This window comes from Lygodium microphyllum, chromosome 21, assembly GCF_053477565.2.
Source record: "Lygodium microphyllum isolate KBCC chromosome 21, Lygodium_microphyllum_v1.1.10, whole genome shotgun sequence".
Classification (NCBI taxonomy): Eukaryota; Viridiplantae; Streptophyta; class Polypodiopsida; order Schizaeales; family Lygodiaceae; genus Lygodium; species Lygodium microphyllum.
Genome location: NC_141155.1, coordinates 25,219,302 through 25,363,480, shown reverse-complemented (window position 1 = coordinate 25,363,480; position 144,179 = coordinate 25,219,302). Strand labels below are relative to the sequence as shown.

Genomic DNA, 144,179 nt, shown 5'->3' with positions numbered 1-144,179 from the left:
TTATGTAATCATCCACAAAATATATCGAGGTTTTCATGGTACTTTCATCCAAGTTTTCACGCATTAAATATATCCAAGTCTTCCATTTGTAATGATCCACAAATGAGGCATAATTCTTCAACTGAGTTGAGCTAAGTTGAGAAGCCATCCACATGCCTTTATGCACAAGATTCAATATCCTTCAAGCTCTGTATGTGCCCAGCTGTCCAAGCACATTTTAGTGGTCCATCAAGAGATGAGTCTAAGTGATGCCGCCCGACACTCCCAGGGAATATTACGGGGTTTGTCTCCTAGGGCTTCTCGAGTCCGCCTTGCAACAGAGCGTTCACGACTCGAACCCACTACGACCGACCTGAAATTTGGCTTCCCAGTAGTCAAGGTCTCCTGACAACATTCTAGCGTTTTGTCTTGGACATCCTACTTTACACAAAGATACCCAAGCCGCGAAGTAGATCCATGTCGCACTTGGTTCAAGGAGAATGGAAAACGAGAGGGATGCATCGCTCAACTTCTGTACCCATAGGGTATAGTCCCATTCCGGCCCCCTAAAACGGCATGAATCGGGGTTCTAACCTAACAATACCTAAAGGTTGGTAAAACCTTGTGAGAAGCCTCCCAGTTCTTTGGGACCACCTTAGATCCGTGGGGGTTCCGTTCACCCGCTTTCCTCAGTAGGCATTCTTTAGTTATCTAATTAGATCCTATCACATTTATGTGTGACATTTAAAATCAGCTTCATTAATTAAGTATTTTAGGGAACAGGGTTCATTCGCATAATTTATGGTACAGACACGAATGCAGAGCAAGCAATCCTTTGACAAACAAGTTCAAACAAATTCCTTAACTTATCTTCACGTTAATCTTTGTCTCTTACCCATACAAGAGAAATTATGTATCCCTTCTGTCCAATAGAAGTACTTGGTCCAAATCACATGGCACCATAATTTCCATCCATTATCTAGAATAGGATCTTTCAATGCCACAGACATTGGGCTCACGGCAATCTTCAATTGCATTCCGGACTAGGCAAGGGGTGTCCAGAGCTCCACCTAACCCCAAGCGACCTAGGAGTGAGACACAACTTTCGTGGTTGGCCTTTTCAGGCCTTTTCACCACTCGACCTTCGACCCGTGAATCAACTAGTGCCCTGTCGAGTTGAAATGCAGTGTGACCCTAGAGATGATCCACCCGCGAAAAAATATAATTTCCTTAATTAATCCAATTAAGAATCAAACACAATCAAGGTAATCAACCTAATATCATTTTACAAGAAAGCATTCCTTTATCCCCATGGCAACTTGTCATCATAGACCCTCGCCATGAATTTACCATCAAACATAAGTACTTGGAATAATCATCCAAACCACATCCCAACCATCAGCTTAATGCAAAAGAATTTAGGACGTTGTTTGAACAATGGTATCATTTTTCCAAACATTGCAAGAATATTCATGATAACCTTTCCATCACCTATTTGCTCTCCCCCTTGGGATCAGGAGTGGTTCCATGTAAAATTTACTTTAACACACCCTTCTTTCGACTAAGGCATATGTTAAGGTTTCAAACACTATACAAGACATAAGTTCTATTAATCACTTACATTGATCAATAACCCACCCTTGTTCTCAACAAGTAAAGCATCGGCCTTTGACTTAGGGTTTCCTAATCCTTGTGCTCTTCATTTTCCTTGGAGTTGTTGCATCCAACCCAACCCTGAATATGATTGATAAACACAGTAGCTATTGGATTTATCTCAAGGCATCTTAATTTTAATCCTTATGATCATTATTCGTGTTAACTAGGCACAACATCAAGATCCCAATGAACTAACAATTCGAGATATTAGCAAGAGCTTGGACAAAGATCTTAGAGTTTTCAGGAATGGATTTCCTTTAGGCTAGACTGCAATCCGTCAAGCGTGCAAGCTGCAACATACCTTTAGTGGGGTGAAAAACATTACTACTAATTTGCAAGAAGGGAAAATCAACAATACCTTTATACGTTGTTTATTCTATGCATGAATTTTATAATATCTAGTCGCGGTTTTACTTCTCTTGACACGAGTACTTTGCAAACTGCATCTTTCGAATATTTAGGATGAAATTTATCCTTTCAGTTAAACCATCCTTGTGTGGCATAGTACGGTTCTAATACATCTCATGCGAAAATCAAAGCAAGCATCTATAAATTTGAAAATGCATTACTTACAACAGGTACCACAGTTGGATAGGTAGTGACATCCTCGCCCGAGGCTTCATTGCTGATTATGGGATTTTCTCCTGCTCTCGATATCCTTTGCTTCGGGGCCATTCCCAATCTTCCTCGTTCCTACACGCAACCTTCGCACGGTTTTCAGCAGTCTCTTTCCCGAGAGAGGGGGGAAACAATTGGGGGGAAGTCAACTTACGGGGTAGGGAATACACTAAGAAAAAGAAAAGTGTGTGTGGCCACCCTCTAAGGAGGGGAAGAGAAGGAGAATCTTCTAGGGGGTTCTCTCTCTCTCTCTCTCTCTCTCTCTCTCTCTCTCTCTCTCTCTCTCTCTCTCTCTCTCTCTCTCTCTTCACCATCTCCTCGTGTGTGTGGCCCACGTGTGAGAGTGAGGGATCTAGAGGGTGAAGCTCTTCACCATCTCCTCTTCTCTTCTTCTCTTCTCTTCTCTTTTCTTGCACGTGCGGCTATGGAGGATGGAGCTTGGAGATGGAGGAGGCTTGAGGATGTTTGAGCTCGCATCTAGGATCGTGGAGCTACCAAGGTGTGTGAGAGAGGAGGCAACTCGTATCGGCATCAAGGTAAGCTCACTACACTCATAGGGTCGATGGCGCGTCGGCTAGGTGAGAGATAGCCATTAGAGCTAGCTTGGAATGCTTGAAACAATAAGCGGTCCGTGGGTCTTGGTGGTTGAGCGAAGGCTCCCACATTTTGGTTCCGTTGCCGGGACCAATGGATTCAAGCTTGAGCACTTGCACGCCTCATATCGAGCATCGAAGTAAGGGATTTATCCCCAAAACGGAGCTTGAGATAGGTAGGAAGTTTGGGTGTTTTTTATCTTCAAAACAAGTAAGTATTTTGGTATATTTGTTTGTTTGATGATTGGGAAACATGGAGAAATTATTTCAATTTTTTGCTTTCAATTCTTGTTGCATTTAGAGTAGGTTAGGATTAGGAAATCGCACCGAAGAAGGGTAGGGTCTACTGTTGCAAAGCAAGGCAAAACAGGGCAAAAATCGTGCAAAACTTGGCAAAAAGCTTGTTTGTGATGCCTAAGATCGGAAAGTGAGTGATTGGGAGCATCAACACCATACCCAGAAAGGGGCATAAGAGCCAAGAGGCCAAGGTAGAGCTCATTTGTGACCTTTTCAATGAGAGAGAGAGAGAGAGAGAGAGATATCATCTAATTCGATCCGATCGCACCATCGACGAGCCTACCGCTCTATTCAGGTATATGAATCCCTTCCCCTACCCCCTAGATAGGATCTGGAGGTTTGTGCTTGATACGATTGAGTGAATCGCATGAAACGATCGAAATCATACTCTCGTTGTCGACGCTGCGCTGCTCTCGACCCATCCGAACAGTCACTTCTAGGCCAAGTCCCAGAATCGGCCCTCGGCCCTTTTTCGCTCGGCCCACTCGGCCCGAAATCCTAATCGGCCCTCGGCCCAGACCTAATCGGCCCGTCCGAGTCGAGCAGTTGGACCATCGACCAATTCGGCCCTCGACCACGTGTCATTCTCAGCCCTCGGCCCAAGTGCCTTGGCCCGTCCAAGTGACCTCGTCCGAATTGACCACTCGACCTGTCCGAGCTAACCTGTCTAAGCGACTTCATCCGAGTCCGCGCCTCGGCCCGTCCGAGACTACCCTATCCAAGTCCCAAATTCGGCCCTCGGCCCATGCGCCTCAGCCCGTCCGAGTGACCCACTCGAACCCTGCAATTCGAACCAGCTAAGTCGAGTGAAAATTTTTATCAAATTCTCAGAAATTTGACCTGATTCGACTGGAACTCAGTAACACAAACTGTCTAAAGTCCTTCTGATGCTCAGAAGTCGATTCTGGCACTTGGAATAGATGGAATCATAGGGAGCAGCCGCTTAGCAGCTTGAAGTAGGCAACAGCGAGACCCAGAGACCTAGACGCAAAGCGCTGAGCAGTTAAAACCTGATTGGCCAAGAACAAACGAGGCAACATACGAGAAAGACCCTGAACCCTATCAAGGCGGCCAGAAAATTGACCAACAAGCCTATTAGGCCCGAAACAAAGCAAGACTGCATAAGACACTTCGAGGTTGTTTACTGCACTCACTTTGAATTTCCACACTTGAATGCACTTAAAGAAATTGAAATCCTGGTTGAGCACAGGTGCACTAGGAGCAACACACACACTGAGTGACCATAAATTGAGGATTGTATTCAATAATTGAAGGAACTCACTTAGATAAACCACTCAAGGAACCCACCAGTAGAGGAGAGGACCCAAGACGTAGACAAACCATCAACGCGCAAAGTAGGACCAAGCAGGTGGCATCAACGACGTGGATCTGACAAATCCACTCAACTCGATCAATAGCTTGGTGGAGCACAACAACACGACTATGGCAGAAGAAGGCTCAGAACATGGGTCTAGTGAGAAACTCGACTTAAACGTCTTCCCGGAGGCTATCCAGAGCTGGTCAGCGGTTACGATGCGCTCGCCCGATATGAGCACCGTGGTAGGACAGCATACGCTATCATCGCAGACCTAGAACAAGAAAGGAAACTAGCCCGCAAGGCTTTGCAAAGCATAGTCGAATACAACAGGGACCAGCAGGCTAGGAGCCAAAGGCAAAGCACAGAGTTGCGTGAGGTATAGCGAGTGCTAAACTTAGCAGGAAGAAATTGAATAGACCACGAGAGAGTCCTAGAAGGAGACTTGACGTTGAGCGAGCTTCTCATGAAGCGGCTGCTAGATAACGCGGCAGCAGAGCAAAGTGCTGCGGCACTAGCAACATCTCTGCTCACAGGATTAGGAGCGAACCAAGGCTCAAAGAGCCAGTCTAAAATCCCTATCGTTGCCAAGCAACTCGACAAATACCAACGCCATGACTATCCATACAGCCTTGTAGAGCAATTTGAACAAGTCTGCAAAGCCAACGGCCTCAACCACCTGACTCAACGCTCTCAAGCGTTCGGGCTCTGCTTAGGTGATAAAGAAAGGACTTGGTGAAAGGTAAGAAGGATCGAAGCTTGCACACGAGCTATGGCGGGAGAGCAAGAGCAAGAAAGAGAGAGACAAGAAATGGGAACTCCAACAGTCACAATGTGTGACCGGGCCTTCCTTTATTCAAACTGTCACTAAAAGAATAAAGAATAAAGTGACGTGACAGGCGCCCGCCACCTGCAGTGTGCAGTGGCGGGTACTGTCAATGTAGTAATACACGGGGCGGCACGGTGGAGGCGCCTTTACCCCCAACAACCTCCCACTTAAAGGCGAATCTGCCCTAGTAAGAGAGAAAAGAAAAAAGAAAAGATAGTACAAATGTACATAGGTACAAGGGATGAGGAAAGTCAACATCTCATCCAATGCCCATCAATCTCCTGAGGAAGGCAAAGCACTCAGTAGTGAGGCTTTTCGTGAGCAGATCTGCAGGATTCTCATCAGTGGAGATCTTGACAAGGTCAACAGACTTGTCCTCCACAACACCACGTATAAAGTGATACCTCACCTCAATGTGTTTTGTCTTCGCATGGAAGACCGGATTCTTAGCCAACTAAATGGCACTCATAGAATCCGAATGCAGTGTAGGTATAGCATCAATCCCAAGGTCAGCAACTAGACGGCCTAGCCATATGGCCTCCTTGCAAGCCTCAGTGGCTGCAACATACTCGGCCTCAGTGGTAGACAAGGCCGTACACTTCTGAACCCTGGACATCCAAGAGACAACCTCTCCAGCATAGGTGAATACATAGCCAGAAGTGGACTTCCTACTATCTGCATGTCCTGCATAATCGCAGTCAGTGTACCCCACGACCCCTGTATCCTGGCTGCCATAGCAAATACACATATCTGCTGTGCCCTTCATGTACCTCATGATACCCTTCATGGCATCCCAATGTCTGCTACCAGGTGTAGCCATATAGCGTGCCACAACACCAGCTGCATGTGCAATATCTGGACGAGTGGCTATCATGGCATACATCAAACTGCCCACGGCTGAAGCATAAGGGATCTTGGCCATCTCATCTGTCTGCGGACAATCAGCCTGTGATACCTTCACATAAGAAGGTAATGGACAGCCAATAGGCTTTACGTCCTGCATGCGGAAGCACTCAAGGACTTTATGAATGTACTCCCGCTGTGAGAGATACAAAAGCCCCTGATGCCTATCGCGCTTAATGCGCATCCCAAGTATATGTGAGGCCTGTCCCAAATCCTTCATCTCAAAGCTCTTCTTCAGCTGAGATTTAAGACCATATCATCAACATAGAGTATCAAGATAAGCAAACTGCCATCACGGGCTTTCTGTGTAAAGACACGGATCCATAGCACTCCTGCTGTAGCCCTGTGACTGCATAAAGGCATCAAACTTATGATACCATTCCCTAGGTGCCTGCTTCAAGCCATACAAGCTCTTCTTCAACTTGCACACTAGGTGCTCCCTGCCAGGTTCTGCAAAGCCCTTAGGCTGATCCATATAGATCTCATCATGCAAGTCCCCATGTAGAAAAGTCGTCTTGACATCCATCTGATATAGATCTAAGTCAAGCTGTGCAACCAAAGCCAAGACTAAGCGTAGGGTGGTCATCTTAACCACAGGAGAGAATACCTCATCAAAGTCCACACCATGTTCCTGCTTAAAACCCTTTGCTACCAATCTAGCCTTATATGCCGGCTTGGGGTGTCCAGGGGTACTTTTCAGCTTGTACACCCACTTGCATGGCAAAGCCTTCTTGCCCTTAGGCAAGGTAACCAAATCCCAAGTCTCATTCTTATGCAGGGAATCTATCTCAGACTGCATAGCCCTCTCCCAGGAGTGACTGTCACCCCTGCACATAGCCTCATCATAAGTGAAAGGCTATCCTGCATCTGTAACCAAAACATAATGCATAGAGGGCTGAAATCTGTCAGGTGGACATCTGTCTCTAGCAGACCGTCTCACCGCAGGCTCTGCTGCCTGTCTAACTGCATGTCCAACACCCTGGCCCTGTGGAGGAACTGCTACTGCAGGCTGTACTATTGGCTATGCTGGAGCTCTAGGCTCCTCCTAAAATATCACTCTGCGGATCTCAACCACCTTCTCAGGCTGCCTGTGCATCTTGTCTTCATGGAAGACGACATCATGGCTGCGTACTATTTTCCGCGCCTGCGGATCCCATAGGCGATAGCCCATCTCTCCTGACTCACCATAGCCAAGGAATATGCATTTAATGCTCTTTGGATCCAATTTACTCCTCTTGTCCTTGGGTACATGGCAGAATGCCTCACATCCAAAGACACGGAGATGCACATAAGAGGGTGGCTTACCAGCCCAAACTTCCTCTGCAACCTGGAAATCCAATCCACTGGAAGGCGATCGATTTATGACATGCACTGCCGTACTAACTGCCTCAGCCCAAAAACTTTGGGGTAGGCCTGCATGGCTAAGCATAGAGCGCACACGCTCCTGAATAATCCTGTTCATGCGCTTAGCCAAACCATTCTGGGGTGGGGTGTAAGGGGTGGTCAACTGACGCTTAATACCCCTGTCATCACAAAACTGCTCAAAAGCATGAGAGACATATTCTCCCCCATTGTCAGTCCTAAGGCATTTCAGCCTACACCCAGTCTGGTTCTCAACAAGAGCAAGCCAACGCTGAAAGACTGCCAAGACATCGGACTTTTGCTTTATGGGATAAGCCCACACTTTCCTAGAAAAATCATCAATGAAGGTAACAAAGTACTTCGCGCCACCCATAGACATGCAAGGCATAGGCCCACAAACATCGGAATGCACCAATGCCAAGGGCTCACTCATGCGTGGCCTACCCAATTTCTTATGCGTAGACCTATTCTGCTTACCATAAAGACAATGATCACACGAGTCAAAACATGCATAATCCAAAGGCGGAAGATACTGCAAACCAGATAACATTTTCATTCCCTTCAAAGACATGTGCCCTAAACGAGCATGCCAAAGTGATACATGTGGGATAGAACCCACTGTCAAAACATGGTCAACTGAGGACCCAGATACAACAAGAGGATAGAGGCTGCCAGCCTTGGCGCCTCTAGCAAGCACAAGTCTGCCACGAGTAATCTTCCAGGCAGAATCCCCAAAACATACATGAAATCCTGCATCATCCAGCTATCCTGCAGACATAAGACTGCGCGTAAGCACAGGTACATGACGTACATCCCTAAGCAAAAATGAACTGCCAGTGGAAAACTGCAACTGAATATCACCCATGCCCACAATGTCAAGAAACCTGTCGTCTCCAAGTCTGACTGAACCAGATATAGTGCGGTAAGAGTGGAACCACTCACGGTAAGGCATCACATGGAAGGATGCTCCTGAATCCAATAACCAGCACTATGCATACATATTAGATGTGAAGCATCAGAAGAACTAGCTGCAAGTATGAAGCATCAGAAGAACTAGCTGCAAGTATAAACTCATCACCACCATTGGACTCCTTAGTCTGCGTGACATTAATTTCCTCAATCTTGACGCTGGACTTCGCAGGTACTATGCTGCGATCAGAGGACTTCTCCTGCACTTTATCTTTCCCCTTATCCTTGCACTTCTCATTGTGCAACTCATGACACTGTGGTCTAATATGGCCCTTTTTCGCACAATGATGACAAGTGACATTTGCATTGCGCCCACGCGACTTGCCATGAGATTTAGACCGACCCTTCTGCGAGTCACGGCCACGGTTATTACCACGATCATTCCTGTCATTCCTGCCTCTAACTGTCAAAGCATGACTACCACGAGAGGCATCCAAGTTTTTGCGATTCACCTCTTCCTGAAGAAGAGCACTCTCAACATCTGCCAATTTTAGAGTAGCACTAGAGGCACAAAGAGCAGTGCGGAATACATCCCATGACTCATTCAGAGGCCCAAGCAAGAAAAGAGGAGTTACTTCCTCTCCAAAGGTGATATCCTGCGAAGTCAGGTTCTTCAGTATAGCATGGAACTGGCTCAAGTGAGCAGACATAAACACATTATCCTTCATGCGTAGATCCATAAGCTGCTTCAACCAGTACATCTGACTCACCGGACTTTTCTTATCATAAAGATTCTTGATCTTATTCCATAGATCCCATGCACTCTGTGCTTCCTCAAATACATTATAATGTACCTGTTCAGTGAGAGACAATACAATCGTGGACTTGCATAGCTCATCAAGTTCAAGCCAGTCGTCATTGTCCATAGTTTCAGGCTGCTCCCCACTCAACCGAAGTGGCTTAATCTAAGATTTCTGCACCAAGACCTGCCAAATTTGACTCTTCCAATAAGAGTAGTTGGTACCATCCAACTTTGTAATGTTAAAGATGGCACTATCATGCGAAGATGATGCCATTATGCAGGCTGGAAATGCCCAAACAGTCCAAAACTGCTTGCTATTTTACTGCAAAAACTGCCCAAAAATGACCAAAACGGGGTCCAAAGGGCAAGCAAAGTGTGCCAAAAGTTGCTGCCCACTTAGTACTAGGTGCGGTACACCAAATCAAGATATTTCAGCATGAAAAGTACACCTCAGTCCACCAATAACTGCTTGCTGTAATAAATTGCAGGTATGCAGTCTAGAGAGCAAACTGTCCCAAAATAGGATCCAATGTCAAGCAAACAATGCTAGGTCCAAAGCCGGCATGAAACGGACATAAGCAAGGCCAATGACAGTGAAAAGAACATGAACTCAACACCGAAGCATGTCAAAATAACATCTGCTAGTGAAAGGTACACCCCCATACACTCTAGGCAAAGTGTTCCTGTAACTGCCAAAACCTGACACAAATAGGTGTCTGCTCAAAGAGAAAGATCCAAATATGAGACTCAGCTCATAAGCATCCTGTGAACCAAGAGTACATCAATGCATATCCATAAAGATCGGAGTATGATCCCAAAGTCTCAATGCGTATGTAGCTGCTCAAGACATAAACTGCTCCAAATACATGTAAGTGCTCCAATAGCATGCAACTGTCAAAGGTCAAGCAAGCATGTAAAATGCTCCCACTGGCACAAAAGGCGTACAAAGCAAGCTCAAAAGCTCAAACAACCCAAGAGAAAGCACCAGTGATAAGTGACCCTGTCAATGCATCAAGCGCATCCAAGAGAGCATGACATACATGAAGCACTGGTCGTATTAACCATGAAGCAATACATAAGCCCAAATAAGCTCTTGGTCAACTCAATGACATCCAAATAGCAACCAAGATCAGTGATCAAGTAAGCCAGGAATGCTCAAATACATCCAAATCCAAGCTCCAAATGTCGGTATGGCATACACGAACCAAATAGCATATGTCACGAACCAAAGCATGTAATGCAAAAGCCTAACTGTCACAAGCAGAGACATGAGGCATAGGCGGTCCACGAGCATGTCAAGTCGGTCCAAATGCCAGTGAAGACGGAGCTAATGCGAAGCTCAAAAGCATCCCATAATCTCATACATATGCTCCAAGTCGTCCCCAAATGTCAGAGACATCATGCCAAAGCTCAAAGCATACATCCGGTATCAGTAGGTAAGTGCCAAAGCATGTAAAGTACCTTCAGCCCACTGTTATTCTAGCATGTATTTACTATTCTAAACAGTAGATTTCAGCCCCGAATTCAAGCCAAAATCATGGTCAAACCAAATGCATACATCCCCAATCCATCCGGGTAGGAAGTAGACCGCATACAGGCATCAAATAGCTCCAATGGAATGAGGCATAAGCAACAAATGTCAGTGTCAGGGGTGCTGCCCTATTTCCAGCACTGTTATGCAGTGAATGACAGTTTCAAAACTGAGAATGATCAGCTCCCAACCTCAATGTCAAGCCAAAGCATCAAAATGACATCCAAAAATGGCTCAAATGCCCTCCAAATAGGCCAATGATGAGTGCTCCATGAGCAACAAAGCATTCAGCTGTAAAACGTGGAGGTCAAAGTCTGAAAATGGGCGCCATATTCAGCGTGTTGAGGCCTGGAGTGCTGCTGCCAATCACGTGGAGTTAGGATGGTTGGGGGGGGCTCAATGATGGCCCAAGGTAGGCACGTACCAAGCCATGAAGGCCCAATGCAAAGGGGAGGGAAGATATGAGCTATGGAGCTCAAGAAGAGTGGCTGCCCTTTGTTCCTGCCATGTTTCAAACTGAGAATACACTCAAACGCCTACAAATGCTGAAGCAATACCTCAAGGGCAAGGCCCTAATGAAGCTCAAGAAGGCCGGGATGGAGCTCGGGAAGCCGGGGAGAGTCGGGAGCTCGAGAGGTCGGCTATGGCTGCCGGGATGGAGACCCAATGTGTGAAGCGAGTCAATGCGAAGGTCAGGAAGCACCGAGTCGAGCTCGAGCAAGAGAATGCCAAAGCTCTGATACCAGTTGAAAGGTGAGAAGGATCGAAGCTTGCACACGAGCTATGGTGGGAGAGCAAGAGCAAGAAAGAGAGAGACAAGAAATGGGATCTCCAACAGTCACAATGTGTGACCGGGCCTTCCTTTATTCAAACTGTCACTAAAAGAATAAAGAATAAAGTGATGTGACGGGCGCCCGCCACCTGCAGTGTGCAGTGGCGGGTACTGTCAGTGTAGTAATACACGGGGCGGCACGGTGGAAGCGCCTTTACCCCCAACAGTTGGTGTACAAGCCTAGATGCCGCAGAATGAGCCAACTTCAGTGGCCTCAAGGATCTCTTCATCAAGAGATTTGCCGACCCTGGATACTCCGACAATTTGCTAGTACGCTTGATGAACGTCAAGCAGAAGGAGAAGGAGGACGTTCACGACTACGTAACCCATGTGAGGAGTCTCTTCAAGAGAATCCCTATGGGCAAGCGACCGACGGAAAGAGCAGTTTTGATTGTATTCCTCAGCGGAATTTGAGATGAGTTATATAAGGCTTTGGCATGCAATTCGAGCTTGCAGCGAGACACACTAGCTAGAGTGTTTGAGGAAGCCATCAGAGTTGATGATCAATTGAAAGAGCGGAGCTCCAGGAGCTCGAATCTAGAAGAGACCAGCCCGCAAAGCTCAGAAAGAGCATCAGCCTCTAGTGAGCGATTGGTCTCATCATCCCAAGATAAAGGGAAGGCCACCGAGACGAATCAAGACTTGGCTGATGTAAATATGGAGTTAGCCAGGTTGCAAGAAATGCTGAGATGACCAACACGCCCACACGTCCAATGCATGTACTGTGGTGGAAACCACTTACTAGCCAAGTGTCAATACCCTAGGTCAAGAACTTGTGCTAACTACGGTAGGTTCAGTCATGACATCACACATTGTAGATTACCAAGAAGACTTCCGTATTCACAACCCTACGGCCAACCTTACCTAGCGAACAGGCCGCAGCCATTCTTCGGAAGGGGAGCCCCATTAGCCCTTCCTGCGCCGCCTAATGACACTAAGCCAGTTGTTCCTAGGATGGACATAAACCCTACTGGCATACCCAGACCACCTGGTCCTTACGTGACCCATCCACCAAGCGATGCTCCAGTCCACTACATAGAAGAACCAAATGAGGAAGAAACTTACATATGCCCTTACGTCTCGCATGATGATGAGGGCAACGCTGTCCTCATGGATTATTGCCCCATGCCGGTGATGGCATTAGGAAGAGGATGAGGTAGAGGCCTAGGAATGCAGACGCAGGATCCAATCACCTGTAGGACTTGTGGTCACCCAGGTCATGTCTCATCACGCTGCCCTGAAAGGGAGTAGCAAAATAGAGACAAGGCTGACCAAAGGTGTGGTGAGTGCGGAATCACTCATCTCTTTGTCGATTGCCCAAAGCGAAAGCCGTCTTCTAGCTCAGCCAACATACCATCTGTCCCATTGGGGCTGTTTGGAGTCGAGAACCTCGATGGGGAGGCAACACCTATTTCGTTATGGGTCATGACACGTGCCCAGACAAAGCAGGCCGGCATATCACTACCAGGACCTAGCAATCTTGACGCAGTCTCAATAGGGAAGAAAAGTTGCAGGCGGAAGAAGAAGAGGTCGGAAGCTAAAATTGCACTAAAAATGGAGAGTGCTACAACTTTGCCTGCTAGAAAGAAGGTCTCTGATGCAGAGGCAGAGACTTCAACCCCTAAGACGGCCAAAAAGGGAAGCGCTAAGGTAGGGGAATACCCACATCCGATGCGACAGTTAGAGGCCATAGAAAAAGTGAAGGAATGGGTGAAGGAGGCTCAAGAGCATCTAAAATACGCTGAGCCCATCATAGAGGATGAAATCGATGACCTCTCCAGCATAAGCATGCCAACCTCACCTCCTCAACCAAAGTCGAGAGAAGCAACTGCACCACAAGTAGTGCCGCTAAGGTCAAGCCTTGGTGCTACAGGGCCATGGTTCAATCATGGCCGCCGGTCAAGACGATCCAGGTTAGGAGAGAGATGAGCACCCAACGATCTCCTGACCACATTGGTAACGACCCCTATAACACTTAGCCTGGGAGATCTGCTTAGGCAGCATCCCACCCTATGGCAAGATCTTAAGCAGTGGGTTGAAGGGTCATGAGAACAGGTCATGGCAGACCCTCATGACCATGATGTAGAGACGCAAATACCGAGTTTGACGCTGCACTCTATGCCTAAATCCTTACATGTCAATGCCTTCTGGGAAGGTTCCGAGATGCATGTGGTCTTACCGGTTCTAGCCTTAGGCGATACAACAAGAAAGGGGATTGTGGACACGGGAGCTGGGGCTAGTGTGCTTAGCCACGCGGTGCTTCAGACTTGGGGAAACCCGCCTGTCGAAACTGCTAGGTTTAATGTCACATTAGCAAACGGTATGAGAGTCAAGCCATTCGGGGTGCTTAAGAATTGGTCAGTGAAGATCGCACATGTCCAATTCTCTGTGGACTTTATAGTCATGAAGGGAGTGGACTACGATATCCTATTAGGCCGACCCTAGATGCGCAACGCTAGAGTCATCGAAGATTGGGGTAACGGCTTGATCTTCCTTGGCAATAGAATGGACGCTGTGAGAATAGAGATGGACACTTGGGAGACCTCGCCGGTCGACTTAGATGCCATCTCCGCTATGCTTAAGGGTAACACCCAGGTTAAGAAGTCCTATGGGCCCCTGACCAAGTATATCCCATGTCCAGAGGACGAGCGGGATTGGATGCATGTTCTCACTACAATCGACCTGCCATTCTCTGATCACAAGGCGTATGAGCAGGCCATCAAAACAATCGGCAAGCCTAACGACACGCCCTCCGCACCAGTCTACATGATGGCAGGAACACTTCGGGGGAAACCTAAACCTGTCAACTTCCAAGTCCCAACCAACAAAAGGGAACTCCAGGAGATACTAGAATACTTAACGGACAAGCTAGCTAGAAATCTAGCTGCCAACTTCAAACCACTCCAAGATCTCCTAGATGAACCCAAGTGGCAATGGACCAGAGTGCATGACTTAAACCTCATGTATAACTGGGCCCTAGTTCCTGATCAATGACAAGAGATACCCTAGGAGACGACGAGCAGTCTGACAAAGAGGAGACTAACGATGAATACGAAGACTGCCAATCCTTTAGTGATGAAAGTGAGGGTGAGGTAGACACCGTGGAGTACGACACTGAAGGGCAAGAAATAGAGCAAATACGAGCAGACTCCAAGCCGCTGAAAAAGAGTATCTTCAGGATAAAGCGGGGAGTCATGCGCATGGAATGTGATCGTGCCTGGTTGGAACACGTAGGGGCCATAGATCTTGAGCAAGCCGGCGTAGCCCAGCCAGGAACGACATCAGTGCTTAGGATAGAGTCGCCGTCCTAACTGTGCCCACCAGGGGAGACCACCTCTTCTAGCAACGGCGGGGAATTCAACTCTGAGTCGAAGATTAGTTCGGATAGTGATCTAGAAATCCCTAGGCCATCGCACCAAGGGGGATCTACCCATCCACCTGAGGCGCAAACGATTAAGGAAGAAAAAGGTAAAACAACCCAGGGATACACAAACAGAAGAACAACGAAAACCGTAGGACCTCCCTAAACGATTTACGAAATTCACAAAAGGGGATAGGGTAGTAGTTCTATTAGGTGCCAAGTGTCAAGGGCAAACGAGCAAACCAATTGAGGGACCAACCAAGGTCAAGGAGATGAACCTAGCCCAGGAAGGGGAAACACCCCGACTAGTATTCATTGCCGATGACTTGACTGAGGAAGAAGAAATGAGTCTTGTTGCTCTCTTGCAAGAGTACATAGACGTGCTCGCCTGGTCCTTAGAAGAGCTTAAGGGGGTAGATCCGAGTGTCATGACTCACAACATACCCATGGCACCAGACGCAACACCGGTCAAGCAGCGACCATACCCTATGAATCCAAAACACGCTCATGCTATCAAAGAGGAGATTGATAAGCTGATGAGAGCAGGATTCATTTATGAAATTGAACAGGAAGATTGGGTGTCACCCATAGTCATCATGATGCAGAAGAATGGAAAAATCCGAGTGTGCATCAATAACAAGAAGGTGAACGCTGCTACTAAGATGGACAACTATCCATTGCCGTACACCGAGCACATGCTTGAGAGAGTAGCAGGCAAGGAAGCCTATAGTTTTCTGGACTGCTTCTCAGGGTACAACTAGGTGCAAGTGCATCCTACGGACTGCCTTCGCCACTGAGTGGGGCATCTTTGCTTACATAGTCATGCCCTTCAGGTTGACGAATGCCCCTGCCACCTTCCAACGCCTCATGTGAACCATCTTTAAAGACATGCTTCGCAAGGAGTTGAAAGTCTTGTTGACGACCTCTATGTTCACTCGACTTGGATTGAACACTTAGACTTTGAGCGGTGTCGCTTATATCGTCTCTCCTTGAACCCCTTAAAGTGCCAGTTTTGGGTAAAGCATGGATGCATCTTAGGGCATGTGGTGTCGAAGAATGGCATTGCCATTGACTTTTCGAAAGTCAGGGTTATTGTCGACCTTCCATCCCCAATCAACTACAAGGGACTTCAATGCTTCCTAGGCCATATGGGGTACTATCAGCGGTTTGTACTGAACTATGCATTGATCGCGAGACCCTTGTACAAGCTACTGATCGTCTTCGAATGGACCGAGGCATACCAACGAGCATATGAAGAGTTGAAAAAGTCTCTAACCACAGCACCAATCCTACGAGCCCCAAATTGGACCATTACTTTCCACGTGCATATTGATGCTTCTAAGTTTGCTGTGGGGGGCAGTGTTGTGCCAACCTGGCAAACACAACTTAGACTATCCAGTGAGCTTTGCTAGCAGACAACTCACTGAGAAGGAAATGAACTAATCGACGACTGAAAGAGAAGGGTTAGCCATGGTGTTTGCTATGAAGAAATTCTGACACTATCTATTGGCCACACCTTTTACCTTTTTTGTGGACCATCAAGCCCTGCTCTACCTAGTAAACAAACCTTGTGCTACAGGATGCATAGCTCGGTGGCTCCTTCTGCTCTTGGAATTCGACTTCTCCGTGGTTGTATGAAAAGGAAAACAACACTACATGGTTGACCATATGTCCTGCATTCCCACGGGAGAGGCCACTCGACAAGGCATTGTCGACGAATTACCCGATGCCCATCTCTTTAACCTGTCCAGCGAAAGAGATTTATTCAAGGCTGATCTAATGCCATATTGGGTGGATGATATAGTCCAAGTGCTTAAACACAGACTACCTGATCGACCGATAGAAAAAGCCCGACTTAGGCAATTAATCCTTAAGATCTAGCCCTATCAGCTGATCGTAGGCCAACTCTACAGGCTGGGGCAAGACGGATTGCTGTGCAGATGCGTATGCGAATATGCGATGCACGATGTGCTCTCTGAGATGCACGGTGGCATTGCTGGAGGGCACTTTAGCAAAGACACGATAGCACGAAAAGTGTTGCAATCTCAACTATGGTGGCCCACGCTTTTCCGCGATGCAGCCTGATTCATCAAGCATTGTGACGAGTGCAATGGACAAAAGTCCCAATTTGCAAGGACCAGATGGAATTGACCCTTGTTATCGCACGATAACCCTTTGAAAAATGGGAAATTGACTTCATAGGACCCATCAGACCTACTGCCCAATATTCACAGGCCAAGTACATCATTGTGGCCGACTACCTCACGAAATGGGTAGAGGCAAGGGCGACACAAAAAAAACGATGCTAGGATGACTGCCAAGTTCTTATGGGAGTAGGTGATCTTACGATTCAGCTACCCCATCGAACTGGTCAGTGATCAAGGCACACACTTCATCAATGAAGTGATAGCACATCTCCTGTCCACCTTTCTAATCATCCATTGATGCTGTAGGCCCACAAATCAGTCACGACCGTTGGCCAGGACAATCCGGTGTAGGAGAGGGACAAGCAACTGACAGCCTCCTTACCACGCTAGTGACCACCCCAATGACATTAAGCCTAGGAGACCTGCTTAAGCAGCATCCCACCCTATGGCAAGACCTCAAGCAATGGGTCGAGCAGTCACGAGAACAAGCTGCAAATCTGCATGATCAAGATGCAGAAACACAAATACCGAGTCTAACACTACACTCTATGCCAAAATCCTTGCACGTTAATGCTTTTTGGGAAGGCACCGAGATGCATGCAGTATTACCAGTCCTAGCCTTAGGGGATACAACGAGAAAGGGGATCATAGACACGGGAGCCGAGGTTAGTGTGCTAAGCCACACAGTACTACAAACCTGCAGAAACCCACCTATTGAGACTGCTTGGTTCAATGTCACATTAGCAAACGGCATGAGGGTGAAGCCATTCGGGGTACTTAAAAATTGGCCAGTGAAAATCACAGGTGTCCAGTTCTTTGTCGACTTTATAGTCATGAAGGGGGTGGACTACGATGTCCTGTTAGGCCAGCCCTGGATGTACAATGCCAGAGTTATCGAAGATTGGGGTAACAACTTGATATTCTTAGACAATGAGATGGAAGCTGTGAGGGTGGAGATGGACACTTGGAAGACCTCACCAGTCAACTTGGATGCCATCTCCGCGATGCTCAAGGATGACGGTCAAGTCAAGAAGTCTTATGGGTCCTTGACCAAGTATATCCCATGCCCAGAGGATGAGCGGGATTGGATGCATGTCCTTGCTACAGTCAATCTATCATTCTCGGATCAAGAGGCATATGAGCAAGCCATCAAGATGATGGGCATGACCGATAGCACGCCCTATATACCAGTTTGCATGATGGAAGGAACCCCTCTTGGGAGACCTAAACCCGTCACCTTCCAAGTGCCAGGCAACAAGAGAGAACTCCAGGAGGCTCTGGAATACTTAATAGACAAGCTGGCTGACAATTCAGCAACAAACTTCAAACCACTCCAGGATCTCTTAGGCGAGTCTAAGTGGCAATGGACCAGGGTGCATGACTTGAACCTTATGTACAACTCAGCCTTAGTCCCGGATCAACGACGAGAGAGATACCAAGCCCTACGAGATGATGAGCAGTCTAACGTAGAGGACTTTGACAACAAGTATGAAGGCTGCCAATCCTTTCGTGATGAAAGTGAGGGTGGGATGGACTTGGTAGAATACGACACTGAGGGACATGAAATAGAATAAATACGAGCGGACTCCAAGCCGCAAAAGAGAAGTGCCTACAGGACAAAGTGAGGACTCATGCACATAAATTGTGATACACCTAGTTAGAACACATAGGAGCCATAGACCTTGAGCAAGTAGGCCTAGCTCAACCAGGAGTGACACTAATGCTTAGGGCAGAATAACCATCTGAACTGCGACCACCAGGGGAGACCCCCTCTTCTAGCAAAGACGGTGAGTTCAACTCTGAGTCGGTGGTAAGCTCGGATAGTGACCCAGAAATACCTAGGCCACCCAAGACCCGACGCACAACAGGGGACCTACCTGTCCACCTGAGGCGCAGACTATTGAAGCAAGGAAGGGCGAATGAACCCAGGGGAACAGACAAACAATGAAAACCACGGGACCTCCCTAAACGATTTACAAAATTCAAGAAAGGAGATAGGTTAGTGATCTTGTTGGGTGCCAAAAGGCAGGGACAAATGAGCGAACCAATTGAGGGATTAGCCAGGGTCAAATAGGTGAACTTAGCCCAGGAAGGGGAGACACCCCGACCAGTCTTCATTGTCGATGACTTGACTGAGGAAGAAGAAACAAGTCTTGTGGCTCTCTTGCGAGATTATGTAGACGTATTCGCACGGTCTACATACTCTCTTGTGAGAGTATATACACATATTCGCACGGTCCTTGGAAGAGCTTAAGGGGGTAGACCCGAGTGTAGTGACTCATAACATACCCATGACACCAGATGCAGTGCTAGTGAAGCAGCAATTGTACCCAATGAAACTGAAGCGCGCTCATGCTGTCAAGGAAGAGATTGATAAGCTGATGAGAGCAAGATTCATTTACGAAATTGAGTACACGGACTGGGTATCACCCATAGTCATCGTGATGAAGAAAAACAAAAAAATTAGAGTATGCATCAATTACAAGAAGGTGAACGCTGCTACAAAAAGGGATAATTATCCATTGCCATACACCGAGCACATGCTTGAAAGAGTGGCAGGCAAGGAGGCCTACAGTTTTCTGGATGGCTTCTCAGGATACAATCAAGTGCAAGTGCACCCTGCGGACAAAGCATAAGACTGCCTTCGCCACCGAGTGGGGCATCTTTGCTTACATAGTCATGCCTTTCGGGTTGACTAATGCCCCTGCCACCTTCCAATGTCTCATATGCACCATATTTAAAGACATGCTTCGCAAGGAGTTGGAAGTCTTTGTCGATGACCTCTACGTTCACTCGACCTGGATGAAACACTTGAACAAACTCCAAGCAATCTTTGACCAGTGTCGCCTATATCGTCTCTCCTTGAACCCCTTGAAATGCCAGTTTTGGGTGAAGCATAGATGCCCTCAGCCACGTGGTGTCAAAAAACGGCATTGCCACTAACTTCTCGAAAGTCAGGGTTATTGTCGACCTTCCACTCCCAACCAATTACAAGGGAGTTCAGTGCTTCTTAGGCCATATGGGATACTATCGACGGTTTGTGTTTAATTACGTATTGATAGCTAGACCTTTATACATGCTGCTAATTGTCTTTGAATGGACTGAAGCATGCCAACGAGCATATGAGGAGTTGAAGAAGGCTCTAACCACAGCACCAATTCTACGAGCCCCGGATTGGACCATAACCTTCCACGTGCATATCGATGCTTCTAAATTTGCTATGGGGCATTGTTGTGCCAACCTGGCGAGCACAACCTAGATTATCCAGTGAGCTTTGGTAGCAAACAACTCATGGAGACGGAAATGAATTACTCGACGACGGAAAGAGAGGGCTTGGCCATGGTGTCGTGCCTTCTAGCCACTTATGCACTCATATGTGAGAAGGCACGATGTAAGAGCTGGTTTGACAAGCATGTCAAGCAACATGACTTCGAACAAGGCGACCTAGTGCTCCTATACTCAGTTAAGGGGCACAAGCAAAAAATGAAGTTTCGGGGTCTTGGACCTTTCAGAGTCTGTGAGATCAGCCGAACGGGTAACGTCGAGCTCGAGACTCTAGTCGGCAAAGGAATAGGCTTCTTCAATGGCAGCCATGTCAAGAAATACTATCCCACCATGCATCCTTTGCATGAACCACCGATGTTGGAACCACCTGTCAAGGTTCGAGTAGCCACCATCACTGAAATCGATGATGAGGATGACGAAATCGTGGATCCTGCATATCTGCATATCACGATCACTGCCAGCAGGCGAACATGCGTCTTCAATGCCTTAATTGACAAGGGAGCGGACTTCAATGTCTTGACTTACGATCATTGGACCCAACTTAGCAAACCTCCATTACAACCCACTAACGCCAAATTAAACCCATATAGGGGCCGCTCCTATGAACTTCTCGACAAGTGCAGGGCCGTCGTTTCTATCGAGTCTGAAACTATACCAATGATCTTCTACGTGCTATCAAACACCAAGGACGCAAGCACGAAGATGCTGTTAAGGTGAACCTTCAAGAAGCAAACTCATTGCCACGTCGATTATGAGTTGCAGCGCATTCACCTCGCCATAGGCAACATCCACATTATACACCTTTCAGCAAGGGTTGCGCGATGGAACAATCCGCACGGCCACCGATAGAACTATTAGCAGCCGAATCTAAGGAGAAGAGTAGTGCTCGGCCACCACCCACCACCTCTCAAGAACTGCTGCTCGTGGTAACAAAAGCTAAGGCTCAACAGCCTAGTTTCCAATGGAGGCCTAAATAGCCGCAACTGCCGCCTAGGAGTCGGGACACGACCTCATAAGACCCAAAGCTCTAAACCTAGGACACCAAGGCGCAGTTACAGAAATCGGTGCATGATCAGGCAAAGGTGGGTCCCTAAAGCCCTCCTGCACATGCAAGGCTACTATGAGGGGAATGCCTGGTTATGGATTCCTAAAGCCCACATGGCCAAGAACACCATTCATATGCTACCCCCAAGCCTGATCACCCCCAGCCCCATAAAACCTCAAAACCATAAACCGCAGTGCTCCCCAAGCACACATCCATCAAGCTCATCCACACATATGCCCGAGAGAGTCGAACAAGCCTACCGGCCCAAATGACAGGCATCGTCACATGACCCATCACCCACTAGAGCCCATCCAACTACAATGATCCACTCTGAAGGCAGTAGTTCATCAGAAGTAGCTGTTGCTTCCCCAGCCCTAAGCCAGGAAGCCCAACGGCAACCTAAGGCACACCCGCAACCACAACTATCCACTATCAAAGGCTCTAATGCTATCAAACCCCAACCACCAACATGTCTTAAACCCTCCTAAGAGAGCAAAAATCATTTTTGACACTGGCCTCAAATCTAGCCGAGGATACAGGGGATGACGTGGTTGATTGCATTAGACGGCTCGATGCCACCTTCAGAGAGCTAGCTCTGAGCTATGATAGCTTGGACTTAGGCTTGTTGGCCGAGCCTTTTGCAATTGAAGTTCGTACAATCCCTTGTTCTTGGGAGACGTTTGAACTTGCCTTCACAAAGGCAGCAAACTCCACTGCTGTACTGCTCAACAGCAAGGTCTCTAAAGAGCAAGCCCTTAAATAGCGCCTCATTATGTCATACGATCAGCGAACCACTTCTGCCATCACCGACCAAGAAATTACAAGATTATCCAAACTTGCTCAGACTGAATCCCCATTCTTGTGGCACTGGTACACTCTTAGGTTGCAATGGGAAGTAGAGGGATGCCGAATCTTGACCAACGCTGAGCAACGCCGCGCAATCAAAACAGCGAAGTACGACCCCACTTATATCGCGCCAACCTTGTATAGAGTGTTAACCACTCTTCGCGACTACCCCCTGGAAGAGCACATCAAGGGACACCCTTACCTTGATCGCCTACTGACTGAGGAGGAGCTACATATTGCTAACCGCAGCGCCTCTGGTGACTTCCTAATAGATGTTTTCACTTACATTACATACGTTGGCACTCGCCCTTTTGATCTCAATCACGCAGCTCAGTTAGAGTACAACCCCGATTTCTACACTTGGTTCCTACACCGATAACTCCTAAGACCCATTGCCGAAGGTCCTCAATCTCCAAAACCTTCAATCCTATGAAGGATTCTTCTCAAGCTGGGAAGGGAAGGGGAGTGAGGTGAATCAAGAGAGGTGAATCAATTAAAACGAATGAAAATCAAGCAAAACACATAAGCACGTAGACAACGAGCGAGGTAGGAAAATGTCAAGAGAACTTTGAAATAAAGGGCAAAAAGTTAAAGCTGAAAGGGAAGACTCCACATTGGATAGGATTTTAATGCTTTCATTCAATAAACGTGAATCAAGGGAGGTGAATCAATTAAAACCAATGAAAATCAAGCAAAACACATAAGCATGTAGACAACGAGCGAGGTAGGAAAATGTCAAGAGAACTTTGAAATAAAGGGAAAAAAGTTAAAGCTGAAAGGGAAGACTCCACATTGGATAGGATTTTAATGCTTTCATTCAATAAACACATAGAGTCTTTCTTTTTTAGTCTATGACTTTTCTTGCGAATTGTTAATTTGAAAGCACTAATGGAAACTTGGGCTTATGACAGGAACAAAACATGTCATAGTAAGACCGTGCCCACCAACTTTCGTTCACAGAAGAGGAAAGAGCGCAGTACAACATCACTCTTGAGAGCCACGCCTACAACAACCAGCTAAAGTTCCAAACCATTCACAACGTAGAGGGTTTGGTGGCCAAGGAGAAAGTGGCCAGGAGAGTTGTTGAAAAATGCAACTTCACCAAGTACCTTGAAAAATTTGCACAAGAACCTGACCACACAAAGTGTGTGGAGTTTCTCAGGTCTTACAACCCCGACAATGAGTGCGGCACCATCATGATAAGAAGGGGACAAAACGCCAAACATGTGCAGGTTCGCTTAACCCCTGCCTTCGTGGAGAAGGCGTTGGGACTGGAGCCAAAAATAGAGAAGAAGCAGAAGAGAAATGTGTACGCCATGCTGAAAATGAGAAAGGAGGATGTGCTAACAAATGACGGCATCAACATCTAGGACATCCATGATGCGAAAACCAGGTTGCAAGCAAAACTAGTACACGCGCTCTTCTCTAGCCAACGCTACAACGCCTTAATGCATCGAATCAGTGTGCCTATGCTGGAGAAGGTAGCGGCTCACACCTTGCATGAAGTCGACTAGAACGGCTATATGCGCAAAACTATCGACCAGGTGGCTAAAGCACTGGCTTTAGGAAGCACACCCGCAGGAGAAGAGTATCCAGCTTCCAGGGCCACAGAAAGAAAGAAGGCCTCGTCCAAGGTCTCATTCATTGCCTATGGAAGCATTTTGACTGTGCTCATCTAGGACGCAGTGAAAGAGACGCAGGATGCAGAAGAAGGGGAAGGAGAAATGCCCGACAGGTCACACCCTCATCAGGACCAAGAGAGGTCCAATGACAGGACCGAAACTGATAAGGAAGGGCAGGGGCAAGAAGAGCAATCAAGCAGAAAGCAGACCAAGGAACCAAAGAAGAGGACATCGCAGAAGAAAAAGAAGCCGATGAAGGCCGCAAGAAGGAGAAAGAGGATTTGGAAAAGGCAAAAAGACAATCCCTCAACGAGGCCGAGGAGAGGGAGAAGAAGAAGAAATAGGAAGAAGAAGAAATAAAAGAAGAAGTCAAGAGGGCTAAAAAGGTGTCAAAACAGGAGGCTGAGAAGAGAAAAAGATAAGAGCAAGAAGAAAAGGAGAAACTAGAGGAAGAGTACAAGAAAGCTGAAAAAGAAAGGCAAAGAAGAGCTGCGGAGGAAGAAGAGGAACTAAGAAGGAAGGAGGAGGAGGACTTGGCCGAAGCCACACGATGGTCCATTGCGCAGCAGTGCAGGGCTGATGATCCGGGAGCCTGGAGCCAGCTGAGTGAAGAAGGGCCTAGCTCTAACATGCAGGTACCAGAAGTCGCGCTGCCTGCCGCTATCCTTGAAGGCAAAGGCAAGGCCCTCCTCCATCCTATCCCCACCCTCATGGCACCCTCCACCGAACCAACCACCCTCACCCCTAGCATCCCCACCAGCATGGAGGTTTCCAACTTCGTGGCCTGGATGCAATATTTTATCGTTAAAGAAATGGCCCAGGGAAAGAGCACAGAAACCATGGCCACGGGGCAAAAGAGACCATCGCAGATGCTGAGTCGAGACAAGACCAGAAGCATTCGAGAGTGGAAGCCTAGACCACCCCAACCCACACAACAATGATGCCACCAGCCAGTTACAACGAGTACATTGCCGAGTTGCTTTCCTAATTGGAGAGAGCAAAGGAGGAAAAGAGGATGGCTGTGGCTTAGTTGGTGGTAGAAAAGGAGTCAGTAGCCACCTTCCAGCTTGAGAAAACCCGCACAATAGCCATGTAACAAAGACAGATCTTTGACTTCAAGCAGGAATTAAAGGCCAAGGAAGACTTGGAAAAAAGCTACAAATAGCGGCTCCATGATGAGAATCAAGAATTGGTGTAGATGCAGCGGGAATACAAGCTCCTCCTAATGCAACATGGGGAATTGGAAACGAAAACTGCCAACATCGAGCAAATGATGGAGGAATTAAATGCCAAAGAGGAGGAGAGAAAGTAAGTGAGGGAGCAGCAGCAAAAGGAGATCAAGACTATGACCGATCAACCACACTTGGGAAGGAAAGAGCACGAGAATATGAGCAAAGAACTCAAAGCCCAAGAGTAGAAGCTCGTAACCCTGGCACAGAACCAGGGGGAGAGCATGGAAGGAATGAATAAAAGAGCAGAGGAATGGGCCGCGCAGAACTAGAAACGGGTGAAAACACTGGCACGTTGCCTCGCTTTGGTGGAGAAAGAAAAAATCCTTACAGAAAGTAAAGCAGACGCCGCCTAGATAGCCTTCAATGCTCAGCCAACAAGCCTTCCTCAACACATTACTGGACACGACCTCGCCAAAGGGAAAGGAGTCATTGGAGGTAGTGTAGAAAAAACTGAGCATTGCACGCAAATCCCTGCATTCAAGGCTACAGATGCCACCCCAACCTGTGGAGGTTAAGCTGAGCTTAGAAGAGCAACAAAAGTACCTACTACTGGTCGGCCTAACCCCCCAGGAATTGGACGCACTAGGCTTTGAGGAAGGAGCGCAACTAGAAGACCGGCAGGGGGAGAAGGCTGACCTTGAATTCGTTATGGGGGAAATCAAAGAAGAGATAATCCCACAACCCCCCTCGCCGCATGCTCAAGAACAGCAACAGATTGATCCCCCCATGGAAAGACAAGCCGCGCTAAGGGAGAGACGGAGAAAATTAGTTGAAGAAACAAGGAAGCAGTTAAGAGCCAAACCAGTCGTGCAACCATCCACACCCCTCCCACCGTGCCCCGATGACCTCCCTGCTGGATTCCATGTGGAGCTGGTGATTTGGAAACGGCAAGAAAACAAAAAAGACCCTTTCATCTTTAGTTTCCTCATGCCTAACAACCTGCGGAGGGTCCTACCGATCAAGGTGATGGAGGAGGTGATCGCGACTAGCGGTCGACTGGGAAAAAAATGGTTGAAAGAAAGGGAGAGGACCCCCACTTTGTGGGGAACGGAGGAAGCATAGTTTTGGCAAGACAAGGTGTTCGAAATACCACATACTGTACAGGGCTACAACTACCAACCCCTATGGAGGAGGCGAGTGTACGATATTAGAATGCTCGCCTGGATGGCTTTTTGTAACACCCTGCCCTATGAGAGGAATGACCCCACATTCATGGAATATCCTCGTAGGGTAGGTGTGGATTTTGTTGCCACCCTCCATGGGCGGCATGATTTCCCCATCATCTACAACTCCAATGCCGCCTCCTTCGAGCATGCCCTCCTTTTTTACTCGGGAATCCTACATGATTCCATGATGTGTTTTCTCGCGGACTTCTCTTCATGCCCTGATCCAACCTGTATAACTACCTATAATTATCTTAGGCTACTTAAGCTACTACTCAAGCAGGACCCAACCCCACAAGAGCGTGGCTTGCCTCCCCTCTTTTTTGACCTTAACGCCATTGACAGCTGTGCCACTGCGCGTTTAATGATGAGAGCTAGCATTCTCCCCTCCTTTTGCCTAGCCCTCCTAGAAGATATGAACGACAGCCATTTCACTAGATGCAACCATCCCTTCCTTTCCACCACCTCCCTCCACGTCCGCATGAACCTCAAAGGGTACATGCAAAGCCATCAATTTTTGAGCAAATCCATCTGACCCCATTCTTCGCCTGAATCAAACAAGTAAGATTAGGTACAAGCTGTCATTCTACTAGTGTAATACCACCAAAAAAAAAAATCCAAGGAAGAGCAAGCGGAACATTACACATGGAATAACCAAAACAACTCACTTACACAAGCACTTAGCACCACATAAAGCACAATCACTGCACCTAGGGGTCCTCAAGTTAGGCATGCCCGGCGGCTTCGGTTAGCCGGCTCCGCCCCTAACCCCCTAGCCCCTTTTGCTCCCCCCCACTTCACGCTTAGGGCCCATCAAGGGCAGGACATACCTAGGGAGGTCCACTCGCCTATGGTTAGACCTGTCACCCTAAGCTACTTGCACTGCACCTCTTGCACGATTGGGGCCCCCAAGCATGGGATATCACCCACGCTACCCTGTGGTTAGACCCAACTCCCCATTCCACTAGCACGGGCATAATGTGCCCGACTATACAATAAGATAGACACCCCCTCCTTAGGTAAAGCACCGCACCCTGTCCTTTCAAGCATCACCAAAGCAACCAACCACCGACTTCGAAGGCCCCCGTCAACCACTTGCTATCCGTTTGACTTCTCCAACCAACCTTACTACCACGCTTCCACGAGCACCCAAGTTTACACGTCGCCTACCCTTACACGACTACTTCACCAACAGTCGACAAGAGTGCCATGGGACTGGCACCCGTCTCGAAGGGGGGTAATGTTAACCCCAAGCCAAGAAGGCGGAAGAATGAATGAAAAAGCAGAAAGAAGATGGAAAAGGAGCAAAGACACGCAGGCGGCCTCTAAAGCTAAGCTAGGGCCAAAAGCGTAGTTTTAAATAAAATGTGCCTCAAATACTCCAAAAACTCTTGTAAAAGAGAGCCAGGATCCCTCCTATGCCACTTGTAAAAGAATAGTCAAATATAGGCCTAGGGCATGAAGCAAAAAAAGGGAATTAGAAAAAGGGACCTTGCCACAATGGCCGGTCATGTAGAAAGGGATGGGCGCCCATGGGGTTGTAGGGTTTGTATATATAAAGTTCAAAAAGTGAATGGAAGCTCATTCTTTGGTGTGTGGCTAACAAGAGCTCTTCTCTACTTCTCCTCTTCTTGCTTGTGTGTGCTCTTGAGAGAGGGAGTGTGAGAGTGTGAGGGAGTGAGTGAGTGGGAGTGAGGGATCAAGAGGGTGAAGCTCTTCACCATCTCCTCTTCTCTTCTTCTCTTCTCTTCTCTTCTCTTCTCTTGCGTGCGCGGATATGGTGGATGGAGCTTGGAGATGGAGGATGCTTGAGCCAGCATCTAGGATCGTGGAGCTACCAGTGTGTGTGAGAGAGAAGGCAACTCATATCGGCATCAAGGTAAGCTCACTACACTCGTAGGATCGATGGCGCATCGGCTATGTGAGAGGTAGCCATTAGAGCTCACTTGGAACACTTGAAGCAATAAGCGGTCCATGGGTCTTGTAGTTGAGCGAAAGCTCCCACATCTATTTTGCTGGTCCTAGGTGTATGCAGCTAGGCATTGCAGAGCCCTGCGAGCCAACTTCCTCTCTTCTTCGAGGTCTGCTATGATGTCCTCTATAGATCTACTGCGGTGTTCTAGCTGGGTTTGAGCACCGTATTTGTTCGCCAACTGCTAGACAGCTTCAAGAAGCTCTCCAAGGTCAAGATCCTCGGTGGTGTGTGGTGTCATGGGCTAAAGGTGACAAACTACTGCAATTGATGAGGAAGGTTGTGATGGCCATGATGATGATGCTTTTGTAGGTGATGTTGTACAGGCCATGAGATGTTGTGAACAACAACAGATGATCTATGATGTCAAATGGGAAATGCAGATACTGCATCTTATAAACATGAAGATGATTATGAAAAGGACTTACTAAAATCAACAGAAAATGTCATTAAGGCTAGCATGATCCTAAAAAGAAGGCACCAAAAACAAGAATTTTGTGATGATAATCATGGTAGTAGGTAGGGCATGGTAAAATGATGATGGTAGTATATAGAACACATCAGAGTAAGATGAAGATTATGAGGATGATGACGTTGCAAATGGTATTGATGGTGAAGGTGATGTTGCAAGTGATTGTGGGTGTTGATGGCTAGCATATTTCCAAGTAAGGGGAGTTAGCACATGCATGATGATGAGGTGCAAGCAACTCCATAGGTGCTCAATTTGAGAGGAGGAAACATTGATGATAATGATGATGGTGGAACACTTGTTTTTCTTCAATCTCACTTGATGTCCATGTAGTCTTATCTTTCCAATATTCTCTTGGATGTATTTCACACCTTTTGTTTTTTGTATACCACGGTGTTCATAGCTCATGTGAGACATCATGAGTGTAACCCATTATGCTAATGTATTTGCATTCTATTGCAATGCCATTCCATAAAAATGAATCCCAAAAAAACTCCATAATATGCAAGACAATATGTTTTCTTTAAACTTAGTAAAAATTTCATAATCTAATAATTTGTATATATTTCGAAGTTAACACATGTGTATTACTCCTACTCCACTATGCAATGCAATCGAGTGACTATGTGGCCAACATGCCCTTGGTCCCAACAAGAGAACCAAAATGTTGCACTTTATGAGCCTGACATTAGGACCATTGAACATATCCTTATTCTTTCAAGGATTTTGACCTACAAAGTGCATGCCTAATTCTTACCTAGCCTACTCATATGCCACATCAATCTATGACTAGATATGATGAGAGAATGCACTTATCAATACTCATCATCTTGTAGTCATTGAGTTAGCAGGACATGTCCTCAATCCATGCACATGCCCCTTTGTTCCCAATCTTGCTTCCACTTTTACCATGAATGAGAGGAGATACCAATGATGAACTCGATGAGATGAAGAGAATAAGAAAGCTTCATGAAACACATTCCTTATAATCTTAACTCACACACTTTTGCTTGTGTTTGCAACTCACCAAAGGGATGGGATGGAGAAGAAGGGGAAAGGATGAAAGGAGCTTCTCATTGCTATGTCCCTCACTCCATACAAACACTCTCATAGTCCCTCTCCTTCACTCTTTCTCAAGAAAATAGAGTAGCAAGAAGGCAAGGTTTGCACACACATAAATAGCTTATTCCATTAGTTTTCATCTCTTTTATACATGAATTATAGGGTTAGAGTTTTCCATCCCCCTCGGGCATCCAACCCCTTTCTGTGATCTCATGATAGGACTTACCTTCTATTTCATACACATAGACCTTAGTCTTAATCCAAAAAGTGAATAATAGTTGTAATCACATGGTGCTACTTGATTAGATACAGTTTGCATGGGAGGCAGGTTGGCTCTCAATCCAATTGGATTTTATAACAATTTATTTTTCAAAAATTATGGTTTTTTTCCTTTTTGTGGTTAACACACAATTATTGCTACTCTTTTTCTAGTCCATGCAAATCAAGGATGTGGGCTAACAACTAAGGCTAGGACCAAGATTGAGGAGGCTACTAAGGAAATAAATTCAACTCCTTGATTTGAATATGGGTAGAAATATGAGAGGAAGGGGGAGTGATAGAGGCTACAATGGAGGTAAGCTGGGAAGAGAGCCCAATTCTTGAGTTTATATGGCATCACAAGACATTGTGCTAAGCAAATAGATATAATCTTAGGAAAGATTCTATGAAACAACTATGCATCTAGGGATTAGTCACATGGTGGTTATCTACTAGCTATGTGTCATATACTTTTAGTAATATGCATAACTCTCACGAGACTTTCTAAGAAAACATAACACAAAAAAAGTTAACAATGAACACAAGTACAAGAAAGAATAGGAGAGAAATACAAAAAAAATATCTTTTACCAAGCTAAGATAACTAATAGCCAAAGACTGTCCACCCCTACGCTCCTACAAGCTTTGATGGTGAACTAGATCAATGTTGGATAGAGGACATTGAGTGTAGAGGTTATGTAACTCTTTCATTATATGCCCAATAGTTATGTTGCACACACACACACACACACACAGAGGATAGTAGGTGGATCGATGAAGTGGATTATAAGTTCATCCATAAAGTGGATGGTAGGTGAGGAAAAGGTGGATCCATAAACTAAGAGGTGGAAAAGGGTGGTGAATGGATAAGATTGTTGGGAAGTAGGATATTGAATATCCTCCATCAATATGTAGGATATTACATGTTCTCCATCAAGATGTAAAATATTAAATATCATCCAACGTAAGTCCCCTTGACTCACTACTCATATGGTTTGCATTAAGTCTCTACCCGCATGGCCCATCTAACCTATCAGTCAATCCATAAAAAAAATTTGGCAATATTTCTCTCATCACTTGATGTATATGACTATTGTCATCAACTCTTTCCCACTTGATCCAATAGTCAAGCTCACGTAGGCCATCTCATAACCATCTCATCCTTAATGTTAGACCCCTTCCAGTAACTAGAAAATTTGCACTTCCTAGCGCCCATCATGGCTTCTTCTCATCTAAGAGCCTTACAATGTTTGGCACTTGGAGTATATGTAGGTAATTTAGATATGGGTATTTGAGTGACTTCCAACATCCCCCTTAATGTCCACTTTAAAGTGAACTACTTGTTTGTCCAACACCAAGTCAAAATACATTAGACTTCTATAGAATAATATTCAAACTCCCCAAATCCATCCTTAATGAGCTCTTACACCATGGTAGTATTGAATCTCTATATGATTTGTGTGGGCATGAAACACAGGGTTGTTTGCATTTACCATGCAACTCTAATTATCACTTCATGAATCATGATTGTTGTCTCTTTGATTAGAACTCACATGTCTCCTGAAATCTTTCTTAACCAAATTGCTTCACAAGTAGTAAATGCTACCTTGTATTCATTCTCTATTAAAGACAACAACATTGTAGGTTTGTTCTTATTGATCTAAGATAAAAATATTGATCTAAGTGAAGCAATATCCATTTGTTGGGGGTAAAGGTGCCTATGCCTAATCACCAGTGTATTACTACACTAACAGTACCTGCACACCTATACACTACAAGTGGTGGGCATCTATCACTATCACTTCATTATTTATTCTTTCAATGACATTTGAATAAAGAGAAGGTCAGTCACACATTGTGACTATTAGAGTTCTCACATATTGTGTCTCTTTCTCTCTCTTGCTCTTGATCCTTCCACCATAGCTCTTGCTTTTGCTTGTGTACTTTCACTCCGGGCTCACTCCCTTTAACGAGTATTAGAGCCAACCATTTGAGGAGCTTCTTCATTCTTTGCTTCAGCCCAAATTCAAATCTTCAACTCAAGGTTTCATGGCAGCCATTCTTTCTTTATCTCAAGGTATGCATTGAGTTTTTCTATCTTCTGGCTTGTTTTGCTTGCTCTATGCTTATTGACGAGCTTTATAAGGCTTTGTAGAGCCTTGTTGAGTGCTTATTGAGTTGAGGAGTAGTCATTTTATCCATTTTGAGTGGATACAGAGAATCTTATAGAAGGTAGCTTTGATATCACTATCGTATTTTGGCCATAACTTTTACATATGGTATTAGATTTAGGAGTTTTATAGCTAGAAACAAAGAGCGTGATGAGAGGCATAAACTTCAGCACTCACAAAGTTGATTCTATGTAGTTTTCTATCTTTATTTCACATAGAGCAAAATAGTTTTGGTTTGGATAGCAAACAGTAAATTCCATAATGCATGTTTGATGCTTCGGGGATGCTATTTTGATGCTCGGATGTTGTGCTTATGCTTATGGGCTCTATAGAGGCGACCGCCAAGACCCACGGGACCGCTTATTCTTTCAAGTGTTTCAAGCCGAGCGCTAATGACTACCTCTCACATAGCCGACATGCTATCTCTCTCTACGTAGTGAGCTTACCACCATGCCCGATCAAGTTGCCTCCTCTCTTGAGCACTCCGGTAGCTCCATGATCCAAGTGCAAGCTTCAAGCGAGCTTGATTCACAAGCTCCATGCTCCAAGCTCCATTTCCATGGGCAAGACAAGAGAAGAGAAGAAGAGAGGAGAAGATGGAGAACTTCTCCACCACGGTCCCTTACCCTCACACACTCACTTCCTCACACTCACACACACTCTCTCAAGCACAAGCTCAAGCAAGCAAGCAAACAAGAAGAAGAAGAAGAAGAAAAAGAAGAGAGCTACTTTTGGCCACACACAAAAATGAGCTTCTTCATTCACTTTTTGCCTTTTATACAAAACCCTAAACCAAATTCCCTTTGGGCGGTCATCCCCTTTTTGGTCCGGGCTTTGGCCCATTTCTCCAACCCTTCTCCTCCTCTTCCCTATTGGCATGGCCTCAACCCATGCCTGTAACCATTTACAATTTACACGGGTGAGAGCCCAACACTCTTTTACAAAATAAATCATGATGCACCTTGCACTCTTTTACAAAAGTATTGACTTGTGCTTTTTCTTGTGCCCCTCTCTCCTTGATTTAGGGCTTTTTTGCACTTCTTGTGTTTCTAGATTTTTCTTGGCATGCCTTCATCTTTCCTTTCACTTTTTCCTTGGCTTTGTCTTCTACTTTAGATTTTTAAGATTTTCCACCTTGTTCTTCTAAGGGTTAACATTACCCCTTCTTAGAGGATGAGTGCCAATCCCATGGCACTCTCCATCATAGGTAGTAGGCTTTGGCATGCACTGAAGACGTGGGTGGAAGGAACTCTTGTGGTTTGCCTTGGAGGAGTTTTGGTGGTGGTATAGATGAAGGTCATTGGTGGCACTTTGTTGACATGATTGGTTGGTGATAGGGTTGTTGAAGTTAATGATAGGGATGTTATTTATTGGGAGTTGCAATCACGGCTCGCACAAGTGTTGGTGTTCTGGGGATTTTACTCGTGGCAATTTTTTGGTGGGCTTGCATGATGATAAAGGACAAGAGTTGAGAGTTGAGTGTTGATGAAGATTTGACAGTACTTTCGTTAGAGTCTTCAATACCTGCAATTGAAAACCTCTCATATGGTCTCTCCCTAGGGGTTAGTGCTAGTCTTCTTATCATGCACAAGACGTAGTTTGATTAGTTTGGGAGACAGATCGTAATAAGCCAAGAGTATTGTCCTGCACTTGGGGACCCAAACTATGTATAGATTGTGGTGTAGATATTATGTGAGCGCACATGCATACTTAGATATTATGTAATTAGAAGTTTGCTTGTCTAGTTTCTCGTAGCAATGTGTGGATGAAGCAAGGGTTCAATGGGGTGGAAAGAATTGTCGATGTTGAGGAGAAGTACACTTGAAGACTTCTTGAGACATCATTTGTGATTTTGACAACATGATGTAGCATAATTGAGCTAATTGACACCTTGGCTTTTGGTAGCTGGTGGCTACTTATAGTGTTTGAATAGTACAATGTACTTTCCATGGTATTTCGTGCCTTTCTTACCACTATTGATTGCAATGGCAATGAGATGGAGTGCAAAAAAGAATTATGTAAATGGTTCAAGGTGACACGTCTCTAACCATAGGCGAGACAAGCTCCCAAGGTATGTCCTGCCCTTGGTGTGCCCTAAACAATTGTGGGGATGTATAAAGGGCTAGGGGACTAGGGATGGAGCCAGTCAACCAAGGTCACTGGGCATACCTAATTTGAGGACCCCTAGGTGTTGTGTTGGGATCATGGGTGCCTTTTTTTCCCCTTTTTTTCTTTTTTTTTCCTTTTTTTTCTTTTTTTTGGATAAAATGAATACAATCATTGCAATATTTTGAGGTTATCGGTCTTTCATTTGAATTGAGAAATGTCAAGATCCAAAGCCTATGAAAAATGGATATTACAAAGATGACTGTGTAACTAGCATCGATGCTAGAGGAACAATTGTTGAGATGAAGAGATACAATTGAGATTTTGAAAACCTCTTTGTAACATGTGAGACATCAAAACAATTGAGGTAGCAACTGGAGTGAGTTGTGCATGGACAAGGGACAAAGCATTTGGTGAATTGAATCCTGATTGATGAAGAAACATTTGTCATTGTTGAGAGCATGGATCCTACTTGGATGTAGAGTTTGGCTAAGAAAGAGAGAGTAGCCAATGACTATGCTTTGGGACATGCTCAAATGCAATGTATGCTTTCTATAGGGGTGATTTTCTCTCCTAGGGCCTTCTGTCATAGCTCTTTGTTTCTTGGTATTTTTGTCACTTTCTCCATAATCGCTCTTTGTGGGGTTGGTGGTCGTGTGGTGACTTAGACACTGAACACTTTTGTATAGATACATGTGTCATCCTGCATTCACTTGGAAACTCGTGACAATACATGCAAGTCATATGCTTCAACCATAATGAATAGGTGTGGCTCAAAAAGACATCACATATTTAAATTCCATAGTGTTGACTTCGGTGCATATCAGCTGTGCTTGATTATCATTACTTATGTGTGTGTTGGCTTTGCTTCTTTTGGTATTATTTATACATAGTCACAAAACACATTGTTTATTTATCTACACATTTATGAATCCATGTCACTTCATGAGGATAAAAACCAATTGTAGAACTTAAGATTGTACTGGAGTGTGGCATATGTATCCAGTAATCATGGTAGCCTACTCAGTAACAATAGATATATTACAACATCGAGTAGCATGGTGCCTTGTCCGAGTCTACTGGCAACATGTAGCTCCTCTCCTCAGTGAGAACCTCATCAATCAGAGAGTTCTCTTGGATAGTTCCAGCAAAGTCCATATCTTGAATGGTAGTCAGTACTCAAAAGAAAGTTTGTGCCACATAGGTCGGGTCTCTTTGAGACCGCCACCATTTGGCCAATCACTCCTTTGAGACTATCATAATCTAGGCTCCAAGTTTGGCCATTGTAGTGCGGTTTTCAAACTAACATTTTTCAAATTGACTTCGACCCTCTGATTGTTGCTTTAGTTGCTCTGTCTCTAAGAGATTTGGTTGGCAAAGCGTTTCGTTGAATGTCACAATTAAGCATAGTTTATCGGCTTCCTCATCGTCAGAGATGAGTTGCATGCATTCATGTAGGGGCTTTTCATAGTGCTTGTTAAGATATTCTTGCTCTTCCTAGGATAGCTAATATGGAAAATATTCCTCAAGTTTCTCCCTAAGGAATGTGCCCATGTCCGCAATGATGTAGGCATGTTCGAATAATTTGAGTCTAGCATCCAACTCGATCAAGCACTCTAACACACTTCTATGTTCAATGAGGGCTTGCTCGGTTGCTATCCCATGCACAGTTCTGGGAGTTTCCCTAGGCTTTAGCATAGCTAGGGGCTCAGAGCAAGATTGGTCAATGCTATAGGATTGCTTATGTCCTCAAGGTTTTCATGTTTCTCCTGAGGCTTTGCTGCTATTGTGTCATGGATCTCCTCAGACATGACTAGTATAGTTTCATCGACTTGTTGTGGCAGTGTTGTATCTACTCTTGATTGGTCAATGTAAGTTTTGTTGTCAGTGGATTGAGCATTGTAAGCAACCATTGATGGTAATGGATGCTTTGATTTATCAGAATACATGGATGTGTGTGAGGTTTCACCACCGTTAGGAGAGATGGCAATGGGTTCATTGGTGGGTAGACTCAATGCTTAATTCCTCAACTCTTCAGCACTCTTGGTCTCAATCTTCCTAGCATCTACAGCCACTTGCAACTGTCATTGTTTTCTCCTATTTTTTCTTGGGCAATCAAGATGTATCATTTAAAGACTCTGGACCCCGAACTAGGTCAACTCTTGATGTGCTTGGTTGGGCCTTAGCATTCTCTTTTTCTTGTGTGTCCTTATGGGACATAGCCGCGGCCTGCTGAACAGCCTCGCTAGGTTGTGAGGGCACAAGTGCCTCTCTTTTGGGAGAGTCTAGCTCTTCAACTAATTCCCCTCCATTTAGCCCCTCATCCAATTGCATTGGCAGTTGCTCCTGGTTGGGCGTTTGCTCTAGACTCTTGTCCTTACCAATTGGAACATGCCTCTATTGCTTCTTATCAAAGTGGGTGCTGTGTTTAGAGCTGCCTTTCTCTTACTTTGGAAATTTGGGTGACTCTATTATAGAACCAAGAGACGGTTTAGGGTTCCTATCATGTAGGCTTGGATGAAACCAGCTGAAGAAGTTAGGGTTGTATTGATCGGAAGCATAAAGATCCAGGATTACAAGGTCTTGAGTAAGGCATAAGACATATGCGCTAACATTAAGTACTATGCTCTCTAATCCTAGCTCGCTAGCCATGTGTAGATCTTCTTCTAAAAGCAGTTTATTGTACAATGGATGTTTTTGAACAGTGGCAGTAAGCTGGACCTCATGGACCGTTTCCAACACTCTTAATGAGGTTAGGGCAATGTACGTGGGATCATGTATTGATGTCCAAAGGGCTTTCCTTTGCTCGATGAGTGTCATTAGTCAGTGGCCAATTTTGGCATCCAAACTTTGGTTGGAGTATCATTTCTACACAAAGTTATATTGTCCTTTCCCTTTTCATTTGATTGCTTCGAGCTTTTCCTTGTTTGTCTCACATTGAGCAATATAGAGTGAGGGTATCAAGTGCAATTTCCTAGCTATGGCTTTTGGAATGTCCTTTATGACCTCTTCGACGATAGCTACATAGTGGGAACAAACATGTTGTTGCTCATCCCAAGTCAAGGGTTTGACTATGAGCTTTGTGTGCTCTAGTGTTGGCCTTCTATAGAGCAAGCTCTCACTCAACCACCAAGACCCACGGACTGCTTATTATTATTCAAGTGTTTCAAGTAAGCACAAATGGCTACCTCTCACATAGCTGACATGCTATCCCTCCCTACGAGTGTATTGAGCTTACCTTAATGCCCGATTGAGTTGCCTCCTCTCTCAAACATACTGGTAGCTCCACTATTCATGATGCAAGCTCAAACATCCTCAAATCTCTTCCTCCAAGCTCCATCCTCCATAGCCACCACACGCAAGATGAGAGAAGATGGTGAAGGACTTCACCTCCAAGATCCCTCACCCTCACACACTCCCTCCCTCACTTACTCACACTCCCTCCCTCAAGCACTCACAAGCAAGAAAGAGAATAGAGGAAGAGAAGAAGAAAACTCCACTTTGCCACACACCAACAAAGAATGAGCTCTCATTCACTTTTTGAACTTTATATACATGCCCTAAAATCCCATGGGTATCCATCCCCTTTTTACATGGCCGACCGTGGCCTAGGCTCTTTTTTCCATTATCCTCCTATCTTCTTAGCTTCCTTCCTACCACCCATCTATATTTACAATTTGCACAGGTGAGAGCCCGGTGCTCTGAAAATAAATCATGATGCGTCTTGTGCTCTTTCACAAAAGTATTGACTTGCACTTTTTCTTATGCGCCTTTCTCCTTGATTTAGGAATTTTTTGTGCTTCTTTTGTTTCCATATTTTTCTTGGCATTCCTTCATCTTCCATTTCACTTTTGCCTTGGCCTTGTCTTTTGCTTTAGATTTTTTGGATTTTTCACATTTTTCGTCTGACGGTTAACATTATCTCCCTCCTAAACGAGTGCCATTCCCATGGCACTGATGCAAAGTGGTTGAAAGGGGTGATGGGTGTAGCCAAATGGATTTTTTGAGTTTATATACTAGCCCTGGTTGAGGAGGGATTTATGCCTTTGAAATTGAATATCATGTTGGATGGATCCCTGCGTGGAGAGAGATAGATGTGAGAATCCATCTTTGAAATTGAAGATAAATTTGGACGGATCCCTGCATGGAGAGAGGCGGATATGTGGATCCATCTTTGAAATTGAAGATAAAGTTGGACGGATCCTTGTGTGGAGAGAGGCGGATGTGCGAATCCATCTTTGAAATTGAAGATAAAGCTGAACGGATCGGTCGTTTGGCCCTCCATGGCTGCCTTCTCCTGTGATGTTCCAAATGAGCTTCTTCATTCACTTTTTGAATGGGATTGCCTTGATCTGCCACCATTGCCTCAATTTGTCTTCATGGGAACATTGTAGCATAAAATGGCCCCTCTCATCGGTGGTTGCTAGTCTCGAGACATTGCGGTTTTGAGGTGATGAGGGTTCAATGAGAAAGAGCAAATGTGTGAGTCGATGGTGACAGGGCTACAGAGGAAGTGAGCTTGGAAAGAAACAAATTACCCGGTTAAGGTGGTGGGGGCCAGGGGCGTATTGCATGGATGATGGGGCCACTGAAGTCGGTGGTTGAGGCCTTTGTTTGTACCTAGAAAGAAAAGAAGGTGCACCACCTGGGGGTGTCTCTACTTTGTCGTGGAGTGCAGGGTACACGTGCTTGTGGAACTGGGAGATGGGTCTTGGGCAAGCCCTCGATTGTGTCCTACACTTGAGAACCCACTTTGTGCATAAGGGAGGTGCGGTGCAAGGGGCTTAGGGTGACGAGTCTGGCCATAGGCAAGAATTACCTTCCTAGGTATGTCCTGCCCGTTATGTGCCCTAAGCATATGTAGTGGGGAATTAAAAAGGGCTAGACGGTTTTCCGGCTAACCAAGGCCATAGGTTGCACCTAACTTGAGAACCCCTAGGTGTAGTGACTGTGACCCTTGTGCATCCTGTTGTGTCTATGTGTGATATCTCTTTTTGTTTCCATGTTCTATGATTGCCTTTTTTCTTTGTACCTCCTTGTCTTTCTTTTTCTTCTTCTTCTTTTCTTTCTCATTTTCTTTTTCTTTCTTTCTCTTTGTTTTTTGTGTCCAAGCTACATGGTCGTGACAAAAGTTAGTCTTTGTCATTGAAGTGAGGTGGAGAAGGGGGCCTAATAGATTTGTTAAGGAATTGGAGGATTTTGAGGTACCCCTTGAGGTTTAGGTGGACCTGAAGGGTGGTGGTGGAGAGGAATGGATGATTGTAGTGGGTGAAGTGGCTATCATTCATATCCTCTAGAAGAGCTAAGCAAAATGAAGGTAATAGAGTAGCTCACATCATTAGTCAAGCCATTGCACAACTATCTATAGCATTAGGGTCAAAATGGAGTATAGGGAGGCCGCGCTCCTGTGGCATGGGGTCTTGGCTAAGGAGTATCCTTAGCAATCTAAGGTAATTACAAGTAGTAATAAAGGCGGGGTCAGGGCATAAAGAGAATTCATTGGTGAAGTGGATTAGGGTATCATACAAGTTCTCTGATGTCAAGTCTAGGGCATCTTCATATGTAGTACAATGAGGATTATAAATTATAGGGAAATCATAGTGGTCGTGGACCACACTGGAGTCAAAACCCACTCCCACCCTTCAAGGGTAGGGCATAAAGGTTGGGTCATTCCGCTCAAAGGGTTGAGTGTTGCAAAAGGCCATCTAAGTGTCCAGGTTGGTGTCGTATACCCTTCTTCTCCATTTAGGCTGACATTCATAGCCAGGCACCGACCTTGGCACTTCAAAAACCTTATTCTGCCAAAATTCGACATCTTCAATGGCCCATAATGTTGGGTTTTTCTCTCTCTCCTTCCAGCCTTTTCTGTCTGAGCCTACTTCTGATGTCAATCACCTCCTCCACCACCTTGATGGGCAAAACCCTATGCAAAGTGGTAGGGAACTAGAAGTTAAAGTCAAAGGGTCTCCTAAATATTTCTTGCCTCTTCCAGATTACAAGGTCGACGTGGAAGCTTGCTGGGGCATCATCCTCGCATGGTGGGATAGGTGCTTGCGGTGCCCTCACTACCTTGGCATTCCATTTTCTCCTTGTCTCCTCACTATTTGTTTTCGTCTTTCCCTCAGTGCTGCCTTTCTTTCTATGAAGGTGTATGCATGTTGCTGCTCTTCAAGTCACAAGAAAGGAGGCGGTGGAAGAAGCTCTTCTTCATGTGGTCCCATTCCAAACTTCACATCCACCTCCCTCTCCTGGCTTGGCTCCTACTACTCTTCTTTGATGAACCCAAGTGTGTCCGCTTCTTGCAAGGTTAGGCCTGCCAGTAGGAGATAGTGGCATTGCTCTTCTAGGCTTGGGCCAACTCCGCTAGGTTGTGGTGGCATCTGCAATCATGCTTTCAGTGCTCTACGAGCCATTTCCAATTTTCTTTTCATGGCCTCTATGGACTCTCCCTCCTCTGCCTAGGTGACATCCAATAGAGTATCCAGGAAGGAGTGTTGCTACATTTGGAAGCTCACTTGGGTAGCCTCCACTCTGCTTTCAACAAGTATTTTTTCTTTTTCTACTTGAGCGAGATGACATGCCAAGGCTTTAACTCTTTGTTCATTCCGGCTAGCCCGTTCTTCTGCTCTCCTTTCCATGTCTTCAAGGCTTTCCCCTTGCTTCTAGGCTAGCACTATCAGTCTTCATTCTTCATCTTCCATTTCTATCCTTAGCTTCTGCTGCTCTTCCTATGTTGAGGTAGCCTCTTGGGTTAATCTTTCCACCTCTCTTTCATACCTACGAGCTCTTTCCTCCCTTAGCTCCTCCAGTTCTTCTGTAGCTTTAGTGATTTTCTCCATTTCAACTTACAGATATTCGTAATGTACCACAATCTCTTCATTGTGCCATCGTAGGTGTCGTATGGTCACAATTTCTTCATTTAGTCGCACCTGCCATTCTGCTTTTATCTCTTCCTTAGCTTGTAGTTGTTCCTTCAGCTTATGAACTTCCCTTTGGACCATGGCTATTTGGCATGTTTCCTCCAATTGGGATGCAGCCATGGCCTCTTTTTCGGCTTCGAGCTCTGCCACTATGATTTTTTTCTCCTCCTTGGCTTTCTCTAATTGAGAGAGAAGCTCCTTGACATACTCAGCGTATTCTTTGTGTGGCCTCTCTGTTGCAAGGACGGAGGTCGTGGAGCCTACCACCTTCTGCCTATTAGGGTCTTGCCTCTACTCGACGTCTGCCATAGCCAGCCTTTTGGTTCCTACCAGGGGGTTTCTTCTTCTGCTCCTTGGCCCATTTCTTTATTCATGAAATTCTGGACCCAAGCCATTAAGTTGTTGGCGTCCACCTGGGTCGTAGAGCTAGGTGTGGACATGGAGGTGGTGGTAGCGAACGTCAAGAGAGTGGGAATGGGGGTGATTGGAGCCTTATCCTTGTCTTCTCACACTGCAGGTGGCACAAACTCTGACACATGGTTGCTTGAGCTCAGCCCTTCACCTCTAGATGTGGGCTCACGGGTTCCGGTGGCTTGTCCTGCCTGGACTGCTGCTCAATGGACCTGCACGTGGTGAGGGCCATGTCTTCCTCCTCCTTTTTTCCAATTCCTCTTCTTGCTTTCTCCTTCTTTCCTCCTCGGCCTTTTTGGACTCCCTACGAGCCTTTTGCATTCCATCTTTTCTTGTTTCCTCCTCTCCTCTTCCTTAATTTTCTTCTTCATCTTCTTAGCCTTTCCCCAACGTCTGCTCTTCTTGTTCCATGTTTTCTTCTTTCTCACTCAGTGTCCTTTCACTAGATTGCACCTCCTATTCCTGGTGAGGTGGCAACTTGCTTGGTGTTTCATCCACTCCTTCTCCTGCTTCTTCCTGCCCTTGCCCCAAGGCTTCCCTAATGATAGCAGTGAGAACCCCACCGAATCCAATGGTTGTAGCCTTTGAAGATGAAGCTTTCCTTTTAGCCTTGTTGATAGGAGATTCTCCTCCGGCAGATTGTCCTCCTGTTGTGCCAAAGTCTTTGGTGACATGAGATTCTCCTCCGACAGGCTATCCTCCCGTTGCCAAAGTCTTTGCAGAGGTTGTAGCCTTTGAAGATGAAGCTTTCCTTTTAGCCTTGGTGACAGGAGATTCTCCTTTGGCAGGCTGTCCTCCCATTGCCAAAGTCTTTGCAGAGGTTACAATGGTCTTCCTCACAAAATTGTTGAGGGTCACTTCATCTAGCCACCATACCGCGATGCTCTCTAGAAGGGGGACATTAATGCGGCTCATGATGGTGTTGTATCTCTGACTAGAAAACAACGCATGCACTATCTTGGCTTGGAGTTGGACTTTGGGATCCGAAATATCTGCCAAGCTGATGCCATCGTTGGTGTGGACCTCTACCTTGTCCATTCCTAGCAAGAAATATACATCTCTCTTTCACTTCCTCTCTACTTTGTTTGCCAAGCCCAATGCCTTTTCCACCAGCTCCAGGGTCAATTCAATCTACACCCGATGAGTTTTCTCTCCCTCATACATAGTTACGATGTTGTAGTTCCTATGGAAAGTCCTCAAGAACTCTCCATAGTGGATGTAGTCTACCCCTTGGCCTACTACTTCCACATATTTCTACACATTGCATTACTCGATGATCTGTCTCACAGCTCATTCTTCAATGGACATGTCTTCTAGGTTGAAGATATGTCAGAACTTAAACTTGTTGAAAGCTCGTGTTTCCACTGAAAGACCGTATTTGCTTATTCTTCTTCTGAAAAATGCAATTTTCCAGCCTTTTCTTGGCCTGCCATGATGGGTTTCTGTCGTCATGAAACCATATTCACCATGAATGTTATTCAGAATAATCATAAACAAGAGGGAACAATTACATATTTGCTAAACCGAATTGCTCGAGTGCAGAAATCGACTTTTCTTCCAATTAGTCTCTTGATTTAAATTTATTAACCTTTTCCGCACTCACAAGTTATTCCATCCTACCAACGTGTGCCTTTCCTTTATTATTTTCCTTGTGTGTTTGGTTTGATTCATCTTACCCTTACCTTTGCCTCCTTCCCCTTGGAATTGAGAAGAATCCTTCCTAGGATTGAAGGCTAGAGTGTAAAGGACGTGCTGCACATGGATATAGTGCTTTACTTCTGCATGAGCCAAGCATAGAAGTTTGGATTATATTCCATGTGAGCATATCGGTCCATTTCGAAAGGTCGGATGCTGAGCTAGGTGATGTAAGTAAGGACATTGAGCAAGAAGTCATCAGAGTCCATGCATTTAGCAATGTGCAGCTCCTAATTGGTAAGGATGCGATCTAAGTAGGGGTGTCCCTGAATATGTTCTTCCATGGGTCGATCATGAATGGTCATTAATACCCTATAAGAGGTTGGAACAATATAAGTTGGGGGTTGTATTACCGATGTTTTAATTGCATGGCATTGCTTGGCATTTGACATGACCTGACATCCCCCAAGCTCCCATTGGAGGCGAAGAGTGTATCATTTTTTCTAGAAAGGGGAGTTGTTGGCTATAAGCTGTTTCAAGTCTTATATCTCTTGATAGTTGGCATAAGCTGCACGCTTGTCATATGAAGTGATGAGGCATTGTCGTTGCACTTGTTCGCGGGAAACTCCAATGACAATCGCAGATGCATCGAAAGCTTTGACAAACACAAATTCTGATTCTTCCCAAGAACAAGGGAGTGTCTGTATTTCCATCACCATAGGTTCATCCAAGAGTCCCAAGTTTGAGCGATCATAGCTTTTAGCAAGTGACATGAAAGTCGTGTCCAAGCGTCTAAGGCAAGTAGCCAAGTCATCCCTCGTATTTTCAACTAAGTTTGCAACCAGAGTAAGAATTGATCGCCACACATAAGAGGGTCTAAGGCCGATAGGTGGTTGAGGTTTGATAGAACTAGAGAGTTCAGTAGCTAATGGTTGCAACTTGGTTTGCTCCATTTAAGTTGAAAGATTCATGTTCGGTTCGGGAAGAGATCATAAATCTTCGGAAATCAAAGTCTTATGATCGACTTTCATTGATCAATCTGTTAGAAAATCGTGAAAGAACGATCCACAATACTATTCGAGATGCAGAGGAACAATATGAGGAGGCTACTGAGAAACTTAGAAGAGCCAAAACTCGTTTGCAACAAGCAAAACTAAAAGCCGATGAGATTCGCATAACCGGATTAACGCAAATGGAAAGAGAGAAATGGGATCTTGTCGATGCGGCAGACGAGGATTTGGAAAAATTAGAAGAAAGAAAAAATCATTCATAAAATCAATGACAATGCATTCAAGTTAGAATTACCACCTCACTGGAAAATTCACAACACATTTCACATTAGTTTATTACAACCCTTTAGAGGCCAATTACCTGTACACCCTGTTTACAAAAACCCACCTTTGTTAGATGAAGAGACTGAAATACTTGAACTTGAAGCTATTCTAGATACTAACTTTATGACCACTAGAACTGGCCGAAGATATTCTAGATATTCAGTCAAGTTTAAAATCATCCTGTAGAGGAAGCCCAATGGATGCACGCTAGAGACTTAAATGCTTTCCCCACTCTCTTATCTCGATACTATCAGCTCTAGATTTGGGTGGTTTGTTAGTAGCAGGCTGCGATTTTGGGTGATAGATTGATTTAGACGCTACTAAGCTAGGGTTTGGCGGTTCTATGGACTTGGCGGCCCGATTCTCTAATGGCCCGAGTGTGTCTAACCACTGTTTTGTGTGGCCAAACTCGAGGGTGGCATTTGAATAGGAACTTTGGTTGTTTTGGCTTTAGGTAGTCAAATCCAGGGGTTACCCTCATAGTAGCATTGTGATTGCAATAAGGTTTTGGGGACCCATTGTAGCTGACAATGAGTCAATGTTTACAATTTCTTCTTGGCCTCCTAGGTTTTGAGTGTGGGCCCTTAGCTCCGCGAAGACATGGGCCTTTGCTTTGAGGTGGCAATCCTTGATGTTTAGATACCCATTTGAAATGGGGTTTCTTGGCTTCAGTGTTGGGTGTAGCGGGTTGTCGACATTAAGGTTTGGCAGGTTGTGACAAGTCATAGCCCCCTCCTTAGACTTGACAGTGGGGTTCTTTATCGGTGGCTTTGCGGACTTGGAAGGAGTCACATCGCCCTTGCTGAAAGATGTAACCATTCAGATGTTGCTTATGGCTAGGTGGATACGTTGCAAATCATAGTCGACAATATGACAAGCTCGCTTCTTAAAGGTTCGTCCTAACAACGATACTATGCCTGCATCTTTAGTGTTGGGCAACACATAGAAGATCATTGGCATGCTTTTAGACTCGATAGAAATTGCAACCTTGCACTTTTCCAAAGGTGTGTAGGATCGGCCTCTATAAAGGGCTAAGGTTAGCATTAGTGGGCTACAACTATGGTTTGCTAATTTGGATCCAATGGTCATGGGTTAAGACATTAAAATTAGCTCCCTCATTGATCAATGCATTGATGGTGCATGTGTGCTTGGCAGTGACTATTATGCTTAGGTAAGCTAGTTCTATAGCTTCCTCATCCTCATCGTCCATGTTAACCCTCAAACAAACAAACGTGGAAAATTTGAAAAACCTGAAGCAGAAGACGAGGCCAAGGTAAAAGAAAAACGGAGGGTGAAGGTGCGCCAAGAAGAATCTGGAAACACAAAAAGTGCAAAAAAGTCCTAAATCAAGGAAAAAAGTGCACGAGAAAAAGTGTAACTCTATACTTTTGTAAAAAAGCGCAAGGGCGCACTGTGATTTTAAGAGTGCCAGGTCTCACCCATGCAATTTGTAAAGGTAGTTGGGTGGTAGGAAGAAAGCTAGGAAGGTAAGAGGACAATGGGAAAAAGGGCCTAGGCCATGGCCAGCCATGTAAAAAAGGGGACAAGGGGATGACCACCCAAAAGGGATTTAGGGTTTTGTATGTAAAGCTAAAAAGTGAATGAGAAGCTCATTCTTGTGTGTGGCCAAAAGTGGCTCCCCTCTTATTCTTCTTCTTCTTGCTCTTGCTAGCTTGAGCTTGTGCTTGAGAAAGGGAGTGTGAGAGTGTGAGGGAGTGAGTGTGAGAGTGTGAGGGAGTGAGTGTGTGAGGGTGAGGGACCGGGGAGGAGAAGCTCTATATCTTCTCCTCTCTTCTTCTCTTCTCTTCTCTTCTCTTCTCTTCTCTTGCTCGTGGCAATGGAGCTTGGAGCATGGAGCTTGAGGATGGAGCTTGCTTGAAGCTTGCACTTGGATCGTGGAGCTACCGAGTGCGCGGGAGAGGAGGTAACTCTATCACCATGGAGGTAAGCTCACTACACCCGTAGAGACAGATAGTACGTCGACTATGTGAGAGGTAGCCATTAGTGCTCGGCTTGGAATGCTTGAAGCAATAAGCGGTCCGTGGGTCTTGGCGATTGAGCTCGAAGCTCCCTTCATTTTGGTTTCATTGGCCGAGACCAACGGATTCAAGCCTTGAGCGCTTGCGCTCTTTGAATCGAGCATTGAAGTAGGGTTTTCCCCGAACCGGTGCTTGAGGTAGGTAGATAGGAAGCGAGGGAGTTTGAAGAGGTATTCGATCTCCTTAACAAGTAGGTTTTTGGTTTTTTGGATTTGGAAAAGCGGGTTGGAGTAGTGTAGGCGTTTCCTTTTTTATTTTTGTTGCATTAGGATAGGATTAGGACCAAGGAAACATAGAAAATAGAAGGGTTTTTACTGCTGAAAACAGGCTGAAAACGGGGAGAAAGGGGCATAAAATCTAAATCTTGAGTAGATGGGTGCAAGAGGGGTAACCATAAGGTCGAAGGAGACTTGAACAGGGCAATGAGAGGCTCAAAAGGCCAGGGGAAGCCTTATTTTGCAGTCAGACATTGAGAGAGAGAGCTTGAGAGAGAGATTGTGAGTGCAAGTACAAAAGGGATTCGATCCGGTTATTTTGTTGTTGCCCAGGTATTCCTTGACCTTCTCTGTATGGTACTTGTTTGATCTGGAAAGTTGGAGCTTAGTGTCATTAGGTATCGGGAGAGTCAATCGGACTCACCTTCCAAAGAATTTCAGGGCTGTTCACAAGGTAGGGTTGATCGTAAGACTATGGGTATGGGAGTCTTGGAGGTAGTCAACAATGCATGGTGTCATAGCAGAACCTGCCACAATTAGCACAAGGTCGTGAACTGGGGTCCAGACACTCGGCTGGCAAGTGGTTTTTGCCACAATGCATGCATTGGATGTGTAGGCGCATTGGTCGTCTCATCATCTCCTGCAATTTGGCTATGTCCATCCTAATCTATGCTAGCTCTTGTCCCGAATCAATGTCCTTCCCTTTGTCCTGCGCGCTTAGGCATGCTCTCTCACTCAGTGTTGAGACCCTCTCGAAACTCCTGGCACTAGACTCTTCTTGATTTGAGCCTCTGGGCTTCTTTCCTTGAGCTAGTGATCCACTTTAATAGCTTCTTCAAAGACCCTTGCCAGTGCATCTCGCTGCAAGCTCGAGTTGCCAACCAAGGCTTTGTAGAGTTCTTCACTTCGTATTCCGTTGATGAATACCGTGGATACTGCTCTTTCAGTTGGTCTCTCGCCCATAGGGATTCTCTTGAAGAGGCTCCTCACATGGGTAACATGATCTCAAATATCCTCTTTCTCTCTCTACTTGACGTTCATGAGTCACACTAGCAGGTTATCAGAGTGCCCAGATTCAAAAAATCTCTTAATGAAGAGATTTTTCAAGCCATTGAAATTGGCACACTCTGCAACATCCAAACTTGTGTACCAATTCCACCCTTGTCGCCTAAGCACAATTCGAAAGCTTGGGAACGTTGAGTAGGATATGTGAGACCGTTGGCCTCATAGACCTGCTCAAACTGCTCCACAAAGTTGTAAGGGTCGTCGTTTGCTTGGTATTTGTCCAGTTGCTTTGCCACCACAAGAATTTTCAATTGGCTCTTAAAGTCTTGGTTGACTCCTAACCCTGCTAATAGCGATGTTGATAATGTTGCAGCGCTTTGCTCCTTTGCTGTGATATCTAGTAGCCACTTCATTAGAAGCTCGCTTAGTGTGAGGTCTCCTCCTAGGGCTCTCTCACTCTCTAACCAATTTCTACCTGCTAGGGCTAGCACTCTCTGGATCTCTTACATTTCCATGCTTTGGCATAAGCTCTTAGTTTGCTTAACATGGTTGTATGCGGCTAGGCCTTGCAGAGCCCTATGTGCCATCTTCCTCTCCTCAAGATTAGCCATGATGTCCTCTACAGGTCTATCGTGATGTTCTAGCCAAATTTGAGCATTATATTTATTCACTAACTACTGGATAGCCTCAGGAAAATCTCCTAGGTCAAGTTTTTTGTTGCTCCTACGGCCTAAGCTACCCTCTTCCATGTCCGAGGTTTTGTGCTCTGCAAGTTGTCGATCAGGTTGATGAGGCTAAGTAGATCCTCTTCCACAATAGTGTCTGTCCTTGTTGTGTCATCCGGATTTTTAGCTGTGTTTCTCGCTTGGTCCTAATTTTGGGGATTCGATCGCCCTTCTATGTCTTGGGATCTTCTCTTACTAGTGGGTTTCTTCAAGGTTTTATGTCTGAGTGAGTTCCTTGTTAATTGCAATCTGTCCTCAACTTACCCTCACTCTCTGTGTGTGTGCGGGTGTATTCTTTTCAATGCATTGTGCGCAACCAGGATCTTCGCTCTCTTTAAGTGTCTCTTGGGTGCTGAAAATCAAAGTGAGTGAGAAAACAAAGTGTCTACACAGCTCTAATGCTCTTGTCTATGGGTTGGCTTTATAGGGTTGTGTGTTTAGTTTCTAGATGTCCTCGCCAACTTATAGGGTTCTTCACCGCACTATTCTGCTCAACTCGTTCAGGGTCAAGTTGGGGTCTTACAACCAGACCACAACACCAGACATGTCAAGCTTGTGGAAGCATGCTACTGCACAATTCTAGACTGTTCGGCTACGATTTCTAGGTCTATAACTAGATGTGAGGCATTCGGTGGGTTCTTTCAACAAAAGTCACACTTCTCGTTGGCCAAGGTTTATCAAATTTTTGGATTTTCTTTCTTAGGTTGTGTTTGATTTACCAGAGTCCGATTTTAAAAATTGGATGTCCGATTTACCAGTGTCTGATTCTAGGAATCGGGCAGGGTCAGGTGTCCGATTATCACAATCGGACAAGGTGAGTCCAATCGGACGGTGTGGGTTGGTCTGATTGGGATATGTCCAATTCTCGAAATCAGACAGGGGTGCTTGGTCTGATTTGAATGTGTGTCTGATTGGATAGGTCACTGGATTCGATTCTATGGTTTGATTATCGCGATCGGATGGGGCGAGGGTCCCGATCGGACAAAAGTGGTGTGCTCGATTTCTTCTCATCCATTTCTTGAAATCGAACGGAAGTGGTGTGTCCAATTCTTGAAATCGAAATGGAAATGCCAAACTTGAAAACATTGTGGCTTAGGATTAGGATGAGCTATGCAATTCCATAATCACTTTATCACTCTCTAAGAAGGTTCACTACAATATTGTAATTGAAAATTAGACTGCATATGAGCTTTGGACACATATTAAGAATCTTTATGACAAGCAGAGTCGTGCATCTCAAATGTATTGGCTGAAATAATTCATGGGCTTTTGCATGAAGGAAGAGACTTCTATGTCTGCAAACTTGAATGAGTTTTACTCCATCATCAACCATTTAGCTTCGCAGAAGATTGAGTTAAAGGATACTTTGCATCCTTTATTTGTACTTGGTACTCTACTTGAGTCATGGGACACTTTTCGTACAACTCTCTATGCTAAGGAGGATGAGCTGAAATTATAGCATGTTGAGAGTGCCCTCTTGAAAGACAAAAGAGGTGAATAGAAAGAATATGGATGCTTCCCATACATCATATGCATTGACTATGAGAGGTGACAGGATAGAAATGGCCGTGGTAGAGACTCTAACATGTCTAAGTTTAAGACACGTGGATAGTCTCACAGTAAGTCCTATGGTTATAAGTCTAGTCTTATTTGTCATTATTGTGGGAAAGTGGGTCATATTTGGCCATAGTGCCATAAAATGCACAAAGACAAGTGCAAGGAAACGAGAAAGGGTAAAGTGCTCGACAAGAATGATGATCATAACATTGTGCCTAGCAAGTCTAGTGTCAAGACTAAGGAGATTAATGTAGTCCAACCTGATGTATCTGATGATCTTATCTTGGTAGCTTCTTCTTTGGATGCTTCACTCCTATCGCAATATGATTGGATCTGTTTGTTTGGATCATGACCTAGCATTGGAGATAGTTGGTATTAGTGATGTCTAGCTATGTTTTGGTTTCGACAGCATATTTACTCTTTATGATGTACATCATGTACCGGCTATCACGAAGAGCCTTATCTCTACTAGCACCTTGGATAATGTAGGTTATATTGTCTCTTTTTGGGATTCCTCATAGAAGATTACCCTTGGGAATATTGTTATGGCACATGGTGCTAAGTCTAGTACCCTCTATCTTTTGCTTGTATCTAGGTCAGTTGACTAAAATTTGGCTATGACTATAGTTCCACATGTATCTCTTTATCATCGTTATCTTGGGTACATGTCCTTAAAAGTAATGAAATTGCTTACTAGTTTGCAGTATCTTCCACCTCTAGACTATAAGCATTTGGAGTCTTGTGATCATTGTTTATATGGTAGATAGACACATAATACACATAAAAAGTCTGGCACGAAATGCATGGGTGAGTCTTTGGCTCTTGTTCATTTGGATGTATGTGGTCCCATGCCCTGTCAGTCGCTAGGTGGTGCAAAGTACTTTATCGCATTCATTGATGATTACTCACATACAATAAATAGGGCCTTCAGTAAAGGTAAAGTCATACCCAGGGGTGGACTTCCTAGCATCTACATGTCTTGCATAATTTGAGTTAGTGTACCCCCCCATGACTCTTATATCCAACTATAGCTATTAAGAAGTTGCATTATGACTCAAGCAATGTAATCAACAAGAACAAGGAAGGAAGTTTATCCTTAAATTCAATCCCCTACAAAGAAAAGTGGCTAAAAATAGAATAAAACTCATTTAAGTGGGTAGATATGGAAGTCCCCTCCTTCATACAAAGGTCCATGAGTTTCTTCAACCAATACATCTAAGAGGTAGGGCTCTACTTATCATAAACATTACAAATGTTATCCTATAACTACCAAGCAATCTATCTTTAGAGACAACATTATAGTAGACCTACTTAGAGAGTGACAAAATAATTGTAGATTTACATAACTCATCCATTTTAGCCCAATTCTCTACATCAAAGAGTTTGGGCTTGACATCTCATATCTCAATGGCTTAATTTGCAATTTTTGCAATAGAACTTGCCAAATGTGTGCCTTCCAATAGCTATACTTGGTGCCATCCAACTTCTCAATATTGAAGATAGCATTTCCATACAATCCATCAGCCATAACGCAAGAAATGAAAGCATAATCCAAGTTAAATAAGTTGCTATAGATGATAATAAAACAAGCCAAAGTCAAAGCTAATACAACATCTAAGAGAGGAGAAATAGCAAAGAATAGGGCTATCCACTAGCTGTTAGTAGATGATGGTCAAGTCAAAGCATCTACCCCCATAAAGGATACATAAACTTGCAATTACATCAAGCTAAAAATAATGATAGCAATCAAATCCAAGCCATGTGAGCAACCAATCGCTAAAATCCAATCTATAACTACCAAGTATATCCTATAAAAAGTGGAATATGTACAAACCACTAGCAATCACTGAGAATGCAACCAGTACCAAGAATTGTCAAACTCAATGTGTCAAATAGAGATGCATCCAAGAGACACAACTATCATGCATATAGTTGGTCTCAAGATAACGACAGAGAGTGGCCAGATACACGATTGACTAAGCAAGTGTAATGAAAGATCACTACATGGCCATATGAGGTACATGCATCATTAATAACAAACTGAGAGAGGTAGTTGCCAAGCTCAAAGCTTAGATCAAATCAGCCCACTAAGCAATAACTAAATCCAAATAGCATCTAAGACCATAGACATAAAACAAGGATCCCGCGGTCTCAATGAAATGAGTTGAAGCTCAATTACATAAATCCAAAGCTTTATGTAACATCCAAAGTAGCTCCCATTGGAACAAAATCAAATGCCAAATGAGCAATGCAAGCTCAAAACATCAAGTACATGATATCCGAGTATCTAAGATACATGAAGCATAAGCTGGGAGCATAAAACCTAATAGATTTTTCAAGCTCATAATTGCATAAGCCACCAAGTAACAAAGGCATGTAGCCATAGCCAAGATGAATGTCACCAAGCTCAAATTGGAAGCTCAAAAGCTTTCAATAACATATTCAAGTGCATAGACCAATGCTAAGCATCAATGCATTGATATGAAGTACCAAAATGACATGCAAGAGAAATAGGCATTTATTTTTCCCTAATAAAAGCTTGATATCCATTGTATTACATCAATGAAATCTTTGCTAAAACTAATCCAATGCGAGCTCAAATCCAACCATTAGCATCTCAAGACATTTTCTAAACATCCCAGTAGCAATATGAAGGTGTATGAGCATCAATGGAGCTTAAATAATGAAGTAATGGCTGTCCCTATTTTATGAAAGTATGTTGTCCTATGTTAAAAATGAATAGCTAAAGCATTCAAATTCAAAACCAATACACCAATTTGAGTACCAACATTGGGGAGGAAGGTAAATAATGCCTTTTGAATGCCGAGTACCACAAGAGCTAGAAGAGGGCTACCAATGTCTGTAGAAAAAGTAAGAAAGGCCAAGCCTGAAATAGATGCAATTCATGCTAATTTTCTGGTAGTGTTGTCTGCTACTAATGCTAGGCAAGATGAGGCACAAAGGGAGCTCCAATAGGTCCCAAAGAAGCCATGGAACAAGCCTCGAGTGGAGGGAATAAGCTAAGTAGAAGGTGGAACTCAATGCATACCTTGAGGTGAAGGAGCCATGGCTACCATTGATGAAGAGCCTTTCAAATTTGGCTTGAGGTGAAGGAGCCATGGCTACCATTGATGAAGAGCCTCTCAAATTTGGCTTGAAGAAAACTCAAGGTAAGAGCTTCTCAATCTTAGCTCTAATACCAATTGAAGGGAGGAAGCAAGAGCTACGATGGAGGAAGCAAGAGAGCAAGTGTAAGAGACATAGGATGTGGGTTACTCCAATAGTCACAATGTGTGACTAGTCTTTCCTTATTCAAATATCATTGAAAGAATAAAGAATGAAGTGATAGTGATGGGCACCCACCACCACGTGTAGTATACAGGTGTGTGGATACTATCAGTGTAATGAATACATAGGTGGTTAGGCACGTGTGCCGTTATCCCCAACAATAATGTGGTATTTGCATGGAGTAGCCACATGTAATGGAGGAGAAAGGATCCTCTATGTTATCAAAAGAAGAAATGATCCATCCTATGCCTATACCAAATGCAAAACTTTTTGTAAATAAGGTGATGGAATGTCTCTCAAATGATGAAGTTCCTCAACCACAACAACATGCTTCAAAAATACAAGGGAAGCCACTTCCCAAGTGGGCAAAGAAGCTATTTGTGAGAAGAATCTTACCCCTATGGTTGAGGAGAAGTCATTTTTTAATGAACTTTGAATGTCAAAGAGGATAAAGGAGCAAAGAACGGCTCAAACACATTGTCAATTGGACTTTTTGATTGAGATAATATAAGCAAATAAGCTTATAAGTTTGAATGAAGCTATGGATAATCCAAGGTAAAAATCTACCATGAGTATGCTAGCATCATCAAAAGTCAAGCCGTTGGGACTTAGTTGATTGGCCAAAACATAGGAAAGTAATTGATGCAAAAATTGATTTGGAAGAGCAAGTACAAATCATGTGGGCCTTTGGAAAAGTACAAGGCCTAACTTGTAGCACAAGGCTACTAATAGAAAGAAGGCTTTGATTTTCAAGAAACATTTACATTTACAACTAGGATGCCTACTATTAATATGGTACTAGACTTGGCTGCTCATAAGAACTGGCCAATATTTCAAATGGATGTGAAAGAGATGTGAGATTTGTACTCTTGAATGGACACCTCAAGGAGGAGATATATAGGACTTGGCCATTAGGATTTGAGGTGCCTAGTTAATAAAATAAGATTTGCAAGATTAGAAAGGCATTATATAGATTGAAAGATATCAAGAATCGCATAGTGGGGGGACTTGCTTGAGCTATTGCACCAAACATATACCATACACACAAGAGGAAGCTCACTCAAGAACAACCATACCACTTCACATGCTGCCATAACAGCACCTCTATACTCAATCTCTGTACTAGACAAAGCAACTGTAGGTTGCTTTTTGCTGTTTCATGTAATTGGTGCACTACCAAGGAAAAACATGAATTCGTTGGTAGATATTTTGTCTGACATACTATCAGCCCAATCTGCATCTATGTATCCAAATACCTCTACATCCTTACTTGCCTCATAAAAAAGTCCATAATGTAAAGTAGACTTCACATACCTCAATATGCATCTAACTACATCCAAATGAGGCTTTCTAGGCATCTGTATAAACTAATTGACAAGGCCAATACCATAACTCAAGTTTGGCCTTGTGATAGTCATGTAAATTGAAATCCCTACTATCCTCCTGAATATATAGGGTCTTCTATCTCATCTCAAACATCAACACTTAACTTCACATTTTGCTCCAATGGCACTGAAAGAGGCTAACATGCTGCATTGCCATACTTGGATAACATATCCGAGCCATATTGCCTTTGGGACAACCATATACCATCATCACATATGATTACCTCAATACCAAGAAAGTACCTTAGCTTACCCAAATTCTTCATCTCAAACTTCTTCTTCAAAAAGTCCTTAACTTCAACAATCCCTCTGTCACTATCACCTGTAATAATCAAGTCATCCACATAGATGACTATGATAACCAAGCTTCCATCTCCCTTTCTCACATAAAGTGAGTGGTCAACAGTAGAAACATAAAAGTCAATGTTGATAAGATACTCTTTGATCTTGTCAGACTATGCTCCAGGTGCTTACTTCAGCCCATAGAGCACATTCTTTAACCTGCACACATACGTGGGATGCTCTAGATCCTCATAGCTTGTTGGCTGCTCCATATACACCTCTTCTTGCAATTCATCATGCAAGAATGCATTCTTAATATCCATTTGCTATAAATTCCAACCTTTGGCTCCTACCAAAGCAATCACACATCTAATAGTTGCCATTTTAGCAATTGGTCTGAATGTTTTTTCATAATCTATACCATATGTTTGAGCATAGCCTTTTGCAATCAGCCTAGCCTTATACATGTTAACCGAACCATCTACATTATGCTTGATTTTGTAAATCCACTTATAGCCAATAGCTTTATTGCCCCTAGGCAACGGTACCAAATCCCAAGTCTTATCGGCTTCTAATGCAGCCATCTCCTCATCCATTGTTGCATCCCAATAAGCATGACCAACAACATCCTCAAAACAAGTGGGCTCAACATCCTCAATCACCTTGACCATATAGGCATAATGGTGAGCTATATAAACTTCAAAACCAAATATTTTAATAGGGTATCTAACCTTGCTAGACTTATGTATCACTCAATCACTCAATGGAGCCTTTACATTACCTTATGAATTTTGTACACCTGGTGTCCCAACTAAAGGAATACTAAGCCCATTATCCAAACTCTATGAACCACCTAAATCTCCATCAAATCCCAAAGAACTAGTACATACATCATTACCATCCAACACTTTCTCCTTTTCTTTGCCTTTACTTGCAATACTTGTAGATACACTTGAAGATGTGGGGCCACTCCTTCGTCTCCCAGACCAAGGGCTAAGTGTAGATGTAGTACTAGATGATATTTTCGGTCCACTAAGGCTCCGTGATTCTTGCTTTTCTTTCTGCACATAGCTATCACGATGATGATCATCATCCAATGCATCACCACTAGATGCATACCGACTGCTCATCTCATCAAAAATAACATCCGTGCTCACTCTGAACTCTCCAATGACAAGCTTATAACATTGATACCCTTTTTGCTCTAAAGAGTATCCAATAAAAATACATTGTTCAACCTCCTTTGGATCAAGCTTCTTTTGTAGCTCATCTGGCACATAAACACATGTGATGCAGCCAAACACTTTCAAGTGTGACATATCGGGCTTCTTGCTTGTAAAGCATTCTACGGAGGTCATCTCATGAACTACAATTGTGGGAGTTATGTTCATAATATACACAGTGGTATGAATAGCTTCAGACCAAATATGTTTTGGCATATCCTTTTCAACTGCCATCAATGCTCATGCAACTTCTACAATATGCCTATTTTTTCTTTCTACAACTCCATTTTGTTGTGGGATATACTTGTAAGTAAATTGTCTCTTTATCCCATGAGACCTCAAGAAGCTAGTAAACTCAATAGAGATACTCTCCCCCTCCATCTGATCTCAAGTACTTAACTTTCAAGCATGTTTCCATTTTAACAAAAACCTTGAAAGTTTTAAAGTGCTCAAATACACCAATCTTTTCCTTCATGAAATATACCCACAACTTTCTTGAACAATCATCAATAAACATGACAAAGTATTTGCTACCACCAAGAGGTACGTTTTGTGTAGGCCCCTAAATGTCTATATGCAGAATATCAAGTATATTTCTACTTACATCTCTGTCATGTGAAAAAGTTATCTTACCTACTTACCAAATTGACATGCTTCATACACTTTGTGAAATTCTACAACTCTAAAAGCAAGCAACCTTGTAACTAATCCTTTGGACTATATTAATTTTAGCCTTTACACATTTGCAAATCCAATACATTTATGCCATATTTCAATATTTGTAACTACTCCTTTGTCTTTAGCATACATGACAACATTCATTGCAAGAATTCCACCTCTAAAGTGAGCATGCAGCCAACTCTACTTCCTTTTGTGACCAAACCTGCACTTATCATTAAAGTCTTCTACAAAATAACATTTTGCATTAAATCAAACTTACAACCCTTGCTCTCCAATTTGGCCAACAAATACAAAAATCTGTGATTGATAGAACATGTAATACATTCAATAGACTCTTTGTATGGCCATCATGCAAGAACAAGGGAACCTTTCCAATGTGTAAGATTGGGTGATATGAATCATCACCCATCTACACATAATCTGGATTTTATAAATCTTGCATCTCTCCAAACCATTCAGCATGACTGGTCATATGATTAGATGCACTTGAATCAATATACCATACATCATTATGTGTCCCCTTTCCTATAATAGCATTCATCATATGTTATATAACAAACAAACGCTCATTTTTTGTCTTCATTTTGTTGTAAAGACGCTGCATAGTTTCCTTGCTGCAATTTACCACTTCAAATATCATCCTTCTTATCATAGTAATGGGCTACAATATGAGCAATTTTTCCACAATAATAAAAAATAATACGATAATTATTAAATCTCAATTTTTCCATCTAGCTCTTTCTCTAAAGCTCCCTCTGCCTCTAAAGTTTCCATGGCCTCCTGAAACCTACCTTTCACTAAATTGTTGATTTAACATGTTTCTTTGGTTATCACTAGTACATTCCATGCCATGGCCTCTCAAAGAGGATATGCCACATCATGTTCCTAAACTTGAGTAAAATGCTTTAGACCTATTCACCATTTCTTTCAAATTAGTCACCCTACATATTAATCTCTTCAGTAATCATGAGAGAGACTAACTCATCAAAATCTAAAAATGGCTTCCATACATATATAGAAGTGACAAATGATTTCCAAGCCTTCTCATTATTAAGGACACCTAAAGTAGGTTAAACAAAATCATTATCATTAGGCATTATATCAATTGTTGCCAAAGCATATGCAATACTCCTCACTTTTAAAACATGCTCATTGACAAATATTTTTCATTTCTTCAAAGTATTCAATTCTTGCTTAAGTTGAATCTTTTGTACCTTTGTATTTACCAAAGACATATTCTTAAAACTTGTCCAAGCTCCATATGAAGTTTCTATATTCTTAATATATCCCAACATAGTATTATCAATGACTGCAGATATCCAATACATCACCTTTTTGTTATTTGCATTCTATTCTTTCCACGCATTTAATTCATCCACAGTCATAGGTTTACTCAGCTCTGGCTCCTTTTTTTCATCTAAAATGAACTTATAAAGGCATTTTCCAATAAGAAAGTTTGTCACATTGACTTCCATAATGAGTAGTTATTGGTAATAGTGGGAAGTTTAGGAATGCTGGGATTTAGCTGAAGAGATGGCTTAGGATTTGGATTTGTGTTTGATGGTAAAATAGAGGGTCATATCCAAGATTTATGGAATGAAGATGGAAGGAAGCGGTTTTGATTGAATCTTCGAAAATTAGAATTGAATTATTTTGTATCGAAGTTACCATTGTTTGAATATTGTTGTGGACGCTTCTCTCGTCCTCGAATTTTGTCTTCAACATCATGGGCCAAGGAAATTGCATCTTCGAGAGTCGTTGGCTTGAACATGTTTACTTCCGCATAGAAGTGACCAAGTAACCCAGACATAAACTTGCGCTTATGGGTCGCCTCAGGTACATCTTTGAGCATTCGAAGTTGCAATAAAGCATTCCAAAACGCTCGGTATATTGGAAAATAAGCTCGCCATCTCTTTATTGCAGAAGATCCCACTATTTCATTGCTTTCTCATGGAATTGGGGTGGAAGAAAATTCTACAAAAATTTCTTTTGGAAAGTCTCCCAAGTAGTAGGACAATCAATGCTTTTGCGGACAACAATCCACCATAAGGATGCTCTGTCCACTAAATGATTAGTGACACACTTAATTTTGTCTTTTTCGGCATACTATTCTTCATGGAAATAATCGTCAAATTGACTGATAAAAGCAAGTACAGTCTTTCCATCGCATGACCCATTGAAAGTACAAAATTTAAAATTTATTTTACTTATCTTGGTTTCTTTTCGAATAGATTGTGCTTCAAGTGTCGCATTAATCATACGTCGTATGATATCTTCGGGTTGCAGTCCATCTTGATTTGCAGTAGTTTGTTGAAGACTGGCCAATTGAGCTTGCAAAGTTTGACGTGCTCTTCACTCCTCTTGAAGCTGCATCATAATTAGGTCCAGTTTTTGTTCCATCGTTGGTTTCGGTAAATCACCTTCGGCCATAAAATCTTCCATATTTTGATTGGTCATCCTGCAAAATTTCAAACAACCTCACACACTCGAAATCCTGTTAGCGGGATGAGCGTAGCTCAAGTTTGGGTTTACAAGGCTTGTTTTTTTTTTTAGTGGCCTTTTATGATCTTTCTTCTTCACAGCTATAGAAATTGATGTCGGCCTTCTTCCAACAAGATACTTCGTTCGTGTAGACTACATATAGCAATCTGTTTACTGAATTTCGGCTCTGTCAAAGCACAGGTGCGAATGAGGGCTTGCAGAGAAGTTAAAAGCTAGCTCAGGAGTTGTTGTGTGTACTTTGGAAATTTAGTCTTTAAAGCTTATAAAGCTTTAAGCTTTAGCTCTTGAAGCCTTTAAAAAAAATGTCTTTAGTCTAAATTGAATCGACCAAGATGGCGGCATGTCCTAAACGACGTCGACGGTCGTGAGTGCATGCTATCGCCGCAGACGTTTAAAAGTGATAGATTAAGACTTCTTTTATAATGCTAATCAAGCTTTGTAATGAAACTAATTGATAATAGCTTATCTGTATCTCTGAGAAAAAATGTCTTCTTAAGAGAGCTTACCGGGTGGTCCTTCGCCTGTAGAGGCTGGTCCTTCATGATCCGACTGCGTAGCAGAGGGTTCTTCACTGGCAGGAACACGATGGTACTGACGGATTATCGCGAGACTGACTGTAGAGCTCGATCGTTCTAGGAGCTTTGCCTTCGCGTGAGATGGTAAGCGATTGGAAGCCCTCGATCTCAGCTTCGCTCTGATACCACTGATGCACAAATCGGATGTCGTATGCGTACGTAGCGAGTGCCTGAAGGTCGCCAAGAACAAAGAACTCTACTTTTTGCTCAAAAACCAAGAGAGAAAACTTGCATGACATGAAGCAAGAAGACCAATTGGGTACAATCTCCTCCCATGCCTTGTGTGAGCACTCCACAAAGCATGTATTTAATATATTATTCATCTCCAAGCTAAAAATAGTCCAAATTTACAATTAGCACGCTTTAGCTTTTGTGTTTGCTTTTGTCCAAATAAAGAATAAAGCGGTTGGGCGTCCCAAGAGTCGGGTTATGCCCAAATACAATGTTCAATAATGAATATTTAAATCGTGCGCCCATGCACATATAAAATAATAAATATATGTTAAGTGCTTTAATAAATAAGCGCGTCAAAATAAATATTAGCGCCACGCCTAAGATGCGTGCATATAAAAAATGATAATTTCTTCACGCTATCACCTAGTGCTTCCCATTGCCACCGCCACCTGCTCTACGCATCAACTGAAGCATTCACAATTGTTAGAAAATAATAAAATTAAATTGACAAAAGTGAATACCTAGCAATCTTTAGCTACAAAATAAATAAATAGGTTGGAGCTTTGTCCTAACCTTAATTTAATACAAGTGTGTACTCTAAACTCATAAACGTCCATTAATTTAAATATGTATTTTGCAGAATCACCTGCTATGGAATCACCCACTTGCACATTAAATTAATGAGACGTCCGAAAAGAACATGCGTCCGCATCGACTTTTCGCACAAGGAATCCACCTTATGTACGAGCCTCGGCAAATAAATATAATTTTACGGAATCCACCACAAAACCTCACGGAATTCACCATGAAGTGGGTGATTCTATAGCAAGTGATTCCGCAAAATACATATCTAAATTAATGGACATTTATGAGTTTAGAGTGCGTACTCATATTAAATTAAGGTTAAGATAGAGTTTCAACATATTTATTTATTTTGTAGCTAAATACTACTAGGTATTCACTTTTCTCAGTTTAATTTTATTATTTTCTAACAATTATGAATGCTTCAGTTGATGTGTAGAGCAGGTGGCGGTGGCACTGGGAAGTACTCGGCAATAGCATGAAGAAATTATCATTTTTTATAGGCGTGTGTCTTAGGCGTGGCGCCAATATTTATTTTGATGCGCTTATTTATTAAAGCACTTAACATATATTTATTATTTTGTATGCACATGGGCGCACGATTTAAATATTCATTATTGGTCTTTGTATTTGGGCACATCCTGACTCTTGGGACACCCAACCACTTTATTCTTTATTTGGACAAAAGCAAACACAAAAGCTAAAGCATGCTAATTGTAAATTTGGGCTATTTTTTAGCTTGGAGATGAATAATATATTAAATACATGCTTTGTGGAGCACTCACACAAGGCATGGGGGGAGATTGTACCCAATTGGTCTTCTTGCTTCATGTCGTGCAAGTTTTCTCTCTTGGTTTTTGAGCAAAAAGTAGAGTTCTTTGTTCTTGGGGACCTTCAGGCACTCGCTATGTACGCATACAACATTCGATTTGCGCACCAGTAGTTGTTGTTGTCCAGCTTCTCAATGATGGGGTTTTCACTGTTCTGTGTCATTATTGCAATAATGATACAAAATAACAGACACATCTTATGTAACCTTTCACAACAAGTGCACAATAATATAATAAGTAACCTTTTTTATTGTGATTGCTCAACAATACATGTAATCTACAACTTGTTTTGTAGAGGATCATAATGACCACCAACATGCTAAATATAGACTTACAAAACCATCTAGCTAGGTAATCCATTATTGATGTCTGCACGTGTTGAGCTTTCCATCTCAACAAAAGAGACTTGGAGGGCATGATATCAAAGGATAGATAGATTTTTCAAAAGTATTAAGTTTACTATACATACTATTGATGCTAACTTGTGTGTGTGTAGGCAAGATGGCAACTACTCAATCATCATAGGAGACCATAAGTAGATGCTAAGTTTTGAATTTGAAATGATAGACTTGGGGCTTATGTATTTCTGCTTGGGCATTAAGGTCTATTAAGAATGTGAGAAAATCTTTATTTCTCAAAGAAGCTATGGTTTAGGATGATTGAGTGTAAGGCAATGGTTTCAACACTGGAAGTAAATGCAAAACTCCCAGTAGGGGATGCATCACTACCTATGGGCATCAACTAATATGGAAAGCTTATGGAAAGTGTTTGCTTTCTATGCAATACTAGGCTAGGTCTTAGTTATGTAGTTGAAGTCCTAACTAGGTTCTCAAAGTAGCCTTGAGAGAAACACTAAAGAGCAAGGATATAAGTGGTGCAAAAGTACTTGAAGGGTATAATAGACTAGGGCATCACCTACAAGCTGGGTAAGATCTTAATTGGACACTATGATTTAGATTGGATAGGAGATAGCGATTCTAGAAAATCAATATAACTAGTAAAGGGAGTGAGCCCGAAGTGGAAACACGCAAGTGGAAGCAAGTACTATGATGGAAGGAGAGAGAGAGAGAGAGAGAGAGAGAGAGAGAGAGAGAGAGAGAGAGAGAGATGTGGGAACTCCAATAGTCATCGGTCTTCCCTTTATTCAAATGTCACGAGAGAGACAAGATGTGGAAACTCCAACAGTCATTAGTCTTCCTTTTATTCAAATGTCACTCAAAGAATAAATAATGAAGTGATAGTTATGGGTGCTTGCCACTTGCAGTGTATAGATATGCAACACTGTTAGTATAGTAATACACAAGTGGCTAGGCATAGGCAGCTTTACCTCTAATAACCTCCCACTTAAAGGAAAATGTATTACTAGTGAGGAGAGAACAAGAAAAAAAAGTGACAAAGTACAAATGTACGTTAAGTATAATAGGTGAGGAAAGACGTCATCTCATCCAATGCCTATCAACTTCCTAAGGAAGGAAAAACGCTTCAGTGAGAGACTTTTCGTGAGTATATCCATAGGATTTTAGTTAGTTGTGATCTTGACAACGTCAGCAGACCTTCCTTAATGACCTCTCTGATGAAGTGGTAATGCACATCAATGTGTTTTATCTTCGCATGAAAAACCTGATTCTTGGCTAACTGGATAGCACTCATAGAATCCGAAAGTAGTGTAGGGACCACATCAATAATACCAAGGTCTGGCCTAACCAGAGAGCCCTCCTTGCAAGCCTCAGTGGTAGGGCTATAACATACTCAACCTTGGTAATATAAAGGACCATGCATTTTTGCGCCTTGGACATCCAAGAAATAGCACCTCCAGTAAAGGTGAAGGCATAGCTAGAGGTGGACTTTCTAGTATCTGCGTGTCTTGCATAATCAAAACCAGTGTACCCCACAGCTCTTGTATCTAAGCTGCCATAACATGTGCACATAGTTGTTGTGCCCTTCAATTACCTCATGATATCCTTGATGGCATCGCAATGTTGTCTACTAGGTGTAGCCATATAGCATGCCACAAATCCCACTGCAAATGCTATGCCAGGATAAGTGGCTATTGTGGCATATATCAGATTACCCACAACGGATGCATAAGGGATCTTGGCCATCTTGGCCTTCTACTCATCAGATTACAGACAATCAGCTTGACTAACCTTCACATGAGAAGGTAGAGGACAACCAATAGGCTTACCATCTTGCATATAAGACCACTCAAGGACTTATTGGATATACTCCTTCTGACAGATAGAGGAGCCCCTTAAAGTGATCGCTATGATGTGTATCCAAATAATATACAAGGCTTGTCCCATGTTCTTCATCTCAAAGCTCTTTTTGAGCTAAGTTTTCAAGGTATCTAGGTCATCATGAGTACTCCCACCAATAAGCATACCATCCACATAGAGTATCAAAATCATAAGACTGTCATTAGGAGCCCTCTTCATGTATAAACATGGATTCATAGCACTATGGTATATCGCTATCAATGCATAAAAGCATCAAACTTGTGGTATGATTCCCTAGGTGCTTGCTTAAGGCCACAAATGATCTTTCTCAACTTGCACACTAGGTGTCCCCTGCCTTTTCCTTCAAAGCCCTTAGGCTACTGCATGTAGATCTCATCATGCAAGTCCCCATGTAAAAATGTCATCTTTATATCCATCTAATAAAGGTCTAGAGCAACCAATGCTAGTACCAAGTGGAGGGTCATCCATTTGACCATAGCAAAAAAGACTTCAATGAAGTCAACACCATATTTCTACTTGAAATCCTTAGCTACCAATCTGGCCTTATAAGTAGGCTTGGGACGTCTAGGGATGCTTTTCAGCTTGTATATCCACTTGCATGGTAGTGCCTTCTTGCCACTAGATAAAAAAACCAAATTCCATGTACGGTTAGTTTGTAAGGAGTCAAACTCTAATTGCAAGACTATCATTTTTGTGCATGGCCTCATCATAAGAGAGAGGCTCGCTTGCATCTGTCACCATAACGTAATCCATGGAGGGTACAAAGCGCTCAAGCTGATATCTAGCTCTAGTAGAGTGTCTTAAAGCAAGTTGATCTTATAGAATAGAGGCTACTGGAGCATCAATTGCTACAAGCTGTCTAGCTAGCTATAGGAGAGCAGGAGGCTCTTGATGGAAGATCACCTTGCATATCTCAATCACCTACTTATGCTACTTATGCATCTTTTCCTCATGGAAAATGACATCATGGCTACGAATAACCTTACGAGCTTGTAGATCCCATAAGCGATAGCCCATCTCACCTACATCCCCATAACCAAAAAAGATGCATTTCATGGACTTAGGATCCAACTTATTGCGCTTGTCTTTGGGAACATGGCAGAATGTCTCACAACCAAAGATGTGCAAATGAGCATATGATGGAGGTTTCCCAGTTTCAAACCTCCTTTACAACTTGGCAAATCAATAATAGTGTAAGGGGACCAATTAATCAAGTGTATGATAATAGTAGTTGCCTCAACCTAAAAGTATTGTGGTAAGTATGCATAACTAAGTATACTGTAGACTCTCTCATGAATCATTGTGTTCATGAAGCGCATGGGTGAGCCTTTGGCTCTTGCTCATTCAAGTGTATATGGTCCCATGCCCTATCAGTCGCTAGGTGGTGAGAAGTACTTTGTCACCTTCATTGATGACTACCCATGTAAGGTTTGGGCTTATCCTATTAAGAAAAAATTGGATATCTTGTCTACCTTTCAACATTGACTTGCTCTTATTAAGAATCAGTTTGGGTATAGGCTGAAATGCCTAAGGTCAGATAATGGGGATGAATATGTCTCAAAATATTTTGAGTAGTTTTGTGATGAGCGGGATATTAAGTGTCAATTAACTGCCCTTTACACCCCTTCCCAGAATGGTATTGCCGAATGCATAAATAGGATGATTCAAGAGAGAGTCTACAGTATGCTTAGCTAGACAGGCTTATTAGAGCACTTTTGGGTTGAGGTAGTTACTACTTACTATCCACTTGATTAACATGTTCTCTTGCATTGCTATTGATTGCTAAGCTGTAGAGGAGGTATGGATTTGGAAACCTTTATTATATGCTCATTTGTGCTTCTTTGGTTGTGAGGCATTCTATCATGTTCCCAAGAACAAGTGTAATAGGCTAGATCCTAAGTCCATGAAATGCATCTTTCTTGGTTATGGGAATGTAGGTAAGATGGGCTATTGCCTATGGGATCCAAAATCTCGTAGGGTTATCCATAGCCATGATACAATTTTCCATGTTAAACAGATGCATAAGTGGCATGAGTAGGTAGTTGAGATATACAATGTGATCTTTCGAGAGGAGCCTTTTGCTCCCATACAATGAGGTAGATTGCTTGCATCAATTGATGTTCTAGTGACCCAAGATCCGCATGTTATGCATGATCAGCATGCTTTGAGATGCTCTACTATAGTTAGATGTTAGCTTGAGCGCTTTATGCCCTCCATGGATTATGTTATGATGACAGATGCAAGTGAGCCTCTCTCTTATGATGGGACTATGCACAAAGATGACAGTGACTCTTGGCAGAAGGCTATGGGAGAAGACTATGCCATCAAAGTTTGACTCTTTGCAAAAAAACCATACATGGGATTTGGTTCTTTTACCTAGTTGGTAAGAAGGCATTGCCATGTAAGTGGATATACAAGTTGAAAAGTATCCTTGCCCAGCTTGCTTATAAGGCCAGATTGGTAGCTAAGGGTTTCAAACAAGAACATGGTGTTGACTTCGATAATGTCTTTTCTCGTGTGGTCAAGATGAAGTATTTTCTTGTGTGGTCAAGATGATAACCCTAGACTTAGTATTAGCATTGGTTACTTAGCTAGATTTGGATCTTTATCAGAATGGATGTAATATACGACTTTTCTCCATGGGGACTTGCATGATAAGATTTATATATAGCAGCTAAGGTCTCTGAGAAAAAAGGCAAGGAACACCTAGTGTGCAAGTTGAGAAAGAGTCTTTATGGCCTTAAGCAAGCACCTAGAGAATGGTACTACAAGTATGAGACTTTTATGCATTCATAGGGCTATAGTTATACACAAAGAAGGCTCGTGATAGTAGCCTTATGATATTGGTTTTCTATGTGGATGATATGCTTACTGCTAGTAATGAGCTAGATGCCTTGAAAACTTAGCTCAAGAAGAGCTTTGAGATGAAGGGCATGGGATATGCCTCACATATGCATATCATGTGCCATCACTCTAAGGGGCTCCTTTATCTGTTATCAACAAAAGAAGTATATCTAGAAAGTCGTTGGGTGGTTTCATATGTAAGATGGTACGCTTATTACCTATCCTCTACCTTCTCATGTGAAGGTTAGTTAGACCGATTGTTTGTAGGATGAGTAGAGGGCCGAGATGGACAAGATTCCTTATGCATCCATAATGGGCATTTTGATGTATGCCATGATAACCACTCGTACCTGACATTGCATTTGCAGTGTGAGTTGTGGCACACTATATAGCTACACCTAGCAGGCGACATTAGGATGCTGTGAAATGTATCATGAGGTACTTGAAGGGCACAACAGATATGTGCATATGTTATGGATTCCAAGATATAGGAGTTGTGGGATACACTAACTCTGATTATGCAGGACATGCAGATAGTAGGAAATCCACTTTTGACTATGTCTTTACTTTTGCTAGAGGTGTTGTTTCTTGGATATCCAGGGTGCAAATATGCACGATCCTATCTACTATAGAGGCAAAGTACGTTGCAGCTTGCCATTTAGGCTTATAAAGAGGCTCTCTGGTTAGATCATTTAGTGGCAAACCTTGGTATTACTAATGTGGTCCCTACAGTGTATTTAGATTCTATGAGTGCTATTCAATTGGCTAAGAATCCAGTCTTCCATGCGAAGACAAAGTGCATTGAGATGCGTTACCACTTTATTAGAGTGGTTGTTGAGGACAAGTCCATTGAGCTTTGTCAAGATTTTGATTGACGAGAATCCTGCAGATCTGTCCATTAAAACTCTCTCAACGGAATGTTTTACCTTCCTTAGGAAAATGATGGGTGTAAGATGAGATGGTGTCTATTCCTTATCCTCTTGTACTTTGTGTACATTTGTACTTTGTGACTTTTTTTCTCATTCTAGGGCTTGTACTAGTACCTCATCTAACTCACACTCGTTTTACCAATTGGCTTATACAACGATTGCGATAATTAATCTTCTATCATTATTACCAAAAGTGTGCCATGTAGCGCTTGTGGAGCCCCCTGCAAAATCTTCTGGTCGTGCCATGTGGCACCCGTCCAACCCTACCTGCCCGTGGGACTCCACCCGCCCAATCCCTTTGCAAAGGGCCTATTTGAATTTACATCAATCCTGCTGGGTTCTGTCTAAACGGGCCTAGTTGAATTTACATCAATCCTGCTGGATCCAGTCTAAACGCCGTCACGTGACTCATGTCCGCTTTGGAAAAGACCAGCACGCCGTTCTTCGTTAATTGAGAAGCAATGGCGATCAGATTCGTGCTGCTGGTGAATAAACAGGGACAGACTCGCCTCGCGCAGTACTACGAATACCTCACCTTAGAGGAGCGCCGCGCTCTAGAGGCTGAAATCGTCCGCAGATGCCTCTCTCGCACAGATTCTCAGGTTCAAGATTAAAAAGATCGATCTTGTTTGTTGTATTGTGTACTTTCGAATCAAGTCTGTGACATAGCCCTGTGGGACCTAAACTGTAGTTTGTACTATAATCCGTGCTTAGACTGATTTTGACTTCACATTCGATATTGTTGTTGATCTCTTATTGAGCATTTAAAGATTGAATGACTAGAAATGATGCCATTGAGGCTTTCACAAGCTTCGAAAAAGCATGGATGTAACCACCTGTAAAATAAGGCTTAAGTGAGCTGAATACAAGCTCATGAAATGTGTCAGAGTATACATGTAAGACAATTGCGAAGTGTTATGATGCTGTATAGACTGAGCTAACAGTTGCCAAAATGACAAAGGTGCTTATATGTTTAGGCATATACAGGACGCATTACTAAAAGGCCTGAAAAAGGAATAGGCAATTGAAAGGTGAACAATAGATCCAAATACTGGATACGTGAATAGAGCTTCATAGCAATACGAGGATCGGAGGTGTCAAAATAACATGTATACTTTGATATCATGTCAAAATAATAGGTATGTTGTGACACCATGTCATAATATGTGACGAACCGGAGAGACACTAGGGTTTGTGGGGAGAAACATTGAGTGTGTACGGTAAATATGGAGAGAGAAGAGAAACTCAGAAAACACAAAAGAAGAAGAAGATGAAGCAGTGAATCATGCTATGTGAAGAAAAGGTGATATAGTAGAGCCGAAGCTCCAGCCTTTGGGCAGTGGGCTATCAAAGTAATTACTAGAATGTGAAGGATAGCTATTGAGGGAGTGGAACACAATCCTTCGATGCTGTTGGAGAAGAGGAAGATGATCACTAGCAACACGGTCCCCTTGAAGTGCTTGGCAAGAGGGCGTCCAATTGAAGGCTAGCAAATAGCTTGAGGAAATCTTGCTGATGCAAAATATAGCCTCAAGTATGTTGAGGAGTGCCAAATGGAGCCGATCCGAAGTCGGGAAGGTGTCAATTGCCAAATGCAATAGTAGAATGTTGTAGTAGAATGCGGCAATAGAAAGCAGTAGTAGAATGTTGCAATAAAATACAACAATAGAACACCATAGTAAAAAGCCAAGTGGAGATGGATGCAAAAACCATGGACTGGAATGTCCTCCTTGCGGGGTATGAACGATAGTGGAGAGGATAGAGAAAGTGTGGGATTGATATTGAATGGGTGGAGAGGTGGCCTATAAATAGGTCTTGGCTAGTGTAGGGTGGCTCCCCACTATGTGAGCACCCCACTAAAAAATTGCCCATAATATGGGTGTTGGGCACACAACTTGTTTTGGGGTTGTTAGTGCGAAACCCTAAATAAAGTGACTATATTGAATAAGTGGTTTCTCAAGACCCCCTCTCAGGCCCAAAAAGGGATGAAGAAAGAGGAGTAAAGAGAGGTAAGGAGGAAGAGCAGATCCCTAAGATCCAAGATTTCCACTTGAAAGGTAACTTGTAGTAAAGAACAGTAGACAGGATGAGGTGAAGAACCAGACTCCACCCTGGGAGGGAAGCCACTACCTCTATAACTCCATGTTGGAAAGAATTCAAAGGCCTTGTTACCAAGTCACGATTGAACCTCCAAGGCCTTGGTCTAAGTGATACCTGAAAATCTTGGGTGTCAATAAGAGAAATGATTGCTCAAAGATAACCATCTCCAAAAAGTAAATGATGGGTAAAGAACTTCGGGATGAGGAGATACCCCTTCTGAGGCTGGAGATGTAGGGGCTTCCTTTGAAGTCGAAGAAGAAGTAGAAGCCCTCATTGAGGGCAAAGAAAGAACATCCCCATTTGAATCCTCTTATGTGAGAGATAGGGAATTTAAAAAGTCATGCATCACGGACTCCAAAACATTTGATGAGGAAGGAAGTGTGGTTGGCCGATCGAAGAAGGTATCTGAGGTGCCAAAGATGTTGAAGAACTTTGAGAGGTGGCCTCTCAAACCTGAGTAGTCAAGGGAGGGAAAGGAGAGGCTTATGCTAAGCCAAGGGTGGGTGAAGGTTGTTGATCTTAGTGGAGCTGATTGCGGATGTGAAGTAATGGAAGGTGTTGAACAACTGCTGTCTCTCGAAGGAGTGGACTGACAAGCATACAATATCCAACAACCATTGTCTCTCGGTGGAGTGGAGTGTAGATCCGTGGGCCATGGAAGCCATTGTACTTGAAAATAGGTGGGGAGAAACCTCCCCTAGCATTTCGGTGGTCTCAGGAGGTCGTAGCACCTATTGTGCCTCCTTTTGCTCGTGAGGGCTTAGTGCGCATTGGATGCGTCCTATTGCCTTGAGCATAGGACTCTAATAGCCGATGTAGAACGATCTCTGTGTCCCAGAAGGAAGATGTGGAACAACGAGTGCTTGGTGGGAGACACGGTTGCTCTGATGGTGTAGGGAGCAAAGGTCGCAGTCAGTAGTCTTTGGTGGGATGACCATTCTTGCCACAGTAGGAGCACCGAGTGGATTGGCTGCTAGGAGAAGCCATAGCACTAGAGTGTCAACCTATAAAAGGGAGGGTGGGAGGGAGAAGAAGAGAAGGGTATCTCTCGCTGATGCAATAGAAAGAGGGGGAAAATTAATAGAATCCACAGCCTATCTTTGCCTTCTTCAATGCAGAGGATCTTTGTATCTGTTTGAGTGCATCTAGCTTTGATATTATGTCAAAATAATAGGTATGCTCTGATACCATGTCAAAATATGCGATGAACCAGAGAGATAATAGGGTTGTGGGGAGAAACATAGTGTGTACTGCAAACATTGAGAGAGAACTCAAAAAACACAAAAGAAGAAGATGATGAAGCACTGAATCATGCATGCTATGTGAAGAAAAGTTGATACAATATAGTTAAAGCTTAGAAGATGACTGCACTGTTCTGCCAGAATTAGGCGGTAGTACCTAAAGGGAAGCTACTCAGTGAAGAAAGCAAAATGTAGTCCTTTGGGTAGTGGGTTGTTGAACTAATCATTGGAAGGTGAAGGATAGCTGTCGAGGGAGCGGAACGCAATCCTCTGAGGCAGTTGGAGAAGAGGAAGATGATCACCAGCAAAACAGTTGGTCTCCGCGAAGTGCTTGGCAAGGGGGCGGCCAGCTAAAGGCCAAAAAATAGCTTGAGGAAACCTTGCTAATGCAAAATGCAGCCTCTAGTATGCTAAGGAGTGCCAAACGGAGCCGATTCGAAGACGGGAAGGTGCCGATTGCCAAACGAAGCAATAGAACGCCGTAGTAGAATGCTGCATTAGAATGCAACAGTAGAATGTAGTAGTAGAACGCCAGAGTAAAATGCTGCAATAGGATGTAGTAGTAGAACATTGCAATGAAATGCCAAGTGGAGATGGTTGTAGAAGCCATAAACTGTAATGCCCTCCTTGTGGGGTGTGAACGGCAATGGAGAGGATGGAGAAAGGAGAGAAGAATGGAAGAGAGTGATAGTGTTAGAAGGAATGAATGCGTGGGATGGATATTGAATGGGTGGAGAGGTGGCCTATAAATAGGCCTCAACCAGTCTAGGGTGGCTCCCCACTATGTGAGCACCCCCATTGAAAAAGTGCCCATAATATGGGCGCCTAGCCCATTTTGGGGCTGTTAGTGTGAGACCTTGTACTAAATAAGTGCTTTCTCAACAGGAGATATGCGCAATTGAGAAACAAGTACACTTCTTCTCCTTAATTTCTATTTTGGTTTCCATTTATAGCCTTGAAAAGGCTTTATTTGGATCATTAGTTAGTATCTGGGTGCCACTTGAGAGACTTCAGTGGGCGCCACTTGAGGGAGTTGGGGTGCCACTTGAGATAGTTTGTGCCTATAAATACGGCATTGACTCCACTCATTTATTGTCTTGCACATTCATTCCTTCTAACACTTTGCCATTCTCTTCTGTATTTTTCTCTCCTTTCTCCATCCTTACTATTCCCGTTTACACCCCATGAGGAGGACATTATGGTTCGTGGCTACTGCATCCATCTCCACTTGGCATTTTGCAGGCTACATCATTTGGTGTCAGCCCTCCTCACCTGGTGTCATCATCAAGCTTGCGTTTGCAGCAGTTTTAGGCCATCTATAGCAGTCACCTATTTGCAGCTAGTGAGATGGAGAGATATTCATCAAATATTCTTGCGCTTTCTTCTCCAGCTGATTGCCCAATAGTCGCCTTGATAGCAGCCATCATTTTGGAGAGATTTCAGCATATCCTTCATCTCTGACAGCTCTCGAGGACCGCGTTTCGCTCCCTCTACAACTGGCTGACCTTTCCTTTACCATTCAACTTTATCTTCGATATCCTACTATTGGAGGGTTGTGTTTCACTCCCTTCATTGTGCGGATTCCCTTTAGGTGTTGTCGCTTGATCAGATAAGACAATGTAGTCATCTTCAACGCCTCCACTATATGTGCTTGATTCACTTAGCATGATTCAGCCATTCATCATTCATCATCTTCTTCTTTTGTGTTTTCTTTGAGTTTCTTCTTCTATTAATGTTTGTTAGCCATACTATCTCTTAGATATGGTATGAGTGCATACCGTTTTGTCACACTATTTTGAGACGGGCCAGGTGTGAAATATGGAGAGAAGCAAGTGGAGGTGAAGGGGGACTCAAATTTTCTCGAGCTAATAGAGGGAGGTCAAGGCTCTCAATGTTGATCTTTGTGTTGCTCTTCGCGATGGTTTGACTACGATGATTGCCTATTAGGAGAAGGGAGAAGCTTCTCTTTGGAATTGTCAAAAGCATTGAAGTGGTAGTAATCCATCTCTAAAAACCTGCAAACACACTTGAAAATTTTTTGATTTGGTGTTGGGATGCCTGAACAGAGGGATAATTAGCTACACCTTGCAAGGAGTTGTAGATGTCTTGCACACTTAGGGGCTAGGAGCTGACGCAAGGGGTGAGGGAAGGCCTCCAGATGCAAAATACAGATGCCAACGAGACACTAGGATGATGGGAACTAATGCTAGCTGGTGGAGAGTCTCTGGATGTAGCAAACACAGAGAAGGGGATGATGCCAATTGGTGGAGATTGACTCTTGATGAGAAAAAGCTCATGCTTGATGAGGGAAGATGATGCCAGGCCGAGTAGAGAGGAAAGATGGCCACAAATTGCGATGTCCTTCAATAGGGGTGTAGGCAGCAGGGACGTGAGGAGAGAAAAGTGTCGGAGTGATGAAGAAAGAGTGGTGAAGAATGACTGAAGTGGGGTGGGTGTGGAATGAATGAAGTGCCGGCCTATTTATAGACATAAGTTGTCTAGGGTGGCGCACCACCGTTGTGTGGTCGTCCACTGACGAAATGACCAAAATATGACACCAACCCTTTGTGGGGTTGTCAATGTGAAACCCTAAATGAAGTGTGTAAACTAAAGAAGTGATTTCTCAACACACCCCGTCCCTCTCCTACCGAGGATTAGCACAGATGGGATTCGAAGGATGCACATGCCCTATCTTTGATTGCCTTGTCAGTGAAAAGAGCTATTATTCTGCATATTCAGTCTTCTAGGACCTCAAAAGCTACTTGGGATGTGCTAGAGCGTATGTTTGCAACATGTAATGAAGCCAGGATATCTTATCTCCGCAGAGAGTTGGCTAAGGTAAACATGGATGAGGGTGATAGTATGACCGATCACCTCACAACATACAGATTTGCGTGAGTAGCTGCTTAATGTTGGTGAGGTCATTCAGGATGCAGAATCGGTAAATGTCACACTGAACTCACTTCCTGAGTTGTATCTTAGATTCCACACCTCATTGATGTTGCCTTTTGGGGGGGGGGGGGGAGAGGGGGCAGCAGCCCCTTACATTTGTGGAATTGGAAAGCCTCTTGCTACAACAAGAACAAACTTGGAAGAATGTTGCATTGCATTCAAGTGATGTGGCTATGCTCTCTAAGTACAAAGGCAAAGGGAAAGTCCAATAGAATGTGAAAAATTAGCAAAAGGCTGATATAGGACAGCCATCAAATAAGGCTAGCCAAGACATAGAAAACTCCAACAAAAATGGGAAATGCCATTTTCCAAAAAGCTCAATCATTATATTGATGAATGCAAGAAGCAATTGCCCAAAGAAAAGGAGGACTGTGGTTTGGTTGTCCAAGAGACATCAACTAGTAGATCTTCTAATGGTGATGCTTTAGCCGACTTTATGGAGGAGGAACATGCATTTCTTATATGCAATTTTGATTCTTCAATGGCTGATTCAGCATGTAATGCTGCTGAAATGCAGCATACCTACACGAAAGCGTGTTACATGTGCGAACAACAACAATTGAGATGTATGTGCAGTCATGATTACTACTGCTGATGGTTTTGATTTCATGCTTCTAGATGTTTTCTTTGTGCTTGGCATCACGACATAGTATCAGAGCATTGAAGGACCTAGGGTGGACCCATCTGAAGAGGAGATTTGATTGCGACACAAGGCTGCATTTTCAGCGTTCAAGTGCGGGCAGGAGGGCTGCACATCAGAATAAGGTTAAGGCAAGCATGGGCATGCGAGAAAGGAGAAGATTTGCTGAAGTTGCTACTGGTTTTTGGTGTTAGAGAAGAAAGAAGGCTGCGTTTTGGGCCTTCCAGTGCAGATTTTATCTTTTTATCGCCTCCAGTGGGTGAAGAATGAGCAGGACGAGCGATCGAGAGCTCTAGCAGGTTGTATTCTCACAGTCAAAGGGGGCTGCTCTTTGTGTTTTGTGCATGCATTGTAGGAGAAGATGTCTTTTGAGGCCGAGACAGAGTTTCAGGCGATCATGGACGAGAAGATGATTGTCTTACTGGCTCTTCCACCATATCAAACGCTTGATGGCGAGAATCACTGCATTTGGGGGTACATGATGCTTGTCATTCTGGAGTCCTATGATTTGGCGAAGCTTGTTATGGAGGCTATTCATCGTCCTTCTTCGCGAGACGAGTCTAGACTCTCTTCTAGTGATATGGTGGAGTTGGCAAAGGCTCCGGTACATTTGGATAAACTCAATGCTCACATTTGCTCGTTTATATTTCTTTCATGTACTCTAGCTATTATCTCTCATATTGAGCATTTGACAGTGGCTTAGGAGACATGACTGGAGTTTGATCAGATGTACAATCGGATGACCGTCAGGAAGCAAGTTTCTTTGGAAGTGTAGATGCGGACCATGAGTGTCAACAAGTCATCTTCTATGTGAGAACATATCAACAAGCTTCGGTAGCTTCGGATGTAGGTTCAAAACACAGGAAAGGTGATCACTTTTGAAGACATAGCGATAACTCTTCTTTCATAGTTACCTCCCCGCTTCAGTGGTTTTTATTCCGCCTTGATTGCTTTAGGGCAGTCTGAGACTCTTCGGTGGGAAGAGTTGGTTCCTATGGTCTTGGACCAAGAGAAGCAACTAAAAGGTACCGATGCTTTGAAATCTGAGGCCTTGGTTGGTTAGTCCTCTTAGAAGAAGGGGAAGGACCAAAAGAAGAAAAAGGAGGACAAAGAAAAGGAGTCTACTTGTCACATTTGTGGCAAAACTGGTCACTAGAAGAAGGATTGCCCCGACAAGGAGAAGAAGGAGAAGGAGAAGAAGGAGAAATCTTCAAAGGATTCTGGAGCAGTGGCTGCTCCCTCATCACTTGCTTTCCTCCACATGGAGGTGGTTGACGATTCGACCTTGACGGCTTCTGATGTTGTGTTGACGGCCCCATACACTCGGGAGTGGATTGTTGACAGTGATGTCTCCCGGCACATGACTCCTTCAACAGGTGTTGCTCACTTGTGGCTTTCTCATGGCTAGATTCTCATTGGTGACAGTTTGTCTATTCCTATACAGGGATGGGGTAACATGCATCTTATTCTAGATAGATGCGGTGGTGCCCATACATTTGAGGTATTTTATGTGCGGGCTTTGGGGTACCATTTCCTTTCGGTGCACAAGATTTGTGCCCTCGGTCTTTTGGTGGAATTTGATGAGGATTTTTTTCGGATTCTTGATTGAGGATCGAGATAGGTTCTTTCTTCAAGTTATGAGGAGAATGGAGTCTACAAGTTGCGGTCTTCTTCTGCCTTGATTTCTCTTCTTTTTACCTCCCAAACTCAGTTGAGCTTTGGCATGCTTGGTTTGGCCACCTCAATTATGATTATCTTCGGAAGGCATTAATGGGACGACTTGTTCGAGGCTTGCCAAATATTGTGGTAAGCTAGTAGCCTTGTGTATCCTACATTCGTGGGAAGCAGACTCGTGATGTTGTTCCCAACAAGGCTTCAAGGTGGTCTTCTGCACCTTTGAAGCTTGTTTCTACCGATCTTTGTGGATCAATGAGGACGGAATCCCTTTGAGGGAGCTTGTATTTCATGCTAATTGTGGATGATTACAACAGGATGACATGACCTTATTTCTTGAAGTTGAAGTCGGAGGCTTTCTCAAACTTTAAGGATTGGTTGCTCTTTGAGGAGAATTGATTGGGCTGGAAGTTGAAAACCTTATGATCGGATAAGGGTAGAGAGTTTGTTTCTAATGAGTTTGCTCATTTTTGTACAGATTGTGGTATTCACTAGGCGTTTGCTAATACAAACACCCCTTGGGAGAATGACATCTTGGAGCGGAAGAATCGCAGTGTGATCGAGATGGCCTGTACCATGATTGAGCATCGTGAGATATCTCAGTATTTATGGGCTGAGGTTGTGGCTACCGCAGTTCACATTCTTAATCGTTCACTTACTTTCGATGTTGTTGGTATGACTCCATATGAGGCGTACTTTGGGTCCAAGCCAGATGTTTCTTATTTCAGGGTTTTTGGGTGTGATGCCTATGTTCACATCTCAAAGACACAGATTGACAAATTTGAAGCGGCCTCCAAAAGACAGGTGTTTGTGGGCTATAGCTCGCAATCTCAAGGCTACCGATTGTATAAACTTGTTAAGCGGGATGTCTACACGAGCTATGATGTTTGGTTCGTAGAAGTTCCAACCTCAGAGGGGGATGAGGAATGCCCTATTCTTGTAGATCCCAGTGATAGTTGGGCCCCTGCGATTGTTCGTTTGGAGTCTGTGCCTCTTGAGGGTTCTTCTTTGGATGAGGAGCTTAGTTCTCAGTCACCGGATTCACTGATTGCTCCCTTGCCGTCGTCCAGAAACTTCCGTATATGGAAAGTGATGAGGCGAGATCTGACCTTCTCCTCCTTGGGCTTGTGACACTCTTCATGATGCAAGGATAGAGGGGGCCCTTGAGGAGTGGCAGCCGCAGGATGGCCCTTGGCGTTCTCGGAGGAACCAAGCACTCCACGTTGAGCTTGTTTATACTAATTACTGTTTGATGACTCGTGTCATGTAGGACCGGAAACCCACTTCCGTAAAGGAGGCTTTATAGCATGATCATTGGCGAAAAGCGATGGATGAGGAATTGGAGTCGATTGATAGAAATGGCACTTGGTTTCTCGTGGCGAAGCCTCCTCATAAAAAGATCATTGGAGTCAACTGGGTCTTCAAGACCAAGTACCGTAGTGATGACACATTGGACAAGCACAAGGTCTGCCTTGTTGCTAAATGTTTTGCAGAGCGTTGAGGTTTGATTTCCATGATACTTTTGCCTCTACAGCTCAGATGGCCACTATTCGCGTAGTTCTTGTCTTGGCTAGCCATAGAAGATGGCCAATCTATCAACTGGATGTGAAGTCTGCCTTCTTGAATGGGGAGTTGAAGAAGGAGATCTATGTTGAGCAGTCTCCAAGCTTCGGTTATCCTGATGGTAAGGTGTACAGGTTGCGGAAGGCTCTTTATGGCCTTAAGCAGGCTCCCCGTGCTTGGAATGAGAAGATTGACTCGTTCGTCTAGGAGAAATCGGGGTATCAACATTCCAAAGCCGACCCCTAGTTGTATGTATATACCTTAGGTGGAGGTCGTGTGTTGTTTGTCCTTTATGTGGACGACTTGATTGTGACAGGTGACCATACTCAAATGGTCGAGCAGATGGAGGCAACACTTCATGAGAAGTTTAAGATGATGGATATGGGACTTCTTTACTTCTTTCTAGGTCATGAGATCTATCAGACTCCGAGGGGGATCTTTATTTCCCAGCAGCAGTGTGTTTAGGAGCTCTTGGCTACGTGTGAGATGGAGGGATGCAAGTCTCTTATGACTCATATGGACCCGAATTGGAAGGCTACCACTCATTCCAATTCGCCTTTGGTGGATGCTACCCGTTATAGGTGGATGGTTGGTTCCTTGATTTGGCTTCTTAATACCCGTGTTGACTTATGTTATGCTGTAGGTGTGCTGGCCGGGTTCATGAGTGAACCCAAGATGGTGCATTGCCAAGCTGCTCAGAGGATTTTGCGGTTCCTACGGGGGACTTTTGACCTTGGGATTTGTTATCTGTTGGTACAGGTGCTACGAACTTGGTACTTACAGGTTGGAGTGATTCAGATTGGGCCGGTGATGTGGATCATCGAAGGTCCATCGACAAGTTATTGTTTTACCTTGGGTGCTAGTGCTGTTTCTTGGAGTAGCAAGAAGCAACCTACGGTTGCTCTCTCTTCGACTGAGGCAAAGTATCGGGCGGCGTGTTCTACTACATGTGAGACAATGTGGCTTCGCAGGCTCCTGGAGGAGCTTAGCTGTCTGCTGGCAGGTCCTACTGTTCTCCAGTGTGACAATGAGAGTTGTATTGCCTTGGCTAGGAATCTTGTGTTTCATGCTTGGACAAAGCATATTGAGATCCAGTACCATTTCATTCGGGAGAAGATTTTGGATGAGACCATTTCCTTGGTCTATAGCAAAACGGAGGACAATCTTGTAGATTTTACTAAGGCACTTCCCACGGCTTTACTTTCTAGATCCCTTAGCCTTCTGCCATGTCTAGGATCTGAGAGGGGGTGTTAGAGCTGGTTAGTTGAACATTCCCTGGATAGGAGCAGTAGGAGTAGTTGGTTAGCAGGCGTTAGATGCAAAAGTGCCATGTGGCAACAAATATGGCACTGTTCGCTAGTTACAGCAATTGGCTACAGCAGTCGGACAGCAGTTGGCTGCAGTTAATGCAGCTGACCTGCATTATTTTGCGTGCTTTTTATAGCCTATTTATAGGCCTTGATTTCAGCAGTCTTCCTCAGTTGTTTTCACAGATTTCAGGCTGCAAACCGTGGAGACTACTCTCCGGGCTGTCGGAGATTGAGATTTTTGAGGTGGAGATATACGCAGATATTCTCTTTTCATCCGTCTATATTTCTACATCCTTATATGGCATTCTTCATTGCAGATTTTCTGCGTTTAACCGTATCTTTCTCTCTCTCTCTCTCTCTCTCTCTTCTCTCTCTATTCACTCTTTGTCTTGGTCATTGGCTTCCGCATTGCTTCACTTTGACAGATATATGTCTCATACTTTTGAGACATTTTTGCTTGAAAATGGCATTATGCATCAAGCCATTCTTAGAATGACACCTCAACAAAATGGTGTTGCTGAAAGGAAGAATTAGACACTTATGGAAATGACTTGTTGTGTGCTTAAGAGCAAAGGGCTACCCTATAAATTTTGGCTTGAAGGCCTTCAGTGTGCGAATCATGTCTCAAACTGTGCATCCACCAAAGCACTAAAGACTATCACACTATTTGGAGTTTAGCATGGCAAGAAACCCAAGGTTGATTACTTTCGAATGTTTGGATGCATAGTCTATGCACATGTTCCGATAGAGCTTTGTGGAAAGCTCGATGACAAAGTTGTAAAATGCATTTTTATTGGCTACAGTTTAGAGAGCAAGGGCTATCTTGTGTATGATCCATGCACAAAGAAAGTATTTGTCAATCAAGATGTTATATTATGTTGAAAATGTTGCATTTTCACATCATCAGTTTTAGATGCTAGCCACCCATGACATTGGTGATGTCTTTGAGGGTCTTTTGTCACTTTCTCTGGAGTCTATGCCTTCTGTACATGGTTGGATAGACATATTACAGCAAGTTGTTGCTGCACCGAGCATGTGGCACTTGATTTTGGATTTCCTCATGTAGTGGAAAATGCAATACATCATGATAGGGCTGCTGTGAATGTAGCTAAAACAGTCCCTAGATGGTTGTTGCGCACTCTCCAGGAGAATTGAATGGATGCTTCCTTGCCTTAGTGCACTAGAAGGGTTGCTAGGCATGCAACACATGATGCAGGGGGGGCCATTTGGTTGATTTTATGGAAGTAGATGATGATTGTGATGAGCATGTGCTCATGAGCTCACTATTAGATCATGATGAACCTATTTTCTTAGACGAAGCTTAGCAAGATGTACTTTGGATGTAGGCCATGCAGGAAGAGTTAGGCTCTATTTCTACTAACTCTACATGGGATCTTGTGGATTTACCACTTGGTAAGAAGGCTATTGGCACAAAATGGGTTTTTAAACTCGAATGCAAGGCTGATGGCACTATTGATAGGTACAAGGCATGGTTGGTAGCAATGGGCTGTGAACAGAAGAAGGGTATAGATTATGAGGGGACCTTGGCTCCTACATCCTATATGGAGGGGACCTTGGCTCCTACATCCTATACGACTACAATGAGATGTGTGATTACTATGGCTGCAAATTATGGTTGGAAAGTACATCATTTGGACATAAAGACAACATTTTTGAATGGGGATCTACATGAGGATATTTATGTTTCAGAACCTCCAAGGTTTGTGCTTAAGGGAAAAGAGCACATGGATTGTAAATTGCATTAGGCTCTTTATGGTCTCAAACATGCTCCTTGTGCATGGTACTCCAAAATTGATGCTTATTTGGCCACTAAAGGGTTTAAAAATGGTCCAATTGCTCCCACTCTATACATTAAGAATGAAGGGAGGGGAGGGGGACTTGCTAATGATCATTCTTTATGTGGATGATATGCTACTCATTAGACCGAAAGAGGATAAAATTGCAGATTTTAAGGTTGAATTGAAACATGCATTTGCTATGCCAGATATGGGCCGCCTAGACTACTATTTGGGGATTCAATTTGTCCATAATCAACATGGCATCATTGTGTCACATTCACAGTATGTGGACAAGCTTTTATATAGTTTAACATGCAATATTACAAACATATATGCACTCCTATGGACCCAGGCTTAAAGCTGTCTATACATAATGGTGAAGAGATGACTGATGTTGCTATTTACAGCTAGGCTATTGGCTGTCCTATTTATCTTTGTAACATATGCCTTGACATTCAATATGCAGTATCTTAGGCGAGCAGGTATATCACGACCCATAGACCATACATTGGCAAGTTGTTAAGCAGATCTTTAGATATTTGGAAGATACTCAATGACATCCATTATTATTTTCCAGGGGGGAGGGAGACGTGCATCTACAAGCTTATAGTGACTCAAATTGGGCTAGAGATTTAGACACTAGATAGTCTACTAGTGGACAATGTTTCTTTTTGGGCCGTTCATGCATTTCATGGCTAAGTAAGAAAGAGTTTACAATGGCTACCTCGTCTTGTGAGGCTGAGTACAGGGTAGCCTTCACGGCAATAATGGAATGTGTATGGGTGCGTAGATTGTTGGTTGATCTACATATACCATTGGAGGGTCCTACGCCTATTCTTTCTTGCAGTCGGAGTGCTATTGTAGTGGCACAAAATCTTGTGTTTTATGCTCGCATGAAGCACATTGAGGTGCATTACCATTATGTTAGAGAGAGATGCTATGCAAGAGAGATGAGCTTGATGCATGTACCCACACAGGAAAATATTGTAGACATTTTCACCAGAGCATTAACACGTGAGAAGTTTAAGGCTTTTCGAAAGTCCTTGAACTTATTTTTCTTTGGTGATTGATCATCCCTGTACATCATCACATTGGCACTGCAGGGGGATGTTAGAATTCGCCAATTCTAAGTAGTGCTCATGTAATTCGTGTGGTGTGGATACTCATTAAAGTATCAATGTAGTGTGTGTACACCTAGTGTCTTTAAACATTAAGGTAGTGCTACTAGGGTCTAGAGTAAGTTAACCTAACTCTAGTTAGTTGGTGGAAGGCTGGTTAGGTCAACCTATGACCTAAATTGGAGTTGTACCTTCACTCAATCTTTCGGTTCAGCAAGTACACTGCTCTCTCGCTTGCTCACTCACTGTAACGGTCTCTTGTTTCTCTCTTCTCCATAGCCGATGCATTTCTCACGTAGACAGCCTACAAGGGTTGTCACTTGCCTCCAATGGCCTCTTGATCAATTGGGGGTAGCTTTTTGATAGCGTCCAATGGTTGGGCTGATCACCAATGGCTGAAAAATTGCAGCAATAGCTCTCTCTCTTTGTCTATGCATGGGCAAGTTTTGCCAAGTGGCAGCCGTCTAATTGCATTTTTCAACAATTTTCAGCCCAAATAATTTAATTTTCAGAATATTAATTTTAAAAAGTAATTTAATTAATAATTCTTGCTCAAAAAATTATCTATATCAGCCAACAATTTAATTGGCTAGGCCAATTTATCATGTAAGCAATCCTAAGCATTTATTAGCATTGGAATTGGCATTACTTAATTAATGCCTAGTTCTTAATTTCAATACTGACATTAATGCCTAATAAAATATTCTAGGCCAAAATTTGACACTAGTTACCACCAAGTACTTGACATCTTGGGGTCTTTGGCTGGTCATTGTGAAATAACTAACTTGCACATCATAGGTGTAACTCACATTTGCATATTTGATTAGCACTAAATCAAATGCTAAGCAAAGCATCAAAATTTCACGTCCTTGTGACATCCATGGTGCTCAAAGTTATAAGGTCCCCATTATGAGGAGAAGCAATGTGTGTGCTTGGACATTGATTGGGTATTGAAATGTATGTCAAATGAGGTCTATGTGACCGGATGGCAAAAATGTGACCTTTGTGGGTCTAGCCTTTGGGTTGCCTGATGGAGGTCTAGGGGCAACACCCTTGGCCTGACACTAATGGGAATATCCTTTGGCTAACTAGAGAAGGTTCATAATATGGTCGTGGACATGTCGACTAGACTACCTTCCCAGGCTATAAAAGGAAGACCTCTCCAAAGCCATTGCTAATTTATCTTTCACCTAGTTAGAGTTCTTCTAGCTAGCCTTAAGCTCTGTCGCCTATCATCTGTCTAGATTGCCATCTAAGCTTCATAGTGAAAGTGCATGGGTGGATAGAGCCATCTTTGTGTCTGCTTGTTTGGAGTTAAAGAAGTTTTTGTTCTTCTCATATTTGTTGTGCGCTTACTATTCCTTGCTGAGATTTTGTTTGCTACATTGTGTAATTTCTACAGATATATTAGTAATGATGGAGACTTGACATGGCTTTCTAACCTCTCTTTGCACAATGGGGTTACTTTCCTTATTCTCCTCTAGGGCTGCTCGAGATCTGCTTGTGCAGCCCTCTCATTTCATCTCCTTTTCTTCATTTAAAAAACTATGCATGTGCTGCAGTTTAGTGCACTACTTGTTTTGAATTTTTGCTGCCCAAGGACATGCTACTGTTGTGACCTCTGCAATGGCAACTCAAGGGTTGCTAGTACAAAAATTGGTCCATGTGCTTGCAAAAGAGGCTAAATCATTGAAGCATGTGACATTTGACTTTAGTCTGGACCTATCAATAATAGAATTGAATTGTGCAAATTAGGAACAACTTGGGTATAATTTTGTGCAAGTTAAGAAAAGTCAGGCTCTCAGTCAATGCAAAAGATATGCCTTTTGTGGATATTCAACTGCAATTGTGATAGACATATTCAGCTGCCCTGAAGGCAAGATTGCACATTATCAACGATTTTAGATTGGCTATAGTATCACCTTAGTTGCATGGGATTAAGCCCCCAGATACAAAGCAAGGCTCTCATTGGGCAAATTGATTGTGAGAAGCTTGTTGATTTCAGAGCAGACGTGAAAGTAGTTATTTTAGGCATGTCTTAGCAGAGACTGTTTTCCAAGACTAGGAGGAGAGCAGTATCCATCCCTGAAACGGATGGTTGTAGAAGCATTTTCTCTTCTCGTCCCCCGTTTCTTCCCTTTGTACTTGGTGTTGGATATATTAAGGATAGAGTATAGTAAAGAAAATAGAAGTTTGACTGACTGCTGTTTTTAATTGCAAATTTGACATGCTAGATTTGTGTAGTGAAGATTTGGAGAGGTTGAGATTAGGCCAAAGAACTTGGAAATTGAATTCAGTTTCCAAGCATGCAAGAAAGTGTCAAGCTATAATGTGAAGAAATTTGAGAATAATAGAATGTAGGGTGAAGTTTTGCACTACATTTCCTAATGGAAACTAAAATGCATATAAGCAAAGAAAAAGCTTTGAAAACGTTATTCAGGTCTCTGCAAAATTATGCTTAATATACATCTAGTTTGGTTATTCCTCAATGCTAAAACTAAAGTATATTGTGCTTTTAGTGTTCATTCATAGAGCATCGAAATTACAAGGTCATCTACAGAAGATATGCTTCACTATTTTTCTTGGTTGGAGTTGATGGAGAAGAGGTATATGCACATGATGTACTATCTGCTTCTTTCTGTAGAAAAGGTACCTCTTTACATTGAATGTTTTCTAACCATTTTAATTATGTGAAAAATTGATGATGGCAGAATGAACTTGCAATATTAGAATTCATACACTGTCTAGTGGAGACAATGGACCGGTACTTTGGAAATGTGGTATGTTATCATCTTCTATCCTTTCCTACCTTGCTAAACTGCAGGTATTATTGCATTTTGCATGCAATCTCCAAGATGTGGGCTTGCTTGACTTTCTTGTGTTGTTGCAAAAGCAAAATCATGCAACACATAATCGTTGGTGGATCTGTTGTTCTGTTAGATGTCAGACTACTTAAAGTACAATGAATGTTTGAAACAGTGGGGAAAGACATCCAGGTGATTGTAGAGAGCTTTCTGCAAAGGACATCTGAGAAAAATTCAAGCATTAAAATGCTGAAGTGATGGAAATAGTTCAAAGAGTCCAGGATGCAATCTGTCCAAATAGTCGATTGCTAAAAAATGAGCATGATTGTAGAAGAGTAGGGGAAAGTATCCAAATATTTGGAAAGCTAAGAATCTTTCTCTTTTGCAATCTAATAACTAAGAGAGTGAGTAGAATAAAGGGCAAGAAATTTGGACAGAACCTGAGCATATGATCAGGCCAGAGGCAACCATAATTCTTTTTCTGGCCAATTTCTTGTAGGAAAGCACCCATGATGCATCTCTTCTTGAAGTTGTCGTGGTGCAACTTTTCCATGTTTCAATCCTTCAGTCATCCTTCAGAATTCATCCTAAAGAAGACTGGAGTAAGGCTTTATCTTTTTGCCAAATAAAATGCATCTCAAACCGTATTTTCTGAGAGGTAGGCCACCTCAAAGCGGTAGTTTAGAAAGTAAACTGTTGTACTTTATTTGAGAAAACTTTGGCAATCAAGAATCAAGAAGATTTTATCTAATGTCCCTTGAAAGGTGTATACATGACGATTTGCAGAGAAAACAGAAAATGAACACGACTCGCAAATCAACTCAGAGAAAAGGAACAAAGTGAATATAATGGATGCTCAAGGAGCGGAGGGCTGTCTAACAGCCATTGTCTTTTGTGGGAGCAGGCTTAGGGATGAAGGATTGTGTTGTACTCTGATGCAGATCCTTTCTGCAGCAAACTAGCAATGTTCAATGTGGAAATCTAATGTAGAAGCCTACAATGGCAGAGGGAGGACAGTCAAACACAGCATTTACCGAGTGTGTGGGAGATGTCTGAGGCAGCTATGCAGCTCCAGGATGATTATTGCAGCAGTGGAGACTGCTATATACAGCAGCTGGGGGCTGATGTCGATGATTGGCAGATGATGGAGGGGGCAGCAGCACTGCAGCAGAAATGCAGCCACCAGGATGGAAAACACATGTTTGATAATGATGATGGCACTGCAGTGTGGTGTCAGGGAGCTGAAGTTGATGACCGAGGGCAGGGTTGATGGGGCTGGAAGCAAAGGCAGCTGGTGATGGAATGGTGAGGGCAGGGGTGAGGTGATGGAGATCTGGTGAAAATGTGAGATAGATGGGATAAAGTGTGGCAGTGCCCATGATTCTTCTCTATAGGACTTTCTAAGTCAATTGTTCTATCAAACCTCTGGAGATTTTTATTTACTTGGGAATTCTCTTTGGGTCTGTAAAACAGCCGAAAGGTTTTAGCTCATAGATTGAGTTTATCTTTTAGGCTAATTCTGAGGCAGCTTTGCCAGAATGGCAATGGAAGAGGAAAGTGCAAACAGATGGCAAGAACATTGAAGAGCAAGATGAAGGAGATGAACGCAAGACTGATGCAAAGGAAGGCAGATACAAGAACAGCCTGTGCATGTGCTATAGTGTGTAGTTGGAATGAGGGCACTAGGGGAATGAAGTGGAGATAGAAGAAGTCTAATGACTGAATACATATCAACCAACTGAAAGTATAGCCTATAAATAGGCAGCAAATGCTAGAAAAACTCTAGAAAGGCATCTTGGCCCAAAAAATAGGGAGGCTAAAAAAAAGTTGACTTTGACTGAGACCAAACAGACCAAAGTCACTAACGTGGGACATAGTTGCTAATGTGTCTTATGGACTTAGTGTAGGGCTCACCACCACTAGGTGACCATGACCACAAACACCCCCTCTTGGATCTAGGGTGCACTTAAACTCCAAGAAGCACAAATGAGAAATGAGCGAAGGTAATGGAAGAGCCTTCAGGAAGATCTCTACCACATTGTCGTATTCAAGATTTGCTTTTGATTTGCTTTTGAACATAGTGATATTGAACCTCTATATGCTTTGTGTGAGCATGAAACACAAGATTTTTGGCTATGGCTAGACAACTTTGACTTTCATGAGTAATTGTAGGATGTGGTTGTGGAAATCCAATCTCAGCTAACATCCACCTCAACTACACAACATCATGGAGAGCCACAAGACCGGTTCTATTACTTTGCCTTTGTAGAAGAAAGAGCAACAGTGGGCTGTTGTTGCTAGAGTCAGGTTCTACAGTTCGTCCCATCTACTATTCCTAACTACAGGTTACCTTTTAGGTGGAAATCTTGGATCTCTGGGATTCTCTACCTCTTCTTTGTATCTCTCTTCACTCCTCTTTCTTCATCCCTTTTTTGGGTCTAAGAGGGGGTGTTGAGAAACCACTTCTTCGGTTTACACACTTCATTTAGGGTTTTGCATTGATAGCCCCAAAAAGGGCTGGTGTCCACATTTTGGTCATTTCGTAAGTGGGTGCCCACACAGTGATGCGCCACCCTAGGCAGCTTATGCCTATAAATAGGCTGGCACTTCATTCATTCCACACCCACCCCACTTCAGTCATTCTTCACCTCTCTTCCTTTGACACTCTGACATTTCTCTGCTCATGCTACTGGTGCCCACACCCCTATTGGAGGACATGGCAATTCGTGGCCATCTTCCTTCTCCACTCAGCTTGGCATCATCTTCCTTCATCAAGTGTCAGCTTTTCCCCATTAGGTGTTGGACTTCACTAGCTGGCGTCATCCTCTTCTATGCGTTTGTTGCATCCCGAGACTCTCCACAAGCTGGCATGAGCTCCCATCACCCTGGCGTCTTGTTGGTATCAGTGTTTTGCATGTGGAGACCTTCCCTCGCCATTGGCGTTAGCTCCTACTTCCTAGCGATTGCCTTTTGGCACTTGGCGTTAGGGCTACAACCCCTACTCTTTGCCTTTTGTAGTCAAGACACTCAAACCACCCTACATTTGCAGCTTCCAGGCTTTTGACGTCATCTTCCATCTAGCGTTTCGTTGCTTTGGTTCACTCCTTTGCATCTGAGGATTGCGGTTCGCTCCCTCAACAGGATCATCTCCAACAGTATCAGAGGATTGCGTTTCGCTTCCTTGATAGCTTTCCTTCACCTTTCAATGATTACTTCGATAGCTCATTGTTCGAAGCACTGTGTTTCACTCCCTTCACTATATAGATTCCCATAGGTGTTACCGCCTGATTTAGACAGGACAGTGTAGTCATCTTTTGAGCTTTGGCTCTATTGAATCAACTTTTCTTCTCATAGCATGATTCAATGCATCATCACTATGCTTTTTTGTGTTTGTGAGTTTTTCTTCCCTCTCAATGTTTGCCATACCCACTTTGTATTCCTCCTTGCAAACCCTACTGTCTCTTTTCATTGTCGTCTATTTCTACAGTATGAGCAATGTGCTCAATGTGACAACACTTGGAAGTAGGGGTGTAAACATCATTGTACTTGTTGCGATAGTACACCTCAAAGTCCTCCTCTGTCATGGTAGTGAAATTTGGTGAAGGTGGAGTGTCGTCCTTCTCACCGAGTCCATAATGCTGTCTCAGGGCCTCCAATGATGGAGAAGCTTGATAAGACATCATAGGAAGTGGAGAAGAAGGTGTCTGGGACATTGTGATTCGGTTACGAGTCGTATTGTGTGCCTCGTACAAAGACTAGCTCTCTAGAATATCCGCAGGATACTCTTTACAAGAGCACCGGCTCTGAGGTTAGAGTGTGCAACAGAAGAGGAATACATAGAGGAGGAAAATAGAAGATGAAACACAAAAGACAAAAGGAATATTGATTTGTAACCTTGATTCAAGGCTGCAAGCAATCAGCCCTAGAACAATATGGACATGCATTGGTGAGGGTGCTAGATCGATGGCATAAGATTTGACTCAAGAAGATGAACGAGAATGATGATGATGTGATGCGTGGCATGGATTGATGTGGCCATCCAAACACTAAAAAAAGGGTGCCCTTAGTGCCATGTCACTCAAGTGGCAAATGCATCCATTGATCACAAGCTCAAGTGGATTGGTGCAAATATACTCTAATATGCATTGAATGTGCTTGAAATGACGAAGACAATGTACAACATGTTTGCTACACCCCTCTCAAATCCTAGGTGTGGCCGAAGGACAAGGAAGTAAAATCAAATAGGACATTGGACCATGTGCGTGTTGATGAAGCGTGCATGTTGGATAAGGAAGTAAAAAATAAAATATAACATTGGACCATGTGCATGTAAAAAATCAAATAGAACATTGAGACCATGTGCATGTTGATGAAGGGTGTCAATGAAGATGTCTAGCCAGGTAGCATGACCCTCTCTTTAGATAAGGACCTCTACAAAGGATGACAAGAAGATGCCAATGGGAGTGGAGAGGCCTCAAATGAGTCAATATTGAATGTATGTGTGAATGGGTGAGCCACATCTTTGTTCTCACCGGTAGATGATAGCAAGGAGCTATTAAAGATGCAATAAAACACTCCTACCAATATAGATATCAAGGACTAAAGCACACGGCAATCATGCTAGTCGTAAGGATGGGTGGCTTGGAGAAGAGAAAAAGTAGTCTCTACATGGGATAAAGTCCATGTGAAGATGTGAATCTCCAAAAGAGGTCCTCACAATCCTAGGAATCCCTTGATGAAATGAATATAAGTGCCAAGAAATCCACATTTGCATTACTGGTATTGGTACCTCTCTCTAAAAGGGATAGGGGGCCAGAGGAAACTACTAGAAGAGATGATATAGGATGGGTAGGAATTGTCAAAAGTGCATGCAACAATGGAATCATAAAAGATGCTGAAATAAATTGCTAAACACAAGACAAAAGAGAAAACAAAGAAGAACATTGCAAAGAAGAGAACTCAAAAGAATGCTTGGGAAATGGAATCCATACACCAAACACGAGACAATTGCATACAATAGTGAGTCACTGGCTGTGTGGGCACTGGCACCGGCTCCCTCTCTCCAACAGAACCTCAAGTGATGAATGACTGATTGAGGAGGAGGAGCTTGAATATAAAGGACAAAATAATGCTATAAATGGTAGTAGGTCGGCGAGCATGAAATGTCCAAATAATCATCATAATGGCCACAATAAGATGGCTAAATGCCCTAGTAATGTTAGGCATAGCCCACACTCACATATGAGCTGACTAGACTACTAACACCCTCTCTCAGATCATGAGTGATGTGATACAATACAACGATACAATGATAATGACTCATCATAGTCCATGCAACAAAGAATCACTAGAATAGAACCATGGATACCCAAGCAATGGGTGATCAAGTCACCACTAAGGTGCCTCGGAGAGAATTTGAGTGTTGGTGTTGATTGTATCAAAATTTGAAAAATAGAGAAGAATCATAATAGATCTCTGCATCTGTCAACAATGTCTAGTAGCAGCATAAATACTGTCTTGTCAAAAATGCTTCTGAACATATGTGAACATGGATTTCCCGCTTGTGGCCAAGTCTGTCAAAGTGTCCCCTTATGTGAATCCATCCTGAACCTAGAAGTCAATCCTAGCTCCATGATTTCAAAACCTACTAGACTTTAGTCGATGTGTCAGGAAAGTCCCTCTTTGGAACTTGTGCATTTGTATACTTGTATGGATCACCTATCCACCTCACCATCCTCTTGCATTGTCTCTCTAGCACTTGAGAGTCGTAAGGGATGTCCACATTACTTGGACTAGAAAGTAGAAGAAAGAGGGGTTGTCAAGCCCTTCTTTTGGTCTAAAGAAGTTAATTTTGTCTGTGCCTTGGCCTTGGTCGAAGGATCTGAGTTGGAGGTTGAGAAGGTGGATGACTTGATGGAGGAGATCGTATCCTACTTCTTCTCCTTTTTCTTCCTTGATGCCGCTAACTTTTTGTAATTCTTGTGCAAATGTCCATTCTTACCATAGTGATAGCATTGGGCCTTCGATTTCTTCTTTCGGTCATCCCTCTCTGAAGTTGTAAAGGCCTCATTGGAGCCACTAGAATGCGATGGAAGCCTTCCCTCTAACTGCAAATACATCTCATGCTCAAGTGATATCAAGGACATTTGTAGAAAATTAACAAGTGTCAATGACATCTGAGCCCTCAAAGCATTGGCTTCTCCATCAAACTCCGGAGGGAGCTTGTAGAGCACAGTCCCCACAAGATGAGCCTTTGGAAGGGTGGATTGCATGTGCCAAAGTTGATCCTGTACTTGTGTGATACAAAGTAAGAAAGAGTGAAATAGTGTCTTGGTTCTCAAACTCCATCTATTGGAGTTGTCCATGAAGGGTAACGGCATGCATAGGCGAAGGAGCCTTGTACAGAATTTGAAGCTTTGCCCAAATTGTGGGAGAAGTCCTACAGGAGTTATCCATTGGAAGAACTTCTTTAGAGATGTAGGGAAAAAGAGTAGAATATGCATGGGCATCATTAGTATCTCATGTGAGCATAGCTTCTTCATGGTTGTCCCCATCAAAATCAGTTGGAAGAGTAGGATGCTCTAGACACTTACAAGCTCTAGATAGAATGTACCATAATCGCTTCTGCACAAACCATGTGTTCATAACAGCACTCCATGTTAGGTAATTAGGGTTCTGTATTTTGTCATCAATGGAACAACAGGGAGGAGCCATCTGGAGAGGATAGGAAGGGGAAATAAAGGAATGAAAAGGAGATGAGAGACAGTACAGCCAAACCAACAGCATAGACTGCACTAAACAAAGTTCACATGTAGTGCACACAAGCTGATCACAAAAATGAGTGCAAAAACAGAGAAAAGAGATGGATTACAGCCAAGATACACTGTCAAGAGCCAGAGAATGCTGTTGCAGAGCTTGCAAAGGCATTAAATGCGGTAAAGCAGTAGCTGTGCAGCAAAACACAGATTTTTCAGCAATAAAATAATGTAGAATTGAAAACGCAGCCTGCTGGACCAAAAACGCAGCTTGCAGAAAGCTGGAAACAGGACAATGGGCAGTAGGCAGCTGTCGCCATGCTGTAAATAGTGTGCAGCAGTCAGGAAAAGTCAACGAGATCAGCAGGGGCAGAGGTGTGTAATCAGTAGAACATAGCACCTGGAGTGTAGATCCTGAATATTGATACCATGTCAGAAGTGGATGCAGCAATGGAAGCATAAATAGATGTTGAAATAAATTGTTGAACACAAGACAAAAGCTAAAGCAAAGAAGAACACTGCAAAGAAGAGAACTCAGAAGAATGCTCAGAAAATGGAATCCATATACCAAACACGAGACAATCACATACAATAGTGTGTCATTGGCTACATGGGCACTGGCACTGGCTCCCTCTCTTCAACAGAACTTTAGGTGGTGAATGATTGATTGAGGAGGAGCCTAAATATAAAGGATGGTAAATAGTCATCATAATGGCCACAATAAAATGCCTAAATACCCTAGTAATGTCAAGCATAGCCCAGACTCACACATGAGCTAACTAGATTGCTAATAGGAACTTGTGGGATGGTTGGATGCCAAGTGGGTGAGGCAACGGGGAGATAGATGCCAAGGAGGACCCTACATAAAAGAAGGGGAATGTAGTTGATAAAGCCCACTTTCGTGAAGGCCTATTCAAAGTACAACTGCTAAGGTAGTATCCTCAACAAGACAGCTTGTTTTGTAAAGACAAACCATGTCCCAAGATGGGTAAGGTCATTGTATTGAGAGGAGATGAAAGCCAAAATCTGGAACATGAAGGACTTTTGCTACAAAACCCAAAGGATTGTTGCAAGGAATTTTACACGGTACCTATAACTCTGATAGGCACAAATGATGTGTCACCTACAGTGATTGTACCCTCTTGGGAAGAGAGATCTTATACCCAATCTTACTTGGGAGCCATGTGACTTGTAGCATCGCTATCCATGGACTAGGGCCTCTTTGAAGGCAAAATAGCTGAAGTAGAGTAATCCACTTATGGATGTGAAGAAAATTGACTCATATGTTGTCGTATGGCTTTGACAACAAACATTAAAGTACTCATATGTTGTCATGTGGCTTTGAAGGCAAATGTTAAAATATGAATGTGACTTAATTGAAGGGACCGGATAGGCAGTAGATTACACTACCCATCTTACATGCATGTGTGAAGAGTGGAAGAGAGTGGAGGACAAGTGTGTGAACTTGTTTGTATTTAGTTTAGAGCTAGAACAAGTCACTAGGAAACCATGTGACTTGTAGCATTGCTATGTGCAAGTTAGGGCCTCTTTAAAGGCAAAATAGCTGAAATAGAGTAACACCTGATGGATATGAAGTAAATTGAATCATATGTTGTCATGTGGCTTTGAAGATAAACATTAAAATATGAAGATGACTTAACTGAAGGGACCAGATAGGTGGTAGATTACACTGCCCCATCTTACATGCATGTGTGAAGAGTGGAAGAGATTAGAGGATTGTGTGAACTTGTCTGTATGGAGTTTAGGGCTAGGAGTGAAGTAGGGGAAAAAGCAAGAGTATTCTATCAGTTAGGAGAAAAGGAAAACAAGAGAAGGATGGAGGAGGAGGAGCGGGGATACACTGGATTTTTCAGACTGCATGCTGCTTACATCTTGTTTGCCATCTATCAGTCATACTGGGTATGCCTTGGGCTGATCACTGCAAGGTATGAACAAGGCTACTTTGGGACAAAATAGGGCAGATCTCAGGAGAGTTTTGGGCTGATTTCTGTGGCTGAAAACAGGGTATTTCAAAAGTGATTTAGAGCAGTCCACTGTTGTCTCATAAATCTCTCCTCTGTGGTGAGCATGATCATGATGCTTTTTGATTGAAATCTGAAGGTTTTAGAGGTTTGCTTTTGGGGTGAAGATGGGGCATTCTTCAGGGCTGCTTTGAACATGATTAGGACTGATTTGGGAAGGCTAACAATAGGGAATTACAACTTGAATTATAGCAGTGCATTGCTGTCCTATTACCTACTGCTGTTATGTATGCTTTGTTGCCCTGATACAAGGGACATAGTGGTCTGTTTTGAAGCTTTCTTAAACTATTGCTGTCGTGCATTGGAAGATTGATGTTCTGGGACTAAAATAAGAGTTTTCACTGCTGTGATATATAGAAAAACAGGGCAGCACTGTTGTTAGACACTTTCATCTCAAATCTGTGTGCTTGCTTGGTTTTGAATCAAATGATCTAGAGGATTGAACTAATGCTTTCATGGGTCTTTATTGACATGAATGGAAAGCTTGATGTATGAAGGTGGAAAAAGGGTTCTAAAGCAATATCCAGAATATGGTTTTTTTGTTTATGTGGACTGATTAGGTATTGGGATGTTATCATGAATGATCAAACCTGTTTTTGAACCATAGATGCTATTTACATTGTCCAAATCTATGCACAGTGGGTTGTTAGATGTACGAAGGGCTGAATATACCTAGATTTTCATTGGGCATAAAACTCAAGAATTTATGTTTATGCAATTATATGGTTTGTGTTGGGGGTAAAGGCGCTTGTGCCTAGCCACCCGTGTATTACTATGTTGATAATACCCGCACACCTGTACACTGCAGGTGGCAGGTGTCTATCACTGTCACTTCATTCTTTATTCTTTCAGTGACATTTGAATAAAAGGAAGGCTGGTCACACATTGTGACTATTAGAGTTCCCACATCTTGTGTCTCGCTCTCTCTTACTCTTTCTCCTTCCACCATAGCTCTTGCTTCTACTTGCATGTTTTCACTCCAGGCACACTCCCTTCAACTGGTATCATAGGCAACCATTTGAGGAGCTTCTTAATCCTTTGCTTCAGCCCAGATTCAAAGCTTCAACTCAAGGTTTCATGGCAACCATTGTTTCTTTCTCTTGAGGTATTCATTGAGTCTTTTCTTCTTCCGGCTTGTTTCAGTTTGCTCCGCACTTGTTGAGGAGCTTCCTCAGCTGAGCCTTATCGAGTGCTTATTCAGTTGGGGAGTAGTCATTTTATCTATTTTGAGTGGATACAGAGCATGTTATAGAAGTCATGGATAGCTATGGCAGCTTGACAGCACTATTGTGTTTTGGCCATAACTTTTGCATAGGGTATTGGATTTAGGCGTTCTATAGCTAGAAATAAAGAGTACGACGAGAGCTACAAATTTGGGCACTCATAGAGTTGATTATGTGCAGTTTTTTGTACTTTGTTTCACACAGAACAAAATTGTTCTGGTTTGGACAGGAAACAATAAATTTCAAAATGCATGTTTGTTGCTTTGGGATGCTATTTTGGTGCCCGAATGGTATGATTATGCTTTTGGGATTGATTTGAGCTTGAAATAGCTCAGATTTCATTGTCATTTCAGTGCTATAATAATAGGGCAATAAGTATTTATCAGTGAAAAGCTTATGCATAATACTCATTGATGCTTTATGGGATACTCAGTGGATTGAGCTAAGATTTGAGCTTTGTTATATTGATATTGTATGTAGTTACATGCCTTGGTTACTTCATTGGCTTATGTAGTTACAGGCTTGAAGAATCTATCGGGTTTTATGCTATTGGCTTATGCTTCATGTATCTTGGATACTCGGATATCATTCACATGATGTTTTAAGCTTTGCTTGCTCATTTGGCATTCCGCTTTTACTTGTATTGATCTACATTGGCACTTGGATGTACTATAAAGCATTTGGTTTATGTAGTTGAGATTGAGCTTATCACAGTGAGAAAATGAGACTCATTGTGACATGTACATTTTCTCTTGATATTTATTGGATGCAGTTATCCTATTGTGAGCTGATTTAATCTCTTGGCTTAGACATGGTACTTATGTCTATCAAGGTATTGTTAGTGGTATTTATATGCTTGTGGGTTATGTATTGAGCTTTTAATCAGTGGGTTATGCATCTGGCAGTTCTCTTCATTTACCCTTGAGACCTACCTTGTGCATGACGTCTATGCCTATTGCATATATGCAGTTGTGACAGTCTTTAGTGCTGGTTGTTCTCGGCTTCTTCCTTCTTGGTTGCTCACAGTTAGTTGTTGGCATATTGCCACAGTTTATTACACCAGCATGTCATTTCAATTTTATGCATTCTATTTAGGACAATTATGTGGACTTGACAGTCTTTTGCTTACAGTTTGTGGACAGATCATTACTTTGGCGGTATTTCTTGTCTCCTGCTTGATTTAGCAGTGGTTTTGGGGCTGATTTGCAGGGTATTACAGCAGCCCGTCTTGCCCTTTTGTGTACTTGCTTGATCTCATTATGGCTAGTAGTTCTTGTGACAGTGCTATCTTCAATATTGAGAAACTGGATGGGACCAATTACAACTATTGGAAGACCTAGATATGACAGATTTTAGTGCAGAAATTATAGGTTAGACTAGTTAGAGAATGCTAAACTTGAAAACATTACAATCGAGGATTGGGATGAACTGGATGAGCTATGCAAGTCCACAATCATTTTATCACTCTCTAAGTAGGTTCACTACAATGTTGTATTTGCAAATTAGACTACATATAAGCTTTGGACACAGATTAAGAATCTTTATGACAAGGAGAGTTCTGTATCTCAAATGTATTGGCTGAAATAGTTAATAAACCTTCGCATGAAGGAAGGGACTTCTATGTCTGCATACTTGAATGAGTTTCACTCAATCATTAGCCATTTAGCTTCGCAGGAGATTGAGTTCAAGGATACTTTTTTATTCTTATTTTTGCTGGGTACTTTACCTGAGTCGTGGGACACTTTCCGTATAGCTCTATGTGCTAAGGAAGGGCTGAAATTGCAGGATGTTGAGAGTGCCCTTTTGACAAAAGAGGTGAACAAAAAGAATGTGGATGCTTCATGTATGTCCCATGTATTGATTGTGAGAGGCCGACAGGATGGAGAGGGTCATGGTAGAGACTATAACAGGTCTTAGTCTAGGACATGTGGAAAGTCTCGCAGTAAGTCTCGTGGCTGTAAGTCCGGTCTTACTTGTCATTATTATGGGCAAGTAGGTCATATTTATCACAATGCCATAAAATGCACGAAGACAAGCATAAGAAAAATGAAAAGTGTAAAGTGCAGGACAAGAATGATGATCACAACATTGTGCCTAGCAAGTCTAGTGTCAAGATTGAGAAAATTAATGTAGTGCAGTCTGATATATCTGATGATCTTATCTTGGCAGCTTCTTCTTTGGATGCTTTATAGTTGATTGATGCTTTGTCAATATATACTCAGTATTGTTTGATAGATTCAAGGGCTTCCTTTCATGTGACTACTCATAGAGTGGTTTTACTCTTATCATAGTATAACTGGGTCTATCTATTTGGGTAACGACTTGGTATTGGAGATAGTTGATATTGGTGATGTCCAGCTATGTTTTGGTTTAGGTAGCATGTTTACTCTTTATGATGTACGTCATGTACTGGCTCTCACAAAAAGCTTTGTCTCTAGCAACACCTTGGATGATGCAGGTTATGTTGTCTCTTTTGGGGATTTCCTATGGAAGATTACTCGTGGAAATCTTGTTATTGCACATAGTCCTAAGTCTAGTACTCTCTATCCTTTGATTCTACATGGATTAGCTGACCATGTTTTGGTTGTGGCTGCAGTTCCACATGTATCTCTTTGGCATCGTCGCCTTGGGCACATTTCTTTGAAATGAATGAAAATGCTTACGAGTTTGCAATATCTTCCATCCCTAGACTATAAGTGTTTTGAGTCTTGTGATTTTTGTTTATATGGCGGACAAACATGTAGTACGCATAATAAGTTTGGCATGAAGCACATGGGTGAGTCTTTTGCTCTTGTTCATTCAAATGTATATGGTTCCATGCCTTGTCAATCGTTAGGTGGTACGAAGTACTTTGTCACATTCATTGATGATTACTCACATAAGGTCTGGGCTTACCTTATTAAGTAGAAATCGGATGTCTTGTCTCCTTTCAGCATTGGCTTGCTCTTGTTGAGAACCAGTTTGGGTATAGGTTGAAATGCCTAAGGTTTGATAATGGGGGTGAGTATGTCTAAAAAGCTTTTGAACAATTTTGCAATGAGCGGGGTATTAAGTATTAGTTGATCGCCCCTTGCACCCCTCCCCAGAATGGTATTGCTGAACGCATGAACAAGATGATTTAGGAGAGAGTCCCCCCACTCTCTAGAAAGCCTGATTCCTTCCCACGCAGCAAAGCATCGGCTGTAATAGCAGTCTCTATGAGCTGAGACATGCTAGACACGATGGATTTAATGCAAAAATCCCTGATTCCTTTGGGTAGCCCACAAATATATTTTTTCACTTGCTCATGAAGGGGTACGGAGTGATAAGAAGTAATAGGCAGTAATACATCCCAAAACTTCTTATTATATTGCTCCAAATTCTTGCATTCCTTAGTATCTAACTTATTCCAAGCTATCATAATGTCCACCTCGAAGGTGCTTGTCAACCAATTCGATACAAACATTTGCTTGAATTGTATCCACGTTGATAGTGCTCTACCTTGCATAAGAAGAGTGGACCACCATTACAATGCATTCCCTTTCAAGAAAGTGGCTGCCTTTTGAATCTTTGAGGACTCAGTGAAGTTTCCTTCTTAAATAGGCTGCATTAAACTGCTGAATGAAAGTCAAAGCTTTTAGCTTATCTTATACATCACTGAAGGACTCATGCTTCATTGCTTTTTCACCCTCATCATAGTCCTTTGCTGCCCCTTTGGGTGTCAAGTTGTCATATAGTGACTGCTGCAGAAAGGGTGCATTTTTTGAATTTACATCAAAACCAATACCAAATGGAGCATTTGTATGACCGACACTCATTCCTTGAGCTCCATATGCTTTCGGGGGTGCAGATGCATTATCAAACATACTACTTTGTGCCCCCAGGCATCAAACCAATACTGCTATACATAGGATTTTGCACATTTCCAGCCATACTCAAATACATTGGGCCTTGCACACCATGTATTGGCTATTGCATACCATAGGGATTTGTGTTGCGCAAGAGTGCTATGGAGTGCAAGACGAGAATGAGTAGGGATAGAGTTGAGAGCTGAGTGAGGTAATCAAATGTGAGTGTACCAGTGTGTTTCTCGATACACAAAATAAAAATGTATTTATATGTTAGGGTACAAGTAAAGGGTGTGTTCATACTCGTAAGTGATACACACAAGATTAATGGGAGTTTACATCCAAAGGGGGAATTTATACCCAAAGGGGCTTTACACCCAACAATCTCCCACTTAAAGGCCCGAAGTGGTACCTTTAAATCCATCCAACTCCCACTAGTCGAATGCAATGCTCATGCTAAGCCTTTGCAAGACTTTTAGTGAGAACATCTGCAGAGTTATCTTGGGTCTTGACCTTAGTCAGTGTGACAAGGCCATCATCCAAGACCTGTCGAATGAAGTGATAACGAACATCTATTTGTTTGGTACGTGCATGAAACATGGCATTCTTAGCTAGACATACTGCATTGGAGTATGTAAAGAAAGACCAAAATCCTTGACCAAACGGCCTAGCCAAATAGCTTTCTTAGAAGCTTCTATGGCTAAAATATATTCAACTTTTGTAGTACTTAGTGCTACAATTTTCTGCAACCTTGAACACCAAGAAATAGCCTCACTAGCCAAAGTAAAGACATACCCAGTGGTAGATTTTCTAGGGTCAAGATCTCTTGCTATGTCCGAATCATAGAATCCCTGCAACTCTAGTGTACCCTTTCCATAGCATATACACTTGTATTGTGTACCTTTTAAGTATCTAAAGATACATTTCACTGCTTCCCAATGTGGTTTGTTGGGTGTAAAGGCCCTTTACGCGCTCTCTGGTGTATATATTACTTCACACATGTGAACCCACCCTAACGGGTGTAAGTGTACCGTACCCTAAGTATAAATACATTCTTTTATTCTTTGTGTGTACCACAGTGCTACACATCTATCCGATGACTCATTCTCACTCTGTCACTGTCAAACACTGTTCAACTCTGAGTCATTGAACTCCTCTATCACCGTGCTTGCTCTCAGCTCTTAGCTCTCTTTCTCTATTTGCTTTCGCTTCGACTTTGCAAATTGGTGTTAGAGCCAATGGCTCACACAAGCAGACAATCGGTTTGTCAGGCCGTTGAGGAGTAGACGAGCAAGCTACGGGGCTGGAGGCGATTGCTGTGTGACGGGACTGGAGGCGTGCAACGGCAGAAGGCTGCCATGTGATAGGTGAGAGGGTGTTCGGCCACACAAACGACGGGTAGAAGGTCAACGGCCCATTTTTCCTTAATTTACTTTACCTTATTTTCCCCTCTCTACCGGGTGTTCACACATACAAGCACAGAGTGCAAATTTGTCTCTTAAAATTTGGGGCTTTTTCCAAATTTGGTGCCTGACACATATTGCAGTGACCTCTGGACCATAAATTGCAAACATTGAGTGCACAGGCCTCAGAAATTTTGGGGATTCTCAAATGCAAGTGAAATTTTTGCTTGGTTGAGCCAATTTCTTGGAAATTGTGCACTCTTGGACCTCGAAATTTGGGGCTTTTGCAGAAATCGTGAAATTTTTGCAACATTAGCCCGTACTTGATGTTTGGGAAGATGTATTTATGCAATTGGAGCAGATTCACTGCAGAAATTTTGGGGCTTTTCACATTGGTGATGTATTTTTGAGTTGTTTTGAGACTGGACAGTGAAATTTGCAGGAGATTCATTGCTGAGTGGGAGTCTTTAGAGTTTTGGATGCTTTAAATGTTGAAAAAGGGCAGCTTCTCTTGGTATATGCATTGCTGAATACTCATTATGCAGTGAAACAGTGGTAAATACAGCATTTGGGTCATTGCATTTGGAATTTTGGTGATGTACTACTGAAGTGGGAGCTATCCTTAATGCAAATGTATCAAATTTGATTCGTGCATATGTTGTAATCAGTACTTGAGACTGAAATTTGCAGTTAAACATCTGCTTCTTGGACACCTTGGAAGTACAAGAGTGTGTACTTGCTGTTACAATTCAGAAACCTTGCTATTGGCTGAAAGCATTGAGGCCTTTATTGCAGTTGTGAATTGCTAAAGATGGCTGGTAGTGCATCTACATCTGATACAAAGAATCTCTTTGAGATTTGTAAGTTTGGCGAAAATGGTTTTGATCTTTGGAAAGATTGTATGCAAGGTATACTCTTTCTTAAGGATTGTGATGATGCTTTAGAAGAACATAAGCTTGTTGCTTTGTCAGATGAGGATTGGGCTAAAATGAATAAAAAGGCCATTACTTACATTAAAATGGCCATCACAGATGATAACTTGGTTGATATAAAGGGGCTTGATACTGCCTATGTAGTTTGGAAGAAACTTAAGGCTATTTATGAGAATACAACTCCTGTCAATCAGGTACATCTCATGCGGAAATTGGTCAACTTAAAGCTTGATGAGTCCAAACCTGCCTTAGAGCATTTGAATGTTTTTACTGGTATTTTGAGTCAGTTATAGGATGCAGGTTTGCTAGCTTTTGATCCTAAATTGAGGGCTATCTTCTTGCTCATGGCCTTGCCCGATTCATGGAAAGCATTGGTTGTGTCATTGAGCAATAACCCCAACTTGGCATTTGATGGTGTGCGTGGTTTTATTCTGAATGAAGAGATTAGATGTAAGGCAAGTGGGGAAAACAATGGATCAGCCTACAATGTAAGAGGAAGACCTGAAAAAATGTATAATGTTGCAAGTAAAAATAAAAATCGCAACAAAAGCAAGGAAAAACAGCAAGATGTAACTTGTTATCAATGTGGTCGCAAAGGATATAAAAAGCCTGATTGCAGGTACTTTAAAAAGGAACAAGAACGTAAGAAGCAGGCTAATGCAAAAGGCAAAAAGAATGACAAGGATGGCAGCTCTACCCCTAAAGAGATAGAAAAAACAAATGTGGTATCTAGTGTTGTTATTAAGGAAATAGAAGACGATAAAGATGCTGATTTGTTGGTTGCATTTTCAGATCCACTTGCTATGACAGTGAAGGACATACATATCACTAAAACATATGTGATAGATGCTTTGTTGTCAGCTCATGATGGTTTGTCACAATCGTGGATTGTTGAGAATAATGCTTCTTTTCATATAATTCCATCTCTGGAGTGTTTTTCTACTTATACAGAAGGTAATCTTGGAAAAGTCTACCTTGGCAACAATCATGCATGTGATATTGAAGGAATAGGCACCATACACCCGGCTCTAGAAAATGGTTAGGAATTGATTCTTCATGATGTTAGGTATGTTCATGGCATCAAGAAGAGCTTGCTTTTTGTTGGGTAGCTAGACAACAAAGGTTACTTCACTACTTTTGGTGGTGGTATGTGGAAAATCCAGAAAGGATCTATGCTAGTCACTAGAGGTGGTAAAAAGGGGACTTTGTATTATCTCTACTGCAAGGCACTTCCTGGAAAGTTTATTGCAGTTGCTGAAGTACAACCACACATGGAGTTATGGTACAAGCGTCTTGGACATATGAGCAAAAAGGGTTTGCATGCACTCTCTTCACTTGGAAGAGTTGATATGGAAAGCTTAAAGCTTGACTTTTGTGATGATTGTGTTTTTGGTAAACATGTAAAGAGTCCCTACTCTCATGGAGCCTCTAGGAAGGCATGTATCTTGGATTTAGTCCATTCTGATATTTGCACCATGCCAATAAAAACTCATAGCGGTTTCTGTTATTTTGTGTCTTTTATTGATGACCATTCTAGGAAGCTATGGGTCTACTTGCTTAAGCAGAAAAGTGAGGCATTGGATGCTTTTAAAAGGTTTAATGCATTGGTTAATACTCAAAAAGACTTAAAGTTAAAATGCATAAGAACAGATAATGGGGGAGAGTATGTGTCTAAAGAATTCAATAAGTTTTGTGATGACAATGGGATTAAACGAGAGCTTAAAACTCCTTACAATCCATCATCTAATGGTGTGGTTGAGCGAATGAATCACACGTTATGTGAGAAGATTCAGTGCATGTTGTTCAGAGCTAATCTCTCGCAATTGTTTTGGGGAGAGGCACTTAAAACCGCGGTGCATATTTGCAACCGATCTTCACACTGTGCACTTGAAAGTGGCATCCCTAAAGAGGTTTGGTCTAGGAAACCTGCTTCATATGACCACTTAAGAGTTTTTGACTGCGAATGCTATGTACATGTATCTGTTGATAGCAGAACCAAACTTGACATGAAATCTCATAGAGGCATCTTCATGGGTTATGGAGATGAAGATGAAATGGACTATCGAGTTTGGGTTCCAAGCATAAAAAAGGTGTTACGCAGTCGGGATGTGATATTCAATGAGTCAAAGCTGCTAAAAAATGTCACATCTAATGACTCAGACAAAAAGAAAGTAAAATTTCAGTATGATTAGTTGCTTGAGTAGCCATCAGACATTGAAAATTCAGCTCCTTTTGATACTGATTATGATAATCAGCGTATCATTATTGAGCCAGATGAAAATGGGTAGCAAGGGGAGGCTGAACATCACTTGAGCACTGAAATCAGCATGTTGAAAATGAATTACAGCAGCCTGAAATTGTATTACAGCAACCTGAATATGCAGTTCAACAGCCAAACAATGAGGTCATTGACATTCCCTTGGATTTGGATCCATTTTTTGATAACACAGATCATTGGGTAAGAAGGTCTACACGTGTTAGAAGACCTATGAAATATTTGATCCTTCTTTGGACTACATTTTACTCACAGATGAAGGTGAGCCTCTTACGTATAAAGAGGCCTTATCATGTGAGTTAAAGAAAAAGTGGGAGCTAGCTATGCAAGAAGAAATGAAGTCATTGTATCAGAATGATACTTGGGATTTGGTTACATTGCCCAAGGAAAGAAAAGCCATCCCTAACAAATGGGTCTATAAAATCAAATGTGTGGATGGCAAACCCAAATGCAAAGCGAGACTTGTGGCTAAGGGCTATACACAAAAGCAGGGCATTGATTTTCAGGAAGTGTTTTCTCCTGTTGTCAAAATGACCACTCTTCGAGTGTTATTTGCCATTGTAGCATCTATGAATCGGGAACTTGATCAGATGGATGTTAGAACTGCATTTTTGCATGGTGATATGGAAGAAGAGCTGTACATGAAACAGCCCGAAGGCTTTGTTATACATGGAAAGAAGCATTTGGTATGCAAGCTTAAGAGAAGCTTGTATGGTTTGAAACAGACAATGGTATAAAAAGTTCGATTCCTTCATGCTCTCACATGGTTTTAAAAGGAGTAGTGTTGATCATTGCTTATATATTAAGAAGGCTGATGATGGAAGCTTTATTATACTTGTGCTTTATGTAGATGATATGCTTATTGCTGGTAAGCATAAAAGTCAGATTAATGCATTGAAAAGGCAGCTGAATTCAGCCTTTTCTATGAAGGATTTGGATGTAGTTGATCATATTTTGGGCATGCGTGTAACGCAAGATAGAGAGCGACAAGTCTTATTTCTCTCACAAGAAAAGTACATAAGCAAAGTACTTGATCGTTTTTCTATGGCTGATGCTAAGCCTCTTGGTGTACCTTTTCCACCCTATCTTAAGCTTAGCAAAGCAGATTGCCCAAAAGATGATAAGGCGGCCAGTACTATGAAGGGTGTTCCTTATGCTTCAGCTTGTGGTTCACTCATGTATGCTATGGTTGCCACTAGACCTGACATTGCTTATGCAGTGGGAGTTGTAAGCAGGTTCATGTCAAATCTTGGCAAAGCACATTGGGAAGCAGTGAAATGTATCTTACGGTACCTTAAGGGCACACAAAGAAAATGTATTTGCTATGGCAAGGGTACGTTGGATCTGCAGGGGTATTGTGATATAGACATGGTAGGTGACTTGGATACTCGCAAGTCTACTAGTGGGTATATCTTTACCTTGACGGGTGGGTAGTTTCTTGGTGCTCTAGATTGCAAAAAATAGTAGCACTCTCTACCACTAAGGCTGAATATATTTCAGCCACTGAAGCTTCAAAAGGAGTTTGGCTTGGTCGTTTGGTCAAGGATTTTGGGTTGCCCATCAAAACACATGTACTTAGATGTGATAGCCAGAGCATTGTATGGCTAGCTAAGAATGCCATGTTTCATGCACGTACCAAACATATTGATGTTCGGTATCATTTTATCAGACAGGTTTTGGATGATGGTCTAGTCACCCTGACTAGAATCAAATCACAGGATAACCCTGCAGATGTTCTCACCTAAAGCCTTGCAAAGGCTCAACATGAGCATTGCATTAGACTTGTGGGAGTTGGTTAAAGGTTCGCTTAGGACCTTTAAGAGGGAGGTTGTTGGGTGTAAAAGCCCTTTACACTTTCTCCTGTGTATATATTACTTCACACATGTGAACCTACCCTAATGGGTGTAAGTGTACTGTACCCTAAGTATAAATACATTCTTTTATTCTTTGTGTGTACCACACTGGTATACATCTATCCGACGACTAACTCTTACTCTATCACTGTCAAACACTGTTCAATTCAGAGTCATTGAACTCCTCAATCACTGTGCTTGCTCTCAACTCTTAGCTCTCTTTCTCTATCTGCTTCCGCTTTGACTCTGCATGGTCTGCCAGGGTTAGACATGAATCTACTAACAACTCCCACTGCATGAGCAATGTCTGAACGAGTTGCAATAGGTTTGCTAGGGTACATATCTGACATGTTGCAAAATCAGCTCTTGACCATTTTCAAGGGCCAAGTGAATGGTACCTATACCCTCGATTTTACATGCATAATTGTTGCTCAAGTAAACCTTGCCTAGGCAACTTGCATTGTATTCAAAAAATGACTCCAAAGAGGGAGTAATATGAAAAGAGGCACCGCTGTCCACTATCCATGTTTGAGACAGCCCATCATGAGTTGAAAGTAAGGCATCAATTACCTCCTTTTTAGTGATGTGCATATTATGTGTTGTTGCATAACATCTGCATTGTTACGTGAGGCTGCAACAAGTATCTCTCCAATATCAGAGCTCTTCAATGACTCGGTTCAATGAAACCCATCTCTAACAACTCGATTTGCTTTGCAACCTCTTCACGCTCACACTTAGAGAGTTTGTAAGGGGGTTTATTCACTGCCTTGGAATGGGGCTCTAGGTCAAGTGGGTGGTCCACTTGTCTCTTGGGGGGAAGGGATGTAGGCATTTGAAATAGGTCATTGTATTCCTCAAGTAAGGCCTATAAGGCTGAATCATTAGATACTGCAGAGGGCCGATCAGAATTGTCCTTATTTAATTGCAAAACAAAGATTTGTGAGGATTTCTTAAACTCCCGTTTGAGTTGCTTTGCTGTAATGAGCTGAAAATTAGCATGATCTTGAACTCCCTCTAGGTGGATAGGTTGTCCATGCATCATTAACTCCATGTAAAGCTGAGAGAAGTCCATAGCAATCTTCCCCAATTGTTTCAGCCAATCACAGCCCAAGAAAATGTCAATGGGGCCCATATCTAGGGCAATTAGATCAACCAGTGCCACATAATTTTCAGCTAAGCATAAGGGAATTGCATAACATACATGTGTGCTGATTTCTTCTTCTCCATTTGCTACTTGGATCTTCAAGGGGTGGTGTAATGCCATAGAGGTGCATTTCAACCGATCAATAGCTGATTTATTGACAAAACTGTGAGTGCTTCCACTATCCATAAGGATAAAAACATGCTTTCCATTGATACTGCCTTGAATGCGAAGGGTGCTGGGGTTGCAAGAACACGTCCAAGGAGATCGAGCAAAGGGAAGCGAAAGGTGGGTGGGATGTTAAATTAAGTATTTGTGATGGAGCTCCGCCCGGGTCAAAGGGAAACCTATCCTCGGGGTCATAGAATTGCTCATGACCAACACTCTCCGTAGACTCAGCCTGGTCAATGGGCAGGTCATCCTCCTCAGTGTGCCAATCTTCCATGACATACATGCTATTAACTTTGACCTTAGCTATCTTGTACGAGCATTTGGAGGCATGATCAGAAGTGTACTTATCTCCACACTTAAAGCATAGGCCCTTTTCCTTTCGTTCCTTCACAACATCTAGGGAGATGAACTGTTGGCTACTGGATCCATGGGAAGGTGATGCTGTGGACTGTTTATTTTCAGCATACTTATTCTCAGCATTAGAGCTCAATGCTGTCCCAAAAGTGCCCATTTTTCTTTCAGCATGGAAGGTGGGTAAGTGGGTATCTTGGGGTTGTTATTGGGCATAGAAGTGCCTCGAAAACCACCTCCGTATGGGGTTGATCGTGAAGGAGTGCGGGGCTGTCCAATACCTTGCTGAAAATATTCATTCTTACGGTACTTTCTTGCATATCTCTCAGCTAGTTCAATTGCATCAAACAGTGTGGTAGGTTTTTGGGACATGACATCTGCTAATAGGCTCGGTTCCAACCCATAGACATACTTGTGCAATTAAGCATCATCGCTAATGCTCTCCACATACATGGTCAAGTTCATGAACTGATTTGTTATTCACGTACAGTGAGGTTACGTTGATCAAGAGTGTACCATCGTCTTGCCAACCGCTCTTTTTTCACAGGGGACACAAAAACTTTGACCATATGCATTTTAAAATATTCCCAGTCAATGAACTGCTGATTCTCTCGATTGATATAGCGCCACCACGTGTGGGTAAATCCTTCCAAGTGGAGAGAAGCAAAAAGTATTTTTTGATCGTCAGTGCGGGGGTAGATGTTCAAGTAGGACTCCAACTTGGACGTCCATTCCTCCAAGTCAGATGGTGAGGGGGATTGCCCATTGTACTTTGTTAGGATGACCTTGTCACGTAGATCATTCGGCCATGCTGTCCATGAAATCCTTGCTGTCCATACATCCCGTGGTGGCCGTACATGCCTTGCTGTCTATACATTTCATGTGGTGTATTAAGCCCATGCTGTCCATTATAACCATGCTATCTTAAGTGGTAAGGGAGGGTCACCTCTCTTTTGTCTTACCACCTCGCTGGCATCGGCCTTTTTCCTCAGCCGGAGTATACATGGCATACATTTTTATTAAGCAATCAGCATGAGATGAATTGGAAAGGAGACATTGGGCCTTTTCATGAGATGCAAGGAATGACAAAGGTTGGGGGTAGGGGTTACCTTGGCAGTCCAGTGACTCACTGGCTACTACTTACCCAATTTACAATGGCTATTATTCATTTTGGGCTCATCCAAGATCAGAAGACCAAATGGGGGTTAATGTCAGCCATTACAATAAATTTCAGGAAGAGGTATGTTGCATGTACACGAAGAGGATTGAACTATTAAACCTAAGCAATCTTGGATCTCTCCAACAATGGATTAAGCTCAGCAACTGGCTAAATTGAGAGATTAAGATCAGATTGGCATACCTCTTTAATACTTGGGAGGACGGTTGAAGCATGAATCATCGATCAAGTCCTGTTGGTTGGGGCATCCGTGGAAGAATACTTCAGCATTCGAATGCTCTTACTGATGAGGAAGACTCCTGTTCTTGTTCCCGAGCTTGAGCTTCAAAGATGGGAAGCTTCAAGTGAAGCTTTCATGGCTGTCACAAAGCTCCCATGCATGTTGAACTTCATGTCTTCATTCGGAGTAGGAGAGGTCAAGAGGGATTGAGATATCTCTTGATGGTTGAGCTCTAGGGTTATGGGTTGGATCAAGAGCTTGGACTGATCAGTAATGGTTGCCCACAGGGTGTTCAGCAGGAGGTTCAAGCAGAGTATCAATGTCGGGGGAAGGGGAGAGGTCAAATCTTGCTGAGGGAGTTCAGCCCTTACCCAAGGAGGCCAAGAGTGCCAAGGGGAAGGCCAAAAGCAGGAGCAGGAGGCAGAAGGAAGCTAGGGGCAGCATGGCAATTTGCACTGCAAATTGCAGGTTGTTGCCTGCTGCCTTTGGCAGGGATTCCCTAGCCACCCACGGGTTCAAACTGGAGCTAGAGATGGTGGGGATCAGATTCAAAGGTTGATGGTTTGGAGATGGCTGGAGCAAGTTGGGAAGGTTTGTGTTGGTTGGCAGCCATGGTAGCTTGCAGGAAGGAGAGAGAAGGGGGGCTGAGGCAAAAAGTAACTAGGATTTTTACCCTTCCAGCTCCTGAAACTCCAAACTTGGCCTGAAACCCTTAAAATTTGCATGAAAAGAAGTGACAACTTACTATTTTAACCATTTTACCTCCAGATATGTTTGAGTCTCCAGCCATAGCTCCTACTTGCTCCAAAAAGATGAAGTTAACTGCAATCCTTTTTGCTGTACCTGTACCTGTAAGCTAAGTAACTAGGGTTTTTGGGATTTGAGAAGGAAGAAAGGAGAAAGGAGAAAAGGACTAAAGACTGAAGCTCTGATACCACTTGTTATGAAAGAAGCTGAGAGGAGAGAGTAGAAGAGCTGAAGAGAGAGAAAGAGATCAAGAAGAAGGGAGAAGACTAGAAGAGGAGAGAGAAAGAGAAAAGAGGAGAGAAGAGAGGAGGAAGCCATGGAAGCTGGAGATGAAGGTGAAGAGTATGATCTTGATAATAAGTGCTTGTCCTAATCTGGGGCTCTTACAACCTCGTTTAGTGTGACTGGGTGTCTAAACCCTAGTCGGTGTGTATCCCGCTTGTTACAAGATTGGCACTTTCATGATGGCCTTGCATTTGCATTCCTTGCCCCATAGGTACCAATTGTTTTGTTTCATTTGCATCTTTGGGAGCTTCAAATGAAGGCTTTGGCATTATCTTCGGTGCACTTTGTTGTCCCGAAGGTGTAGAAGATATCTTTTTGTTCTTGCCCTTGTTGTTCTCCTTCAGAGCATTCAAAAATTGGGTAAACTGAGGATCCTTTGCTAATTCAGCAAAGAGATTTGCTGCTGCTATCCTCATCTAATTCTTAAACTGGTCATCAGCATACATACATACATACATACATACATACATACATACATACATACATACATATATATGTCCCGCCCAACCTAAGGAACCTAGCCCTAACAAGCCTGCTAAATGATGATTTAGCATCGATTCTACATCTTGAAACCATGATAATTTGGGAGCCGCTTTGTGGTAGTGGAACCAACCGGCAAAAAGCATTAAGCCTACAAAAATTAAGGAGCCTATGGCAGTGCAATACAGTTGTAACATATATATATATATATATATATATATATATATATATATATATATATATATAGTATGTATGTATGTATGTATGTATGTATGTATGTAGAGAGAGAGAGAGAGAGAGAGAGAGAGAGAGAGAGAGAGAGAGAGAGAGAGAATCAACACTTAGAATCTAGAGATATGAAGAATTGAAACACAGAAATGACTTTAGTAAATTGATCACAAAATCATTGACCAGCCATATGGCATGTACACATAATTATAAATTGATCTATTAATATCCTTTTTTGATATCAACCATCATTTGTGAAATTAGAGACATAATAATCAAGTTTCAACAATAATAAAGATTCAAAACATTGTAATTAGCAATGGATTGTCGCATTGTAATCGACAATGTTGCATAAGTCCAACAAGTGTGCATTGCAAAGACACAAAATATGCACTAAACTTTAAAGTTTAAAGATCAAGCTACAAGTCCAAGTCAATACTCTAATGTTCCAAGAGGCTAGTTGCTAAGTGCTCTCATTCATGGAAGATGGCTCCACCGTCCCTGAATGCTCATCCTGCTGAATAACATCTTGGCCATCACCATCACCATCACCATCACCATCACCATCACCATCACCATCACCATCACCATCGTCGTCATCATCTTTTTCCCAATGTATAAAAGAATCAACCTTTGCAATTGATGTACAAGCTAGCAAGTGAAGATTGGAGCTCACAATGACTAGGTCATTCGTCTTCATTGTACCAAGGCGATTTCTCTTCTTTGGGTGAATATGATTGAATGAGCTCCATAGTTGCTTTAAACAAGAAGAGCTAATTGTTTGGCTAAGAATACGAATAGCCAAACTCTGCATTGCCCCATAGTCCTCCCACCATAAAGCAACCCCAATATTTGTCCTATCCTCTAGTACATCCTCTGTACCAAACATCCCTAATGTTTGCCGATACACAGAGAGCTGATTTTTAATTTTACATTGCATTTCATGGCTAGGATAAAGCCTTGCAAGTAATGTGTTCCAAGCCTTGACCACCTCAAGGTCTCTTTTCTGCATCTTCCCTTAAAACTTAGGATCAAGCACATATGCTGCAGCATGCATAGGAGAGTCATACTCATTCCATCTGCTAATGCATAACTCCTTGATATGCTCATACCTGTCATCATTTGGTTCCAAACTCTTCAACTTCTCAATCATGTGATCCATACCTTCATAGATCTTCCCAATGCACGAATCCATGCCATCTGCAAGCCTCAACATATGCATGATAGGATCAACCATTTGGTTGGTGCGATTCACCTCATTCCAAAAATCTCTATCAGAGACATATACATTACATAACATAGTAGTAGCAGTGGCAACCCTAGTCCAAATTTCATACTCATCACTAGCAAATAGCTCCCTCTAATTGAATCTTTGCAATAGTTGAATCGACCAAGCATAAGAAAGTTATATGCAAATTGTGTATTTGAGTATTTGAGAAGTTCTTTGTCACTTCTCTTGCGAAACTCAGCATGCGAGTACTGATTATTACATATAAATGTGACAATCTTGTTGTCTTTTGGAACAAGAGATGCAATCCATGACAAGTCTCCAATATTGTTCAACAAGTTATTCAAGCAATGTGCCATGCATGGACTAAAGGTGATATGTGGATACATCGCCATTAAAGTGTTTCCTACTGTCCTGTTTGTAGGTTCACCATTTGCCACAAATTACACTACATTTTCTGCCATAACAACCTGCATTGCCTTGCACCACTCAGATGCCAATATGTCTGTACTCTTTCCAGTCTCTGAAGCATCATGACTACCAATGAAGTATACATCCCCACGAGAATATGCAACAAAACCATGTATAGACCTATGGCGTGTGTCACTCCATTCATCTGCTATTAATGTCACTCCATTTCTTGCCCATTGATTGCGAATATTTGCTGTTGCAATATCTATGGCTGCTTTCTCCTTTTGAAGCAATGTAGTCTTGATAGTTTTTGATGAAGGGGGCTTATATGTGGGTCCATACTCTGCAATCTTTGTCACCATATTTAAAAAATAAGGTGACCTGACTGATTTGAATGCAATATGGTCATGGTAGAAAAAGCATGTCACTGTTGCATCTGTTTCCTCTTTTTTCTTTGGTTCCATGAAGTGTGCAATGAACTTTGTCTAACATCATGACCTGCTGCCATTGATGGCCTATGAGAAGGATGCGTAACCACTAATCTTGGTGGTCTTTTGCATGAAGCACCATGCCTTGCTGGCCTTGGAGTCCATGCTATTGGATCCACTGCTATGTTTGGTGTCCTCCTGGCATGTGGCTATGTGGTCAAGTAAATCCTACCTTTTCTCAATTGATACATTGGTGCAAAAACGCACCTCTTTTCCCTCCTCATGTAGAAGATGGGCTCTCACTTTATCAGCCCCACTAGTGCGAGCATAAGAGCAAAGTTTGCATTTCCAAGGGCAAGCCCCTCCACCTCTCAATGGCACCCCTGCATCTACCTCATCCCACCATGACCAAGTAGTGCTTTGACTTTGTCTAGTTGTTGACAAAGTACGTGCTGAGGATGATGAAGATCCCATAGATGTCAATGCTGCCATCTATATAAAAGTGACAAATAATCAGTAAAGTTCAATGAAGTTGCAGAAATTTGCAGCCAAAATTTCAACATGCATGTGTTAAATGTTTGCTAAAAATGCCCAAACTTTGGTGCTACTTCAGCATGCATTCCTTTTACTGAAAAGGCCCCAAATTTGGGGCATTCCAGCCTGCACTCCCTTGTTGAAAATGCCCCAAAATTTGGGGCATTTTCAGCTCCCAAATTTGGGGCAATGATTGATTCAAAATGCCCCAAATGTGGGGGACTCTTTCAGATCCCGGGATCCCAATGCCCCAAATTTGGGGACATTGCAGCCAAATTGGGGCCCCAATCCTTGTTGAGAAAGCCCCAAATTTTGGGGCAACTACCAACAACTAATCCAAATGCCCCAAATTTGGGAGAGATTGTAGCTTGAATCATAGATACTTTGGGGCGAATCCTTGTTGAATCACCCCTAAATTTGGGGCAAAGACTGATTTGAAGTGCACACGAGAGAGAGAGAGAGAGAGAGAGAGAGAGAGAGAGAGAGAGAGAGAGGTGGGCAGCCTACACGTGATGGTTGACTTGCAGCATTTTGAGGGCAGATAGTCCGACAGGGAGATTGCGGGCGATAGGGGCAGACGACAGGCGGGACACAATGCACACAAATGATAGGCGGGAGACACGCAACAAACAGGGTGTTTTTACCCTTTACAAAAATGTATTGTTGGAATAGCCATTCCAAACATGGAAGACCTAGGGAACGGGGCAGAAATGGGGCAGGGAACGGGCTGGAACATTCCACCAACATTTCTTGGGCTCAGACCTCTTGAAATGTGTTAATCCACTCCTAAGTGCTGGAACGAGCGTTCCCTATCTCTATGCTAAGATGGCATCGTTGACTGAGACGGGGTGCTAAAGGAGACCATGTTTAAGCCGTTTTATGGAGATTCAATTATGAAAACGATGGGTGTTGGTCAATGTGAAGAAGCCTGAGGGTGGTGATATTGTAGAAAGGAATAAAGAAGGTAGCCATTATTTGGAAGTTGGGCTTGTGACTGGAATCAATGACATTGTCTCCATATATTTGCGTGCAAGGCAAGAGCTGAGGCAAAGGCTTGGATATATGCAAGCTCGCTAACTGTGTCAGAGAGATGCAATATATTTCTAATTTCTTCTGGAATGTATTTGTGATTCCTTAATCATGCTCATGGATTCCTAGTACTTTGAGAGGTTGTGCCCAAGGTATTTACCTCCAGGCAGCCTGGTAAACATGCAGACAGGGTCAAGCAAGTCTTAAGCTATGAGAATTTTGTGGATTGAGATAGGTATAACAATGATGTATGTGATTAGGGCAATCCTTCGTGCTATGGCACCCTTGTATCAGATTCACTTCATTATTTCATCTTGTTCATGTGAGTTTCTCTTCTCTTCTCTTCTCAGTGTTTGCCATACACACTATGTTTCTTCCTACAAACCTTATTGCCTCTCTAGTTGCTTGGTCATTTCGTGATATGTTATTAGAGCCAGAGGCGCTCACTGAGCCGCGAAGATCCTCTACATCAAAGAAGGCAAAGATAGGTTGCAGGTTTGGCATTAACATCTGATTCTCTAGGTGAGCCAAGGGTGGGGAACAGTCCTGAGCTCTCAATGGAGTGGACTGTGGAGGAGATGTGGGCTATGGTAGCCATTGGACCTGAAAATAGATGGGGGAAACCTCCACGTAGGGTGGTGGCCTCCAGGAGGACTTATCACCTCGTGAGGTCTTAAAGTCTCCATCTGCTCATAAGGACTTAGTATGCGTCGGATGTGGCTTATTGCCTTGAGCACAGTAGGCTGAGAGCCAATGCAAAACAATCTCTATGGCCTAGAAAGGAGAGATAGCACAAGGAGTGCCTAGGAAAAGACATATACTCTAGTGGGGTGGGGAGCAAAGGTCGATGTCGACAATCTTCGAGAGTGTGACTGTTCTTGCTGCAATAGGAGCATCCAGTAGAAAAGCAATCTATTCGTGGAGACGCTATGATACCGTAGTACCAACCTAGAAAAGGGTAGGTGGGGACGGAGGGAGAAGAAAGTCTCTCAATGACACGATGAAACTGGTAAGGAACTCCTTTTACCCTATCCTCTTCTACTCAGGTTTGAGAAGACACCTTTGGGCACTCTATCATGAGGACATGTATTTTTGAAACCTCACTTAATATGTGGATTAATTTTTAATCACATGATTAAGTAAATGTTGCACATGTGAGGTGTAATTGGGATTAAAGTAAATTTACGAGCCCGGGACTCGAGGAATTCACGGGATGTAAAAGGCAAAAGTTGCTATAAGTTATGCCGCACATGTACTTGATGGTGTTTGGTGCTAGTTGTTGGCCTAGGTCATTCATTTGGCCATAAGTGTCAGTTGGTGACATTAGAGAAGTGGCGTTTAATGGTACCTAACGCCAATCTGATGGTCAAAGATGACGTAGAGACACTCGGAAATGGAAGTTGCCTAGGCAATTTAATTATTGGCTAGTCAAATTATTTTTTAGGGCATCGAAATAATTATTAGATTAATTTTCAGTATTTAAAGACTGAAAATTAATATTTAATTATGGATAATGTTAAAAAAACCATTTGTGAAGGTTGCCACTTGTTAAAAAATGCCCATGCAAGACTGAAAACCGTCTTTAGAGGCCGGAGAGGCATTTTTTAGTGTATTTAGCTTGCAAGAGAGAGGGAGGAGATGTTGATGGTTTGATTTGCAGCCATTGGAGGATCTTCTGAGGCAGCTAGGGGTTGGAGAAGACCAATCAATAGCAGGTGTGAGACAGGGCAGTAGTAGTAAATAATAGATTTTCTTCAGTTCTTTGCATCTTCAAGTTGTTGAGACATGGCACAGTAGTAAACGATAGATTTTCTTCAGTTCTTTGCGAAGAAACTCTGAATTTTCTCTCTATAGCTTTCTCTCTCATCTCCCAGCCATTTCATAGCCTTGCTCCAAAGATTGCAGCATTGAGATCACCAAAGGCTGAGAGATTTCAGATTTCTTAGTTGTAAACTCTAATTTGCAGTAGAAATTAGGGTTTAGCAGCAGCCTCGGGAAGCGTGCCAGAAAGAAGCTCAAAGCCTTGGATTTTTCAAGGCTGAAGGTGAATTTAAGCTAAATTGAGGTGGAGGACTAGCCAGCTATTAAATTTGGGGAATTTCCATCATTTATGAAGTGGGTGAAGGCCAATTAAGTGCCCGAATCAAGGGGCAAAATAGATGGAAGACTTGCTGGTCACTTTGGACAGCAAGGGGAGTTTGGATTGCGAAGGGGATCGGGAGAAGCCCATTGTAAATCAACTTCTTCTTCAATAAAGCTAAAGAAATACCGAAAGGGGCGCCAATTTTGGGGCCAATTGGGTGTGCATTGTCAAGATCAGTAGGTAAATTTGTATTTTCAGATTTGCATTAATTGTTTGCTGCTGTTGTAATCAGGGATTTACCACCCATCCATGGAAGGAAGGCTGGTTTCACACTCTTTGGCTTTTGCTCCTTCTGAGCCCTAAATACCTTCTTCAGCACGATTAGCGGTACTTCATCATCAAATACCTTGGAGTTCGTGATCCATGAGTTGGAGTCCCTATCTCTCTCAGAGGGGGATACAAAGGGGATCCTTTTCCTTCACGCTTAATGGGGGCATCTCCTTTTTTTCCTGCTTCAAAGGGGGCTCCTACTCCTTTAGTTTCAAAAAGAGACCCTACTACTGTTGAAGTTGTTCACCCACCATCTTTTACCTTCGAGGAGTGTCTCTCTTTCGAGCAGTCCTTTTTTCTACTTTTACCCAGTCTCTAAAGGATCTATCTTTGATTGGGACCCTTGGATTTTCAGTAGTGACTTTATGACTAGACCATATTCCTTCTAGCATGGTGTCACAGAACTAGTGGCTTCTCGCTTGAGGTTGTGTTCCAGGTTCTATTGCTCATTTGGTCTCCAAACTATTTTCACAGGTCTCCTTTTAGGTGACGTTCTCGGATTACTGATGGATGTTCTTCTCTTCACCTCACTCCTCTTTTGCGCTTCTTTTGGGTCGTGAGAGGGGGTGTTGAGAAACCACATCATTCTGTACAGTTTCCCTTCTTCATTCCTTTTTTTGGTTTCAGTTTCCAGTCCCAAAAAGGCTTTCTTGGGCCTTTCGAGAAGGTCGGAGCACCGTACGAGAGACTTGAGTGGGCGAGACTCCAGACTGTTGGTACCCATATATACGGCACCTCCCATTCATTCTTGATCACCACACCCACTTTTGTTCATTAGACCTCTCTCCTCTTCTTCCATCATCTCCATCCCTGTTGCCAGGCACTAATCTCCAGCTTCCTTGGGCTGTGTTTATGGTGGCAGTGGCTTCTTCCTCACTTGATGTTCCTTCCCATACAACATGCAACAACTTCCTTGAGCTCTTTTCCCTTGCATTTGGTGCTCCTCTCCAGTTGCTGACCATCCTGTCATCATGGTGATAGCATCCTGAGGGCGGACTTCTTGTGCTTGACATCTTCTCTCGTCCTTCTTTAGATGGCGTTTGCCCCCATCATCCAAGCATCAGATTTGCAGCCCTGTACTTTGCGTTTGCCAGTCGTGAGGAGACTCTACCCATTTGCATTTGCTGCATCATGTCCCTAGATGGACATACTTGTATACATTGATGGCTTGCCAAGGTGATGAGGTACACACTCATTGGACATTGGACATTGGATAGGATTTTTCACATTGCACATTTCACACTCACTCTACACCATGAGGATATTCTCTGTACATGGATGTGTCATGGGCCGATTTGGTTTTTAGTAGATGTTCATATATCTTTCTTCTTTGTTTCTTTCTTTGTGTGCCCTTTGTGGATGCATGCGAGCTTTGCATCTAAACCAACATTATATACAATCAATCCCTCGTTGACCTAGCCTGATTTACATGGTCATCATTGTCCTAGCTTTTGGAATGACCAATGGGGGCAAGGAGATGCAAGGGAAAATGGCTTAAGCTGCTGCTATGAGGATAGCGTGGAGCTAGAGATGGGAGTAATGGCAGTAGGAATATAGGTTGAAGTGTACTTTGGGCCAATAGCTCCACAATTAATGTTATGCTATCCAAGCCCCATGTTGTAAGAGTACCTGGGTATGTATTGCTTTACGGTTGGTCAGTGCTAAGAGTCCAAGTAAAAAGAGTCCTGAGAAGCATGTGAATCGAGTGTTGCCCAATCCAATACTGTCTGAAAACACTGGATTAGCGGTCTAATCTGCTTCTGAATGCCTGCGATAAACTGGTTTGTCTCGTGCTAGATGTGAAAGTGGAGATTTTTGAAGGGTAGGTAGGAGATGAAGGGGGTGTGTTGTGTGTTGTCAATTTCTAGTTGTCAGGGCGTTTGGGGCGGGGTAGAGAGTAAGGCGAATCTGGGTGATGAGGTCCAGAGATCCATGAAGTAGGTGGCATTACTTTGGTGCACTGCTGTGTTCATTGAATTCTTCTCTATGTTAATGAATATGAGAGAGACAGAGAGAGAGAGAGAGAGGTTTCCTTGAGAGGTTTTCTCACATAAGGATATACGTGTTTTTTTTCTCCGCTTGCAGTGTGAACTGGACATAATGTTTCACCTTGAAAAGGCGCATTTTATCCTTGAAGAGATGGTCATGAATGGATGCATTGTGGAAACCAATAAGTCCAATATATTGAGTCCCATTCAGCTTATGGATAAAAGCTCATAGGGAACACTGAAGATGAAGCCAAAGGAGGCAGCAAGAGGTGTTTAGACAGTATCTTCATTTCTGCACACACAGTGTGCTGTTGGCCCAGATTTTACCGAGGGTATCTCTCAAGTGATGTGGTGTTTTCCCAAGGGGGTTACATGTCTCTGAATATTAGTGTCTGAAGCAAAGAAATAGGGACAGCGGTGCAGTGTAATGGTGGGTTTCTTGATGGACTATGCGAAGTGCTTGATTTTGCTTTTTTTGCAGATTAAAAAAATAGAATGAATTCACTTAGCCTTTATCTTCAACGATCAATTCAAATATTTGACATCACAATTGGGCGTATACTTAAGATTTGATCGCCACGACATAGGAAATGAGACTTACTGCAAAATAGTGCTTTGTGAATGGTGCATTAATTCCATACAATATATTATTTTCTAAAATGTATGTGCCATAAGAGGCTCTCAGACAACCAATGCTTGCTAAGAGGCTCATGTGTCCAAATAGAGCGCCTGTGCTCATGAGGATAGTAACATGCTTGTTAAGAGGCTTATGCTTGTTAAGAGGCTCATGTGGATGGTAACATGTAAGGTGTTTGAGTTTCATTTGGGTTTCTAGAACCCCCTTTTTAAGAGGCATTCACAATATGGAAAGTGCTTAATATTTGGGCCAAGGTGATCATCTAGGAAGGTGAGGTTGTGTAGATCCTTGTCATCCAGTATTAATGCTTGGAGGCATGTCGCATGGCAAGAAGCCAAAAAGTTATTAGGTTCATGCGATTTTAAAATTATCGAACTATAGACTTGTATAACAAATTTCATGTTGAAATTTAAAAAACAAAGATCTCAAAGACTTTTCAAGATATGTGTGAAGAAAACTTGGGAACAAGTTGGAATCCTCTCATTAATCTATACTAACTATTGACAAGCCTAATCTCAAGCAATATTTTCTTTTGACACTCGTATTCATGATGGTATTTCTAGATGTCAACAACATCATCCTTACAATGGACCTCCCCTTTTCTTAGGGGGATGATGGGGCCTTGTGAAGGGTAAATTTAAAAAAGGAACTTGATGATTAAATTAATGCCAAAGTGTGAAATTCCATTTTACTTTTCTTGTGAGTCTTCTTTTCTACACACACACACACACACACACACACACACACACACACACACACTGGTGACCACGTTTTTCAAGGTTCGTGTGTTCGTTCACATTTTACTCCAATCATTGTTCAATTTTCTCATCATTCAAATCTATTTCATCCTTCCAACATGTGGCCGTATATTACTTGTTGTTATGAGGATCTCATTCTCTACTTGTCTTCAATGTGGGGCAGCCAATTGATGTGATGAAGCCATGGACATTTCATTGTCCAACTTCAAAGATGTTTTAAATTTCACATTGTATCTTTGCATGTTTAAATTTTTGTTTGTTACATTCCCAAGTTTCCATATTTCTTAAAACCTAAAAATCACTCATATATCCAAATTAACTTAAAAGTCACATGTTATCATATATACATCCAATTAGCCTTTACACTCACATTAACATCACCTTTTCCCAATCAAGAATATGCATTGTCTATAATGAGCTAGAAAGAAATATAAGAATTGGATACTACAATGACATACAAATCAAAGGAGTCAAACACAACCACTAAGCCTACAAATAAGGAAGTCAAGAAATAGTCCTAAAGGTGAGCTCATCACCAAACAATTGTGTGTGCTATATGTGTGCATTGGCTACTTGTAGTCTTTCTCTAAACTTGATGCTCTTCATAGAACTTTCTTAGAATCATTGAGGGTGTGATAAAGATTGACCATTGGAGCAATTGAAAGCATTCATGAAGTGGACAATTGGATTTGATATATTAAAAATAAACCTATCGTGAGACTTGACACAAAATATTGATTGAGGTGCTTTGAGATGTCTTAAGATGACATACAAGCATTGCCGACAAACAGAATATTGTGTGGCAATGTTTGGATTAACTCACAAGGTTTACAATGCCATTCATGATGTCATATCCTATATCCTTACCTATGATGCAACATGGTTGAAAAGGAGTGGTGAGGAGTGATCTTTCCATGGGAAATATAGTACCTCATTGATAAGAATAAGAAGTGCACCAAGATTTTCCCAATATGCACATCTAATAACACTAGTTCAACTAGATTCTCACGTAGCCCCTCCTCCACAGTGCACACACATACATGCATGCTCCATAGAACCTTAGCGAGGCGGCTAAGTGCTTCTAAAAAGCATTTGCCCTTACTTAGGCCCCTAGTTACTATGTTATAATGGACTATTTTGGAGCAAAACCAACATGCGACATTGTTTTTAATGTTTGGACTCCCTCATCTCCTTACCATGTGACTGAAACAATCTTACATGATTTATAATATATCTCATGCTAATATGACAGAGCTTATAATATATCTTATGATGTATGATTTATAATATATCTCATGCTAATATGACATAGCTTAAGCATACAAATAGTTCATGTCAATCAACCCTTATGAGTCTGATAAATACCATAACATGGTTTACTTTTAGCAATGGATGTGATCATTTACACCACGATGGTCCTACAACGAAGAAGGCCAAACTACTCGGGATGCCGACACATGTGTAGCTAGATCCTTCCTTCCTTCCTTCATTTTGTGGATTCACCATTCGTCAGAATGGAAGAAACCCCTTCCTGGCCTACAAGCCATCGCCTGCATCAAGCATGAGCTCCACCTCTTTCACACTCAGCTCTTCCACCTACAATGTCTGTTTGATCATGAATCTACCATCATAGTGAATCAATAAACTCTAAGCCGGAGCGGTTACATCTCACGGTAGAGGGTATGTATCATGGAACTTATGCTCCGTCTTGATGCATCGAGGTATATATGTATATACCAAATGCTATAGAAGTTCTATGGTCCAATAACATAGAATTCCTTTTATGACATTAAACAATCGAATCAAACGCATGGATGTAGTCGAGCTCATGATCAGATTTGATTGAATTTTGCTAGTGTGGAGATAGAGGGCAGTTCTACTTGTATGAAGAGAGAGCCTTGATGCAGAAGCAACAGACAGATTACGCTGATACTCCTTGTGTGAATCCTCTCTCTCTGTCTCTCTCTATCGAATTTGACATCAGAGAACTGGTGGATATGGCGGGTGTCTACCTTCTAACACCATCGCTCCATCGTTCTCGGTTGTGTAAGCGCCGCCAATCACACACACACACACACACACACACACACACACACACACACACACACACACACACACACACACACACACACACACACACACACACACACACACACACACACACACTAGTGCTGCACAAGCCAAGAGCTGTGTGTCACACACGGATGCTGCAACCTCGACCTCCCGATGTCGCTGCAACCCGACAGAGGCCACGTACCTGCAGAAGTCCGCCAGCGGCGGTCCCCGAACCCCGACTCTGCATGTGCATGAAGAAGGGAGCACGCTCCACGCGACTAAGATCAATATTTTCTTTTAATTCATTTCTTTCTTGAATAATTCTGTTCAACTAACTAACTAATAATTACCAACATTATAAACATCTACTAGTCTTTGTGTAAATAGTACTTAATTAATAAAATAGCGGTAATGGTAACAAGAAAATGGAAATGGAGGGTTTTCATGAAAGACTTCAAGAAGGGAATACCATCTCTATTCATGAACAAATTATGATATCTCTAGATACACTTATGATTCAGATAAGCAACGCTAATCATCAAACCTTGCTGTCCTTATTAGCTAATCAACAAAACTAGGTTGCTGCTTGAACAAATTGACCATTCGACCACCGTGCATGTCCAAATACATTTTCAGGCCTTCCTATCGAGGACATGCTAACATGGATAGACCACTTTGAAAATGTTGTAGCATACCATGGATGGTTGGACATGAAAGAAAAGCACACGAGATATGAATGGTATTAGAGGGTACTGTTGTGACATGGTATACTCAATAAAATGATAATACTGAATTAAACTTGACCAATATTAAGAATCAATTAGTTAAAGATTTTGCTCAACAAAATGTCATGGAAATGACACTTTAACAAAATTAAACAATTGGAAGCAATTAGAGAACGAGCTTGTCGCACAATTTGCAATAAAACATAATCAACTTTTACTTGCGATAGATGTAGCTATGTCGAAAGCAATGAAATTATACTTTCTTTCACCCTATTCAAGATATGATATCACACATAGGGTCTAAGATCAAGAGCCTAACACTTTACATGAGGCTATACAAATGGCATAAAGAATAGAAAACAACATACTAAACGAAAATATGATTGACTTCCGTACAACACATAAACAACAAGATAGACCTACATCCATGGATATAGACATAGAAAACATACAATCATCTAGGAAATTACCACAAAGGGATAATCAAGGTTGACCTAGATATTAGAATTGCAAATTTTTTGGTCATGTAGAAAATATTACAGGAAACCAAAAAGACAAAGAACAAGTGGACTTCAAAACACACAAGTTGATTTTAGTACAATTGCAAATCTTGCAACCGTGCACGGAAACGACTAAGTGAGTGGATAATGGAGGCACCCACCCACACATTCAAGCCTCCTCGAAATCAAATGGTTGACTTATTTGCATAGTAAAAGTAGATATTGAGGCGAAAAAAATTAAATACATTAATTAACACATGGAGTGCTTTTTCATTCATAAATAAAAAGATAGTACAAGAACTGAAATTAGAAATTAAAAGAGCACCAGAAATATCTGTTTTAGTCAGTAATAAGTGTCACATTCACAATTTCAACAAAGTCGTAATAATAAAAATTAGCATAAATGGAACTACTTGTCAAGATTATGGGAGAGAAGGAAGGAGTCTCACTTGTAGCTTTCTTGCTTACACAATGGGGGAATACACACAAAGGTGGAGGCTGAAAACAGTTTTCCTCTTCTTAGTTGTGTAAGCCAAAAAGAACTCACATACAAAGAAATAGAAGAACCCTATATATGGGTCTCAAACCAAACTCAACTAACTAAGGTGGCATACTAACTGAACCACGAACTAGAGTAGATAAGGATAGCTGTCATCTAGCTATTATTTATGGGCGATGTACCAACCGTGAATATGTCAGCTACCTGATCCTCTGTGCTGACATAAACTAGATCAATAAGACCTAGTAAAACTCTCTCTCGCACATAGTGATAATGCACCTCAATGTGCTTTGTTCTAGCATGATAGACTGGGTTATTTGCCAAGTGTATACTACTCATGTTGTCGCAATAAATGACAACTGGCCCATCTGTAGGCTGATGCATATCATAAAGTAGCTTATGCAACCAAGCTACCTCACATGCAACCATTGTTGTATCCCTGTACTTAGCCTCTGTGCTCGACAAGGCAACTGTAGGTTGTTTCTTGCTGCTCCAAGTGACTGCAGCACTTCCAAAAGAGAACACATATCCACTAGTAGATCGTCTATCAAAAATACTACCAGTCCAATCAGCATCAGTGTATCCATGCAATTGTATCTGAATCCCAGTCTCATAAAATAGTCCATACTGCAATGTGGACTTCACATACCTGAGTATGCGCCTAGCTACATCCAAATGCGGTTTCCTTGGAGCCTACGTAAACTGACTTACCAATCCAACAACATAGCTCAAATATGGTCTGGTAATAGTCATACAAATCAAACTTTGTACTATGCGCATGTACATAGTAGGGTCTTCCAGAAGCTCACCTGTATCTGTGCTCAGCTTCACATTCTGTTCCAAAGGAACTGAAATAGGCTTACAACCTGTCATCCCATATTTGGACAGCATGTTCAGCCATACTGCCTCTGCAAGAGCCATATCCCACTTGGTGATCTTATCACCTCAATGCCCAAGAAATAACGTAGCTCTCCCAAATCCTTCATCTCAAACTTCTGCTTCAATAGCATTTTTACATGAAGGATATCTTCATCACTATCACCTGTGATAATCAAATCATCAACATAAATGACAAGCAGCATAATGCCTTTCTCTGTTTTTCTCACATAAAGTGAGAAATCTGCCTTGGAAATTTGAAAGCCAATAGTGACAAGATATTGTCCTATCTTGTCAGACCATGCTCTAGGTGCTTGCTTCAGGCCATACAAGGCTTTCTTCAACCTGCAAACAAACTCAGGATGAACATCATGCACATAACCTGGTGGCTGCACCATATAGACCTCTTCTTGCAAATCACCAAGCAAGAAGGCATTCTTTACATCCATCTGATGTAAAGACCATCCCATTGATGTAGCCATAGCAATGACTGCTCTTACGGTTGCCATCCTTGCTAACCGGACTGAATGTTTCTTCATAATCAATGCCATATGTTTGTGCATACCCCTTGACTACTAATCTTGCCTTGTATCTGTTCACAGAACCATCTGTATTGTGCTTCACCTTATAAACCCACTTACAACCAATTGCATTCTTATCTTTAGGCAAAGGTACCAATTCCCATGTAGCATTTGCTTCCAAAGCATCCATTTCTTCATCCATGGCTTTCTCCCATTATCCTTTTCCCATGGCTTGCTCAAAAGAAGTGGGTTCTAGTTCCTGTATCACTTTGACTATATAGGCATAGTGAATGGCTGTAAATCCATCATATTTCAGCCTATCCACAGGATACCTAGCTCTGGTAGACCTGCGCAAAGTAGGCTCACTTCCAGATGCTCTCAAAACATCCCTGGTCTTTCTTACTCCAGGTATAACAATAGAAGGAATACTCAACTCATCATCAATGCTCTGTTCTGAGCCACTGGATTCACCATCCATATAAGAGTGACCTGCATTCACATCAAACATGGGCTGATCTACCTTCTCTTTTCCTTTTCGTGAAACCTGCATACCACTATCTGCATTGTTTTGAGGAGATTCTCCTGATCTCAATCTGCCTATCCATGGCGAAGAATGTGAACCACTGCTAGAGGACACTCCAAGTCCACTAATATTTTGTGACTGCTGCTGTGAAATCTGTGCAGCATTACCATTTTGTACATCTACATCATCAATCACATTTACTGGTTTATACCAGCTGCTCATCTAATCAAAAACAACATCTCTGCTCACTGTAAACTTACGAGTAAAAGGGTTATAGCATCTATACCCTTTCTGCTGTAGAGAGTAACCAATAAAGATACACTTCTCAGCTTTTGGATCCAACTTGGATGTCAACTCATCTGGCACATGAACATAGGCAATGCAACATAAAATTTTCAAATGAGAAATATCTGGTTTTCTACCAGTATACCTCTCCTCTGGAGTCATCCCATGTATTGCTGCAGTGGGAGTCCTGTTCATTATGTAGACTGCTGTAGCAATTGCTTCGGCCCAATAAAAATCTGGCAAGTCTTTTTCGTTGAGCATGGCACGAGATACCTCTCCAATATGCCTGTTTTTCCTTTCTGCAATTCCATTTTGTTGTGGGGTATAACTGCATGAATATTGCTGCTTTATGCCATGCTCCTGCAATATTTGAGAGGTACTCTCCCCCTCCATCTGACCTTAGGCAATTTATTTGCAGGCCTGTTTCTTTTTCAACCATAGCTTTAAGAGTTTTGAAATGCCCAAACACTCCACTTTTCTTTTTCATAAAATACACCCAAACTTTTCCGCTATAGTCATCAATAAAAGTGACAAAATATGACAACCTCCAATAGATGCAGCTTTAGTAGTCCACACATCAGAGTGGATTAATTCCAATGGCTTCTTACTCTCTTGAACATGTCTAGGAAATGGTTTCCTTGCTTGTTTTCCAAATTGACAGGCTTCACATACGTTATGCATTTCTGCAACCTTGAATTTAGGCAATCCTGCAATAATATTTTGGGCCTGCATTGATTTAAGTCGTTGTATATTAACATGACCAATGCGTTTATGCCAGATATCAATATCTGCAACTACACCGGTCCCATGTGCAAACATTGCTGCACTCAATTCAGGCATGTCTACATCCAACGTAAACATTCTGCCCTTCTTCTTTTCTTTTGCTATCAAGCGACCTTTATTTTTCATATCCTCACCAAAGCATCCATGAGGATTAAATTTGACCTGCAAGCCCTGCTCAACCATTTGACCAACAGAAACTAAGTTTTTGGTGATATTCGGGACATGAAATACATCCGATAGGTATTTCTTTTTCCCATCCTGCATACACAAAGGAAATTTTCCAATCTGCACAATAGGATGTGCAGTATCATCACCAGTCTCTACAAATCCTGGTTTTTCCATTTTCCTTGCATCCTGCATCCATCCTGCATGACCTGTCATGTGGTTTGACGCACCTGAGTCAACATACCACACTTCGTTGCTTTCTTCTGCACTTGTCACAGAATTGTTCATGTGCTGCACCATAAACAAATGCTCATTTCTGTCATCACCCTGTCTACTAGAAGATGCATAATTCCCTTGTTGCAATTTCCCATTCATGATGTCATTCTGCTTTTTATAGCAGTCTTTAGCCATATGACCCATTTTACCACAGTAGTAGCATTCAACATTGCTGTTTGCATTTTGGCCTCTTTGCCATCCACCACGACCTCTTTGGCTCCCCCTGCCTCTAGAGTTACCACGTCCTCCTCCATAGGATTGGTTTTCTTGAGTTTGCTGCATATTCTGATTTCTACCATGGCCTCCAGATCGGCCTCCTCTACCTCTGCCTCTACCTCTTCCAGCATTAGAGTAGAAGACAGTTTCTTTTGAAGTTCCTCCTGAAGAAGATGTACCACCATTTCTCTGCTCCTCAGAAAGTGCACAATTGGGTCTTGAAATAGCAATATTATAATTGCAGGATGAATATCCATTGCAGGCAAAGCATGTAAAATGGAGCAAAAACCTCCATTTCGAGGACTAAAGGTTGAAGCATTATTCACATGTGACTCATTAATCACAAGATTTCCTAGACTTTGGTGATTTTTAGGATCACAATTATAATCATTAGCAAATTGCTGCTCAATCAAACTGTGAAGTCCCTCATAAATCAAGCTACCATGATTTAGAGCCCCTCCTTGCAAAATGCTTTGATACTCAACTATAGTAAAACACATCTCTTTGTGCCCCCTCTTGTTATATTTTGCCATTTGAGCCCTAAGCCTAGCAACTTGTCGTTGTCTCTATGTCACATAGAGTTGAGTCTATGCCTATGAATACGTAACACATAATCCCTGCTATGCGAAAATCCCATATTGATTGGATTCTCACAAAGCCTATCAAGAGAGACCATGCATTCTTTCAAGGGGAGACTTGATTGGGATTAGTATTTTCAAAAAGACTTAAAAGTAGAATCAATCTAGAATCACATGATCCAAATACTACAGCAATTTAAATCAGCACAATCCTCCTATGCACAAGGAATAATAGCAGCCAAAATTAGAATCATCATATATTTTTATATGTTCTATACAATTAGATATCTAATCCAAAGATAGACGAAAAAAAACTATATCTAACCGCCAAGTGATCCCCCAAAGCCTACAACTCAAACCCAAACATCACTCTTCAACATGAATGCGCAATATACCTAAAACATTAGGATTCTTAAATCAATGAACTCTTCTCTGTAGATTGCAAGACATAATAAGTCTTTCTATAGATCAAACCTTAAGAAAGAGGAAATATATTTAAAAATAAAAATATATTTAATATTTACAAATTCTTCAAAAGAGAAAGAATGCACATTATTCTAATCCATAGCAAGTTCCTAGACATTGAAACTAATATTGGAGAGAGAGAGAGAGAGATGTCCATATCTAGGTATTTAAACAGAGAATATTACTCTTTGATACGTACTACATTGCAGAAATAAACTAATATTGGAGAGAAAGAATACACATTATTCCAATCCATAGCAAGTTCCTAGACATTGAAATTAATATTGGAGAGAGAGAGAGAGAGAGAGAGAGAGAGAGAGAGAGAGAGAGAGAGAGAGAGAGAGAGAGAGAGAGAGAGAGAGAGAGAGAGAGAGAGAGAGAGAGAGAGAGAGAGAGAGAGAGAGAGAGAGAGAGAGAGAGAGAGAGAGAGAGAGAGAGAGAGAGAGAGATGTCCATATCCAAGTATTTTACAGAGAATATTACTCTTTGATACATATTACATTGCAAAAATCAATGGTTTTTTCTCTAGATTGCAAGACATAATAAGTCTTTCTATAGATCAAACCTCAACAAAGAGACAATGGATACATACATAGAATCATAAATGCGATCAATGTTTACAAACTCTTTAAAAGAGAGAGAAGTGCATATTATTCCTCTAATCTAACTGAAGTCCCTATAATGAACCAAACGTTAGAGAGAGAGAGAGAGAGAGAGAGAGAGAGAGAGAGAGAGAGAGAGAGAGAGAGAGAGAGAGAGAGAGAGAGAGAGAGAGAGAGAGAGAGAGAGAGAGAGAGAGAGAGAGAGAGAGAGAGAGAGATGAATATTCAAACATTACAATTAGACCATACAATTAGAGAACATTGCTCACATGCATTACATCGTAAAAATGAATAAAGTTATCTCCACATTGTTTGACATGACAATGATAATTCTTTATACAAATCAAACGTCGAGAAAAAGACATCACACCACATTGTAGGTATCCAATACATTTTACTCGATTTAGTCTCGTTACAAAAAAAGGAAGTACACATTATCACAAAAAGGAAGCACACATTATCACAAAAAAAGTAGTGGCCCAAGCACTTCAAAATAACACAAGCGAGACAACAATAGATCATAAGCTTCATCCAAATGTTGGAGAGAGAGAGAGAGAGAGAGAGAGAGAGAGAGAGAGAGAGAGAGAGAGAGAGAGAGAGAGAGAGAGAGAGAGAGAGAGAGAGAGAGAGAGAGAGAGAGAGAGAGAGAGAGAGAGAGAGAGAGAGAGAGAGAGAGAGAGGTGAATATTCAAACATTACAATTAGACCATACAATTAGAGAATATTACTCTCGCATGCATTACACTGCAAAAATCAATAAAGTTGTATCCACATTGCAAGACATGATAATTCTTTATATAGATTAAACCTCAAGAAAGAGGCTTCACATCACATTGTGAAGCGCGGAAGGAATGCTAGTACATTTTACTCAGCTTAACCTCGCTACACAAAAAGGAAGCATCTCCATATCTTTTTTTAGATAATGTCTAAAATTTTTAAAATATACTAGTTTTACCCAAAATCTAATATTTTTAGACCATCCAAACTGTACACATTAATATTATTGATTAATATAGCTTATAAGTCTCGTTCATGTTGTAACTTACATGAAGGGTGGCTACGATGCTTGCCAATCCAAGAAAAATATTGGATTTATGACTCTCGATTTTTTAAACATATATTTTTAATTAAATAAAATCCTTAATTATTGATGTTAGTTGTTTTTTTTTCCTTTAGTTAGTCTTTAGTTAGTAATCTTACTAACTTATTAATTGACTAACTAACTTTCAAACTGACCAACTAACTTTTATTGTGGAAATATTATAGGCCATCACCTCAAAAAGTTGAACAACATTCGGATGCTTCACCAATATCATGGTTGAAATCTCTCGCTAAAAATGAGGTTAGTCAACAATTTGGGGCAACCTTGTCACCCATAAAGAGCAGCTGATCCACAAGAGATATTGAATCAGAGTGAACTTCCTGACATGGAGATACATCTTTAAGTTTTTGTGAAGACCAGATTGGTTGAGCTATTTGAGAACTCAAATTAGCATTTATGGGATCTTGAGATGTGGAGGCCACTGCTTCTAGGATACAGTATTTCTCAACTTCTAAACACCAAACTCGTTGAGCTATTTCATCTCTGAGTATAGCAAAGCTCGGAAGAGTACTCAATGGTTCTGGAACTTCTACTTTAATAGTTCCTGCAGCCATGGAGTGAGCCACATGATGCAGTCAATGCAGCATACAAGATATTTACAGGTCGAAACAAGTCTCCTATAGGTGTAGACAAGGTGTTGGACTACACAGTACATTAGTACTTTTCCTATTATAGAATTTTCTATATAAAAGCTGGGAGCACATGCTTATGCTCAATTCGAAGAGGGAATCCTTGGTGAATTCGACTTGAATAAAAAAGTAGGTAAATCAAAGCTTCCTAGCTCAAGTTATGGGCAAAATAGTGACATGTGGTCTAATGGGACTGCACCTAACCCATGGCAGAGAATAGGGGAAAAACCAAGGCCAATGAAGATGTTCAGCAAGAAATCAAGGATGCATGAGAACCAAGGACTGAGAACAACCCTGAAATGGATTACAAGGAGTATCCTCATGACATTGGAAGCCTCAATGCTCTTAATGACACTCTATATAGGCATGAGACAAGGCATAATCAAAGACATGAGGCTATTTTGGAAAGACAAGAGGCTGTACTTGTAGGCATAGTAGCAAACACAGAAAATCATGCTCAGATGATGAAGGAAATGCGCCAAATGAGAGCCACCATGGACACACTTAATGCCAATTTCTCTAAATGGTTGGAGATTCAACTAAAGGGAAAAGAGCAAGAAGATTGGTCACATGTACATGCTAAAAGAACCACCTTCCCATTAGTTAATGCAAGTTCTCAAGGCATTTTAGGAAGAATGGGAATTCCCAATAGTATCTTTGATCTTGGCGAACCTTCTTAGAGGCAAGAGGACCCATTATGGAATACATCAAGTGGAAATTCTCAACTTCCATCAGCCCCCATGCCTTCAGCAAGGTTTCAACAATCTTTTGGTAGGAATCACTCTCATAATAGTACCACTTTTGGCACTAAAAATGATCAATTTTTGTTGGGACAATTTGGACAAGCCACTCCTTATGAATGAGAGCTAAGAGATAAGATTATCTTCTCCAAATTTAATGGCCAATCCTCTTCCCCAACTAAATTAGAAGAATGTATTTCAAAGCTTGAAGACTACTTTGATATTTTTCCAAGAAATGATGACCACTTTGCCACGATCCACTTGGAAGGATTTTCTTATACATGTTGGTGGTATATTAAGAGGGAAAATCAGCAAGTTGATACTTGGGATGCATTTAAAGCACTTATGGTTCAAGTTTTTGTGCCTCTCGTAGAGAAAGAGAAGCTTACCTGGCAGTGGTATAGCTTAGAGCATCATGGCTTGATAGTTTAGGACTATACAAATCAATTTCTTAATCTGACAATGTGTGTTGAGTCCATAAGTGATGATTCAAAGCTACATAAGTATATATATGGCTTGGATCCTCAATTGTTAGTTGATGTTTCAGTGCAATCTCCTTTTGAATTGGTTGAAAGATACTCTCGTAAGTATCGTAGGGATACTTCAGTTCAACCATAGTATGGACAGTAAAGAGGCTTGTCTCAACCATCTTTTGGGGGTAGTCTAGTGGGCCTAGACAGTCCAATTTTAGATAGCAAAGAGCTGCTATAAAGCAAGGCCAGTTTGGGGCCAGTTATGGTGGTGGAAATATGCCATTTAGCACCCATAGAGTTCCCATGTACCCCACCTTCAATGCCTCAAGGCAAACCAATAATTTCAGGGCAGTAAACAATGGCAGGGCTAAGAATAAAAAAGGGTACAACAAAAACTTGAATATCTCAGCCTTTAGTGGTCAACAATCCATTCCCATGGATTTGTAAAAAGAAAGGAAAGAAAAAGGACTTTGTTTCAAGTGTGGGGAAAAGTACACAGCTGAACATGCTTCCAAATGTGCTTATAGAAATGCAAAGGCAAGATTCCAAAGTATATTGGTCTTTGAAGATTTGGAGGATGACCATGAGAACGCCAGTGCCTTTGTAATCACTTGAGAGCGGAGTTTTGATGCCGAGAAGTGCTTAAAAATAGCTAAAAATTACGAATATCAAGGGAAAAATATTCAATGTCGAAGGCGGCGGCTCGAGCTAGGATGATTTTAAGCATCAAAGTGCTTTAAAGGCACCCGAGCGATACTTGTTGATTTTTGATAATTTTTCAGACTACCGTGCGGCCAATGCAGGATGTTAAGCCGGATGCCCAAGATTTTTCAGAGCTCAATTCGGAGTCCGGACGGGGAAATGGCCAAGAAACCGGGCAAGATACGAAAAGGTGGACCAAACTTTGGTCAAGTGGTCATGACCTTTGGGGGGGGCATGTAGCATTTGATGTAGCACAAAGCGTGGCATCTTTGAGGAGGAAAAAAAATGTGAGGAGGAGGGCGCCATATGTGCGCTGAAAAATGCGCCATGATCTTGGGCAATGCATCATGCAGGCTCAATACAACCCCCCCAATTGACATTGGCCCTTGCTTTCCCTCTGTCTGCTGATCATATCGCCATCATTCGCTCGCGCAATGGTGGCCTCAATGGAAATCTCTGATTTCAGTATTTCTCTCTCCTCCCTCTCTCTCTTTTAGAGGCAGATTCATGTGGGAAGAAGAAGGATCAACGGATGCTTGTCCAACCGAGATGGGATTGCTCCATGATGCAAGAGGAGGGTAGATTGCTGATTCTGGACTATCATGGACATTAATGCATGCTGGAAATCAGTCCCGAAACATGGCAAATAAAAACCCGCAACCCACAAAGAATGGTAATTTTATTTTTACAAAGGGAATTGATGTTTTATGCAATTTGGTTGATGAATATTTGTTCCCATGGGCTGATTATGCATTATGTTGTTGTTTGCTATGAGTTTGATTAGTCTATGCTCAAAAAATCAGAAAATCATAAGTGATATGGCTGAAATTAATGGTATAAAACCCGTAAAACACGCGTTTAAGAGGCAAAATGGGGGTTTTTTGCAAAATAAAGAGGAAACATGAGATATAACATCAATAAAACCTGAAATTTTGTTGTCAAAGAACCTAAGGGCCACAACCCATAATCAATCTCAATTTCTAGTCATTTTTTATTGAAAATAATAGAAGAAAAATACTAAAAAATGGTAAAAAATGGGTTTTAAATGGGAGAAAATTAGGAAACGATAAAAGAAAAATTCCAAAAAATCACATAAGCATTTGTGCAATGTATAATGAAGGTAGAGCATGAGGTTAGCCTCGGTTTACCCTCATTTTTATGTTTTTGTCAGTATTTATTGCTTTCTCTACAAAGAAATACACATAAAACGACTCTTACACCTATCAACGATTGCAAAACATTAAATGGAAGGGTGAGAGGAGAGTTTGAGCGTCAAAGTACAATCTTAAATCTAATTTATGTGTTGCATCATGGCTATAGGATGTTGTTTTAAAATAAAGGAAAAGGCAGCATGAGCGTAAGGCTTGGTGTCTCTCCTTGTTTCAATACATAAACGTTAGCATGGAAATCATGAAAAGATTGGTTTCGCACGATGCACAATACTGATTTTCTATTGTTTGTGCACTAAATCATTCAGATTATGCACTATGCATGGTTCATGGTATCGAATGAAAATCTCCTGGACTGCATAACAATTGTTTTCTTAGGACTTTGACCCACGATTGAGAGTGTGAGGTTATCCCTTGCCGTAGGATAGAGGGTTGGTTCCTAAGGGACTGTGAAGTGAGGAAGCATGGTATATCTCCTAGAAATACGAGAAATATAAAAGAGAGGAGTTTGTGCTCGTCTGCGTTATATGTTTAGCAGCGCATCAAAGGGCCAATCCCTGAGATGTAAGAGAGCTGCAGTGGGGCTCCGACTATTAGTCGGTGGAGTGCCTCCATGTGTGTGACGAGGCATTATGCCTAAGTACTTTGGGATCTCCCTCTGAGGAGTTTTAGGGAAATGTTGGACTATGAATTATAAACGCATGAATTAAGCTTTAGGGCAGTTTGTCCTTCAGCATTAGATTGACGCTCCTAGTCCGCGAGGCCGTGAGGGTGTTTGTGTGTCATAAGCATGAGGTCCGGCTAGTGCTATAGCCAGTGCCGGCCCATTTCAGGTCCCATCAGTGGTGCGTTTGCCAGGAGCTACTTATAAGTGGTGGTTTTTGGATCTAGGGTTTCTAGGGACGAAAAGGAAGTTGCTTTATGTTCTCTGACAAGGACTGTCAAGCCGAAATCCAGAAAGCAAAACGTGCTGAGAGGGCTAGGCGGCGGTTAGAGATCGTAAGCCATTATTCTCCTCAAAGGAGTAGCCCAGTACGTATACGAAGCAGTGGTCTTAGTCATTTAACTACTCCACCTATTCCATTAGGTGCAGGAGGAAGTGTAAGATCTTCTTCTCCTCCACCAAGTTTACCCACTTCAAGTGGGGGTGTGAATCCGTCACTTCAAGCTCTTATTGCTAATCCGATTGTCACCATGGCACAACCTATTGTGATTCCTGCAGGGATGCCAGATTTACCAGCCTTAGGAGTTCTCTTGCCCATTTTTAATGGGTTAGCAGAAGAGGATGCAGAATTTCACATTTGTGAATTTCAGAGATTGATGTTCAATTATCGCATCCAAGACGAGGGACATCTCATGATGTTCTTCAATATGACGTTAAAAGGAAGGGCTGCGGTATGGTATCACAGCATAGAGTCTGGAACCATAACCACCATTGATCAATTCTATGCAGCTTTCTGAGCGGAATATGCCCCTGAAAGAGGTGGCCAATATTGGTTGCGGGTCTTGAATGTAACACACCAAGATCCTCATGAGAATGTAAAAGCATATGCCAAGAAGTTGAAGGAAGTATTCCATAAGTTACAAACTTACATTCCCATCCCGCTGGCTGACCAACTGCAATACTTTTTGCATGGGTTGGATTTTAATATCCAAGTACAATTGAGTAGTGTGGCCTTAGCAGACATAGACACCGCTATTACGCGGGCAGAGGGAGTAGAAGCACGATTACAAATGGCCTACTTCTCTCGAATGAATGTTAATGGGGGTTTAGTACCTGGCGGCAATCCATCATTGCTAAATGGAAGTCAAGGGATGCCTATGACTAACCCTATTGGGAGAGGGAGTATGGTTTCAAATATACCTTTACTACCGGCTCCTCCCAGTGTGACTATGCCTATGGCAAGTCAGTTGGCTCCATCAAATGTTGGAGGCCAAGTTTCAAATTCTAATGTTGTTCCTGTGGGTCAACAGCCAGTGCTAAATCAGATTGTCAAGCCAATGGAATGGCGGGTTGACGGTCGAGGCTACGAGTCGAGTGCATCCAATGTCCTTGGCGAAGTTAAGGACATAATGAAGCATTATACCGATATGATTTTCGAACAATATTGACAAATAGCCGTCGACGTTAATTTTTTGAAGAAGCAACAAAACCTAATAGGGAGTCGATGCTCTGAAGAGGGTGGACCCTCTAGATTCAGTTGTAAATGGTGTGGTGGATAGCACTTCCCCAGAAACTGTCCAAATGTGAAATGTGACATTTATGGGAAGTCAGGCCATCTAGCTGCTACCTGTTGGAGTAAGATTAGCTCTCTCCAACAAGGGAGTAAACAATCGGGCCCAGTGAATCATAGAGCGCAAGGAAATAACTTGCAGTAGAATGATGCACCAAGACAAATATTGTAGAGGGGAAAAACAACTATAGAAGAGTTGCCACAAGGTAACGGAGTCATCCTTATTGAGGCTGTACGAGTGCATGATGCTGAAACCTCTAACTTAAGAGCCGTGACAAGAGGTCAAAAGGCAAAAGAGGTTGATAAAGATAATGCAAAACCAGTTGAGGCAAACCTTAAGCAAGGGGATAAGGGGACGCAAGTCCAGAGTCCTAGCGTAGAAGGGGGACCGCTAAGGCCGGTTGACAGAAAAGGTGACCCTAAGAAGGATGAGGAAGTGCCAAGAAAGAAGGCAAGAGCTAAGAAAGAAGCACCAAAACCGGTCCAAAGACCAAAAGAGAGGATGTTTTGGCGGGAAAAGAGAGCTTTGGCTACTTATCACGACTTTGATTTAGCAAGTTCTCTTTGCGAAGTTAAACCAGATGTGAATCTCTTGCAATTGATCAAATTATCTCCAGGAGTATGCAAGGAATTCAAGAAAATCCTGCGTATTGGGTATATTGTAGAACCCTTGGGCATAGCACGAGTAGGGGAAGATTGGTTTGATCATGCTGAAAAGAACTGCCCTAGGGTTCCAGCTTATGTGGATGGAATATTAGTGGAACATGCCATTGTAGACACTAGATCCTCCATCAATATCATGAGTTCAGAGTTGATGGAGAGGCTGGGTCTAGGCATCCAAAAGGACAACTCCACCCTTCTTAGAATGGCTGATGATAGTCTAAGACAACCAAAAGGTTACATTACTAAGGTCCATGTTACAGTTGCGAGTGTAGAATGTTTCTTGGACTTTAGGGTGATCAAATTTGCAGGACGTCCTAGTTATCGGGTTTTGCTAGGTAGGCCTTGGATCTTACGAACAGGCTGTCAAGTCGATATACCTGTCGGTCGAGTGGTTCTAGATCGAGGTGCTAATCGAGTAATAATTGATGCTTATCTTGAGTCTCCTCAAAGTGAGAGAGCTCCTTTATCTTCTACTGAATTAGAAACATCAGGCGATCCATCTGGTAGTGAGACATCATCCAGTGATGAATCTAAAGAGGGCTCCACTCTATAGAGGACATCTACCAGATAACTCTAAATGAGCTGATAGAGCCTCAAGATAGGATAAGAGATGCAGATGTGATTGAGTTAGACCTTGGCATGTCGAATGATTCGCGGCCAATTAAATTAGGTTCCATGCTTAGTTCAGCAGAAAGGGAGGACTATGTGCCCTTGATTCAAGAATTCCGCGATATCTTTACTTGGAGTTATGATGAGCTAAGAGGTATTCCTCCCAGCCTAGCTGTTCATACTATTCCTGTAAAAGAAGGCAGTTGTCCTGTGCGACAGAAGGTAAGGCGTATGCCTTTTGAATTGAGGGATGGGCTGTTTGAGGAGTTACAGAAGTTAAGAAAAGCTGGTTTGATATTCCTTGTACAACACACAGAATGGTGTTCACCAGTTGTTATCAGGAAGAAGAAAAACAACCAGATCCGATTATGTGTGGATTTTAGAGAGCTGAATAAGCAGACTATTAAGGATTACTACCCGTTGCCGTTTATTGACCAGATTTTGGATCAATTAGCGGGTAGGGAAATATATTCATTCATGGATTGCTTTGCGGGATACAACTAGATGGCAATTGCAGAGGAGGACAAGTTGAAAACAACTTTTATTACTGTCTTTGGTACTTTTGCGTACCATGTGATGGCCTTTGGTTTATGCAATGCACTTGGATTGTGGCAACGAACAGCAGACAAGACCTTTGGTGACATCTCCCTAGATGAGTTGAAAGTATTTATTGATGACTTGGGGGTAGCCACTGTAAGGGAAAGGATGTTGGTTATTTTAAGAAAATGCTTTGAGTGCTGCAGACAATTTTGTTTCGCTCTTAACCCACATAAGTGTATCTTTGGAGTGCCTTATGGGCTATTGCTGGGCCATGTGGTCAGTTCAGTAGGGATAGCAACTGACCCTGAAAAGATCAAGGTTATAGTCACTATGAGTCCACCACACACTCCAAAAGAAGTTCATAGCTTTTTGTCATCGATAGGGTACTATCGGAGGTTTATAAATGCCTTGGCAGAAAGAACGTTGCCATTAACGAATTTATTATTCTTTAGCTGTTCATTTGAATGGAGCGACCCTTGTAAGGTAGCTTTTGAGGATGTGAAACAAGAGCTAGTAAAAGCACCCGTTTTAAAAGCACCTAAAAGAGGCGAGGTATTCTATATATTTTCAGCAGCCACTATGCATAGTATAAGCTGCTGTTTAGCCCAAATCTGGGAGGAAAAGTGGTATCATCCGATAGCTTTTGCTAGTCAAAAATTGGGCATTTCAGAGATCAATTATATCTACATGGAGAAGTTGTGTCTTGCAATGGTCTTTGGGACTAAGAAATTCAGGCACTACATCCTCTATGAAAAGGTAGAGTTCTATACGAAGGCGGAAGGACTTAGATTGCTTATGAACAAGCTGCAGTCGCCTATCGTTTGGCAAAGTGGTTAATCACTTTGTAGGAGTTCGATTATGAGATTAAGAGTAAGCCACCGAGGTTGCATGGTATTGTGGAATGCCTTGTGGATTTCGGGGAGCCGAAAGAGACTTTGGCTGAAGGAAGTGATATTGAGGAAATGTTTAAAATTGATACAGCTTCTATTCCATCTTGGTATGCTGCTATTACACACTATCTATCAACAGGAGAGACAGGAGTTGATGGGACCTAAAATGGACCGGCACTGGCTCATGCACTAGCCGGACCTCTATCATGCGCTCAACAACCCCACGGCCTCGCGACCAGGAGCGTGGATGACCACAGCTGACTGCTGCTACCTCACTGCGACTCTCCTACACCTTGGGGATTGGCCCCTCGATTTTCGCACATAGTCCTCTCAAGGTACCAACTAATCATATCTAGGAATGTACCATACCTCACTTTCTTTCCCCTAGGACCCAATGCCTAGCCTACAGCTCGGATAACCTTACCCACTCAACGTTGGTCATGTTCCTCTAGAGAGCAATTGCCATGCATCCAGGAGGTATTGTCTGATACCTTTTATCATTTCTTTATGATTCATGCAAATTGTGAATTTCCATGTGCTCAAACAATTAAGAAAATCAACATTGGTGCATATGTGGAAAACATTTCTTTCAATAATTTTAACTATTGCTCGTATGCGGCATTGCATGAACCTAGCACCGAGAAACCCTCGTGCTACTAGGTTCTTAATTTTTAATTATCGACCAACCTAAATGGTATGCATAAAAGCCAGCAAGATTTTCATCATTTCATTCAACATTTAAACAACTTTTATACACTCTACCCCCTCACCCGTTTAGGTTGTGCATTAGTGACCGGTTTAGGGTTCATTTTCATGTTTTTATTGTATGAAAAGCAATAAAAACTCACTAAAACATAAAGGTAGGGCTGAACTGAGGTTAAACCTCATACTTCAGACCCCCCATACGTCCACAAACATGAATCTTATTTTTCCTTAATTTTTGGCACTCAAAATCTATTTTTCCTCTATTTTTTCTCATTTTCCCTATTTTTCTTGTATTTTTGCAATATTAAATAACTGAAAATACAAAGTGAGTTGTGGGCTATGGTCCTTAGGTTTATTTGCAGCAAAAACACAAATTTAGTTGGTGTGTCTTATTATATTTTCCATTTATATCTCAAAAACACCAAATTTCTCCACATTTCGCGTGTTTTACGGGTTTTACACTATTAATTTCATCCACAACACTTATGATTTTCTGATTTTCTGATTTCAAACAGTTGGAAGACATTGCAAACAACATTATAATGCATAATCATCCCATGGGAACATATATTCATGAAGCAAATTGCATAAAACATCAATTTCCTTTGTAAAAATGAGATTACCGTTCTTTGCGGGTTGCGGGTTTTTATTTGTCATATCTCAGGACTGATTTCTAGCCACCATTAATGCTCATGATAGTCCACAATCAGCAATCTTCCTTCCTCTTGAACCACGGAGCAATCCGGTCTTCATTGGACAAGCATCCGTCATGCATTCTTCTTCTTCTTCTTCACCACATGAATCTGCCCTTAGAAGAGAGAGAGAGAGAGAGAGGAGAGAGAAAGATTGATTTCAGAGATCTTCATAGAGACCGCCATTGGAGGAGCGAAGGACGGCGAAATGATCGGCATCCAGGGGGGAATCAAGCCCCATGATCAATTGGCATGGTTGCTCACAGGCAGGAGATGGCATGATCAACAAGAGGGCGCCAATTTCGGCGCCTCCTGATGGTGGTTTTCCCCCTCTCTCTCATCCCATGATTTGTTGCTAAGTTTCATGTTGCATAAAATGTCCAACTTCCCAAGGGTCATGACCACTTGGCCAAATTTTATCCACTCCTTCGTATATTGACCGGTTTCTTGGCTCCTTCCCCGTCCGAACTCCGAATTGAGCTTTGAAAAATCCTGGGCGTCTGGCTTGACATCCCACATTGGCCAGTAACTCTTGTCAACCCGCACGATAGTCTGAAAAATTATGAAAAATCAACAAGTGTTGCTCGGGCGCCTTTAAAGCACTTTGACGCTTAAAATCGTCCTAGATCGAGCCGCGGCCTTCGACGTTGAATATTTTTCCATTGATATTCGTAATTTTTAGCTATTTTTAAGCACTTCTCGGCATCAAAATTCCGCTCTCATTGACGACCACGGGATAGGGCGACTCAGCCCGTTGAACCCACGAACATATCTGCACATAAAAAACCAAAGGAAGCATCAAGCTGATACAAAAGAAATACATACTAAACACAACACAATGCTCACCCTACCCCTTGACAGAACCAAGGCATGACATCCACAAGGAGTAGGCCTAGCATAATGTGATAGAAGGTCTGAAGCTAGTCACTAACCGACTGCTCCAACACGGCCAAACTAGAAAGAACTATAAAAGAGCTTGCCCTAAGTGGTGGTCTGAACTACCTACCTAACTAAGGACAACACAACTAGGAGCTCCTACTAGGCGAGGACTCCTATAGCTTGATCAAGAAGTATTTTCTTTCAGCACATTTCTTCTTTTAGGGTTTTATTTTATTGACATACACGGGTGTGTAAAAAGGAGGGAGCTGAGTGTAGTGACCTAAGGAGAACAGGGTTTTGGCCTCAGGACCTGTCTCGGTACCCAAGAACCTACCAAGCCCTCGCAAAGCGACACTTAATCCTTTTCTGACGCTCACTTTTATTTTCGCTCCAACCTTACTTTTTTCTTTTCTAGCAAGAAGCCACCCCTAGGAAGACAAGGTATCGGCCTCGGGTCTGACTCGTCCCCAGGAACCTACCAGGCCTTCGCAAGGCAATGATCATCTGCTCATAAATTTTTCTTTCTTTCTTTTCTATTTTATAGGGGTTAAAACCCCTTTTTACACACCTTTGTATAGTTTTATTAGCTTTAAGATATTCAGGGTTTTTTTTCCCCCCTTTATCCTCATTATTTTCCTTCTGTAGGCTTCTCTAACTGCCTCACAACTAACAAGAACTCCTAGAACGGCTGCCTAGCAGGCCAGCAGAACAGGGTCACTAGGATTTCCGTCTAAAACAGGTCTTCTGATGCTTGACAATGTCTTTACAGGAGGCAACAACTACTCAGACCTCCCTCAGACATACTGAACCTAATCCTGGGACTTCATGCCTTGGACGTCGGTCCCCAATAAGAAACGAAAAACCCCCCTTAACAAGTACACAAACACATATAACATAAAAACCACAGTACTCATAAAGGAAAGATATCACCTGGATAGGGCCACAAGAAGCTTCCATGCAACAAAAGGCTGCTTCCAAGCTCTTCTTCAAACCTGTCTAGCACAAAACTCAAACAAGAAACCATTAATTGCACCTGCACTAAACAGACAACTGGCCCTCTTGGCCTAATGAAATAAAACACTTCACTACAAAACTGAATCAACCCTCTTGGCCTAATGAAATAAAACACTCAAAACCTCGCAACACTGGCCCTCTTGGCCTAACGAGATCAAACAGAATAGCACCTACACATCCCTCCCTGGAAGAATCCAGATATACAATAATAAGCTCCTTTCCAAGGAGGAAAAACATGCTCGTATCCCTAAACTAAATGCATAAGGTTATGACCCATCCCTCTTGCATAGATAGCAAGAGGCGTATGCATAATATGTTGTCTAATCAACCTATGGGTCCCAGATAATAACGGTAGATTGGTCTCGGCTACTCTTTGCATCACCCATATCAACCATCGTTTGCCATATATTGCATGTTTTGATAACATACCCCACAAGCGACCGGGTCCTGTTTCATCATTGATAACAATATCCAGACTAGGACCACAATTAAAGAAGAGATATTCTTCATAAGCAAGATTTTCTAATGAATCCGCAAACTGATTCCAGTAACGTGGAATCAGCTGAAAATACACACTCTCAAACTCCTCTAGTAGGGTCATAGCAGTCCGATGATACATACAAATAATGGGATTCCGCACTGTGTATGTCCCATCTAGCTGATTCAGGATCAATTGGGAATCCCCTTTTACTAACAACCGACGAATAACACCTTGTTTGGCAATATACAGTCCCATAATCAAGGCTTTATACTCTGCCATGTTGTTAGTGAATCCTACCCTGAGATAAGCAACTAACTTCATTGTCACTCTACGTCGGGAATCTCGGATTACTACTCCAACACTTCCTTTTTTACTAGGGCCCCTGGACGCTCCGTCAAAATATAATGTATACGTCCACAATGGGTTTACACAGCTGGCCATCACAAACTCCTCTATTCATAATTATGATAATCAAAGTTTAGCATGTTGAGAGGATGAACTGACGGCTCCATCCCACCTTCTTCATTGAAGTCAACAGGGATACTTGTCAACAGTCGTAAACAGTGATGGCAAAAGACTTTAATCTCCCACACAAAGGTTCCATCTTCTTGCTCAATCACTTTATACCCTTTGCTCCAACAGATGAGTTTCCCCTGATGGTATCTTTGCTCCAGATATGGGTGCTCCAAATAAGGGATTAACTGACCCATCCACCAGCTTTTAGCTTTTCCGCAAGTCTCAAATCATTCCTAGCATGGACCTGCAATGCATTTTCCTTGTATTAGCATACTTAGAAGTAATAAGGTTTAATCTTATTAAGATTAACCTTATTCTTAAACTCTACTCCATGTAGATCAGCTACTAGGGCCGTAGACCTATTCTTCCCTAACGTGACAATCTTGTAGGGCCCATCCCATTTAGGTTCCAACTTCCTTGGAAACAACTCCCTACGCGCATCATAATAGAGAACTAATTGGCCTTTTTGAAAGCTATATTTCTTCGCTCTAAGGTCATGCAACTGCTTCATGCGACATTTAGCCACCTCTTGGTGTAATAGGCTTTGCAGCTTAATTTCATCGAGGTGCACTAAGGTCGTAAATCGCTCTAATAGGGCGTCCTCATTACCCAAAGAATGGTTTATTGCGAATCTAATGGTCGGCAACTCAATTTCTAAGGGTAAAACGCACTCTTCACCATAAACTAGTTTGAATGGCGTGTGGCCAGTGGCGCACTTGAATGTGGTATTATATGCCCATACTGCCACATATAGCTTCTAGTCCTAGTCTCGTTTCTTCTCAGAGACTATCTTAGACAAGATACCCACAAGCTGTTTATTAGTACTTTCAACTTGCCCATTTGCTTGTGGATTATAAGGAGTCATTTTATTGTGCTTGATTTGCCAAGCCTCTGTCAAGCTTTTGATTACCTTATTCAGAAAATGGGTTCCATGGTTCAACACTAATTCCCTTGGTGGACCAAAGCGGCAAATAATCTCCTCTAACAGGAAACTTGCAGTGTCTTTAGCATCATCTTTCCTTGTTGCATGTGGTTCTGACCACTTTGTGAAGTAGTCAATTGCTACAATAATATACCTCTTTTGCGCAGTCGACGACGGAGTAATAGGACCCACAAAGTCTATTCCCCACTTCTCAAATGGAAGTATCGCCATAATAGGGGTGAGTGGTCTTTTCCTATTCTCTCGACTATCATGTCATTGGCAAATATAGCATCTCTTAACATATGCGAACGCATCCTAGAAGATGGCAGGCCACCAGTAACCTACTCATAAAGCCTTTTGTGCTATAATCCGTCCAGCAAAATAGCCTCCGCAAGCGGAATCATGGCACTCTTCCAAAATGAATGGCACCTCGTCAGGCATCACACATCGGCGATAGATGTCATCAACCCCTTGCCGATATAGTGTACTTGTGATCAAGGCAAACTTTAATGCTTGCTGCTTAATATTCCTTCTCTCAGCTTTAGATAGTTCGGATCCAGCCTCTCTTGTCGATAAATAATGCGTTATTGCAGCATACCAGGAGGGAATAGACGCTGTATCTATCTTAAACGACTCCATGTCACTACCTTCAGCCACAGATTCTTTCGGCTCCCCA

At 42.4% G+C, this 144,179-nt stretch overlaps 1 protein-coding gene across 1 annotated transcript; it reads left to right on the top strand.

Annotated features, from left to right (window-relative positions):
- The first annotated feature begins 68,071 nt into the window (after nt 1-68,071).
- On the top strand, nt 68,072-118,739 carry LOC148017826 (SNARE-like superfamily protein). The gene is made up of 4 exons (XM_087661478.1): nt 68,072-68,339; nt 84,654-84,740; nt 84,846-84,914; nt 118,177-118,739. The coding sequence occupies exons 1-4, from the start codon at nt 68,199-68,201 to the stop codon at nt 118,309-118,311; spliced, it is 432 nt and encodes a 143-aa protein (XP_087517604.1). The 5' UTR covers nt 68,072-68,198; the 3' UTR covers nt 118,312-118,739.
- Nucleotides 118,740-144,179: the final 25,440 nt, after the last annotated feature.

Coding starts and splice junctions, on each gene's coding strand:
- LOC148017826 (XM_087661478.1), top strand. CDS start 68,199: ATGGCGATCAGATTCGTGCTGCTGGTGAATAAACAGGGACAGACTCGC. Junction 68,340..84,653: donor TCTCTCGCACAGATTCTCAG/GTTCAAGATTAA, acceptor TTGTGCTTTTAG/TGTTCATTCATAGAGCATCG. Junction 84,741..84,845: donor TTGGAGTTGATGGAGAAGAG/GTATATGCACAT, acceptor TGATGATGGCAG/AATGAACTTGCAATATTAGA.